The following is a 144,179-nucleotide window of genomic DNA, read 5'->3' on the forward strand; positions in this document are numbered from 1 at the left end:
CCAGGCCCGGGGCTGCACTGCCGACATGTTTTTTTTGGGGGGGAGATTTTAAAAAGAAAAAATTTTTACAACTTTTTTTTTTTCTTCAAAGTTTTTTTGTTTCATGTTCCCCGGGGAAAGGGGGGGGGGGGGGGTTGCGCCACCACAGTGGTTGTGCCCGGTCCGATCCGCCGATGCGATGACGTCACGCGAGTGTGCCTTGCTGTGCTCTCGCGTGACTTTGTGGAAGTGCTTGTTTACAGCCTGTGACCGTGCCTGTAAGGAGCGCGAGTCATATGGCTGGCTTCAGTGCAGGCTGAGGCTGCAGCAGGGGACAATGTAGGTAAAGTTACAGGATTGTGCTTAATATCTATACTTACTTGTGTTGCTGTAAAGCTTAATTTCTCCAAGCCAACAAGATAGCGTTTTTTCATGGTGTCTACCTTGTGTGTTTTGCTGTTAGCAAGGTCTTGAATGTAAGGAACAGCTCCAAGTATGATGTTGGGGTGACATAGTTGTGCCTACACAGAGTGCTGTAGTAGCTGACATTTGGTACACAGAAATATATGTATATTAATAAACCCTCTACTGAGCTTGGTCTTTATAAATCAGATGTTTTAACATTTAAAATTGCAGGATTGTGGGCATAGTTTGATGAATCCGGTGTTTGGGCAAAAAGTGCCCTAGTTTTGCAGGTTTTTTTCGGTAGGAGGGTGGACTAGTGCTTTTAACCTGGTAGACATGGGGCCACAATTATGCATAGCCACGCCCCAATTGTGTGACCACTCCCACCATAGCCACGCCCCAATTGTAAAAAATTTCTCCTCTGCTTCAGGGGGCCCCATGAGGTTGCTGTACCGGGGCCCTAATTTCCGCTTGGCAGCCCTGACTATATCATCCTTCACCCTCCCTGCAACACACACATTTGTCCACTTTGCCCCCTCACTACTCCACTCCCCTCTAATTAACACCCATTAACTTTTTTCCTATTTGTATTCAGTCACTCTAACATCCTCATCTTGTCACCAGGACATAAAAGGTCACACATCTTACAGTCATCTTTCCTATTCTCTCTTTCTGCTCCTATTAGCTGGTTATATATCCCAAAATCCAGGTCCCATCTCCTATACACATATATCTTTTTTAGAACACTACAGAAATCCAGCAAACCTCAAATAATGTCAACTTGTCTACCATATCTTTCAAAGTCCTTTAAATGTGCTCAATGGAATTGTAACAAACTTAACTCCATACATGACCTCTTCCTTTCAAACAGCCTCAACCTTCTGTCAGTAACAGAAACATGATTGTCAGGACACTGTCCCATCTTAGTTCTCATCCTACCTCTCTAATTACTCTTTCAATGTTAGTTTTTCTGGATCCACCTCCTCTCCGCTTCCTTTATCAGTTGGAGTACCACAGGGCTCGGTTCTAGGTCATCTGCTCTTATCTACCCACCAACTCTTGGGAAATTATTAAGCTATTTTGGATTTTAGTATCACCCCTATGCAGATGATACCCAAATTTATCTACTCCGGATCTCTCACCATCTGTGTTAGCCCACTGACTGTCTTTCTGCCATCTCGTCTTGGATGTCCTCTCGCCAACTCAAACTTAATCTTGCAAAAATGTCTGTTCACAACATGACAATAAATTGTGCCCCACAAGCTCACTCCCTAGGTGTGATCTTTGACTCAAAACTATCCTTTCTTTCCCAAATGGAGGGAGGGAAATAGGTTTATTTATTAAATGTGAATACTATTATTTTAATGTTGGGGCTGGAGGAAGGCCTAATTATTAATCGTGAGTGCTATTGCTTTAACGCCGGAGCTAACTGTAATTTTCTAAATGTACCCATTTTTTTTTCCAAACAGGGCCCCCAACATTCCATGTTCCAGACAAGCCGCAATTAAAGAAACCTGCAGCCACAGGTGGTGAAAGTGACAAGAACAGGTAGGAGACAGCAGGAGAGTCTGTGAAATGTTGTGATTCTAGTGGGCCAAACCCAAGTTTTGGTGACTGTTCAATGGTGTACACAACAATGCAGGTTTTTTTTCTGTAGGAGGGTGGCCTAGCTCTTCTCACCAGGTAGCCACGCCCAATTATGCATAGCCACGCCCCCAACTGTATGAACACTCCCATAGCAATTGTGCGCAGCACCGACACAAAATATTTTTACTTTCTTAACTATAAGGGGGGGCCCATGAAGTTGTTGTACCAGGGCCCTGAATTTCTCTTGGCAGCCCTGACTACATACCCAATAGAGATAGGAGAACTACAGTAAGGGCATATACATGTAATTGTGACTGAGGTATACCTGTATGCAGATTCTTATACAGCTACCAGGAGGTGTATCTGTGTGGGTGCTGGAGGGCTTGTGGAATGAGATGCAATGATGATGATCACGATCAGTAGCACAAAGAAACTACATGAGGTTTTTCTCACCCCTGTGTTAAGCCTATTTTGGCTCGTCAATATCAGTAATTTGTTTATGCAGTATCCGCTCAAATTACACCTTGTTTATTTTTCAGAAAATACCTTTCATTTGCTTATATTTCTTGACCCAACAAAGAAAATATACTCAAAATTGATTCTAAAGTCCACTGTTTAGATATTTAATTCAGTTTTCTAAAGGCGTGCTACCAGCCTACACAATAAACCTAAGGTAATAAATAACCTTCTGCACATTCCATTCTTTCCTAATAAACTTGATGACAGATCACTAATCCAATTCATGACTATCCATCAGAAACTTGTTTTACGTTGCTACTGCATTACAAGGTGTAAAAGAACTGAAGTGTGCCTCAAGGCACAACATGCAGAGACATGTCAGATCATGTCACAACATGAGTCTTCTTGTTTAGTCAAAATTAATCGGCCTAAACAGGACTGAACGCTTAGACAGAAAGTGGGGTTAAATTGTCTTCAAAACGGAGTTAGATGAACTTTTTAATTACAGGCTTTTTGTCCATGAAATAAGGCTCAGTTTTCCAGCAACTCTGAATGTGTCGAAAGTATGGTCTTATCCTTATACTTTAAATGAGACGCATTTTGCACATTCCAGCTGCACTTCCTCAGAGAAGACCATTTCTAGGTGCACTTCGACCAACATAATGCAAATATGCACAGACAATAAAGACATCCATTATCCCCTCATACTCATAATGTATTTGAAACACAGTAGTATTTTGGGAGAAAAAATATTAAAATGAAGGAGATGGTCTTAAAGTAGAATTAAATTGGACATTTCTACTGTTTCCACCATGGGCATTTCCATGTGTATAGGTAGAATGGCAAAGCTAGACTGAGAGGTTTTCCTAGGCTATTCTAAGGACACTGAAATATGCTAAAGGACATATATTACCAGTCTGCCCTTTTTTGTGGTTTGTAAATGACCCTTCATGTCACAGTTTCAATAACCACAGTATTGAATACTTTGCCACATAGCACGCACGTTGGCCATAATATTGGATACTATTCCATTGTTCTAGGTGTGTGTGTAAAGAACCTAAACAATTCATCAAACCAACTTTTAGATCCTACTATCTGATGCACCTACCACAATACCGCAACTGTAAGTACAGTTTCATGGTAGCACCCTATCATGTGCATTCTTTGGCCTAATTAAAATTTTCTGATTATACAACTCTTTGGAATATGATGGTGCTATATTAATAGAGTATAATAATAAGCACCTGTCCTACAGCAACGTGTCCCTGGAAATGAGGTTCAAATATTGGCGTGTATAGTTGGTATGGTTATATGTATTTCGGTAGGCTTTTGGAACTCTGGACCATCCTGTGATAATTGGGATTATTGGCAGGTGTGGATGTGCATTATTTCACTAGGCTAGTGTAGATAGGACATACACGCCACAATTCATAACATATTGTACAAGTAGAAATGAACGTATAATTCTGTCAGAAAAATAAAAAAGAGTTCCTATATTTAATTTATTAAGTCTTGAGTGCAGCAGGATACTTCGTACAAATGCTGTGCTGAAAACTGCCACCCACTGACTTGCATCAAGAAACTATAACTCGGTTATCTCAGTCATAGGGACAAATTGAAAAAGAACTAAAACTATTTTAAAATAGAGTAATGTATGCCTGTGTTAAATTTTATTTAGGCTGGAAATTCACTTATATATTACATAACACAAATAGGCGTTTACATTGTTTGAGAGGAAATGTTTGCATTTTGCTGGGGAATATGTGAAAAAAGTAGTAATGGGATTATTTCATTTTAAGACTTTATCATTTATATATAAAGATTGCAGTGTGTGCATATTAAATACCCCACAACTTTAAGGAGATATTTTATAAATGCTGCATTTTTGTCATAAAATATATTTGTTGTATCATATAGCAGCTTCTGTTATAGTATTACTGGTACACTAGATTCACGTCTCATTCTGCTTTATTAAATGAGAAGTTATCTAGATGCTTTTGTTTTCAAAACAGAAATAAACGTATGTAATAACATGTACTCCAACCATACTGACAACAACCATCTCTTTGTTTTTAATTTACTGGAAAACCTGATGAATCGTCTACCAGATATATTAGCAGATCAGTGATGATCAACATCTTTTAAGTTGGGACCCCTACTGTCATTATGTCATTGTCCTGAGACCTCCAGTGTCAGTGTCCAATTGTTCTTTGAACCCAGAAGAGGCAGTTCCCAATAAAGGACCTTAAATCATTAATGAACGTAAGCACCGATACGTACCGTTTTTTTGCGTAAAATTGATCTCCATATGCACAGAAGTGAACCATATGCCAGAGAACGCAGCAATGTCCAATTCATGTTCGAGTGTAAAAGACCCTTACTAAAGCCTATGATTTCATGGGGGGTAGAGAACTGAGCGTATGCACGTAGTAAATGTACAGTAAGGATGCGCAAAAGTCGACCGCACACAGCAATGTCTGATTAAAGTTTTCGGCATTTCAAATGTACATGTTTCTGTTGTATCACTTGCGATAGGCTACATGTCGGGTGTAATTGCTGATTACTATAAAAATGCATTTAATGTACAGTAGACATTAAAAACATCCTAATAAATGTATTTTATTGATTTAAAAAAATATCCTGCAATGTATTCTCTATTAGAGCAGAGCACACCTAGACCCGTACTCATCAACAAACGTATATTTCAGATCCACTCCTTGTTGAATACGGTCGTACGTATGCCTGATTTACATGCAATTTTTAAAAGAAATGCACAATACGTTCTGTTCCTTGCCTTAATGAATCAGGCCCAAAATGTATAACTAAACTATACACTATACATGCTGACTTTTTAACCCCCCCAACCTCCATCGCGTCCATGAGGACTCAACTAAATTAGGGAACCTCCCGGAAATTCCGGGAGAGTAGGCAAGTATGAACTATACAAATATCCTTCAATATATTTATTAAAAATGATAATGGGAATAATGTACCCCTTACAATGAAATATAAGGATATTTTAAATCACAGAATGTAACGTCTCATAACACTACATATATTACAGAAGAGGGTTCGATTTGAAATGAAACAAGTTGATTGTATGAGGTGATCCTGTTATTTGCATATGTTTGTCTTCATCTTGGAACAATTTCAGTATAAGTCATGTAGCACATAACACCACTTCTCTCATACTTGCCAACTCGCCCGGAATGTCCGAGAGACTCCCGAAATTCGGGTGGGTCTCACAGACTCCCGTTAGAGCAGTCAAGTCTCCCGCATTCCGCAACTGCCTAGCCTAAATGACGCAAATCACGGTGAATCGCGTCATTTTGGCCCCGCCCCCAAAACAGAAAGGCATTTCTGTCTAGGGGCGGGACCAAAATGCCACGTTTGGCCCCGCCCCTTTCGCCATCTAGTCACGCCCCTCTCCAGGACTACACTTGCTGAAAGTAGGCAAGTATACTTCTCTTCATATAGAAGTGATGGTATTACTACTCAACTAATAAATGTGTATATTTTACAGGATTGTCTACATATAACAATGTCACTTTTCATAGACTACCTGCAGTAGTCTCATATTATAAAGTACACTGATATAATCTAATAGAGTAATCCCTAAAAATAAGTGCATCCTTGGATTATGGTAGTGACAGCAACATTACTACTTCATCACTTATTTACACACATTTAGGGCTAGATTTACTAAACGGCGGGTTTGAAGAAGTGGAGATGTTGCCTATAGCAACCAGATTCTAGCTTTCATTTTGTAGAATGCACTAAATAAATGATAGCTAGAATCTGATTTGTTGCTATAGGCAACATCTCCACTTTTTCAAACCCGCCGTTTAGTAAATATACTCCTTAGTTGTAAAAATTCAGTATAGTTTTCTTCATGAGCTCATCTGCAGTTACAATGTGTTTTCCAAGAGCTTTGTTCCAGATCAATAAAGCTATGAATAAAAATGATGCATATCATCCATCTTATACTCATAGAATTCAGCTGATTCCTGCAGTAATTACAAGTTATTGCAGCATTTACTGAATAATGTGTTTTGAAACATTAGAGATCATGCTGAAGACAACAACAAAAATGTAGCATTTTGTATCCACATCCAGGTTCTCAACTTTGTCAGGCTCAGCTCCTTCAGTCATCAGCATTTCTGTTTTATATATCAGAAAGTCCTATGTTTTGGAATTTTCCAGAGTCCTTGGGAGGGGTCCTGTTTTTAAATGTTCTGTTAATATTCCACTGGAGGAAAATTTGCTTCTGATATATCTGTAGTATCTTGTATTGCATTTCCTGAAAACTGCAAATACAAGAAAAATACATTATTGAAATGGTATAAACTGCATATTCTCTGGAAGATTTTATTAACCAATGTGGTTCGTATTTTATGAAATAATTAGGTGTTGATAAAGTAATGACACAATACTCAGTGTTATTTACTAGCGCTGCATCTAGAAATACATTTTCACTAAGCTACAACAACCAATGAGAAAATAGCTTGTGTCTATCTAGGACAAGTTTCACAATGAAAACAAATGTCTTTCCTTGAATTTGGTACAAATTTAACCTAAAAGCAATGACAGTAAATCACAAGGATCATGTGCAAAAATGCATCCCACAGCGCATATACCTTTGTGACGTCATGCATCTATTTTTGCCTGAATGCATTTCTTTTTATGGGAAGCGCCTAGTCCTGCATGTCAAGGTTAGAAATATTTGTATCCCCCTAGACGGCACTATCTTCTAATGTGATAAGATGGGTGGATTGGGTTGTTCCTAGCTAAAGACGGGCGTATTCATGTGCCTCATATTATGGCCAAAAAAAAGATATTGTTATGCGGGACAAAATATTTAACTAAAATTCAAGGTGTGGACAGGGCACTGGTTACTGAGGGGCTACAAAGCTTTTTTCTCTCCAGAAAAGGACCATTTTTGTTTTACGAGTACACGAGAGGTGTTGGTAAACAGCTTTTGTACCATCCAGGCCCGTTTGAATATTTATTTACATAGTTGTTTGTGTGCTTCAAACACACAAGAGAAAAACAGAATGTGAGTACGAGCCAGGTGAAAAAGGAGCTGTAGTGTATAAAAAATGCAATGTCTTTTAGACCTTTTATGAATGACCGTTACTGTCAAACTGCTCCAACACACAATTCTAGTGTCACGAGCTGCGTGAACTAGCAGCCGGGCGTGTACTTTAGTTTCTGTGCTCTGTTATTATCCTTGTGGCATAGATGTTAGAGGGTGTAGGGACATCCTCCAACACCAGGGGGAGCTCTCATATGATTTAAACTGGTTCACTTATATTTTTATACATGCTTCCTGGGTATGTTATTACCTATGCTAGTTCTAGCTAGTAATTAATTAGCTGCCTCCTGAGGCTGATTGTCAGCCCTATCCTCCTCTGTCCTGATTGGCTCTTAGGACTATTTAAGGCAGTGAGATCTAGGCCTCACTGCCGGTTATAGCGTCCAGTTTGCCTGTCAGCCTAACCTGCTCCTGTATTGTATTAGTGAATCCTGTTGGACTGATTGCCTGTGTATGACCCCTTGCCTGGATTTGGACCCTGCCTGTGTTTCTTGTGACCCCCGACCTCTGGCGTGTTTACCGACCTTCCTGTTTGCTCGTGACCCTTGACCTCGGCCTGTTTACTGGATCTGCTGTCTGCTACCAGTCCTTGACCCTTGCTTGGACTCCTCTTCGCTTGCCTGGGTTCTCTCTAGTCGGTACACACTTTACGACCCTCTGTCAGTCTGCAGCCAAGTCTGTCCCCACCACTAGGGGCTCCAGTGAACACCTGACTGGCGGAGCAGACTCCGGGTTGTGCTGTATCGGCTAGAGGGGTTCCTAACATCTAGATTGTATGTTGGAGCATTATTTAACATATTTAAATTGTAGGTTTGAAATAAAAACTATAGCATACCTGAACACAATGACAAAAAAGAAAGGAATGGAAGAATGTCTATTTACCCAGATTTCTATAGGCTGTATAATCCTATGGACAATATAGGTATGATATTATAAATGATGTGTCACCATAACCTTAGTAAGACTGTTTTAGTATTTTCTGTCTTGACAAGTGTGTTGCAAAAATATGTTGTTATCTAACCTGTGGCAAGTTTGCATTATGCATGTCAAACACTGCCAGAGGAGGGATGCGAGAGTCTGGCATCGTCCTGTTCTCTTTCTTCACCAGGTTTGAACTGCGAACTACAGAAACAAGAAGGAAATTAGTGCCAGCAAATCAAATACTTTGACATTTATTCACTGATGTTGATGCAGATATTGCGATAATGTTTATTCTTATGCATATTGTAACAACTACTGGACTGTATGTGTTTTGTAGTTTAAAGGTTATTATTAAATAAAAAAAATAAAAAAAGGTATAGATAGTATAAGAATAATACAGGTTTTGGAAACTAAAATCTGAAAGGAATGTGTGTTGTTGCAGTCTAAGAAGCAGCTTTCGTGTTTTGCTCCTTAATAAAACATTTTTAATTCACAATGTCCTGAATTGGCTGCTAACATGTTATGGGCCCAGGACTAAAGCAAATGTCAGAAGCAATTCAATGAAGTTTACAGTGGGCAATCTGACAAACCAGAACTACCAGTCATGGGGATTTAAAGTGGTATGAAGAGGCCAGGTGTCACGGGCACTAGGAGTTGCTTACCCGAGTTTCACCAGATGGAACTCTGTTAGAGAGGCGGGGTTATGGCACGCACCTCAAAGCAGGCAGGTGAATGATTGGAGCGACACAACAGCAGGAGAGTAGAGATAGTCTGAGGAAGTCAGCGACTTGCAGCTATGGTTAGAGGAAAGTCAGCGACTTGGAGCAGTAAACTGGAGGCTGAAGATAATGTAGACACGAGGAGTGGAAGTGGATAGGTGATGGTAGGTAGAGGAGGAGTCAGTGGTCTGCGTACAGCAAGTTGTACCACTGCAGTGATGGGAAGAATAGTACTGGTGCAGGTAGGTAGCAGGGAAGTCAGTGGTCTGCGTGCAGCAAGTTGTACCACTGCTGTGAGAAGGAATGAGGACTTGTCCAGGTGCAGGAGAGTGAAGTTGAAAGGCAAACTGTGGCTGTATGGAAACAGCGCGAGTAGAGCAATGTCTTGTGAGGCAGAGATGGAAGGCACAATGAATAGTCTGTATGGAGTAGATGCCTTGCAGGGAGGAGAAGCTGGTCACAGCAGATATGCACAATAACGCTAAGTAGTAGCGTGAGGAGATATCGTAGCTTGAGTGAAAGCTTGTCCAAAATGAAGCAATGCAGTAACACAGTCTATATGGGTACTTGTACCCTGTGCAGCAAACAACAATGGATACAACTGGTATGCGAGCAATAGGCAATAGTCAATAGTCAGTAGAGCATACCCAGTTGTGTAGATCCGGTATCAGCTGAGAAGTGAAGCATTGTAGCGGTATGGGAACCGCCGCTGAGTTGAGCAGGGAGCAGCCTGGAAGCTGAAGCACGAGTAGAGCTGGAAGCAGTTTGGAAACTGTACACACGAGTAGAGCTGGAAGCAGTTTGGAAACTGCACACAGGAGTAGAGCTGGAAGCAGTTTGGAAACTGCACACACGAGTAGAGCTGGAAGCAGTTTGGAAACTGCACACAGGAGTAGAGCTGGAAGCAGTTTGGAAACTGCACACAGGAGTAGAGCTGGAAGCAGTTTGGAAACTGCACACAGGAGTAGAGCTGGAAGCAGTTTGGAAGCTGCACACAGGAGTAGAGCTGGAAGCAGTTTGGAAACTGCACACAAGAGTAGAGCTGGAAGCAGTTTGGAAACTGCACACAGGAGTAGAGCTGGAAGCAGTTTGGAAGCTGCAAACAGGAGTAGAGCTGGAAGCAGTTTGGAAACTGCACACAGGAGTAGAGCTGGAAGCAGTTTGGAAACTGCACACAGGAGTAGAGCTGGAAGCAGTTTGGAAACTGCACACACCTATAGAAGTTCACTGGGAGTGAGACTTCAAGATCAGGCCCCTACCTAAGACTGCAGGTGCCTTAAGTAGGGAGGGGTGATTGATCCATCAATCACATTAGTGGTCAGGTGTAGTTGTTAAAGGGACCTGCGCATGCCCAGTGCAACAGGATGGCGGACGGCCGCGGTTCCACACAGGTGTGAGCGGGAAAGATGGAGAACCACGTACCAGAGTGGAGGCACTCACACTCTGGTGAGTGACAGTACCCCCCCTTTTAAAGGTGAGCACAGAACACTTGGAACCGGGTTTGGCCGGAAATTTTTGTTATAATTTTTTAAGCAGGGCTGGAGCGTTGAGGTCCTCAGCGCGAATCCAGGAGCGTTCTTCTGGACCGAAGCCCTTCCAATGAACGAGGAATCGGAGAGTTCCTCGCGAAATTTCAGCATCCAGGATCTGAGAGATCTCGAACTCCTCTTCTTGATGAATCTGTACTGGTTTAGGTACAGAAGGAGGAGCAGAAAAACGAATGATAACAAGAGGTTTGAGCAGAGAGACATGGAAGGCATTGGAGATCCGGAGGTTCTTTGGTAATAGTAGTGTCACTCACCGGACTGTGAGTGCTTCTTCCCGGACTATTAGGAACCGTGGACGTCCTCTATCCTGAGGGACTGCGCATGCGCAGCCCTTTCCAAACCTTCAGTGTATGTTCCTTTAACTTAATTGGCAGATCAGGCAACCTCCCTATATTAAGCACCTGTGGTCAACACCACGTTGCCTGATCTTGGAGTCTCATTCCCCATGAGTCTCTGAAGGTGTTCCTGTGTTTCCTTGTTTATTCAGCCCTGCTGATTCCTGTGGTTTCCAAACCACTTCTACCTCTGTGGTTTCCAAACCACTTCTACTACTGTGGTTCCCATACCACTTCTACCTCTACTGTATCATCGTGACTGTGAGCTGATTCCTATCCGCTGCCTCCGTGCACTACAGTCTTCTATCACTTCAACTCTACCATGTATCATTGGGACTGTTAGCTGATGCCTATCCGCTGCCTCCGTGCACTACAGGCTTCAACCACATCCACTCACCTGTTCATGATTGTGACTGCCAGCTGATTCCTATCCGCTGCCTCCGTGCACTACAGGCTTCAACCTGCAACTCGTCTGTGTTTCATCATCGTGACTGTTTGGCTGATTCCTATCCGCTGCCTCCGTGCACTACAGTCTTCAACCTGCAACTCGTCTGTGTTTCATCATCGTGACTGCTAGCTGATTCCTATCCGCTGCCTCCGTGCACTACAGTCTTCAACCTGCAACCCGTCTGTGTTTCATCGTGACTGTTTAGCTGATTCCTATCCGCTGCCTCTGTGCGCTTCAGTCTTCAGTCCTTGTCAACTCTACCGTGTTTCCTTGAGTCTGCTGCTACTATTGCTACCCGCTACTCTCCGTGATCATCTGTTCCAGTTCAACTCTGCTCCGGGGTCCCATCGTTACTGCACCTGCTGGTTGCTATTGGTTACCTCCGTGTTCCCGCAGAGACCCGCTGCTGTTACTTCTCAGCGCTACTCATCCATCTACTGCTGATCCGCTCTCCACGCCTTCCTGGGCTCCCTGCTGGTCTACCTACCTGTGCGCTGCACCTGCTAGACCCCCGCTTCACCCATCCAGGGACTTGTATCCTGCTGGCCTCCTGCCCTTCAGGTATCTCTGCACTCCTGTCTGACTGCCTTCTCCTGAACCACGGTATGCATACTTCCCATTGACTGTGCTGTGTATTGCATACCTTGCTGGACTGTGTTGGTTCTCCTCTGGAGTGTACTATCTGCTGACTCTACTGCCATCATTGACTGTGTTATCTCATGCTGGATTACTTCAAGAGACTTTCTATATTGGCAGTGTTGTTCAGTCATTTATACATTTATATTGTGCATATTACTGTGGATCAAAGTCAAGGTGCCCGTGTATATATTGTGTTGCAGTCTCTCCCCGTGCACCTCCTCACATATATATTCAGTGGTACAACTTGCTAGTGGCAGACCACTGACTCCTGTTTACAGTTTCACCTGTTCCAGTATCCTCTCACATAGCAGTGGTACAACTTGCTAACGCAGACCACTGACTCCCCGGATACCTCCACTTGGATTCCATTCCTTCACTCAGACAGCGGTACAACTTGCTATCCGCAGACCGCTGACTCTCATCACCTCCTCGTTTCTGTTGGACATTCCTCCTCACTATAGCAGTGGTACAACTTGCTACCGCAGACCACTGACTACCTTCACGTGTCCTTTGTCCATACAGTTCCTCGTGTATTACTACCTCCATATTGCCAGTGCTGCTAGTCATAGACTTTCCTGAGCATCTCATCATCTGCTATTTCCTGTTCCGTGATCACCCTGCTACCAGAGTACCATATTACCACCTATACTGCTCTGGTAAGCCTATCACCTGGTGATCCCTGGGTAAAGACTCCTAGTGCCCGTGACAGTAAGATCAGGCCATGACAGACCCAGATACGGAACCTACTGCTAAAGAGATGCTGCAGCATCTGGTCAGTCGTGTGGAGCAACAGGATGCTCGCCAACAGCTGTTACTTCAATGTTACCAATCGTTAACCTCCCAAGGAACATCTGGACAGACTGTTACAGCTAGTATTGAAGCTCCTGTGCTTTCCTCCGTTTCCCCAGTGCCATCCCAGGTGTCTACAGCTCCTACGCTTCACCTGCCTACTCCGTCAAAATATGACGGGGACCCCAAAACTTGTAGAGGTTTCCTTAACCAATGTTCAGTCCATTTTGAACTCCAACCTCAAAATTTTTCTACCCATCGTTCCAGAGTGGCCTATCTTATCTCATTGTTTTCTGGACAAGCCCTGGCTTGGGCCTCCCCTCTCTGGGAAAGAAACGATCCAATTCTACAAGATAGTGCCAAATTCATTTCCACGTTCCGAAGTGTGTTCGATGAACCAGGTCGTGTGACCTCCGCTGCTTCCAGCATTCTTCGTTTGCGACAAGGCTCCCATACAGTAGGACAGTATGTCATTCAATTTAGGATCTTAGCCTCTGAACTTCAGTGGAACACTGAAGCATTAGTTGCCGCCTTCTGGCAGGGGCTCTCCGATAAAATTAAAGATGCACTGACTACCCAAGAGCTTCCTTCGTCACTAGAAGATTTGATCTCTCTTTGCCATCGTGTAGACATGAGATTTCGTGAAAGAGAATCTGAGAAAACAACTTCTGCTAAAGCACCTCTTCGTTTAAACCCTCAATTTCGTCCAGTTTCACCTTCTGTGATTCCCATGGAGATAGGACGTTCCAAATTATCTTTAGAAGAGAGAAAACGAAGAGTAAAGAATAGACTCTGTATCTATTGTGCTGATTCCACACATATGCTCAGTTCTTGCCCTAAGAGATCGGGAAATGCCAGGCCCTAACTAGTTCTGGAGAGGTGAAGTTAGGGTCCCTGGAGTCCTCTCCATTGTCTATGAAATCTAAAGTTTGCGCTTTCGATGTTACGATTTCCTTTGCTACTAAATCCTTTGAGTCACAGGCATTGATTGATTCCGGAGCAGCAGGAAATTTCATTTCTAAATCACTAGTGAATCAATGGTCCCTACCAGTGATCACTTTAAAAACACCCATTACTGTGACGGCTATAGATGGATCACGTCTCATCAATGGTCTCATCACCCAGAGTACGTCTCCAGTAACCCTTCAGATTGGTGTACTACACCATGAAGAAATTTCGTTTTTAATTCTCCCTGTTACGACAAGTCCGATTGTCTTAGGCCTTCCATGGCTTCAATGTCACTCTCCCCAGATTGACTGGCGCACCCCTCAAGTTACGTCTTGGGGGCCTGAATGTCACCATCGTTGTCTCTCTCAAGTTATTCCTCTTAAAGTACAGCAATCTTCCATCTCATCTTCCTCCCCGGGACTCCCTCCTCAGTATGCTTCATTTGCCGATGTGTTTGATAAAGCTCAGTCTGAACGTCTTCCTCCTCATCGTTCTTGGGATTGTCCGATCGACCTTCTACCTGGCAAGACTCCTCCCAGGGGTCGGGTCTATCCTCTCTCGTTACCTGAAACTCAAGCCACATCTGAGTACATACGGGAGAATCTCCAGCGTGGGTTCATTCGACCTTCCACCTCTCCCGCTGGAGCTGGGTTCTTCTTCGTCAAAAAGAAGGATGGATCATTACGCCCTTGTATAGATTTTCGTGGACTCAACGCCATTACTATCAAGAATCGGTATCCCATTCCGCTGATCACTGAGCTATTTGATCGCATCAAGGGAGCTCGGATATTTACTAAGTTGGATCTTCGTGGTGCCTACAATTTAATTAGAATCCGTTCCGGTGACGAATGGAAGACCGCGTTTAACACCAGAGATGGGCATTACGAATATTTAGTAATGCCCTTCGGGCTGTGTAATGCCCCCGCGGTTTTCCAGGGTTTCATCAATGAGATCTTTCGGGACTTATTATATGTATGTGTCGTTGTCTACCTGGACGACATATTGATCTTCTCACAGGACCTGCCTTCTCATCACCAACATGTGGCAGAGGTCCTCTCCAGACTACGGAAAAACTCATTGTTCTGTAAATTGGAAAAATGTTCATTCGAGTTACCCCAGATTCCATTCTTGGGGTATATAGTTTCCGGAGTTGGCCTGAAGATGGATCCAGACAAAGTAAATGCTGTACTACATTGGCCTCAGCCAACTACTCTTCGTGCCATCCAGCGTTTTTTAGGTTTTGCCAATTACTATAGACGCTTCATTCAAGACTTCTCATCCATTGCATCTCCCATTGTGGCCTTAACTCGGAAAGGGGCTAATACTAAGCAATGGTCATCTGAGGCTCTCCAAGCCTTTCAAATCCTCAAAGAGTCCTTCTCGTCTGCTCCCATTCTGCGACAACCTGATGTGACACTCCCCTTCTTCCTAGAAGTAGATGCCTCTAATGTGGGCTTAGGAGCTATTCTCTCCCAACGCTCGGAGCAACAAAAATTACATCCTTGTGCCTTCTACTCTCGGGGTCTTCTGCCCGCAGAGAAAAACTATACTATCGGGGACAAGGAGTTGCTGGCCATCAAAGCTGCATTAGAGGAATGGAGATACTTGTTGGAAGGAGCTCGCCATCCGGTGACGATCTTCACGGATCATAAGAACTTGTCATATTTGCAATCTGCTCAATGCTTGAACCCTCGTCAAGCAAGATGGTCTCTTTTCTTTTCCCGTTTTGAATTAATTATAACCTTCAAACCAGCTGCTAAGAACAAGAAAGCTGACGCTCTATCTCGAGCTTTTGTGACGTCCTCTGATGTAGAAGAGGTTCCCAACCATGCTATTCTAGACCCCAAATGTATTTCTCTGGCTGCTTCATCCACCAAAATGCTACCATTTGGGAAGACCCTCGTGCCTCCTACTCTGAGGAGGAAAATCCTTTCGTGGTTCCATGCCTCTCGTTTTTCTGGACACGCCGGTGAACATAAGACCTTTGAGATTCTCTCTCGTAGTTACTGGTGGCCTTCAATGAGGAGAGACGTCAAAGAGTTTATTGCTTCCTGTGATTTATGTTCTCAGTTCAAATCCTCCCGCAGAACTCCAGCAGGGTTGCTGCGACCACTACCCATTCCGTCCAAGCCTTGGACCCATATTAGTATGGATTTCGTTACCGATTTGCCACCAAGTAAGAATCACAATACTATTTGGGTAGTGGTAGACAGATTTTCGAAGATGGCTCATTTCGTCCCTCTGTCCGGTTTACCTTCCTCGTCTACTCTGGCTGAACATTTCATTAAAGAAATCTTCCGCATCCATGGATGTCCGTCTGAGATTGTGTCAGATAGAGGAGTACAATTCGTTTCCAGATTCTGGCGGGCCCTTTGTAAAACCTTGGGCATACGATTAGCACTCTCATCGTCTTACCATCCGCAATCTAACGGACAAACGGAACGAGTCAATCAAGATCTTGAGACTTTTATTAGGATGTTCTCTTCAGCCAACCAAGACAACTGGGTAGAATTGCTCCCTTGGGCTGAATTCGCCCATAACAACATGTACCATGAGTCATCATCCAAAACTCCATTCTTTGTGGTCTACGGTCACCATCCGTCTTTTCCGGAATTTCCTGCCCTCCCGCCCACCCAAGTTCCTGCTGTGGAGACTGCTTGTCAGACCTTCAAAAATATCTGGTCTCAGGTCAAAACCTGTTTAAAGAAGACATCTAACAAATATAAGTCTTTCGCAGATAAGAAGAGGCGGGCTATTCCACCACTAAAAATTGGAGATCGTGTCTGGTTATCTACCAAAAATATTCGTTTGAAGGTTCCATCTATGAAATTCGCCCCTCGTTTTATTGGTCCATATAGGATCATTCAAGTTATCAATCCAGTATGTGTTAAACTTCTTCTTCCTAAGAATCTTCGGATCTCCAATGCCTTCCATGTGTCCTTGCTCAAACCTCTCATCATCAACCGTTTCTCGACTCCTTCCTCAGCACCGCAGCCAGTTCAAGTTCATCAGGAGGAGGATTTCGAGATTACTGAGGTATTGGATGCAAAAATTTCGCGAGGAGTCCTCCGTTTCCTCGTTCATTGGAAGGGCTTTGGTCCTGAAGAGCGTTCATGGATCAAAGCTGAAGATCTTAATGCTCCTGCCCTTCTGAAGAAGTTTTATTCCAAAAATCCGGACAAGCCCGGTTCCAGGCGTTCTGTGCCCACCTTTAAAAGGGGGGGTACTGTCACTCACCGGACTGTGAGTGCTTCTTCCCGGACTATTAGGAACCGTGGACGTCCTCTATCCTGAGGGACTGCGCATGCGCAGCCCTTTCCAAACCTTCAGTGTATGTTCCTTTAACTTAATTGGCAGATCAGGCAACCTCCCTATATTAAGCACCTGTGGTCAACACCACGTTGCCTGATCTTGGAGTCTCATTCCCCATGAGTCTCTGAAGGTGTTCCTGTGTTTCCTTGTTTATTCAGCCCTGCTGATTCCTGTGGTTTCCAAACCACTTCTACCTCTGTGGTTTCCAAACCACTTCTACTACTGTGGTTCCCATACCACTTCTACCTCTACTGTATCATCGTGACTGTGAGCTGATTCCTATCCGCTGCCTCCGTGCACTACAGTCTTCTATCACTTCAACTCTACCATGTATCATTGGGACTGTTAGCTGATGCCTATCCGCTGCCTCCGTGCACTACAGGCTTCAACCACATCCACTCACCTGTTCATGATTGTGACTGCCAGCTGATTCCTATCCGCTGCCTCCGTGCACTACAGGCTTCAACCTGCAACTCGTCTGTGTTTCATCATCGTGACTGTTTGGCTGATTCCTATCCGCTGCCTCCGTGCACTACAGTCTTCAACCTGCAACTCGTCTGTGTTTCATCATCGTGACTGCTAGCTGATTCCTATCCGCTGCCTCCGTGCACTACAGTCTTCAACCTGCAACCCGTCTGTGTTTCATCGTGACTGTTTAGCTGATTCCTATCCGCTGCCTCTGTGCGCTTCAGTCTTCAGTCCTTGTCAACTCTACCGTGTTTCCTTGAGTCTGCTGCTACTATTGCTACCCGCTACTCTCCGTGATCATCTGTTCCAGTTCAACTCTGCTCCGGGGTCCCATCGTTACTGCACCTGCTGGTTGCTATTGGTTACCTCCGTGTTCCCGCAGAGACCCGCTGCTGTTACTTCTCAGCGCTACTCATCCATCTACTGCTGATCCGCTCTCCACGCCTTCCTGGGCTCCCTGCTGGTCTACCTACCTGTGCGCTGCACCTGCTAGACCCCCGCTTCACCCATCCAGGGACTTGTATCCTGCTGGCCTCCTGCCCTTCAGGTATCTCTGCACTCCTGTCTGACTGCCTTCTCCTGAACCACGGTATGCATACTTCCCATTGACTGTGCTGTGTATTGCATACCTTGCTGGACTGTGTTGGTTCTCCTCTGGAGTGTACTATCTGCTGACTCTACTGCCATCATTGACTGTGTTATCTCATGCTGGATTACTTCAAGAGACTTTCTATATTGGCAGTGTTGTTCAGTCATTTATACATTTATATTGTGCATATTACTGTGGATCAAAGTCAAGGTGCCCGTGTATATATTGTGTTGCAGTCTCTCCCCGTGCACCTCCTCACATATATATTCAGTGGTACAACTTGCTAGTGGCAGACCACTGACTCCTGTTTACAGTTTCACCTGTTCCAGTATCCTCTCACATAGCAGTGGTACAACTTGCTAACGCAGACCACTGACTCCCCGGATACCTCCACTTGGATTCCATTCCTTCACTCAGACAGCGGTACAACTTGCTATCCGCAGACCGCTGACTCTCATCACCTCCTCGTTTCTGTTGGACATTCCTCCTCACTATAGCAGTGGTACAACTTGCTACCGCAGACCACTGACTACCTTCACGTGTCCTTTGTCCATACAGTTCCTCGTGTATTACTACCTCCATATTGCCAGTGCTGCTAGTCATAGACTTTCCTGAGCATCTCATCATCTGCTATTTCCTGTTCCGTGATCACCCTGCTACCAGAGTACCATATTACCACCTATACTGCTCTGGTAAGCCTATCACCTGGTGATCCCTGGGTAAAGACTCCTAGTGCCCGTGACAAGTAGCTTGTGTCACTCACCGGACTGTGAGTGCCATTTCCCGTGTGTTCAGGAACCGTGGCCGTCCGCCATCCTGAGGGTCTGCGCATGTGCAGCCCTTATCAAGCCTTCAATACCTGTTGCTTTTAATTGATTGTATGATCAGGCAACCCTCCCTATTTAAACCACCTGTGATCATTACCTGGTTGCCTGATCTTGGAGTCTCATTCCCCATGAGCCTCTGAAGGTGTTCCTGTGTTCCTCATGTATTCAGCTTCTGCTGATTCCTGTTTACTGCTATTGTGGTTTCCAGACCACTTCAACTCTCCTGTGTTCATCGTGTCTGCACTCAGCTGATTCCTATCTGCTGCCTCCATTACTATTACAGAGTTCCTGTTCGTTTCAACTCTCCTGTATTCATCGTGTCTGCACTCAGCTGATTCCTATCTGCTGCCTCCATTACTATTACAGAGTTCCTGATCGTCTCAACTCTCCTGTGTTTATCGTGTCAGCTCTCCGCTGCCTCCGTTACTACTACAGGGTTCCAGACCGCCTCTACTCTCCCGTGTTCAGCGTGCCTTCTCTCCGCTGCCTCCACCTCTACTACTGGATACCAGACAGCCTCAACTCTCCCGTGTTCATCATGTTTCCAGTTTCACTTACTACTGCTTCCTGAGTATTGCTTCGTTGATTCTGGATTATCTGCCGTGCGCTGCACCAACCTGATTACCGCTTCCACCCTCCAGTGGTCTCTCCTCCTGCCGGCCCTTAGCCGTTCAGGTATCCCTGCACGTCGCTCTGACAGCCTGCTCTCCTGAACCGCGGTATGCATACGTTCCATTGACTTTGCTTTTGTATTGCATATCCATCTGGACTGAGTTGTGTTCTTCTCCGGAGCCTCCTATCCACTGAAGCTATTGTTACCATTGACTTTGTTTCCTATTGCCTGGATTGCTATTGTGACTTTGTATACTTCAAGCAGCGCTTGTCAGTTATTGTTGTATTGTGAATATCATCGTGGGATCAAGTTCTGTGTGCCCCGTGTATACTCTGCTTTACATTCATCTCCTCGTGCCCCTCCTCACATATATATAGCAGTAGTACAACTTGCTGACGCAGACCACTGACTCCTGTTCCCTGTGACACCAGTTTCAAGTATCCTCTCACATAGCAGTGGTACAACTTGCTACACGCAGACCACTGACTTCCCCGTTACCTACCTTCACCTGGATTCCATTCCTTCACTATAGACAGCGGTACAACTTGCTATACGCAGACAGCGGACTCTCACTACCTCCTCGCTACTCCTGGACATTCCTCCTCACTATAGCAGTGGTACAACTTGCTATACGCAGACCACTGACTCTCCTCACGTTTCCTTGTCCATCTGGTTCCTCGTGTACATTCATCTACTCATTACCAGTTGCTGCTAGTCATAGACTTTCCTTGAGCATTCTCTCACCATCTGCTGTTTCTCCTGTTCCGTTGTCACCCTGCTACCAGAGAACCATAGTACCAGCTATATTACTCTGGTAAGTCCATCATCTGGTGATATCCTGGGCAAAGACTCCTAGTGCCCGTGACAGTAAGATCAGGCCATGACAGATCCAGGTGCGGAACCTACAGCTAAAGAGATGCTGCAGTATCTGGTTACCCGTATTGAACAACAGGATGTTCGCCAACAACATTTGCTGCAATGTTGCCAGGCGTTAGCCTCCCAAAGAACATCTGTGCAAAATATCACAGCTACTGTTGATGCTCCTGTGCCTTCCTCCGTTTCCCCAGTGCCATCCCAGGTGTCTACTGCTTCCACGCTACACCTGCCTACTCCCTCAAAATATGATGGAGACCCCAAAACATGCAGGGGTTTTCTAAATCAATGCTCAGTTCATTTTGAGCTTCAACCTCACAATTTCTCTACTCATCGTTCCAGAGTGGCCTATCTCATTTCCTTGTTTTCCGGACAAGCTCTCGCATGGGCTTCCCCTCTGTGGGAAAGAAATGATCCATTATTACAGGATAGTGCCAAATTCATTTCCACGTTTCGAAGTGTATTTGATGAACCTGGTCGTGTTATTTCCGCTGCATCCAGCATCCTCCGTCTACGTCAGGGTTCTCGTACTGTAGGCCAGTACGTCATTCAATTTCGGATATTAGCCTCTGAACTTCAGTGGAACACTGAAGCGTTAATTGCCGCCTTCTGGCAGGGGCTTTCTGATAAAATTAAAGATGCACTGACTACTCAAGAATTACCTACTTCTCTAGAAGATTTGATTTCTCTTTGCCACCGTGTAGACATGAGATTTCGTGAAAGAGAGTCTGAAAAAACAACTTCATTTAAAGCACCTCTTCGTTCAAGCCCTCAAGTTCGCCCAGTTTAATCTCCGGCGATACCCATGGAGATAGGTCGCATAAAATTAACTTCAGAGGAGAGGGACCGAAGAGTAAAAAATAGACTTTGTATCTATTGTGCTGATTCTACTCATATGCTCAATTCATGCCCTAAAAAAATCGGGAAATGCCAGGCCCTAACCAGTTCTGGAGAGGTGAAGTTAGGGTCCCTGGAGTCCTCTCCATGTTCTACGAAATTAAAAGTTTGTGCTTTTGATGTTACAGTTTCCTTTGCTACCAAATCCTTTAAGTCCCAAGCACTTATTGACTCTGGAGCTGCAGGAAATTTTATTTCTAAATCCCTCGTGAATCAATGGTCCCTACCAGTGATTACTTTGAAAATACCTATTACTGTGACTGCTATCGATGGATCACGCATTATTAATGGTCTCATCACCCAGAGTACGTCTCCAGTAACCCTTCAAATTGGTGTATTACACCAGGAAGAAATTTCATTTTTAATTCTTCCTGTTACTACCAGTCCGATTGTATTAGGCCTTCCATGGCTTCAACGTCACTCTCCTCAGATTGACTGGCACACTCCTCAAGTTACGTCTTGGGGGCCTGAATGTCATCATCGTTGCCTCTCTCAAGTCGTTCCTCTCAAAATACAGCAATCCTTCATTTCACCTTGTTCATCGGGACTTCCTCCTCAGTATGCTTCTTTTGCCGATGTATTTGATAAAACTCAGTCTGAACGTCTTCCTCCTCATCGTTCATGGGACTGTCCGATTGATCTTCAACCTGGCAAGACTCCTCCCAGGGGACGTGTGTATCTACTTTTGTTACCTGAAACTCAATCTACATCTGAATACATCCAAGAGAATCTCCAGCGAGGATTTATTCGACCTTCTACCTCTCCCGCTGGAGCAGGGTTTTTCTTCGTAAAAAAGAAGGATGGGTCATTACGTCCTTGCATAGATTTCCGTGGACTTAACGCCATAACTTTCAAAAATCGGTATCCCATTCCATTAATTACTGAGTTATTTGATCGTATCAAGGGAGCCCGGATCTTTACCAAGTTGGATCTTCGTGGTGCCTACAATTTAATTCGAATCAGGTCCGGTGACGAATGGAAGACAGCTTTCAACACCAGAGACGGGCATTATGAATATTTAGTAATGCCCTTCGGGTTATGTAATGCCCCCGCTGTTTTCCAGGGTTTTATTAATGAGATCTTCCGGGACTTGTTATATGTGTGTGTCGTCGTCTATCTGGACGACATATTGATCTTTTCGCAGGACCTGCCTTCTCATCAACAACATGTGGCAGAGGTCCTTTCCAGACTCCGGAAAAATTCATTATTCTGCAAGTTAGAAAAATGTTCATTCGAGTTGCACCAGATTCCATTTCTGGGATATATTGTCTCCAGAGTTGGTCTTCAGATGGATCCAGAAAAGGTGAATGCTGTGTTACATTGGCCTCAGCCAACTACTCTTCGTGCAATTCAGCGTTTTTTAGGTTTTGCCAATTACTATAGACGCTTCATTCAAGATTTTTCCTCGATTGCATCTCCTATTGTGGCCCTAACTCGTAAAGGGGCCAATACTTAACAATGGTCCTCTGAGGCTCTTCAAGCCTTCCAGTTTCTCAAAGAGTCCTTCTCCTCTGCTCCTGTTCTTCGACAGCCTGATGTGACGCTTCCCTTCTTCCTAGAGGTAGATGCCTCTAATGTTGGTTTAGGAGCCATTCTCTCCCAAAGATCGGAGCAACAAAAATTCCATCCTTGTGCCTTTTACTCTCGGGGTCTTCTGCCTGCGGAGAAGAATTATACCATCGGGGACAAGGAGTTGCTAGCTATAAAAGTAGCATTAGAGGAATGGAGATATTTGTTGGAGGGAGCTCGTTATCCTGTGACAATTTTTACTGATCATAAAAATTTGTCATATTTACAGTCTGCTCAATGTTTGAATCCTCGTCAAGCAAGATGGTCTCTTTTCTTTTCTTGTTTTGAACTAATCATAACTTTCAAACCAGCTGCAAAAAATAAAAAAGCAGATGCCCTATCCCGAGCTTTTGTGACGTCCTCAGACGTTGAAGATGGTCCCAACCACTCTATATTAGACCCCAAATGTGTTTCTCTGGCTGCTTCTTCCACTAAGGTGCTACCATTTGGGAGAACCCTCGTGCCTCCTGCTCTTAGGAAGAAAATCCTTTCGTGGTTTCACTCTTCTCGTTTTTCTGGACACTCTGGTGAACGCAAGACCTTTAAAATTCTTTCTCGAAGTTACTGGTGGCCTTCTATGAGGAAAGATGTCAAAGATTTTGTGGCTGCGTGTGATTTGTGTTCCCAGTTTAAGACTCCCCGCAGAACTCCAGCGGGTTTGCTTCAACCACTACCCATTCCTTCCAAGCCGTGGACCCATATTGGTATGGACTTTGTTACTGATCTTCCTCCTAATAAAAACTGCAATACTATTTGGGTAGTGGTGGACAGATTTTCGAAGATGGCACATTTCGTTCCTTTGACCGGTTTACCTTCTTCATCTACTCTGGCTGATTATTTCATCAAAGAAATCTTCCGTATTCATGGATGTCCTTCCGAGATTGTTTCAGATAGAGGAGTACAATTCGTTTCCAGATTCTGGCGGGCCCTCTGTAAGACCTTGGGTATCCGATTATCACTCTCATCCTCCTACCATCCTCAATCAAACGGACAAACCGAAAGGGTCAATCAAGATCTTGAGACTTTTATAAGGATGTTCTCTTCAGGAATCCAAGACAACTGGGTAGATTTGCTTCCATGGGCTGAATTCGCTTATAACAACATGTATCATGAGTCATCTTCTAAAACTCCATTCTTTGTGGTTTACGGTCACCATCCATCTTTTCCGGAATTTTCTGCCCTCCCTCCCACCCAAGTTCCTGCTGTAGAGACTGTTTGTCAGACCTTCAAAAATATTTGGTCTCAGGTCAAAACCTGTTTAAAGAAGTCATCTGCCAGATATAAGTCTTTTGCAGATAAAAAAAGATGAGCTATTCCACCACTGAAAATCGGAGATCGTGTGTGGTTATCAACCAAAAATATTCGTTTGAAGGTCCAATCTATGAAGTTCGCTCCTCGTTTTATTGGTCCGTATAAGATCATTCAAGTGATAAATCCAGTTTGTTTCAAACTTCTACTACCCAAGAACCTTCGTATTTCCAATGCCTTCCATGTGTCTTTGCTCAAACCTCTTATCATCAACCGTTTCTCGGTCCCTCCTTCAGCACCTCGGCCAGTTCAAATTCATCAAGAGGAGGACTTTGAGATTACTCACATATTGGATGCAAAAATTTCGCGAGGAGTTCTTCGTTTCCTCGTTCATTGGAAGGGCTTTGGTCCTGAAGAGCGGTCATGGATCAAAGCAGAAGATCTCAACGCTCCAGCTCTTCTTAAGAAGTTTTATTCCAAGTTTCCGGACAAACCCGGTTCCAGGTGTTCTGTGCCCACCTTTAAAAGGGGGGGTACTGTCACTCACCGGACTGTGAGTGCCATTTCCCGTGTGTTCAGGAACCGTGGCCGTCCGCCATCCTGAGGGTCTGCGCATGTGCAGCCCTTATCAAGCCTTCAATACCTGTTGCTTTTAATTGATTGGATGACCAGGCAACCCTCCCTATTTAAACCAGCTGTGATCATTACCTGGTTGCCTGATCTTGGAGTCTCATTCCCCATGAGCCTCTGAAGGTGTTCCTGTGTTCCTCGTGTATTCAGCTTCTGCTGATTCCTGTTTACTGCTATTGTGGTTTCCAGACCACTTCAACTCTCCTGTATTTATCGTGCCTGCACTCAGCTGATTCCTATCTGCTGCCTCCATTACTATTACAGAGTTCCTGTTCGTTTCAACTCTCCTGTGTTCATCGTGCCTGCACTCAGCTGATTCCTATCCGCTGCCTCCATTACTACTACAGGGTTCCAGACCGCCTCTACTCTCCCGTGTTCAGCGTGCCTTCTCTCCGCTGCCTCCACCTCTACTACTGGATACCAGACAGCCTCAACTCTCCCGTGTTCATCATGTTTCCAGTTTCACTTACTACTGCTTCCTGTGTATTGCTTCGTTGATTCTGGATTATCTGCCGTGCGCTGCACCAACCTGATTACCGCTTCCACCCTCCAGTGGTCTCTCCTCCTGCCGGCCTTCAGCCGTTCAGGTATCCCTGCACGTCGCTCTGACAGCCTGCTCTCCTGAACCTCGGTATGCATACGTTCCATTGACTTTGCTTTTGTATTGCATATCCATCTGGACTGAGTTGTGTTCTTCTCCGGAGCCTCCTATCCACTGAAGCTATTGTTACCATTGACTTTGTTTCCTATTGCCTGGATTGCTATTGTGACTTTGTATACTTCAAGCAGCGCTTGTCAGTTATTGTTGTATTGTGGATATCATCGTGGGATCAAGTTCTGTGTGCCCCGTGTATACTCTGCTTTACATTCATCTCCTCGTGCCCCTCCTCACTGACTCCTGTTCCCTGTGACAGCAGTTTCAAGTATCCTCTCACATAGCAGTGGTACAACTTGCTACACGCAGACCACTGACTTCCCCGTTACCTACCTTCACCTGGATTCCATTCCTTCACTATAGACAGTGGTACAACTTGCTATACGCAGACAGCTGACTCTCACTACCTCCTTGCTACTCCTGGACATTCCTCCTCACTATAGCAGTGGTACAACTTGCTATACGCAGACCACTGACTCTCCTCACGTTTCCTTGTCCATCTGGTTCCTCGTGTACATTCATCTACTCATTACCAGTTGCTGCTAGTCATAGACTTTCCTTGAGCATTCTCTCACCATCTGCTGTTTCTCCTGTTCCGTTGTCACCCTGCTACCAGAGAACCATAGTACCAGCTATATTACTCTGGTAAGTCCATCATCTGGTGATATCCTGGGCAAAGACTCCTAGTGCCCGTGACAGCTTGAAGCATACTGGATTTATGACTTGAGTGATCTTGTATGGTCCGATGAAGCGTGGCGCAAACTTCATGGACGGAACCTTCAAGCGGATGTTTTTTGTAGAAAGCCATACACGGTCTCCAAGCTTGAGTGGTGGAATGGCTCGCCTCTTTTTTATCTGCGAAGAATTTGTATCTGGCTGATGCTTTCCTCAGGGATGATCTCACCTGAGTCCAGATGGTTTTAAAGTTTTGACAAAGTCTCTCCACCGCAGGGACTTGGGTGGGAGGGAGGGCAGGAAACTCTGGGAGAGACGGATGGTGACCGTAAACCACGAAAAAAGGAGTTTTTGTTGAAGACTCATGGTACATGTTATTGTGGGCAAACTCAGCCCACGGGAGTAAATCTACCCAATTATCTTGATTGGCTGAGGAAAAGATTCTTATGAAGGTCTTGAGATCTTGATTGACCCTTTCGGTCTGGCCTTTTGATTGGGGATGGTAAGACGATGATAGAGACAGTCGGATACCCAAGTTCTTGCAAAGGGCTCGCCAGAATCTGGAGACGAACTGCACTCCTCTATCGGACACAATCTCGGACGGACAGCCGTGAATTCGAAAAATCTCTTTAATAAAATGGTCAGCCAAGGTAGAAGAAGATGGTAATCCGGTGAGAGGGACGAAGTGAACCATCTTGGAGAATCTATCCTCCACTACCCAGATGGTATTACATCTCTTGCTAAGAGGAAGTTTGGTGACAAAGTCCATACTTATGTGGGTCCAAGGTTTGGTAGGGATAGGTAGTGGTTGGAGCAATCCCGCTGGTGTTCTGCGGGAAGACTTAAATTGAGAGCAGATCTCACAAGCGGCCACAAATTCTCTGACATCCTTTCTGATAGAAGGCCACCAATAACTCCGGGAAAGGATCTCAAAAGTCTTTCGTTCACCAGAATGTCCAGAGAAGCGTGAAGAATGGTACCATGACAATATTCTCTTGCGTAGAGATGGCGGAAAAAGAGTTCTCCCAAACGGTAGCACATTGGTGGACGAAGTGGCCAAAGTCACACATTTGGGATCCAGTATAGGATGATCGGAAGAATCCAGGATGTCAGAAGGAGGGGCAAATGCCCGGGAAAAGGCATCTGCTTTCCTGTTCTTTGCAGGTTTGAACGTTATAATGAGTTCGAAGCGAGAAAAGAAAAGTGACCACCTCGCCTGTCGAGGGTTTAGACATTGGGCTGTTTGTAAATAGAGGAGATTTTTGTGGACGGCGAAGATGGTTACAGGATAATGAGCCCCCTCCAGTAGATATCTCCACTCCTCCAATGCGACTTTTATTGCCAACAGTTCTTTGTCACCGATGGTGTAGTTCTTTTCCGCGGGTAGAAGACCCCGGGAGTAGAAGGCACAAGGATGGAATTTCTGTTGCTCAGATCTTTGGGAGAGAATAGCTCCTAGTCCGACATTGGAGGCGTCCACCTCGAGAAAGAAGGGAAGGTTTACGTCAGGCTGCCGAAGAACAGGGGCGGTAGAAAATGCTTCTTTAAGGCTTTGGAAAGCGTGAAGGGCCTCGGAGGACCAGTGTTTAGTATTGGCGCCCTTCTTGGTCAGGGGCACAATAGGAGAAGCAATAGATGAGAAGTTCAGGATAAAACGTTCATAATAATTCGCAAACCCCAGGAAGCGTTGTATAGCCCTGAGGGTAGTTGGCTGGGGCCAAAGTAGAACGGCATTAACTTTGTCTGGGTCCATCTGCAGACCTACTCCTGACACGATGTAACCCAAGAATGGAATTTGGGATAATTCGAAGGAGCATTTTTCTAATTTGCAGAATAGGAGGTTCTTCCGCAGTCTGGAGAGGACTTCTGCCACATGTTGATGGTGGGAGACAAGATCTTGAGAGAAGATTAAAATGTCGTCCAGATAAACTACAACGCACAAGTATAATAGGTCCCGGAAGATCTCGTTCACGAATCCTTGGAAGACAGCTGGGGCATTACACAGTCCAAAGGGCAAAACTAGGTATTCGTAATGCCCATCCCTGGTGTTGAATGCTGTCTTCCATTCGTCGCCTGACTTGATCCGGATTAGGTTGTAAGCGCCACGGAGATCAAGTTTGGTAAAAATCCGAGTACCTTTTATACAATCAAAGAGTTTGGTGATAAGAGGAATCGGGTACCGATTTTTTACGTTTATGGCATTGAGCCCCCGATAATCAATGCAGGGTCTTAAGGTCCCATCTTTCTTTTTCACGAAAAAGAAGCCCGCTCCAGCGGGAGAGCTGGAAGGTCGAATGAATCCGCGATGAAGGTTGTCCTTGATATACTCTGACATAGCCTGTGTCTCTGGTAGCGAGAGAGGGTATACACGGCCCCTAGGAGGGTTTTTGCCAGGTAGTAAATCTATGGGACAATCCCATGCCCGATGAGGTGGCAGGCGTTCAGATTGCGCCTTATCGAACACGTCAGCGAACGGGGCATACTGTGGAGGAAGGCACGGAGGACCAGGTGTTATAGATGATCTGTTGATTTTGAGTGGTACCACTCGGGTTAGGCATCTATGATGACAATCCGGGCCCCAGGATGTGACTTGGGGAGTACTCCAATCAACTTGTGGTGAATGAAGCTGAAGCCATGGAAGGCCAAGAACGATGGGACTAGTAGTAGCAGGAAGGACCAGCAAAGAGATTTTCTCTCGGTGTAAGGCTCCAATTTGAAGGGTCAAAAAAGTCGTACAGTGGGTGATAAGTCCATTAATGATGCGAGAGCCGTCTATAGCGGTGACCGCTATGGCGGTTTTTAACGGGGCCACTGGTAGGGACCACTGGTTAACAAGAGCACTGGAGATAAAGTTGCCGGCAGCGCCGGAATCCAGAAGTGCTTGAGAGATAAAAGATTTGGTGGCTAAGAAGATGGTAACATCAAATGCACACACTTTGGAATCCATAGAAGATGGAGAGGAGTCCAGGGACCCTAACCTTACCTCTCCAGAACTGGTTAGGGCCTGGCATTTCCCGACTTCTTAGGACATGAGTTCAGGCTGTGAGTAGGGTCAGCACAATAGATGCAGAGTCTATTTTGTATTCGTCGATCCCTCTCTCTAGATGTTAACTTAGAACGTCCTACCTCCATGGGTTCCACTGGAGGGGGAAGATGACGAACTTGAGGTGATGGGCGAGTGAACCCCTTAGAGGTGCTTGTTCTTTCAGACTCCCTCTCACGGAATCTCATGTCTACCCTATGACATAGGGAAATTAGATCGTCCAAGGAGGAGGGTAACTCTTGTGTGGTCAGTGCGTCTTTGATCTTATCCGTCAGACCCTGCCAGAAGGCAGCTATCAGGGCCTCGGTGTTCCACTGTAGTTCAGAGGCGAGTATCCGAAACTGACTGACGTACTGGGCCACAGAGTGTGATCCTTGGCGTAGTCGGAGAATGCTGGAAGCCGCAGAGACAACGCGGCCAGGTTTATCGAAAATTTTGCGGAACGTGGAAATGAAGAGTGCACTATCCTCCAATAGGGGGTCATTTCTCTCCCACAGAGGGGAGGCCCACGCAAGAGCCTGTCCGGAAAACAGAGAAATGAGGTAGGCAATCTTGGCACGGTGAGTGGCAAAATGGTGAGGTTGAAGCTCGAAATGGAGAGAGCACTGATTCAAAAAACCTCTGCACGTCTTGGGATCTCCATCATATTTTGAGGGAGTAGGCAGGTGTAGCGTGGAAGCAGTAGACACCTGGGATGGCACTGGGGAAGGAGAAGGCGCTTGAGGTTCAACAGTCACTGAATCAGTTTGTAGAGGAACTCCTCGGGTGGCCAGAGTCTGGAAACACTGGAACAGATGTTGCTGCCGAACATCCTGTTGTTCTACCCGAGTGATCAGATGCTGCAGCATCTACTTAGCTGTTGGTTCCAATCCTGGGTCTGTCATGGCCTGATCTTACTGTCACGGGCACTAGGAGTTGCTTACCCGAGTTTCACCAGATGGAACTCTGCTAGAGAGGCGGGGTTATGGCACGCACCTCAAAGCAGGCAGGTGAATGATTGGAGCGACACAACAGCAGGAGAGTAGAGATAGTCTGAGGAAGTCAGCGACTTGCAGCTATGGTTAGAGGAAAGTCAGCGACTTGGAGCAGTAAACTGCAGGCTGAAAATAATGTAGACACGAGGAGTGGACGTGGATAGGTGATGGTAGGTAGAGGAGGAGTCAGTGGTCTGCGTACAGCAAGTTGTACCACTGCAGTGATGGGAAGAATAGTACTGGTGCAGGTAGGAAGCAGGGTAGTCGGTGGTCTGCGTTCAGCAAGTTGTACCACCGGTATGGTGAGGAGTCTGGTCCAGGTGTAGGTAGGTAATAGGAGAGTCAGTAGTCTGCGTATAGCAAGTTGTACCACCGCTGTGATAGGAGGACTTGTCCAGGTGCGGGTAGGTAGCAGGGAAGTCAGTGGTCTGCGTGCAGCAAGTTGTACCACTGCTGTGAGAAGGAATGAGGACTTGTCCAGGTGCAGGAGAGTGAAGTTGAAAGGCAAACTGTGGCTGTATGGAAACAGCGCGAGTAGAGCAATGTCTTGTGAGGCAGAGATGGAAGGCACAATGAATAGTCTGTATGGAGTAGATGCCTTGCAGGGAGGAGAAGCTGGTCACAGCAGATATGCACAATAACGCTAAGTAGTAGCGTGAGGAGATATCGTAGCTTGAGTGAAAGCTTGTCCAAAATGAAGCAATGCAGTAACACAGTCTATATGGGTACTTGTACCCTGTGCAGCAAACAACAATGGATACAACTGGTATGCGAGCAATAGGCAATAGTCAATAGTCAGTAGAGCATACCCAGTTGTGTAGATCCGGAATCAGCTGAGAAGTGAAGCATTGTAGCGGTATGGGAACCGCCGCTGAGTTGAGCAGGGAGCAGCCTGGAAGCTGAAGCACGAGTAGAGCTGGAAGCAGTTTGAAAACTGCACACAGGAGTAGAGCTGGAAGCAGTTTGGAAACTGTACACACGAGTAGAGCTGGAAGCAGTTTGAAAACTGCACACAGGAGTAGAGCTGGAAGCAGTTTGGAAACTGTACACACGAGTAGAGCTGGAAGCAGTTTGGAAACTGCACACAGGAGTAGAGCTGGAAGCAGTTTGGAAACTGCACACAGGAGTAGAGCTGGAAGCAGTTTGGAAGCTGCACACAGGAGTAGAGCTGGAAGCAGTTTGGAAACTGCACACAGGAGTAGAGCTGGAAGCAGTTTGGAAGCTGCACACAGGAGTAAAGCTGGAAGCAGTTTGGAAACTGCACACAGGAGTAGAGCTGGAAGCAGTTTGGAAACTGGACACAGGAGTAGAGCTGGAAGCAGTTTGGAAACTGCACAGGAGTAGAGCTGGAAGCAGTTTGGAAACTGCACACAGGAGTAGAGCTGGAAGCAGTTTGGAAACTGCACACAGGAGTAGAGCTGGAAGCAGTTTGGAAGCTGCACACAGGAGTAGAGCTGGAAGCAGTTTGGAAACTGCACACAGGAGTAGAGCTGGAAGCAGTTTGGAAACTGCACACAGGAGTAGAGCTGGAAGCAGTTTGGAAACTGCACACACCTATAGAAGTTCACTGGGAGTGAGACTTCAAGATCAGGCCCTACCTAAGGCTGCAGGTGCCTTAAGTAGGGAGGGGTGATTGATCCATCAATCACATTAGTGGTCAGGTGTAGTTGTTAAAGGGACCTGCGCATGCCCAGTGCAACAGGATGGCGGACGGCCACGGTTCCACACAGGTGTGAGCGGGAAAGATGGAGAACCACGTACCAGAGTGGAGGCACTCACACTCCGGTGAGTGACACCAGGCTTATTCCACTCCCGGATGATATAATCGAGAAGGTACATGTGAGGTTTAAATTGTGTATATATGCATATGTGAAACTGCCAAGGAAACTTGGGAGGACCTACAGAAAGTGCGTGAAAGAGCAAATACAGCAATATATGGCATTCCAGAAGTCTATATCAAGCTAAGCTGATGAAGGGTCAGCAAAGGCAGGACTACTTAAAGAGTACTTTAGAAATTGTCTCCTAGACAGCTAGAAAATATTTGTGACTGCACTTGATGCTTGACCAGACAGGGTGAATATTATAAAGGCAAGCTTGTGAATAAATAAAAGTGGTAAAAGGAGAGCACAAGTAATGCAATGTGTCCAGAATCAGCATCAAAAACACACAATTGGAGTAAGAACTATAGTCAATGACATGAAACGTGAAATCTGGTCACCTGAAGGTCCACCACAGAGCTCGGAAAGCTAGAATGATTTAGCAAAGTAATCATCAGAAGGTCAAGTGCTATAAAAGAGCATGACAACTCTTATGGTATTGTGGTTTCCTATAACATAAGTGTAGACGTGTCATCAAAGAATGCAAAGTATTGACCAGGAGCAACAGTCCTTCTCTCACCTTGACCAACACAATAAGTTGCCATGGCTAACAGGCAGTATATGATATCAGAAGGAATAGTGGCAGAATGCCAGATATGCTATGGTCAGATAATGGGACTAACTATAGAACTGGTAAGACACAAGCCACCTTGAAAAAGAATGGAATTGTGTTCCAGATCACACAATCCTAAACAGAATGGTATAGCAAAGAACAGTACTCTCTGATGCAGATATGCCAATGACATACTGGGGTGAAGAAATCATGACAGACATTTATCTCCAAAATGAAAACAAAAACAAATAAATATTAAATGTTTAAAAATGTGATAAAAATGAAAACAAATTACAAGCCCTAGACATAAAAAACCCATCAAGTGTGTTAAATAGGCTTCCCCAGGCAAAGGAATGTTTTCCTTTTAAGGAAGGCAAAGAAATCACAACACTAAGTGAAGTTCTCAGAGATGAGATGAAAATAAGGCTCACATGTGAAGACGTTGTCAATTGGGGATGTTAGAATATTATTTATTGATATGCTTATTGCAACAACTAATGTACTGAACATGATCTGTACTTTAACATTTTGCTAATAGTTTTTAAAAAAAGGAAACTAGAAACTGATAGTTGACAGAGATGCAGTGTATGTTTTTCTCATTAATAAAAACATAATTTTTAATGTTCTGAATCATCAACAGCACACATCAAAAATAAAAAAAATCAAACCAAAAATATTAAGCAAAGTCCCAGTCTAGTAATAAGTACATTAAATGCAATGCAGAGGGTACTGCTATCTATGGCTAATTTTTACTTCATTTGTTGTACGTGGGCTGCAATGTAACACTACACATACCAGGGGCAGTGCTTGGACATATGACTATTGCTAGTAACTACAATTTATTAGGTACAGGTACATCACAAAACGTATGAGAACACATAATTACTCATTGATCAATTACATTTTAAATGTAACATTGTAGAACACAAAAAAGATAAAGATCTGTACCACTATAAAGGCTCCCACGGTCCGTGCCCTTTAGCTCTGGAAGATGTCCATAGCTGAGCTCTGGTAGTCTCATGTCAGCCCTTGAGAATTCCCACTTTTTCTTGTTTAGTTGAAGAGGGCTCTTGTCATTACCAACCTGCTTTCAAATACATTATTTAAATTTCTGACTGACTTAAGGGACAATAACAAACAGATGATTTTAAACATCAACTTCAAAAAAGAGCACTATTCTAAATGCTACATTTTTTGGAATTTCCCTAGTTTATTACATCTAACCTAGACTGAAGCTAAATTATTCTTTAGTCATTCTGCACTAGCTAACTTATTGTTGTGTGGAGTGTCAGATGGAAGCTACAACCTTAATCAGTGCAATGGGCTACAGCATACCTGGCTTTAACACAAGGGGGTATATTTACTAAACTGCTGGTTTGAAAAAGTGGAGCTGTTGCCTATAACAACCAATCAGATTCTAGCTGCAATTTGTAGAATATACTAAATAAATGATAACTAGAATCTGATTGGTTGTTATAGGCAACATCTCCACTTTTTCAAACCCGCAGTTTAGTAAATATACCCCAAGATCTTAAGTGTTAACATTGTAGCTGAAACTAATTATCTATCTGCACCTCTCATATTTTTCCATCTGATATATGCTTTGACCTGTGCAATCCAAACAATTTAGATATAGTATCCCATTTTGTTGACCATCTATTTTATCTTTAAAAGATTTACTTATAAATGAAAAAGATTTACTTATAAATGACAAGCAACATGTTAAATGCTTAGGATCTGTTATTCTCATGTATAAGATATATAAAATGCATAAACTCACCACTGTCGTAAGGTTTGGATTGTAATGACTGCCTGGCGAGGGCTTTCTTCCATTTTTTTTATAAGAACTTACAAAGATTTTGCCCCTTTCTTCTCCCCTTTAAGAAAACAAAAATAAAAGAACTCAAAAAAAGTTAGTACCTTATTCCTTAGTTAAAAGGGAAGTTTGCTAATATTTTTAGGTAAGGAAACTATTCCAATAGCTTGAATCAAACTGATCTTTTTTTTCTTTACTGCAAACAGTTGACTGACCCATTATCAGAAGATCAGTTTCAATGTTACTGGTAAAAGCAAGATTGCAGGTTTAGGTCAGTATTAAAGCTAAGGAAAGTATGAGGGCAGACCTGGGTTTCTGGAAAGGTCACAAAGGCCAAGATCTAGGGCAGGGGACAATGAACACACATGAGATTTTTAAGGTGCATGGGCCAGGGACAAAATACTTTTCATGTGTACGCTATTTTGAAGTGGGTGGAATCAAATCATCATAATGTTCGCAGCAGCACAGATTATTTCAATAAATTAGTGTGTTGATCATGTGTGAGGCAGTCACTTGTCCTCTTGTTATGTTACTGAGAACAAGGCTGCATGTGATGGGACTGGAGACCCCAGGAAGCCACAGACAGAGGGGTAAGTGTACTAAAAATTGTGTTTGGTGGTGGTTTGGTGCCACCACACATTGCCGGCGGTTTAGTATTCCAAACTACTGCATTTACTATAGGGCGGTTTGAGGCTGTGATGTAAAATGGCTGGCGATGTGGACGAATATTATTAATATTATTGTATTATTATATCATGGGAGCATTGTACAATGCCACATGTGTGAATGATAAATAATTATTACCCAATAAGCAATCATATAGTATTGGCCAGATAATATAATTATATATTCATATTTTCCCCATAATATAAATGTTAGGAACCCCAACAGCCAGCACCACAAAACCCGGAGTCTGCTCTGGAGCCTGGTGTTCGCTGGAGCCCCTAGTGGTGGGGACAGACTTGGTTGCAGACTACAGAGGGTCGTGAATTGCGTACTGACTGGGGGGAACCCCAGGAAAACGAAGTGAGGTCCAGAAAAGGGTCAAATAGGTCATAGGCAAACTAGCAGAGTCAGTATCCAGGCCAAAGATCAGGGGTCACAGGCGAGCAAACGAGGTCAAAATCCAAGCAAGAGGTCAAAAGGTCACAGGCAAAAAACAGTCAATTCCAGGCAAAAGGTCAGCAACAAAAATCAGATCAGAGGATATCCAGAGAACGAGCAGGGTAGTATACTGGGAAGCAGGGACTATAACCGGCAGGGAGGGCTTGCCCCTTCCTGCCTTAAATACTAGTGTGGACCAATAGGAAACCCTCCCCGGGAGGACAGGAGAACAGGGCCCAGCTGGGCAATAATTACTATATTCTTTTGCGCACGCGCCCGGCTGACCTAGGTGCCGGGACGCGGCGCTACAGCCAAAGAGCGTCTCGACCGTTGCCTTGGCAACGGCCGGGACATAGCGGAAGTGACGTCCCGGTCGTCATGACGACGGCCGGGACGAGAGGGCGCCAGAACTTAGAGGTGAATTGAACCCCTCTGTCAGATACAATATCCATGGGACAACCGTGCAGACAAAAGATTTCTTTTATGAAGTGTTGAGCGAGGACTGATGACGACGGCAGACCTGTGAGAGGAACAAAGTGGGCCATCTTAGAGAAGCGGTCCACAATGACCCAGATGTTATTGCATCCTTTACTGTGTGGAAGGTCAGTAACAAAGTCCATACTGATATGAGTCCAGGGCTTGGTGGGTATGGACAAGGGTTGTAATGGACCCATAGGACTCGCACGAGGACTTTTGTGTTGGGCACATACGTTACAAGCAGCTACAAAATCTTTGACGTCTGATCGAATAGTAGGCCACCAATAGGAGCGGGATATCAACTCATAAGTCTTGAGAAACCCCGCGTGTCCGGAGAATTTGGACGCATGACACCAGCGGAGTAATTTTTCCGAAGAGAAGCAGGGACAAATGTTTTCCCAGGAGGAGGAGAATTGGTCATAGTGAGTCCTACCAAACATTTAGGATCCAAGATGGGACGACTGAGAGGTAGATCAGAGTTCAGGTCAGAGTTGAAGGCCCTGGAAAGTGCATCTGCTCTCTTGTTAAGATGACCTGGCTTGAAGGTCACATGGATGTTAAAACGAGAGAAGAACAGTGACCAACGGGTCTGGCGAGGGTTGAGGCACTGAGCGGACTGTAGGTATAACAAATTTTTATGGTCAGTAAATATGGTAACCACATGCTGAGCCCCCTCCAAAAGATAACGCCACTCTGACAGAGCCAACTTCATGGCCAACAGCTTCCTGTCTCCAATCGTGTAATTCCATTCTGCTGGGTAGAAACTTGCGGGAGAAAAAGGCACAAGGAAGAAGTTTGTTAGGAGGATACTTCTGGGCGAGTACTGCTCCTACTCCAATAGCAGAGGCGTCAACTTCTAGAAAAAATGGTTGCGAGAGATTGGGTTGTCTGAGGATGGGTGCAGAAGAGAAGGCCCGTTTCAGAAATGTGAATGCCTCCAAAGCTTCCTCCGTCCAATCCTTGGTATTGGCCCCTTTCTTTGTGAGGGCTGTGATGGGGCAAAAATGGTGGAATACCCCTTGATAAATTGTCTGTAGTAGTTTGAGAACCCTAAAAAGCGTTGCACCGCTTTGAGGGTGGCTGAACGTGGCCAATCTCAGATTGCTCGAACTTTCTCAGGGTCCATCTGTATCCCAGAAACGGAGATGATATACCTTAGAAATGGGATGGAGGAAGCTTCAAAGGAGCACTTCTCTAACTTAAAATACAGTTGGTTCTTCCGGAGCCTAGACAGAACCTCAATGGCATGTTGGTGATGTGAATGAACATCCTAGGAGAAGATGAGGATGTCGTCCAGGTAGACAACCACAGATGAATAGAGCAGGTCTCTGAAGATCTCGTTAATGAAACTTTGGAAGACAGCTGGAGCATTACAAAGTCCGAAGGGCATAACTAAGTAATTGTAATGACCATCACGGGTATTAAATGCTGTCTTCCATTCGTCTCCGGAGCGTATGCGGATCAGGTTGTAGGCCCCTCGAAGGTCTAGTTTCAAGAAAACTTTGGCCCTCTTCATGCGGTCAAACAACTCAGTTATGAGAGGTATAGGATACCGATTTTTTACGGTGACCGCATTGAGACCTCGGTAATCAATACAGGGGCGGAGAGACATGTCTTTTTTTTTGACAAAAAATAAGCCTGCTCCGGCTGGAGAGACAGACAGCCTGATAAAGCCCCTTTGTAGATTTTCTTTGACATATACTGACATGGCCGAAGTTTCAGGCTGGGAAAGCGGAAAGACTCTTCTTCTGGGAGGATACTTCCCCGGGAGCAATTCTATCGGACAATCCCAAGGGCGTTGGGGGGCAAAAGTTCAGATTGGACCTTATTGAATACATCCGCAAAGTCTTGATACTGAGGAGGTAATCCTGGGAGAAACGTTTTGGTAGCGGAAGATAGAATCTTAACTGGCTTGACTTGAGCTAGGCAGTTGGACCGACAATGAGATCCCCAGGCCAGAATTTCAGAGGCATTGCAATCCAAGCTAGGAGAATGTATACGAAGCCAGGGCAGACCTAAGATAATGGGAGTGGCAGAGTGCGGCAAAACAAAGAATGAGATTGTTTTGGAATGCAGAACCCCAATACGGAGAGTAAGTGGTTTAGTTTGGTAGCGAACCATACTTCCCGGGAGTTGAGACCCATCAATGGCAGTGATGGTAACAGGTGTCCCTAAGGGTAACACAGGAATAGAACACTGAGATACTAGAGACCAAGAAATAAAATTCCCCGCAGCACCCGAATCTACTAGTGCTTGAGAGGATTCTTCAGAGGAACCTCATAATACGGAAACTGTGAGAAAACAGGCGGAGGATGGGAAGGATTTACATGTCCCCAGTCTGACCTCCCCGGAGCAGACTAGGGCCTGGCATTTCCCTACCTCTTTGGACAGGAATTCAGAAAGTGGTCCGGCTCACCACAATAAATACATAACTTGTTAAGACGTCTCCTATCCCTCTCTTTGGATGTTAAGCGGGTCCTCCCGATCTGCATAGTCTCTTCAGGAGGAGAGGTTAAGTGGGAACGAAGAGCGTATTTGAAGGATGAGCAGTTAGGATGTTCTTTCTCCGCTGGCCTTTCGCGGAAGCGAAGGTCCACTTTATTACAAAGAGAGATTATTGCATCCAGAGTGGTAGGAAGTTCTTGGGGTGCCAGTACGTCCTTAATTTTGTCCGATAGCGCTTGCCAGAATGCTGCTACCAAGGCATCATTATTCCAGGACAGTTCTGAGGAAATTCAATGACATACTGGGTGACTGTGTTAGAACCTTGACGAAGCCTGAAAATGCTGGCAGAGGCTGAAGAAACTTGTCCGCGCTCATCAAAGATCAGAAGCTAAGAAGACTAAGTAGTTGCTGAGTAAAGGATCCTCTCGCTCCCATAGGGGAGAGACCCATGCCAAGGCCTGACCGGACAACAAGGAGATAATGTAAGCTATTTTAGACCTATCGGAAGGAAAATTTTGGGGCTGTAGTTCAAACTGTATGGAGCACTGGTTAATAAAACCATGACAGAGTTTTGGGTCCCCATCAAATTTTGCCGGTGTAGGTAGTCTCAGAGAAGAGGACGGACTCTGCGGAGTAGAGCGCTGGTCTTGAGGAGAGACAGCAACAGATGGCCGAGCAGCCTGTAGAATGTCCAGGCGACTGCGAGTCTGGAAACATTGTAACAGTTGCAGTTGGATGCTATCCTGTTGCTTGATGCGTGAAACTAGATGCTGTAGCAAGTCTCTTGCTGAAGGCTCCACTGGGGGATCAGACATTTGGCCTGTTCTTACTGTCACAGTTGGCTTACAGGAAATTGAACATGGCTAAGCCCACCCACAGGCGCGGAGTCTAACAGACAGGTGGTTTTCACCAGGAACCCCCGCAAGGGGGTATGGTCTTAGGTGCACCAAGTCTGCAGGTTGCGGTCCCGTGAGTGAGTGTACAGCAGAACGATGTGGGGGAGCCAGGTGAAGTGGATGGAGACGATGGAGTCCACAGATGAGTGGTATAAATACAGGAACAACAATAATATAGGCTGATGGTCAGCAGCCAATGAGTCACTAGGATAATAGGTGCTCTGTGATATACAACGAGAGGACAGAGGCTGTCACTATGAAGTACTCTGGAGATGGTAATGGAAGTACTGGAGCAGCAATAGTTCAACACAGCCAGAGGCTGAAGGCTGACTGGAGTGGTGGAGGTAACTCGTAGTAACAGCTGATGAGTCCCAGATGAAATAGCAGCTGTGAACGGTAGTGATGAGAGAACTGGAGCGGTCACAATAGAGTACACTAGAGATGGTAATAGAGGTACTGGAACAGCGATAGTTCAACACGACTGCAGGCTGAGAGCAAACTGGAGTTATGGAGGTAACTCGTAGTAACAGCTGATGAGTCACAGAGAGAGTAGCGGCTCTGAGCGGTAGTGATGAGAGAACTGAAGCTGTCACGATGAAGTACACTGGAGATGGTAATAGAGGTACTGGAGCAGTGATAGTTCAATACGGCCAGAGACTGAGAGCAGACTGGAGTAACGGAGGTAACCCGTAGTAACAGCTGATGAGTCACAGATGTAGTAGCGGCTCTGAGTGGTAGTGATGTGAGAACTGAAGCTGTCAAGATGAAGTACACTGGAGATGGTAATAGAGGTACTGAAGCAGCGGTAATTCAACACGGCCAGAGACTGAGAGCAGACTGGAGTAGCGGAGGTAACCCGTGGTAACAGCTGATGAGTCACAGTTGTAGTAGCGGCTCTGAGTGGTAGTGATGAGAGAACTGAAGCTGTCACAATGATGTACACTGGAGATGGTAATAGAGGTACTGGAGCAGCGATAGTTCAACACGGCCAGAGACTGAGAGCAGGCTGGAGTAGTGGAGGTAACCCGTGGTAACAGCTGATGAGTCACATATGTAGTAGCGGCTCTGAATGGTAGCGATGAGAAAACCGGAGCTGTCACAATGAAGTACACTGGAGATGGAAAGTGAGGTATTGGAGCAGCGAAGGTTCAACACGGCCAGAGACTGAGAGCAGGCTGGAGTAGCAGAGGTAACTCGTGATAGCAGCTGAGGAGTCACAGATGTAATAGTGGCTCTGAGTGGTAGCGATGAGAGAACTGGAGCTGTCACGATGAAGTACACTGGAGATGGTAAGAGAGGTACTGGAACAGCGATGGTTTAGCACGGACCACGAACTGAGAGCAGACTTGAACACAGGCAAACCACAAGGAGAACAGGAACCAGAACCACAGGCTGCAGGAAGTGAGATTGAAGAACAGGCATCAGACAGGTGAATCCAGGAGGTTTAAATAGTGCTCCAGAAGTGCTTAGCCAATGACAAAGTGGGAGGAGGTCCTGAAGTGCAATAGGCTTGCACCTGCACAGATCTGAATATAGCTGAATTAATGAATGAACTGGAGAATGTCTGATGCTGGGACATGGCAGTTTCCAGATGAATGGACTACAGGTAACGAGACAGGTACTATCTGCGGGACCGGAGCGTTACAGTAAAGCTGGGTACTCACTACAGAAAATTCATGCTATTATCGTACAGATCACACCATAAACAACTGTTTGGTCAGATAGTGCATTACTGTGTAAGCTCCCACGATCATGTTTTATCGTACCAAAGCACATCGCACCTGTTGATTTGGTTTTATAATCTTCCTAAAAATCACAATCAACGATAGAACCATGTCGGACAAACATGGAAGTGTGTATGCACTCATGACCAGCAGTGTAGGCAGATCTCTATAGAATGTGAAGAGTCACATTCTTTTCAGCAGATGGTTATGAGAGATGAAGACCACAGATCTGAAGGAAAATTGTGTAGGTGTGTATATATTAATCTACATGATCATCAGGACTTTCAGTTGTTGGTAAAATGGTTACAGAAATCGGATCCACAGTAAATTTCTGTAGTGTGTACCCAGCTTTAGGCATTCTGATGCAGATGCATCCGATTCAAATCCTGGGTTTCTCGTAAGTGCACTTGGTTTCAGCCGAATTATTTCCTTACAGGTAAGGTGTAAATGCAGACTGATATTGATGACTGACACGCCATATTCTTTGATTTAAAAAGTACACGTATGCATGCCACTGGCTATTAAAATACATTGTATGTACAGTTCGTATTGCATCTTTATTTATGTATTTTATGTAAAAAATAATGAATATATATATATATATATATATATATATATATATATATATTTATATATATATATATATATAAATATTTCTAAAAATGATTATACTGTTAAGAGTTGTTCTTATATTTTATATTACAAACTTTTCCTTATGCATTCTCATGTGATCTTTTATTGTACATATACATGTGTGTGTACTGCCGTCTGTTCTGTGTGTCTATTTATTACAAGTACTGTTTAGCCAGAGTGTACTTACACCCAGATTCAAATTGAAATATATCTTGAGATACGCTTGAATTTGAATATGGCTGAAACTATGATCAAGTTCCATGTTCTTTTTTAAAATATAACTTGCGTGCAAGTTGTGTTTGGACTTGAATCAGATTCACAGTATAAAACATGAAACTGTATATGAAACAATTAGGATATAATTAAGGTTTTATAAATTGGGGCAGATCAGGTTGTTATACACTTGCCAAATGACTGGATCTGCACACACGCAAGTCAAGTTGCACTGAGCTGGTGGTTTGCTGGTCAAGCTGTATGACAGGTTCATAGTTGCCATTGTCCTATTGGATTTACTAGCAGGCCCGATAACAAGCCAGTCAAGACCAAATAGATTTTTATGTTTATCTCATACCACTTGTATATCCGGTTTAATGGACTTTACATCCCATGTCTGTTTTATGTGATATGATTCTCTCCTCATCCTCACATACAGGAAAAGAGTTGATCATCAAAAGACAACAAGTATTACGGAAGGAAGACAATAAGACACTCATTTACATGTTCCCTATTTACCTGAAACTGACATGGCCAGAGCCAGATGATCCATTAGCATTGGATGTCATATGTGGAGAGATGGCAGAAAGGTTGTAGCTGATTGGAGGAATTAATCCAACTGGGCTTTTGTGATAATCTAGGCTGTTGTTGGACTCTCTCAGTGTGACATAAGGTACTGTTCTGCTCTGATTTGATCCATTAAATAAATTGCTAGTATTAGATGTCCTTTCATTCTTCTCAGCCTTATCTGTTTCCATTTTAATTATCTTCACTTTTAAAGATTTTGTATCCTTCCCTTTGGATTCAATATTGAAATCCTACATAAAAAAATGTAAAAGCACAAAAAAGTTTGGATATGTTATAGCAAAGATAACTGGTGAAAAATACCTAAAAGGCATCATATGCCTTTGTACAACTCTAGGTTGTTAGGTATACCTCCTATCATGTAATTCTTTGGTGAGTGTCCCCATCTCGGGGATCATTATAACAAGATGCAAACAGCACTATGCTGTAAACCATAACAACCAATCAGAAAATTACTTTTATTACTCTAAAATGCGCTACAGTGATCAAAGCTAATGAATGTCTGATACAATTATGTTATTTTCACTTTGCTACTATAATCATCACAATTTCTGTCTTCATGGCAGTAAACATCTTGAGGTTTCATGCTTGTCTTTTATAAATCTAAAGTAAAAAAACCCTTATAAATAAAAGGGTGAAGTGAGCATTTTGTGTACTTTTAAATTGTGTTGTTCTGGGATATTGTCCCAAATTTGCTGACATAAAAAACTAGCACAGGTATATGTGAGTGATCTATAGTTGTTTGTTACATGGTGCTGGAATTATAGTTACATATACTAAGACTATGTGTGCCTTGGAGGACAAGCAAATCAGATTAACTCTGGGACAGATAGTGAAAGGGATTGTAGAAATCAGCGAGAAGAAGGCCAAGGCTTAAGAAAACAGGGAACAGGCCAAGAGGTGCAGGGGGTGAAGGAACAGTAGAAAGAGCACACAGGGAAAGAGGGCCCTGCTCATGAGAGCTTACATCCTAAAGGGAAGGGGGAGACACAAAAAGGGTGGTACTAATTGGGGAGAGAGCCAGGACAAGGAAGTTAGGAGGAGGACTGATAGACTTGAATAAAGAAATGAGTCTTAAGGGCACGCTTGAAGCCTTTGAGAGTAGATGCTAACCTGATGGAACGTGGAAGATCGTTCCACAGCAGGGGAGCAGCCCGGGCAAAGTCCTGAAGACGAGAGTGAGAGGAGGTGATCAGTGAAGTAGTGAGGCGGCGGTCACAGGCAGAGCGGATGGGGCAGGTTGGAGTGTAGGTAGAAATGAGATTGGAGATGTAGGGAGGGGAAGATTGACTAAGAGCTTTAAAGGTGAGGGTGAGGAGTTTAAATTTAATTCTGTAGGGTATGAGGAGCCAATGAAGTGACTGTTGAAGGGAGACAGCAGATACAGAGCGGCGGGAGAGAAAAATGAGGCGGGCAGCAGCATTGAGGATAGACTTAAGAGGGTCAAGGCGAGAATCAGGTAGGCCAGAGAGAAGGAGGTTACAGTAGTCAAGGCGAGAGATAACAAGCGAGTGAACAAGGGTATTCGTGGCTTCCATGGTGAGACAGGGACGTATCTTACAAATATTCCGAAGGTGGAAGTAGCAGGATTTTGAGAGGGACAGAATGTGAGACTTGAATGAGAGGGAGGAATCAAGGATGACCCCAAGGCATCGGACTTGGGGGACAGAAACGAGGGTAGTGTTATTAACAGAAATAGAGAGGGGGGGAGGTGGGAGAGTCCTGATAGGGGGAAAGACGATGAGCTCGGTCTTGGAAATATTGAGTTTAAGGAAGCGTTGGGACATCCAAGATGAGATGGCCGAGAGACAGGAGGAGACACGAAACAGAAGGGAAGGGGAGAGGTCAGGGGATGAAAGATAAATTTGGGTATCATCAGCATAGAGGTGGTACTGGAGGCCAAAGGAGCAGATGAGAACACCAAGGGAAGAGGTGTAGAGGGAGAAAAGCAGGGGGCCAAGAACGGAGCCTTATAATTGGTGCTTTGGCACTATCCTGTAGACAAACATGCAAATCAAGCAATCTAAATACAAAGTTCCACAACAACATATTAATAAACATTAGTAAAGTCCCATGTATTATTATCCAGACTGTGATCCTTGTTCCCACCATTTGTGTATGCACTCACTTGATGAATGGGGGACAGGCACTTTTTTTGATATAAAGATTGATATTCTTTATTTCTTGTGTCTTTAGTCCCTGCAGTTTTCACTGTTCCATTGAGCCCACCTGGAAACCAATTGATGCAAGGAGTGTCTTGAAATCACTAGAAACCGCTTTTAGATGTTAAAATGTTTTGAACAAATCCAATAAATTGCATAACCCCATTGGTGTTCAGCTTGTTAGGGATGTTAATGCAGTGGGGAAATGGAACATCAATCTTTATATCAGAAAAGTGCGTATCCCCAATTTATCAAGTGAGTGTATAAACAGAAGGAGGGAACAAGGATCTACAGTCTGTATAATAATATATACATGGGACTTTGCTGATATTTATTGATATTTTGTGTATTTAGAGGCTGATTCAATTTGGCCACGTTATTCTAGAAATAACACGCCCTGTGCACTCAGGGCTGCAAGCAAATATCCAGGTTAAAATTAACGTATTAACGGTAATACAATTAGCACCGCATTATTCCTACACTAAGATGGCCAAATTGAATTGGCCCCTTACAGTGCTTGAATGGCATGTTTGACTACAGGATAGCACCAAGACACCAATCATATGTTATAAACTGTTACTGGTGCTGACAAGGGAGATACAGTGATATGTATTCCATTGGTACAGGATTCTCTGTTCGTATCCCATGCATTACCATTTTGCATAGGCCATAAGAAGGCTATCTACGGTAATATAACCCAAAAATGAAGAAATATTTCCACAAAAGCTATTTAACAAATCATCTGCTTCAAGCATGCTGAAAAGACCAATGTAATAAACATGAATACTGTTAAGAAGTTTGTGGAATGATAATCATCATCATAATCATCATGAGCTATTTATATAGTGCCACTAATCAAGACCATTTTTCTTAAATTCATAGTAATCAGAGTAAGTTGACATTGGGGGTATTTGCTAAGAAATGGGAAAAGTGCAAATTTGTAGTACCTAATGGCAGCCAATCACCAATTAGCTTTCATTGTGTAACTTAAACTACATAAATGTAAGTTAATTGCTTATTGGTTGCTTTTGCTTACTGTCCATTTGCATTACCTGAGCTAGGATAAAAGAAGCATATAGGATATTTCACCTGCATGGCCAGCGCTTTTTTATCTCCCGGGTAATCATCCTTTTCTTTTTTGCTGTTTTTTATTTTCTTGAGCTGAGTTGGATTGTCTTTACAAAGCTTTTGGACTTTGACACTGATTTCCTGTGATAACCTTCAGAACAGTAAGAATGGTTACTTACAGTTACATTTCATGCAACTTGTGCTGTTGTGTGTTCAGTGTTCAGTAGTAAATAGTGTTTAATTTCGGATTGTAACTAATAATTATGTTAATTCTTTATATTATGCTATGATCTTTAATGACTAATTGGGGCATGTCACCACAAATTACAACTTTCTAATTCAACAGGACTTCATAAGGTATAATTTAAAAAATATTGTCAACATTTGTTTCAGAAATGTTTGCTTGTTGGTATCTATTCTGTTTTTGTGTTTTAACAGCATTTTATGCAAATGAGAGGGAAGTACCTTTCTATGGTCATTTAAGACGATTATAGATCATGGTAGATGAATTAACAGCTTATTACAAAAGTGTTTTGCTGTTTTTTAACACAAATCCACTTTACAAATACTTTATAACACAGTTGAATAGCATATAACGGTGTGTAAGATAAACGCAATACATTTTAATAGTTGTTTTATTAAAAATGTTCATCAAATATAACCAAAGAGCATTAGTATCTGCTGTCTACTAACATTGATGTTTCATTATAAGTTTTAAAGACAGTGATGCCAAATTTATGGGTCAATGTGTCAGCTGTAATAAGGTTGCTGACCATATCCTTGTTGCACCACCTGATGAAATGTGTAGAAGTATCATTTTGAGTGATAGAGTTAAAGTACCACTAAGCTCAGCAGTAATATAAAATAGCAAAACAATGAAAGAAGGACTCTAGTCAGCTTAAACAACAATTACATTCTTTATATTCAACCTATTGGCATGCTGGTTATATTTCTAAAATAACTTTTCCAGGTGTCTATATTAAGTGTATGTAAGATCTAATGTCACTTAATATTTCTTTTATTCCTTCGATCTGAACCTGGAGGTATGTTTGGTTTGCTAATTTTAGATTGGTGCCATAAGTTCACTTGTTCTTTTGTCGAGAATATGGTGAAGTATGAGTTATTTGACCATATCACTTTCCTCCACTGCACAGTAGTCCATTGCCTGTGCTCTTTGCATGAATACTTTTGGTGTCCTCATTTACCCAGGTGTTTTTGTCCATCACATGTATTTTTCAGTTTTTAAGTAGCCAATGTACTGGGTTCTGGAGCTATTTGTTTTTGACTGACACTGTAGGGCTATGAAAATCTTGCTCCTACATCGACTCACTCCATTATAGATGTATACTATACCACCCTCCCTCTCACCAAGCAAACCTACTTTAAATCCCTAGTATCCACTGAGTCAACCAAACCCAGTCGCCTTTTTGCTATCATCAACATGCTTCTCTGTCCACCCCAATCCCCTTTCTTTCTCCCCTCACTGCTCCATGACTTCACCACTTACTTTAAAGGCAAAATGTACACCATCCTTCAAAAAAATCTTGCCTCGATAGATCAATCAACACATACCCACCTTCTCTTTCACTCACCTACCTACCTTGAGGTCTTCACACTCCACTCTTCTTCTTCCTCCACTTCCTGCCCTCCCCCATCCAAGGGAAACTGGCATTTAGCTCACCTCTTCAACCTACCCTCAATTCTACATTTGCACTTTCCCTTTCATCTTTACACGTGCTTATCTCTACTATCTGTTGACCATACCTCTGTCTCCAGCTACTGCCCCATTTATCTGCACTCTTTTGCTTCAGAAATATTTTAGTGGATTGTCTACAACTGCCTGATCCACTTTCTCACCACTCACTCTCTTCTTGAAACTCTGTAATTGAGCTTCTGCCCTCTACACTCCTAAAACTGCCCTCACGAAAAAAGTGACCATTGTCCAAATCTCATCAAAGGGTCGTTTCTCCCGACTCATGTTCCTTGACCTCTCTGCCACTCTCGATACAGTTGAACCCTCTTCTCCTTGAGACCTTACACTGCCTTTGCTGTGCTGCACTGTTCTGTCCTGTTGAACCTTCTTTCTTTGTTAACAGTCCTTTAGTGTCTCTAGTTCTGATACATTGTCCGCTACACTTTCTTTATCTGTTGGTGTCACTCAAGGCTCAGTCCTCAGCCCTCTGCCTCCACTACTATCTCAGTGAAAGTCTACCTATCCTCCTCTGACCCCTCTCCTCCCCTGTCCTCTCTCCTTCTTTTTTATCCTGTGTATCAAACTGTCTCTCTGCCATTTCCACCTGGGTGCCCTAAAACGCAACGTGTCCAAAATAGAACTCATCATATTCCCCCCTCCTGCTATCACTACCCCTCCTCTAGCCTCCCTCACATTTGACAACGTCACACTCTCCTCTGTTCCCCAAACCAGCTGTCTTTGTGTCATCCTTGACTCAGCCCTCGACTTAACTCCACACATCCAGTCCCTTGCTCTGTCTTGCTGTCTGCTCCTTCAAACCATTGAAAAATATACCCCTGTCCCACTCAGGATGGTAAAGTCAAAACCATTATCCATTCTCTCATTATCTCCCATTGCAGTATCAATCGCCTGTTATCTGATCTCCTGAAACACCCTGCGCTGGCTCCCCATTACCTGCCTCCAAAACTCCCTTTGTGCTGGTCCCTGCTTAGAGAACTCACTACCTCACTTGACCAGACTCTCCCCCAACCTTCAATCTTTCAAGTACTCTCTCAGAACACACCTTTTCACTAAAGCCTATCCTACCCTCACCTGATACTGCTCTTTTTACATGTTCTACAAGCTATAGTCCCATGTCCACACAGAGTCCCACTAGCTATTATTGTAACAGCATTGCCCTATTCGTCTAGAATGCAATCTCTCACAAGAAGGGCCCTTTTTACCTTCTGTCTTATGTCTCCACATCATTCATCATCCTTGTATGTTTTATGTGCGATTTTGTCTGATTTGTAATTCTGACTGTACAGTGATGCAGAGTATTGTGGTGCACTACAAATAATTTATGATATAAACATTGCATTTATCAAGCATTTTATATGGGTTTTATATGCATTTTAGTATGCATCTAAATGTGTTAAATCTGCATTTTTTAAACATGTGTCTGTTAAAAACCAGAAAGTTATCTTGTTCAATACAAACATGTAAATGCTTCTTGACTGCCAAGCAATGTGTTTAGAATGTGCTCCAATTGAGATAAATGTAAGTTTTCAACTGTGTTGACATGCATCAGATGCACTGAAATGAAACAAGGTGCAAAAAATACACCATAATGTAAATTACACTTATGTAAAAATGTATAATTTTAATTCCAGTATGTACATATCTTGGACACACACAGGCTATTCCTGTCACTTCTCTCACATGACAATCAACTTGATCCATTTCCAATTTGACCAAATTGGATAGGTTCAGCCAATCAGAACACAGGCTGAATGGATGGACTACATAGGGCCTTGGTGCATTTGGCAGATTATTGAATCACTCTTGGGAATCGTGCTTATTTTGGGCCAACATCTGCATGCCAATTTGCAGATTTAGCCTTGTGTATAATCAGTGTTAGGAATGAAACCATACCATAAATGTGTTTCCTACCCACCTCTCAGAGAAGCCATCTTTCTTAAATAGATCATGCTGCAACAAGGTCATGCAGGATGGCCTCTTGTCTGGGTCAATTTGTAAGCAGTACTGGAAAACATATAAAATGATTGTTAAAAAAAAGACAGTGCTCATTATTTAATTAGAGTCTTCAAGCATGTGACTTTTAGATGTGTGATTAGATGCTAATTTTGGGAATGTTTAAAGAGCACATTGTGAAAAGCAGATGATGTGTAATTTTTTCTCAACATAGTGTGTGATTTGGAAGTATCACATATTCCAGCATGAATTCTAACAAATGTTTCTTGCTATTTTGTATGTAGGCTATGCTAAACTATTCAAAGTATTGCAAGTGCCTAATAAAAAATAAGAAATAATGATTTTAAAAAGCACACCCATCAGCATGAATTTTCTGATTCAACAGAATGTAATTCTTACAAATTCACCATATATGAAATGTATTCAATGAAGAAGTTTTCAATCAGCCTCCTCTACCAGCACATACTGCCCAGGAATCTTTTTACTTTTATTATAAAATGTGGTCTTGCTTACTGTACATTGGTTAAATGATACACCAATTAACAAATCTCATTAAAGGTTTGCATATCCAAACAGAAAATGTGATCTGACTTAATTATTTGTTCTGGGCTATGGACTTAAGTTTTGTTAATGAAAAGTTCTGCAGAGTAGAACAATCTGCAGAACAGGTGAACTGATCATCATCATCATCATCATCATTTATTTATATAGCGCCACTAATTCCGCAGCGCTGTACAGAGAACTCATTCACATTAATCCCTGCCCCCATTGGAGCTTACAGTCTAAATTTCCTAACACACACACACACACACACGCAGACAGACATACATAGAGAGACACTAGGGTCAATTTGATAGCAGCCAATTACCTTACTAGTATGTTTTTGGAGTGTGGGAGGAAACCGGAGATTTAATAATTTCTCCACCAAATCTCACCATTTAAAGGAATAACTGTTAACATTTTAAAAGACACTTATGGAACTATTCAAACAACTATTCCAACAATTCCATAAAAGCTCTTAAATGGCACCCTCATCGTTACCCAAATTACCATTTTGTCATGTCCTTTTGATTTCTCCCTTCATAATCTAATGCCTGCCTTACTAATAAAATAGATGCCCTATTCTATTCATCAAACTCTATTCCTCTTACCCCTCTGACCAATGTATAGTGGTACTACCCCCATGAAGGCAGTTATGTGTGTTGCTCCTATTGCTTAATGAGCTGATCTATTTGTGACTATAAAGCCACAAATGTTCAGGAGCAAATTGCACAGCTGTTTGGGCATTTCCTTTCTGAAAGATGAAATTCAGTCTAATTGAACAGATTAGTTTAATTAGGATAGTTTAATCAGTCAGAACAATCATATGGGAAAAGGGGAACACACAGTGCCATGTTAGGCTAATTTGGTCAAAAACTTCTCAAGAAAATGTTATCGGTTACTAAACCCCAATATTGAAATATTCATGTATGAAACATGAAGTATACATTGTCCAGTGTTAACATGACTTTCCTCTGCACCTCTATTGAATAGCATCAGTAAGTAAAGTAATACTCCCACATTCCACTATAGCTACTGTAGGTGAAGCTCCTCCTAAATCTTTAGGATTCCTGATGGGACCTGATGAGGGTTAAGATGCTAAGAAAATGTATTACGAACAACTGATCCTATGGCCTGACTAGGTTTGCCCCTGTAAGTGAATCCACCATCTATGTAATACTTGTTGTATCACTATGTCTGGTCTTTGTATTACATAATGGCTGTTGCTGTCTGTTTATTGTATACTGCTGTAAATCTTGTGTACAGTGCTGTGCACCTTTTGGGCACCTTATAAATAAAAGATAACAATAATATCTTTCACCGACAGTTTATTTAAAGAAACAGCTTCCTCCTAACATGGCAACCTGCTACAGAGTAGTGAATGAGGGCATGATGGACATAACTAGTTAAATATAAAGACTCCGGTTATTTCATGTATATTATTCAGCTCAGTAATGCACAACACTTGAAATATAATATGAAATATAACAAAGTAAATTACCGGTTTACCTGCTCTTTAATGGTTATATTTGCTAGATTGCACAACAATATAAAGCTGGTTTTCTGTCAGTGGGATGGATATTTTTGGAACACACTTAGGATTAGTGATGACAACCAGTAGAGGGCTCTAGCAGCCCAGCTATGCAGCTAGCACATTTAATTCACTAGAGATGAGCAATTCGGATTACTTCGAATCCGACGTTGGGGATCTGAGTGAAACTAAGTCGTGACTCGATTTCTCCCAAACTCGAGTCTCAAAATGAGGCGAAACATCATTTCCATGATTTTTATTTTCGCAAAACTCTTGAGAGTTTTGGATTGCTATCTTTTGTGTGTATATGTGTATATAATATATATATATATATATATATATATATATATATATATACATAGTCCTCCCTCGTTCTCTTTAGTGCCATTATAGAACAGACAAAGTATAGGGAGGAGGTTAGCTGCAGTGCTCTGCTCATAAAATAGCATTAAGGGTGAACCAGGGACATAGGAAAGCAATAGAATCCTATCCTTATTGTAAAGCAGTTCTGTACAAAATAGTCAGCTAGAGCAGTTTGCTGATCAATTGCTTTTAATTTCGCTTTTACACAGGCTAGTGGGTATTGGTGGTTATTAATACATTGCATTGCATATTTATAATAGTACTAGACAGTATATACAGACTGAGTTAGATATATATCATTCTGAACTAACTAGTATATTCTTTGAGAAAAACAGTGTGCTTTTGCTGCCAGGATATTAGCAGCAGAATCCAAAAAACAAACAGATTTATTTCTTTTAATTTGAAAGATTTTCTAGTGAAAGTAATCTTGTGTGGGATAGTGACAACTGAAATAATTTTGAAAAAAAACTGGGTATTTGCATGTGAGATTCAGGAGCAGTTGCTCACCCCCAAAAAAAGGCTATATATTATTCTATTCTAGTCTATTCTTTTCTATTTTTCAATACTTGTCTATTTTGAAAGGGTTATTCAGTGAAATGGATATTTAAAACAGGTTGTTTGTGAGGGTCAGCACGCATCAGCACACCCCAAAAAATGCTATATACTTGTTCATTTTGGAAGGGTCATTCAGTAAAATCTATATTCGAAAAAGGGAGTTTCTGTGTGATTGTTTTTTCTAGGTATTTTCAACATTCAGTGACCGCATGTAGAACACTGCAGCAGTTGTAAAACAAATGTCATCTGCTATGCCACCAACTGGACCAAGCCCATTGGATAAATTAAACAACAAACAAAATTTAGTGTAAGGTGCAGGATATAAACATGTTGAAATGCATTATGTAGAGTGGAGAGGCAGTAACAATCTAATGTCATTGGATGGACACAGGCATCAATAAATATTTAGACAAATAGATACCCAATTGTAAAGAGCTACCTAATTTGCTCTTGCTATATAAATTAATGAGGAAGCTAAGAGATAAAGGTGGCCTGCACCCACAGTACAAAAATTCAAAGATTAGGCTCACAATACATCGCCAGAATATTGATTGTTTGCCTAGAGCATGGCTTTCAATACTTTGCTGCTATATAAATAAATGAGGATGCTGAGAGACGAAGGTGACCTGCACCCATGCTACAAAAATTCAAAGCTTAGACGCACAATACATTGCCAGAGTATTCATCGGTTGCCAAGAGCATAGCTTTCATCACCTTATTTTACTTATATTCTGTGTGCCATAATGCTGCCCTTCTGAATCAAACAAGGGGTCTTGTATATATATTTATGGGGAGGGAGGAAGGAAAAATCATTTTCCTGGGGTTAGCTTTGTTCAACCCTAGGGTAAAGGGGACTGCACAAGATTTGCAGCAGAGGTGGTTGCCAAGACCCATTTATATAAATACGGAATGTATGTAAGTTATATTTATATGTTCTATTAGTAATGTGTAATAAATATGTAAAAGAGACAGTTCAGATAGGCCAATAGTTCCCACACATGCAAGTATGTATAATACTTACATTGATTGACAAATTTGGTTTCCCAAAACATGTCTTAACAATGCAATTGATAGTCCACATTCTGAGAAATTAACAGACAGATTTTGGACCTGGCAAAGAATACATGTATAGATGGAGATGTGATGGAATTAGAGAACCGTAAAGTATGGTTAATTATTTTTTTCCAATTTAGTTACTAGGAAGCTATAACATTGTAAAGGATTATATCCTTGGACAAGTGGTGTAATGGCAATTTGACCTTCCAATATTACTATTTATAGCATTAACATTCGTTTATAGTCTATTTTCTTCACAACTGTTCAAATTTTCACAAATTTTGCCCAAAGTCTGCAGCGAACTGGCTGGCTAAAATTAGTGACAGAGCAATCGGAAAAATACATGGCAGTTTACTAAAAGATACAATCACATTTCTGCTTTAATTTTGTTTTAATTCAATTCCATATCTCACATTATAAGTCAACGTTTCGGTCTTACATTTGGACATTTGTCAAAGACAACCACATTAAACAGCAGAAAAGACAGATTTTAAAAAAACATGTAGTTACTTGACGTCTTATGCAATCCCAGATTGTCTTCAGTTGCAGCTCATGATTTTTCAGAAGGTTATAGTCTGCATATCATTGACAAATATATGAGGCAGTGGCTCCCTTGTATTCTCTATGAGGCACCCCAAACAATATGCATCCCACTCCGAAACGCATAACCAGAAGTGCCAAAGCCAAACACAGCAATTCCTAGGTGAGTTACTGGGAAACCTGCCTAGCAGATGTATATTCCCCATGAGTACCTAAGACATGTACCAAGGAGGTGCAAAAACGCACCTACACTATCAAATGCAGACTCCGACGGTATATGTTCCAGATTGGAATGCATTAATAGGAAGTGCAATGATGCATATCCTGTATAGCAAGCATTTTGGTTCCATATTTTCCTGGAAATTATGTTTTGCCTCGTTTTCAGATCCAATTTTGAATCGAGTCATGTTTTGCATCTACTCTGAACCCCGAATCTCGGATTATTGGATATATTATATTGAACTAGTATCTGGCAAAACTTACCTTGGCTAAATCTAATATAACTGGAGAGAGTTTAGGATAACGCCTTTCAAGAGGTTCAACTTCTTTAATTTCTGGCAAAGTCACACCAACAAACAGTGGATTCTTGTAAAATAGCTCTTGAAGGCGGGGAGTCAAATTACCTGCAAAATATAATTATGTTATTAGCAATTTGTAAAGGCAGTAAAATTTACTGTGGTTTAAATATTTACTGATAATATTATCAATTAGCAGTCAAATCACATCCAGGTGTCTGTCCTGTGAAATAAAGTGTATATTATATTAAACACAAACAAAATTACATTTTTCTACATTCAGCTTAATTACTAATTGTGTTTAGAAATCTGACCAAGCATAAATTTAATAACATAATGTAAAAAACACAATGCTGCAACCAATAGCTACAACCAAACAATTATAATATTTATACTACTATTTAAAAATAAAGGATAACTTCTATTTCCGATAAATACATCTTAACAAGTTTTGCAATCCACAAAGGAAAGAGTCAATCTAATTTCCCAGCAAGTTCTATTTTTTAACACTATCAAGCCTGATTCACTAGGGAAAGTAAACAGCGATTTTGTACATATAGGGCCAAATTCATAAGGAAAGTAAGGCAAAATAATATGAACAACTTGGCAAAACCATGTTGCATTGGAGGGGAAGGTAAATTTAAAATGTGGGAACAGATTTATAGTTGGAATAGGGCATGTCCTAGATCATCTTTACATTTCAGTGTAAAAATAAAGCTATCAGGTATTTGTGTGCTACATGAAAAAGCAGCCAGTATTTAACTTATGTGCAAAATAATGAAATAATATATACAACTTGCATTGTAACATGGTTTTGTCCAGAAGAAAACTCATTTTATTGCCTTAGTTTCCTAAATAAATCAGGCCCATAATCTACACAATTACTCTACGCATGCCCAGGACTGGACTATACACCACAGAACACAGCAGCGTTCAATTAATCTATGAGAGCAAAGTTCACTTATGACAGCCTACGATTTCAGGGATGAAATGGGACCGGGAATGGGGCAAGGAAGAGGCGTATGTCTGTAGTCAATGTACAGTATGGGTGTGCAAGCTCGAGCACACGCAGCAACATCTGATTCAAGCTCGGGGCACCTCTAAGGTACTTGTTTTTCACCGTATCTCGCTCCAGCTACAGGTCTAGTCTAAGTGCCTACTACTAGTGATGACAGCTGAGTTTGTATGCTGGGACAATCAGGAGCACCTGTAAAAATGTATTTTATGTCTATTCATAACATCCCAATAAATGTATTTCATTAAGAAAAACCCACTAATTTACGTGCGTTTTTTTAATATACACATATTACCTTCGTAATGAATCAGGCCCTATCATCTCTAAATTGCTCATCTTAGATGGAACAGTGATTATTTCCGCACAAAACTTCTGTCTTTAGGGTACTCATAGGAAAGGGGATTTTCTAGACACCAGAGATGTCCCTGCCCTGCATTTCTTCCAACAATCCCTATATTATTGTCACAATATTAGTTACCTCACAAAAGATTTATGCTTTTCAGAGACATAGTAAAATAACTTTACCTTGGCATTTTATGATGAGGTACAACTGATCAATATCAGAATCTCCAGGAAAAAGCGGCTCACCCGTTAGCATTTCTGTTACCAAACATCCAATGGCCCACACATCAACGGCTCTAAAGATCAGAATTACAATTTTCATTAGTTCCTCAAAGTCAAATAAATAACAACAGGCTGGGCTGGTGGGCATCTGCTCCCTCTGGCTGGTCTCAAAGTTTGCTACCTTGGGATGGGTCACTGGGCTACCTGCATTTTATTTATTTTAAAATGTTCCTAATAGGATGCTGAGCCAAGTCTCGCCCCCCCAGATTAAAATGTGCCAGCTAGCCCCTGAATAACAAACATGGCAAGAAGTTCGTATCACTGTACGTGTTATGTCCGTATAATACCGGAAACGTTCTCATGCAATTGCGAACAGAATGATACCAAAATGTTGGAAACATGGATTAGCTTCTACGCCACTTTTACATTTTATATTAAAAGATAGAAAATATGTTCGACTTATTTGAATGTTATTATGATAATAATTACAATGCGTGTTAATCGCATCACAACTGATTGTAGTGTACAGAAATTATTTATTACCATCATTGTCCAGTTATTAAATCTCTACACATGTCATTATCAAGAAGTCACTTACTTGCCATACTTGATGTCCCCAACCAACAGCTCTGGTGCTCTGTACCACCTTGTGGCCACATAGTCCGTGTAAACTTCTCCTGGGGCAGCCAATGTACGTGCAAATCCAAAATCACATAGTTTTACCACCCCTGAATGTGACACCAATATGTTCTCTGGCTTAATGTCTCGGTGGATAATCTAGAGTAGGAAAACTTAATTAACAGAAATATATAATAAATTATATATATAATTTATATAAATAAAATAATATATTTTATATAAATAAAATAAGAAAGTTCTGCGCTCATATTACTGAGGAAATTTTCCTGGATGCCGTTCAGTAAATATACTACAAAGAGTAAAGAATACGCTCACAGGAGCTGTCACGAGTGGTCTATATGTTTTGGATTTTTGCGGTAAGGTAAATGTGGCGTAAAGAGCAGCACATTCCTCTCTTTCCCCATTGTTTTCCTCCTCATGGTCACTTTGCCTCCATCTGCCATTGGCCTGCCCAGTTGAGTAATTGGGGCAAAGCTAAGGGTTGAAAACATGGTAATTACCATCCTCCTCCATGCTTCAAAACCCTCTGACACTCATCCGCTCTGCTACACATTTGAGTAGAGCTACGTTGAGTGTAATCTAATATATAAAAGCCTAACGGCGTGTGCTAGTGTGTGTGTGTGTGTGTGTTGAAAAAACTACCGGGTGACAGAGTGCTCAAGCTGCAGCACAACCTGCTGGCGGAGTTATATACTACACTGACCTACTAAATTCTTAGCATTATCTAATATATAAAAGCCTAGCGGCGTGTGTTAGTGTGTGTGTGTGTGGAAAAAACTTTTTTCTCAGAAAGGGCTCATCCAATTGACCTGAAATTTGGTATACTGACATTATTTGACAAAAAAATTATAATAGTGAAGTCAGTTAACTTCCATCATCCCCCCTTCCCCCCGTGGGAGGGGTAGTTAAGGCTAAATTTACGAGTTGAGGGCTCAAACTGATTTTAATGAGGTAATTTTACCTCATGAACACACATGCTGTGTTAGTGTGTGTGTGTGTGGAAAAAACTACCAGGTGACAGAGTGCTCAAGCTGCAGCGCCACCTGCTGGGCAGAGTTATATACTACACTGACCTACTAAATTCTTAGCATTATCTAATATATAAAAGCCTAGCGGCATGTGTGTGTGGCGATGAAGATGACAAGAACCTTTTTAACACCTTAAGTAGCTTGATTTGACTAGAATGCATGAGTATCATGCACGGGTTAACTTGTAATTAAATATTACATATTGGGCTAGTCTCTTCCAATAAAGAACATGTGTAGTACATTCATGGTAGATTCATGTGCCCTGTGCTTTTATATGGTCACAAAGTCCTTATATTTTACATTAGGCGGTACAAATGATCTGACAGTTTTATAATAAGGCAGCATTCAATTGTTTTGCTCTCACAGAAATAAATGATTGCATGCAGAAATGAAGTGACAAAGTACTCTATGCAGATCATATTAAACTTTCTGACATAACCTTGTTTTACAAGTTAGTGGATAAAAAGTATGATGTGTATTTAATTGTCCTTTGTCTCAACCAACCAAAAATGATGTGTTGTATATGTTCCTTGAAAAAACCTAATTAACACATTATTAATAATGACCAAATATTAATTGATACCACTTGGAGGCATTGTACTACTCACATTGTGATTGTGGCAAAATCCTATCCCTCTTATTATCTGAAACAAATACTTTCGGACTCTGCTGAAGTCCAATCCACTGGGAAATTGTTCAAGGTCGTCAAGCACTGTGCGGTCAACAAATTCAAACACTAGATACCATCGCTTCTTTTTCTTGCATACTTCTAATAAATTTACCAAGTTTTCATGGCGCAATTGCTGTAAGAAAAATAAAAAGATATGTAGATTTAACATGTTGGATGTAAGAATTTCATTTCATATACATGTGTTTGACACCACAGTTTTTCTTCACTAGTTTGATTGGTGTATCACGTCATTACTATGCAGTGTAGGGGACTTTGCTGGTTCTACTATCTCTCCACTTGTGACGTCCTACTTGCCTCTATTTCTCCGTTCACACAATCACACAATTGGACAGATCACTGTCTCCTACAAGAGCAGCATACACATCTCTTGAAATATTCTGCGATCTTCTGAAACATTCTGATGAATTTATTGGCTACAAATTGCCCACTTCAAAGATGAAATCATCATGTATGACCAGGAGTTGAAAATTGAATACAAAAAGCTGCTCAGTCCTTAGTCAAAAGTACCTTAAAAAAATAATTGCATTATTTAATACTTATAAACAAGTATACACAACAAAAACAGGTAAAATTTATCTATATGGATTCCTGCTGTTCAGGTTTAAATGTTCTATAAACCAGTTGAATGTATGAACTTTGATTAAAGCTAAGTGGTTGCCTAGAGCAACAAAATTTTAAGGGCACCTAAACCACTGAATGGGCATCTAAATTTAAATTAAACGTAGCCCTTTCCACATTGGAGGATAATTGGGTAGATTAATTATTTAAATGTATTTGAACACCTGCAGACATCATGCTGCCATTTGTTGCTCATCCATGTTAACAATAGGTTGAGGGAAGGGAAACTAAATTACAGTTGGAGAAGGCTATGGAGGAGAAATAATTTACATGAAAGGAGATGCTGGTGGGGATAAATAAATGAAAGGGAAACTGCTGTGGTGGAGAAATGAATTGAGGGGGAGATATGTATAGGATGAATAAATTATGAGGACCAGTGAACTACAGGGTAGTGTGGTGTGAATTGAATGATAAAGATTTATACCTAACCTAGATTAATGTCACTTTGCTCTACTAAGCATTGTGGGAACGAATTGGACGGCGGAACTCATGGCCATGATTCCCTCCACATCATGTCCATGCCCATTCCATGTCATGGCCATGCTTCCTCCAGTGGCGAGCTGTGGTGGCAGGGGCTGAAACTTTAACTAGTACCCTGGCACAGGCCCTTATTACTTACCGTAATTGGTTGGAGTTCACATGTGTACAATTAAAGTGTTTAAATGTATTTAAAAATAAAAACACCTGTTTTTGAAAGGTCCCACAATTGGTTAGTCAAGAGCTCTATCATAAAGATGACAGGACTTGACTGGAAATTTAAAGTAACCATACAATACAGAGAGAATTCTAGTGACCACTATACAATACAAAAAGTATTCTTGTGGCCCCCATACAATACAAAAGCATTCTTGTGTTCAGCCGTCATCCAAGTGACCACCATACAATACAGAGAGCAGGAACCCTTCCCTTTTGAGACATCGTACGCCCCCCAACCATCTCTTGTCAGAATTGGTGTCTTTGATCCCCTGCATTAAGTCTCCAAATATCATGGCCCTTGTATTAATTCTCCACATATAATGCCTGGCCTAAATTATTTCTCCCCTGTATCATGCCCCCCCCCCCATATTGAGTCTTCCTATATCATGCTATCTGTATTGATTCCCCCTATATCATGTCTGACTTAAAATATTTATTCCCCATATCATGGTCCCCTACATTGATTTTTTTCCATATAATCCTCCCCATATTGATTCTCCTCTATAATGCAACACCTGAATTAATCCCTCCCTATATTATGTCCCCATATTGATTATTTCCATTATCATCATCATCATCATCATTTATTTATATAGCGTCAACATATTCCATATCGCTTTACAATTGGGGACAAGCATAATAAACTCATAAACAAACTGGGTAAAACAGACAAAGAGGTGAGAGGGCCCTGCTCGCAAGCTTACAATCTATGGGACAATGGGAGATTGACACATGAGGTTAAGTCTACATTTTGCATTTTGGCCCAGCCAGACTGCAAAGGTAAAAGTGACTCATAAGCTAAATGATCCCGTCACACAACAATGTTGGTCAGGGGGTAGTTGTCTTGTGTGAAATTGTGTAACAGGCTAAAGGTAGCGAGGTTAAGAGGGTGGCTGAGGAATATTATAAGCTTGTCTGAAGAGGTAGGTTTTCAGAGAACGCTTGAAAGTTTGTAGACCAGAGGAGAGTATCATGCCCCATATTAATTTTCCCCATCCCATGTTTGCCACCAGTATTGATTTTCCCCATATCCTATCCCATCCATGTTGGTTCACTAGTGTATCATGGCCCCCCTTTAGTCTATATCCCAATATAATGCCCACCATGTACTGATTCTCCCCATATTACTGTACAGCTCTTCTGTACAGATTTTCCCCATATCATGATTGACCATAATTACTTTACCCTGGTATCATGTCCCCTATATTGATTAACTCCCAGATCATGCCTCCCTCGTATTATTCTCCCCCATGCCTCTTTATTGTCATGGACAATCAGGGTGGCTTCTGTTAGAGTGAGTGCAGTGAAAGTCTGATCTCACTGTTAATCTCATGAGATGAAAATTCCAGATTTCTGAAGCCTGAGCTATAGACTTAGTGTTAGTATGCCAGCAAATCATAATGCAGCTGCCTCATTCTGATTGCTGTCAGGCTGCCTGTCACTGCTTGTTCACTGCCAGGGCTGCTCAGGCCATTCCACAGACACACATGTGACAAACATACATATATAATTAAAGTATTCTAGGTCATTAATGTACAAACTGAGATCAAACTGTACTTTATTAATTACAATAGAAAGTTACTACAATACATATTAGCTGAGAATATATGTTACATGTAATCCTGATCATATACCACTTTATATTGCATGATCACGTATGTGAGAAAAAAGAAACTATTTTTTTATACCTTATCATAATAGTTTAATGCAATCAAATTGTGCCAGTCATGTATGTGACAGGTAATCAATTATCTGACAATGTATGAAAATATATGGATTCATGACCAGCTGACATGACCTTGGTGTCATATCAGATAACTGAGTGTGGAAATACCCGAATTCCACAATTATTAATTATGGGTGTTGACAGCTTTCTTTTATATCATCCACTTGATGCTGGCTACATCATTGTCATGACTGTCAAGAAGTGGTAAGTTAGACTCTAGTACTATCCATGACTGATACTGGCAAACCAGAGTTGCGTAGTCTAACAAGTTCCCCGGTATTCACCAAGAACTGTTCCAAAACAGGATGGACTTTGCTGCCGAGAACTCGCAGGTCACGGTCTACTGGACTCCCTCAGGATGTAGCACTGTGGTCAGAAGAGGTGGCTGCAGGAGTGAGTGTACACAGATATCTACGGCCGAGTCAGACAAGCCAAGTTCGGTACACTTGCAGTCAAGGCAGGACAAGGAGGCATCAGAAGCATAGTCACAGGAAGGCCGGGTACTGTACAGTGGATATCAGGCAGAGTGTAGTCAGACAGGCAGAAGTTCGGTGCAGTGGATATCAGGTAGAATGTAATCAAACAAGCAGAGGTTCAGTACACTGTATAACAGACAGAGCAAAATCAGAGAGGCAGAGGTTCGGTACGCTGGATATCAAGCAGAAACTCACAAGGAGGGGAAAGTGAAGCGCACACACAAGGAGTAGCAAAAGAAGTCAGACGTAGAGCAACAAAGTTGCTCTGACACTGAATGAGTGTCAGAGCGCAATTTATGAAACTACCTAGATTTGAAAAGACCACCCCGACATCTAGTCATGTGAGCTGACACCCGGAAGTGCCAGAGAGCAGCGCGAGTGAGGACGGCACTGAAACCAGGACAGGTGAGATTGTGACAATCATTTTCTTGATTTAGGAAGTTATATTCCGATTAAATCTTCAGGAAACAACACGGATATCAGAGTTGTCAATGGCAGATACTTGTGCAACATATGGCTTACAGGATTTCTTTCCACATATTTTTACAAGTATGAATGTTCCAGGAGTTATATGTGAACCCTGTTCCATAGCAGATATCGAGGAAGCAGTGGCTGTGCATACTGTTAATTACCATCACGGCATGATTCTTTATTCTGATAACACATGTTTTGGGTATCCAATGATTGCTCATTGCTAAATAGATAGATATGATCACTGCAGCAGCTTAGGATGTGTACCTTCTTAGCTCCTGGATCTTCTTTAGCCAGATCCCATTCAATACATCACACATACCTGGAGTAGTATATACAATGTCTGATCGACATAAGAATGTTACCACCATTTCTCTATCCTCAGTAGGCCTATTGTTTGTGCCACTGTTAATTTTCCTTGGATTTATGTAGATTTAAACCCAGCTTATCCACAAAACTGCTCACAACTGCTAATGGTTTATGTGGTGATATTGGCAAGGCTTTCAAAGTTTTCTTTACTGCCTTACCAAGAGATTGTGGAGTTCTATAAAGTGAAGAGAGTCAGAGAAGTAGAAGCAGTAGGAGAAGACACACCTGATAAGTCTGATCAATTATTATCCTTCTTCTTGGCAGCTCTACATGCCCTCTAGTTCTTTAGCTGTCTCAGTTTGTTTCTTTCTCTCTTTCTTTGTCGTAGTTGTGGACTTTGTCTGTCTTAACATTTTCTGTCATTTTATTTCCTTCTCCTTAAAACTGACATCATTCCTTTCTGTCTGGTAATATCTTCTCTGCTTTTCAGCCTTCTTTGCTTTCGGTTCAATGTCCATCTTTGACAATGTTTGATTGCAAAATAAACATGGATGATTGTAGATATTAGCTTGAAATCCACTACCTTCCTTTAAACACCATGTGCTCTAAACAAGAAGTTGCTACTATTGGCATTTATTGAGAATATCAAAAAATAAAAAAACATTGCTCTCTCGTGAGAAAATAAACAAAATAGCAATGTTACATACATGACTCATTCTTATATCACATACCTGACCAGTGTCACATAAATGACCATTGTAAATTTTAATACTAAATAAAATTAACCTTAATTTTTTTGTTTTTTAGATAAGCTGAAGTGAATTGCTTTTGCACACAAAAAAATATTATTATATTGTAAACCATATAATCTGGAGGGGGGGGATATGGTGCAAATGATCATGTACGTGACTGTTGAAAATGCTCTAAGTATTTTCTGTTACACAATATATCTAACAAAGGCTAAAAAGAAATAGATAGGTGCACTTTAGTTCTCAATTTTAATGGATAAGGATGTGGTGGAGTATATATTAAAACTTAACTTTTATTATTTTAATTAAACCAGCGATATATAGAAATATATGTTCAATAAAATCAATGTGTGCAATTAAAAGTAGCTGGATGCACCAGGTGCCTTGCCTCAATATAATGGGGAGTATAATATATAATTATGGTAGGATTATTATCGCATTTCAATCCTAAAATGAATCATATCATAATCTATATGCCACGTCTAGTATAAGGTAATCTCACTGAATAAATATGTGGCAATAACACCAATATTATTCGCTATTCTCTTAATAAGCTTGTAATGATATACGGAGGTGATTTGCTATCTACCTAAAGAGGCTCCACACTAACTCAGATTTGTTGGAGCAAATCATCGTTTCTATATGCCACGTCTAATGTAAAAGATCTCATGAATAAATATATAACAGTGGCGCCAATTAACTCGCTAATCTCTTAATTAACTTTCATTAATCTTAGTAAATTCATTATCCATATGCCACGTCTGGTATAAAATAATCTCATTTGTTAAGTATAGAGCAGTAGCGCCAGTGTTATTCGCTGTTCTCTTAATAAACTTCCAGTTACACAGAGGTGACTTGCTATCTGCCTATAAAAGCTCCAAACTGACTCTGGTTTTATTGGAGCAATTCCTGGTTTCTTAGATCCCCTAAGGTCAAAAGTAAACTGGTGCACCAGCGATACGCCAACGTGCGTTTCGCTGTGTGCTTATTCAAGACAAGCTGAGACTGTTCTGACAGTTATTAAATACTGTCAGTGTGGGGCTAAATGAATGACGTTTAGGTGTCTCCACCTATCAGAGAGAGTGTTTACCGTAATGATTGGCATAATTTGCAGCCAATCACCAATAGTTGTAACACAATATACCCAGAAAACAACTATTTTTTTTGACGATGCAGCCTAATTCAGAAAACATTGACAATAGATAATAAATACAAAAATTGACCTTTCAAGTGAAGTATAGAAAGGTTAAAGTAAAAACAAACTGAATCATAGCTTAAATCATATCTTATACAGGATTTCTGAATATTTGCACAACAGTCAAAATATGCAATGTATGTCTAGAGCCATGCTTTTGAGACAAAATTAAAGTTAACCACAAGAAAGATCACACTTGTTAAGTGTTTTCCACCATGCATTTTTTTGGACCTTGGTTTCCAATTCTATGGAATGAACCGTCTCCTTTTTATGCCAGAGCTGGCCTCAGTAATTCACTGCTGTCTGTCCCCCCAAGCTAAAATAAATAATAAAAAATGGGCAAAATAAACAGAAACAAATATATAAAAATGCTTCTTGGGACCCCCAGGCAGCACATCATGGGAACCTCAAATCTACCGGGAAAAGTCCAGATAAGGTCTATGACCAATCCAACCCTGATCATAGACTATCCAAAGCAGGTTATTTCTTTAGAGAACACTCAGGAAGGAAAGGATATAAGGCTATTTCAAAGACATTTACTATCCGGAGACCTACATAAAAAGTGAAGGAAGATTCTATGGCCTTGTAAGACCAATACAGAAGTTTTTTACTTCATTATGTTTGGTGCTATGTTTGGAGCAAGCCTAATACTGTGTATCATCCCCAAAACACTATCTGGGGGCCGGGAGCAAAATGCTATGCTGATGCTTCAGAGACTGGAAAACTTGTCAAAGTAAAGGATAAAATGGATGAAGCAAGATATGAACAAATCTTGGCGGAAAACCAATTTAGGACAAGTGGTAAAAATTTCAGAATAAATCATTTTGATTCCGTGATGTAAGAAAATAAAATGTGAATGAGGAGAAATACTTTTTGCAAATCCTTTTGGAAAGACAGATAACGCAAAGCATGACGGTATAATATTATATAGAAAAAAAATGACAACATTAAGGGACATTTAGGAAAACTTGTGCATTGGAAAACCGTTGTCTTGCCTATACCAACTAATCAGAGCCTGGCTGCAAAAAACACACTTTTCACATGCACTGGTTTTCATACTGTATATATTTCTCAAATGTGTATATTTAGATTTTTGCACAATTGTTGTATTAACACATATACATTTTTTTTTTACTGTGAATGTGATTTGAGAACCTCTTTAGAAATGAAAGTGGAATGACTAATACACACAACTAGTTCATGTTTAGGTCACAATTTCATCAAGCAGGATGTTGGCACCTTGCTAGATTTGTCACTCTGCCTAGTATCAGGTAACTGGTATTTTTCTTTTATCAGTTCAATCATCAAGCCCTACACTGAAACAGTACGTGTGGCAAGACAATAAACCATGGGATTTTCTGCTATCTCCATGGCAATTATAGATAAATAAACCTATAAACCAGTATTTATTATTGTTCTTTCTCAGGTTTGTTAGTTGCTCATTGCAGCTATTTAAATTAATATATTGTTTGTGTGAGCAGCTCCCTATTTTAGGGCCAGATAAAGACCAAATGGGGTGGTAGGTAGCAGTTTCATAGCCCCTACCTCCAGCCTCACCAGTGACTCTGTGTATGTACACTAAATACTTTTTTACTGAGACAATTTTACTGCATGAGTGCATAGACATATGGCTTTATTTATTATAAAAGCCCTATCTCAGACAAAAACGACACCTGAACTAGCCAGATTACACACGCACGTATCCCAAGCACACTGGCCCAGCAAAGCAGTAAGTTAACTCTTAGAGCTCCAGGTCAGTATGGCAGAGGCCGCTTCGCTCAGCTGCCTCAGCAAGACTTTAATTATGGCGATAGTTGATTTTCTAGGTGATTTTTTACAGGGTCACTATTGTAGATTACATTGACAGCCACTTGGCCGCAACAGTTAATCCCCCCCTCCCCACCCAAAAACATATATAATAGTATCCCCGCATTATGGTTTTAGTTAATAAAATGTCTTAAGATTGATGGGTCACTAAAAATCGAATCTTGTAGGATTTGTGTCAGGGTGTTTGTAACAATAACAAAAAGGTTTGGTACAATTCTAGTAGCACTTTTTGGCTTTGTTTGTAGCCGTATAAAAGTTGTGTTTTGTGAGGTATGTCCGTGAATGCAAGAAAGTATATAATAAATCCTAAAGTGGACCTGTCACCCTACATACACTAGGAAATTTGTGTGTTGAATTAGCATGGTACCTATCAGTTGGCTAAGAACCAGTGGTATCATGACATACATGAGGTCTAACTTACATTCATAAGGTACTGGTTCCAAGGAAATTAATTCTGATTAGTATTAGTTTAGCCCACCAAAATGGATGGACGGACAACAGACACACTTTAAGAGCTCCTCTACAGCTCTTTGAAATGTGTAGAGGTAATAATTAAATTTGGATTTCAGAAAGGTATTTTCATTACAACTGTACCAGGTATTGGCAGAAATAGAAGAGACATATGGGCCCCTATATACAACATTCTTTAAGCTTTAACTCAAGTGAAAACTGCAATTTTCACAGGAGAAAGGCTTATGTTTTGCAGCAATTTATCAAAGGCATATCAAGGGTGATATCACAGAAGTCTCTGGCGTTCACCTGTATACCTAATATTAGCTCACTCTATATTGTACAACTAAAACTTTATATGGGTTGCACTGTTAATTCTGTTAACGCTAGTGGCATACAACAGTTTTCAAACTATTATGCTCTCTCTACTGTAAAACTGCTTTGCAATCACAAGCCCAAGGACATTGTGTGACTTCCCAACGGTGCTCTCTTCTTTCTTTTTGCAATGAATATATGTCTATGTCTATCATTTAACCCCTTGTACAATTCAAAATAATATCTCTATTACCTAACTAGGAAACTAGGACTCGTGGCCATGCACACTGAATACAGGCGGGGACAAAACCTGTAAGGGATGTTTTTCACGTCAAGCAGGCAGCGAAAGATTCCTCTGGGGTGATCAACCTTCTCAGGTACAGCCACTTTTCAGGCAGTTGTCCCAGCAAGTTTAACTTGTCCAATTGCTCCAAAATGTAATTTCTTATTGTTGCAGTAAGCAGCAATAACAAATAATACTTAATGGACAATTTTTGCTAGTTTTGATGAATAAGCCCCATAAACAGGTTCGTGTCCAAAGTGATTAGTGTGTCACATGGTCCACCCTTCAACAAGCTTAAACTGTCTTCAGATCACTACATTAATCCAACAATGCACCTCATTAAACTGCTCTTCTGATTCAAGTAAACATATTTTAGAAAGCGTTTGTGCCATGTTCATTCAAGCACAGCCACTGTTTTCACGCTTCATGTAGCATATTTCAAGCTTGTTGTCTGGGATTTAGTGAAGAGGTATAGAACCGAGGGAGACAAGGAAACATAGGACAGATAAAGGTTTGATCTTGGTACCATTATTTTATTCTTATTTTTAGCACTTCTGGTTCTTCGGCCTGATTCATTAAGGATCTTAACTTGAGAAACTTCTTTTTTCAGTCTCCTGGACAAAACCATGTTGCAATGCAAGAGGTGCAAATTAGTATTCTGTTTTGCACATAAGTTAAATATTGACTGTTTTTTCACGTAGCACACAAATATCAACTTTAAATGTCAGTGTACAAATAAGCTATCAATTATTTGTGTGCTACATGAAAAAACAGGCAGTATTTAACTTATGTGCAAAACAGAATACTAATTTGCACCCCTTGCATTGTAACATGGTTTTGTCCAGGAGACTGAAATAAGAAGTTTCTCAAGTTAAGATCCTTAATAGTTTATTTTGCAATATAAAGATGATCTGGTGCCCAAATTATTGAGACATCTGATTGCACTGCACCACCCAGTTACATTACCTGTGTCCCAACATCTTCACAGAGACTCTGTAAAAATAACCTGTATGTGTGGAGACCCTCTGGTCATCTACATATATACGCACAAGGTTGTCATAGATGCAAAGATGTCAAAGAAGCTGCCCCAATAAAAATCATAGACGCGAAAAGCTGATTAGTGAAAGACCACATCGCCATTTGTGTACTCATTATGGTCACATAACTAGTAATTTGGTAGTGAGAATGAACAACGAGATCACCATGTGTATGGCTCAGATTAACTTGCCAGTTATGATAAAATATATTTTCTTTTTTCCCACAAATGGTTTTCTACCAGCAATAATTGTTGGTTTACTGTAAGAGAATAGGGTTTTTCTAGGAGCTGAATTTGTTTGGCTGTAATATAATCCTCTCATGACCATATTGTCCATATCTGTCATGAGACAAGGAACTCTGTTATCCAAAAAGATTTATGATATTTATCCAACACAAACTATTTAATACTATTGTCAGCAAATAAGATTTTTCAACATGGCTAAACCCAAAAGCCTAGTACACAAAATTTATCGAAATCTGGATCATGCTAATTACTTCAATCTCACAAATTAAAGGTGACAGAAATAGTAAAATATGAACTGTTAGTTAAATATGTAAGTTTCCTGTTGATAAAGTAGTCTTGTCTATCTATGTAGTATAATTTAACCTATATCAAGTTTGGAAGCAGCACCTATGGAAAGTAGTGGGAGGGAAATCTAAAGAGAGAGCGGTGGGTAGACTGGGAGATCCCAGAGGAGGTGAAGAAGGACGGAGAGGAACGGGATGCTGTGAGTTACATCATTTTGGCCCTGCGCCTGCACCGGAGTGAAGTGAAATTGTCATTTTGGTGTGGGGGGCGGGTCCAAAATGATGCAATTCACAGTGAATCGCATAATGGAGACTCCCAGGATGTGGGGGAATGGCCTGCTCTCCCGATAGTCCAGGAAATCTACCTGGAAGTCTGGAGTATCCAGGACATCCCAGGAGAGTGGGCAAGTATGAGAAACAGCCCTAATCTGCCCTTCTCCTCCCATCAGAAGGTGAAAACTTTTGACCTCCTGCACACCCTGCACTTGTGCAGAACTAGGAGCATGACATCACAAAAGAGCATTTTTGCTGCAGTTCACCCAGAGTGGATCTGTACATTTCAGGCCTGAGTCATTAAGGAGAGTAAAGCATAACAAAGGAGTAACTATGCACCTGGGCAAAACCATGTTGCATTGGAGGGGAGGTAAATTTAAAATGTGGGGACATATTTATAGTTGGGGCAGGGCATGTCCTAGATCATTTGTGTGTAAAAATAAATCTATCAAGTATTTGTGTGCTACATGAAAAAACAGCCAGTATTTTCCTTGTGTGCAAAATAATAAACTAATTTGTCCCCCTTGCATGGTTTGTCCAGGAGCAAACTTACTCCTTTTTTTTGCTTTGTTCTCCTTAATGACTCAGGCCCTTCAAAGTGAGCATATATATTTTATGCAGTATTTATGCAGTGTTGTTCTGATTTATGAGAGTGGTCTACCTCAGAGCAAATTAAGAATAACTAATTTGTAATGAATAGATATCCATAAACCGCAATGAAGTCAACAAGTATTGTTAATTACTAGAAGACTGGCAGACTGCAGCAATTGTTAATATGCCAAAGGAAAATGTTCCCTGGTCTTTAGTGTGTACTACATTCAATGCCAAATACTACCAATTTGTCTTGCTTATCAATCAAGGGCAGCTCTAGCTTTTGTGGGCCCTCAGCAAGAGAAAATTGTGGGGCCCCCTAACAACATCACAATACAAAAAAAGTTATTTTACTGCATGTTGCACAAATTGAAATAACATAATATACATACAAATATATTTCTTTTAAATAAAATATTGGGATGTAAAATAACCTTCAGTCTCTAAATAAAGCATGGGCATTGCACTAAAACATTCCAGATGGACAATTATAATAGTTTTATCCTATAACAGTTTATAATGTTTGTATTATGATCCCCTCAAAGTACAGTGCTGTGTAATATGTTAGCGTTTTATAAATAAAAGTAGAACCAAAATTAGATAAGAGCAAAATGTAAACTGTTAGACATTTGTGCTGGCACTTTACAAACCCACACAAGTTATGTGGTATAGAGACAACATATTCTGTGATGTCCTTCACTCCATCCACACCTCACGTCACCTCATACACCAGCATGGAGAAATGTTTACTTTCCACTTTACACAAGTAGAGCCACTGCAAGAAATGCTTGGTAGTTGAGCAATGCCAATTTCACAATTTTTTAACAATGCCAATTTCAAGTTACTGGTTGGAGTGAGTAAATATACTACTGTTAGTAGCAATATATGTATGATATCTTGACTTTTTTAATCTCGCTTGTACACCCTCTAATTCAGGGTTGGACAGAGTGAAGTAGAATTCAGGAGCCAGTCTCAATTTTATGAACCAGCAGATTCTTTTAAAGGGGCAGGATTCCACTGATCATATCACATTAATTATATGTGGTCTGGGGACTCAGCCACATGGATGAGCTTGACTGAAAATTCTTAATATCCCATGATATTATTATTATTAGTATTATTCTTATTTTCGTTTAATCATATAGCACCAATCATATTACGAGGAGAATATATAATCATTCACATCAGCCCCTGCCCCATTTGAGCTCACAATCTATATTTCATACAACACACACACATATGCTAGGCTCCATATTGCAAAAGAAAATTTACCTACCGGTATGTTTTTGGACTGTGGGAGGAAACCAGAACACCAAGAGGAAACTAAAGGTGAACATACAAACTTCACAGGGCCATGGCTGGAATCGTATACAGCCTCATTATTATGCTGATGTGACCATACTACCTCCTCATGCCACCACAGCCTCACTGCATACAGAACTTTTCCACACTGGACTCTATTATGGTGTTGCCTCTCTCAACAACTAGTTGTTAATTAGAAAGTAACAGTGGTACACTGAGCGATTATACCACTCTGATTTTATTTCCTACATTGAAATCCATGAATCTGGGGTTTGCTATAGTTTATAGTGAGCTCCAGTTAGCTGGAGTTAGCAATAAGTAGACTCCTATATTCCTGTAAATAATCACAGCTGTAAGCTTACTTCCCATATCAGGCTTACATCGCCATATATAAATCTAAGAAATGATGCATGTATAGTAAATGCACAACCCTGTTTTATTGCTAAAGGAAACCAGGGCAACTCTGTCTGACTCCTGGAGCCTAGCTAATAGAAGCTCACCAGAAGGAAGTAGAGGACGTTGAGAGATAGCAGCTGTCTGACCAAATGTAGGTCTTAGGCAACCAATTATTCTGGTTATATGGTAGCTCTGCCCCTGCCATCAATTACTCAAAAACATAACTTCAAAAAGGGTTTGCATTCCTTTTTAGCTAAATATAACATGCAACGCTCTTGAATATATGACTGGGTTGGAATGCTGCTCTAGTAAACAAACTAATTAGTTTGGTAGTTTGAAGCAATTTGTAAGATGCCTCTGTGATTAATTTTTTGGGGGTGGTTTGTCAGGAAGAAGATGTGAATTGAACTTGATCAACTTTGTTTTCTTCAATTTAACTAATATGGCATACTGTATGGGTAATAACATTTTTGTGCAGCAAGTCTGCAGCCATATTCATGCTAAACTGTGCTTTCATCAGTGCTAAATTCATGTTACTCATCATTTGTACCACAGTAAACAGCTGTCACATAATCATCATCATCAGCAGCTATTTATATAGCGCCACTATTTCCGTAGCGCTGTACAGAGAACGCACTCACATCAGTCCCTGCCCCATTGTAGTTTACAGTCTAAATCCCTAACACACACACACACAGACAGACACACAGACTAGGGTCAATTCTGATCGCAACCAATTAACCTACTAGTATGTTTTTGGAGTGTGGGACCGGAGCGCATGGGGAAAACCCACGCAAACGCGGGGACAACATACAAACACCACACAGATAAAGCCGTGGTCTGGAATGGAACTCATGACCCCAGTGCTGTGAGGCAGAAGTGCTAACCACTAAGCCACCCTACTGCTACATAAGTCCCTCAAATTACATATACATCCCCAATGTCTCATACATTTTGTAAACATTCTCCTGCTCCCAATCTACATTTCATGTTCTCTTCATGTGACATCATCATCCATTCATTTCATTGTTATTATAAGTTGACAATGCCATTTTTGACTGTGAAAATCAGAGTGCTTATTTCCTAAGAAATGATAGGTATATGTGTTTAAATGATCCGTGTAACTGATTCATTTTGAAAATGAAAAGTATACCAGATATTAGGAATTAAGTAGATGACAAATCTGTATTTCAGTTTTAATATAAATGGATGGACATGCCTCTATAATTCCCCCTCCACACACATACGTTTTGCTTTCCTTTCACTGCATTACAATTCACTACCCAATATTTAAAAATGTCCAATGTTCAGAATTGTGTCTACTTATATGACATTGTATCCTGTAGCTGCTAGTTTGAAATTATTAGTACTGAGTTTCTAACATAGCAAAATTTGCTCTGAACCACAGCAAACAAATTGCTTTTATCCGTCAAGAGAGGATAAGACAATGAAAGCAATTGGCTGACTGATTGCTATGCTTTAGTGGCAATTTTGCACTTTAATGCAATTTTATTACACAAGACTTATTAAGTGCCAACTTAGAGTATGTATTGACTGGTCAATAGAAAATGAACATAGAACACAAATGCTGTTTCAGTGGATGAATATATAATGTAGTAATAACAGTCATATTATTTATACAAATTAGTGCTGTTCACTTATGTACCCTGTTTGAGTATCTAATAAACAATATTGCAGGGATTGCTGGGACATTTTGATTAATATAAGTAAAAATTATGTGGCTTTTCAACTGCCTTTCAGAGAGTAATTAATTAGTATGAAAGCTCGGCTCATCAGCAGAGTATTTCAAGAGGTGCAAAGTTAATACTGCTGAGTGATGCCGTCAATTTAATAGTCCTTGTGCAGCCTGCTACATGCCATGACAAGGCAAACACTTCCACAAGCATCTGGATTACAGGACATGATTTAATAATGTTTCAACAGACTCTAAAGGTCATTTACAAAATATGGAGACCTACACTGCTTCTTATTTTGTGCGGGTTACTTTTACTGGACATTACGTACATTTGTTCATGACCACATTGCAAGATTATTGTGGTTTTGAAAGTAGGAGAACACAGCTCATCTTGCATAATTGAAAATGTCACCATCTATTATTAAATAAAATAATTCCATTGTTCTCCTATTGTACTTTTATCTATATTTCATATAACTTGAAAGTGCACATGAGAGCTGTCATGTGACAAATGTTTTCATTACTTTTTGTTGCATATATTGGTTAAGCGCACAAATTTATGCATTTATGCAGGGTATTTGTGCCCGCCCAGAACAAGGCATTTAGATAAAATTTCATGAAAATATTTGTTGTCCAACATCTCTTAATCAGTGTAAGTTTCATGTCATTTGCCTAACTTAAGATCCCTTGTGTACTATGTACAAAGAGGAACACTTTCCTATATGTGCACCACTGTCTGTTCATTTGCATATCATGTTTCACAACATGATTGGTTGAGCAGATTTTGGTGCATTATTGGCCATATTCCGCAGCAGTGAGGAATGCCAATGAGCCATCCGGGTCCTCCCATCATCCTGTACAAAATGTAATCTCGGAAGGTTTTGCCAATCCACAAGACTTTTGAGGCATCATGCAATGTCTATATTTGCTCTTAAAATGTAATCAACTTCCATTTACCAAATTACCTTTCACTTAAAATATAATCACCTTCACTTATCATATAATACTACATACATTTATATAAAATAAATATTTAGTCAATGCATGACAGAGCAAGCACAGGCACATTTTCCTATGTGTGCTTCAATATCAAGGTAAATAAGTAACCCTAAACAGACATAAGTTTAAATTTCCTGCTTCTTTTACTGTGTTACATTGACATGACCAATGATTATATTACTCTTCTGCTATATTTCATATTAAGTGAACCACAAACATTAGTATTCTATAACCTACTGCTAACTAATGATAAAAAGATCCTAAGATTTCCATACAGTATACAGCATACAGCACAAGAGTAAATGAACTGTACTGTTGTCTATACATATAGAATAAGAACATATCCTGAGAATTAAATCCACAATACTAATCAGGAAAATGGTATTAAGCAGTTGTCCTTATATACAAAAGAAGAACTTTTCTTGAGAATTACATTCAGCATACAGAGAAATATAAGTGGTTTGCAGTTGTTCATACAGTATATACTGTACATAATTATAATAGATCCTGGGAATTACATTCAGCATACAAGAGAACTAAAGTAATGACACTGAGCATTCTTTGCAGATAGAGAAAAATAATAGATCTTGACAAGTATAGGAAGAGAAGGGTAATGAGCATATTGGGTATATGTACAACATAAGAACAGAATGTCAGAACAATAACTAGCAGAAAATAATTATTACTGTGCAAATGGGCTTGGGACACTTACAGACAATACATTAAAAATATCAATGACAGTCTAAACATATAACTTGTAATTTCAAGTTTGCAAAAGTTGATTGGTTATGGGTCAGTTAAATAAAATTAATAGGCACTAAATGAAAAGGAAAAGATAAGGTAATATCCAAATTGTTCATCCCCATTGCACACCTCAATTTGTCTTCCCTACTTCATATCCCCATTACACAGAATAATTGCTCATCCTCAATGTACAGCGACACTGTACATCCATACTACAAAGCTTAAGAGGTGCAGTGTTCCTCCCCAGACACTCCCATTATAAGTCACTCTCAGTACCCAAAGAGCCTGCTCTTTTATTTATTTTCCAAACCAGAGATGACAGCATATGCCTGAATTTCTTCATTCAGATTCAGTTATACTCACTAATTTTGGAGTTAACCCAGAGTCCTCTCTGGCTCAGAGACCTCTTGCAATTTGCTGTGATGCTCAAATACAAAAGTGGCTGTGCAAGGATGTGCAAGCAAAATACTTAGGTGAGTGGGCTCTAAGAAGGGACTGAGGGAGATCTACAGGTATCTGAAGGGAGGGTGCATGCATGACCAGGAAACAGAAGTTGTACATTTTAATGTGACAGGTTTGTAATGCAAAAATAAAAAATACAATATTGTAGCAGAGACTTGGAGTATTGGTAGAGGGAGTGACTGCTAGGGCTTTGGACCCTGTACCTTGAATTAATTAGGATTGAAATAGATTAAAAACATGTTATTTTCACTTGTTCCTTTAAAAAGTTATAAGTAAAAACCTAAAATAAGAGTATTCAGTAGCTCAGTTTGCATAACCATGACCTCGGTTGCATAAGTTTTCTAGTCTTTGATAAAGCTTCTTGGTTGCCTTCATTGTAGAGCTTGAATCATGCTACTATATCAAACATTCTGCATGTTTTTACCAATTACTGATTTAACAGTAACTTTGGCCCCTCTCTCTTTTTAAACTTTTGAGTAAGGCTGTTATTTTAATTCTTCTATGTGGGAAGCACTGATAGACATTAAGCCCTCTGCTGTCCTGGTTCACTCTTCCCCTGATGTGGTCAATCTCAAGTCTTCATCCAATTGTTTTTTGTTACTTCATTGCTTGAGTCGATTGTTTAGGCTCAAGGTCATCTGGAATAAGTCCATTTTGCTCCTGCAGTGCTCTTATGTCCATGTACTGTCAGACTTGTTGCTTATGTGGTGGGTTACAAGATTTTAGCATGTGGACCTCCCATAACCTCTATAGCTTTATACCCAATAAAAATAGTCCTCTTATGCTCAGTTTGAAGTCCTTGTTAAGGCCAAATTTCTCTTATTTTATTCCCATCTGGATAGATTAACTTTTGTAAAATATACAGCTACTATTTTTTGCATAAATCCCCAGAGTGTCCATTTTCAAAAATGTCCATTCGAGAATATGATTTTAATTCCTAGATTAAGCTGAGGCACCTTGCAGCTCCCAAGTTGAGGGATTGTCTCTTCCCAATATGTATCTATATTTGGTAGAGGGACACAGCGCAATGGTACCCTGCGCACTTTTTCGGATACTATGTGTCAAGATTCCCAATATAAGATCTCAGAGAGAGCGTAGTGAATGAAGTGGTTTTATTACACACCAGTTACACAGGTTTCAGGATGCAGTATGGTAGGGTATGGCAGAAAGAGCAAGAGAACTCAGTAAACAACAGATGCAGAATGCGATGGTCTGCAGGACTTTACCACGAAGTAGTGGAGATGACACACCAGGTGCGACGGTCTGCGAAAGAAGGTACTGCAGGTAACAGACAATAACAGATGCGATGATCTGCAGGACTTTACCACGGAGTAGTGGAGATGTCACACAGGGTGCGACGGTCTGCGGAGCAAGGCACTGAAGGTAACAGACACAGGATGCAATGATCTGCAGAACTTCACCACGAACTAGTGGAGATGATAGTAACAATCTGCAACAGGTTAGTCCTCTGTTACACTAGAGAGCAGAATGCAGGTATTGGTGATAATACACAGCGGAAGGATAATGCAGAAACACTGGAGAGCTGAAAGCAGGTATTAGTGTTAATACACTGCAGCAGGATAAAGCTGAAACACTGGAGGGCTGCAAGCAGGTACAGAGTCACAGACAAGCCGAGTCAGGGGGTCACAGGAAGAGGTGCAAAAACGGAGGGACGAGCAGAGGTCAAAACCAGGAGATCAACAGGTGATCTGGCAACGGCTGCTGGGACAAGCAGGCATTTGTAGGCCAAGGACAGGTGTTAATCATCCTGGACTGATGAGCCTAGCTCTGGCAGGTAAGAGAGCAGTCTATATACATACATACACAAAGGTCCAAAATAGCTTCTGGCAGACAGGAGCTGCAGGATCCAGATCGTGACAATATGGTACACTAACATAGCATATTTTCCTGCACACTTTCATGGGGAGTGAGGGAAAATCTGCAATGCTACCCTCGTGAGCGTTCCAGAGACATTTATGTCACTTTACGGACAATTGGATTCCCCTCCCCCCCCTGTAGAGTCTCAATCTGAAGGCTTATTTACTGTATTGAAAGTAGATATATTATTGAGAATGTTAATGTCATTTATCAAACTATTTAAATTGCTAGCTGCTTAAAAAAAGTAACGAAGAGAAGTTGATTTTACTGAAAAATAAGGAATCATATATTACTTAACTCCTAATTGACTGTGCAATTTTGATTAACCTCCCATGATAATTCCAATGTCCAACATATGTAAACCCTTCCCTTGCTTCGACCCAATAAAAATCATTGCCAAATCTGGGTCCTGTTTCTTGGGCTCGCATTCTGGTTTGGATTCTCACCTCATTGGGTCAGTGGCAGTCTCTCCCTGATGACAGTATTGGAGAAGTCAACATGAACAACATCTCAACTACAGTATCACAGCAGCAATATCACCCTATGAGTAATTCTATACATAACTGGACGGGAACTCCAGGTAAACTTATTTTATTAAACCTATATGCCCATCATCATCAATTTATTTATATAGTGCCACTAATTCTGCAGTTCTGTAGAGAGAACTCATTCACATCGGTCCCTGCTCCATTGGAGCTTACAGTCTAAATTTCCTAACATACACACACACACAGACAGAGAGAGACTAGGGTCAATGTGATAGCAGCCAATTAACCTACTAGTATGTTTTTGGAGTGTGGGAGAAAAACGGAGCACCTGGAGGAAACCCACGCAAACACGGGGAGAACATACAATCTCCCCACAGATAAGTCCATGGTCGGGAATTGAACTCATGACCCCAGTGCTGTGAGGCAGAAGTGCTAATCACTTGTGCTGCCTAGTCAATAACAGCTTTGGACGCATGAATGGTTATAGAAGCATATATGAGGGTGGTAGTGCATATATCAATGTAATACAATGACAATAGTGAGTTGCTCTCTGCTTTGTCTTCTTCTCTAAAGAGTGCATTAATATAGGATAAATGGATGCTTATGCATTCAATCTTACAATGATGTTCTAAAATTTTAAGGCTGCATTCAAAATTGAAAAACACAGCTTGCCCTATTAGTAATGCGTTAACATGCGCTACCAGTAGAATTGTTTTGGTAAAAGTGCAGTGCATGGAAAATACATTAAAAATGTAGCTCTAAAATATGCTATATAAATAAATGATGATGATGGAGTCTAAAGAGCGTGTAAGTTTTCATGTGTTCTTACCCATTTCCTCAAGCATAAGTGTGAAGAAGCCCTAACAGATTTAATTGTAGAAGTGACTAAGCCATATACGGTATTACACATGTGTAAGTAAACTCACAAGATTTATAAAAATAAAAAAAAGATAAAGAAATGTATGTCTAAGTATTGTTTAAAAAGAAAATACACAATCAAATGTAGCCTGTGACTGTTAATCACACTTCTGTTAATTTCCATTGATCTGAGGCTGAATAAAATTAAAAAATCAAAGGCCTATAATAATGGAATCTAATTTGTGTGGGTTAGCGGAATTAAGATTATTTATGTGTTTGTGTGGTTTCCAGTTTTAGTTGTATTGATCCTGTCAATTGCCCTCTATTGAAACAATTCCACTGTCAGCCCCCTCTGGCACTGGTCCCATTGCCAGTCCCCACTACCGGTCCTTCATCCCATCACTAACCACTCTACCACATTAATTCCATCAACCTATATTGCATTGATTCCATTGTCAGCCCATTTTGCACTGATCCCAGTGCCAGTTTCCCTCTTGAAGTATATTACTGCAGCCACAAGTGAAGATGAGTCCTACATGACACCTGCATGAATACAGTTATTACTGAGACATCAGTGGTACGAGGATTAACCTGTGAGGTAATTCACCCACTGTGTTAATGTAATTAATTACATCATTCCCTGAATACATTTTTTTCCTGTTTGGTTCTAGCTATCTTTTGTTTGCACTCAACAGAGTATCAATTGCTATATTTCAGCTATATTAATATGGCAGACAACTATATCAATTTGAAACTTTACTGCTTGTAATTGTAACAGGAAAGCAACATTTAATTTTCTTTAATATGAAATTGAAAACTATATTAACTAGTTTTGTTTGTTAAACATTAATACATCTAAAAGAAACATACTTTAATGTAATATTGGTAGTTAGCAAGTTATTAATTAAACTCTAGTCTGTAGTCAGAGATTAACTTCACCATTTTACTGGCTAAGGTAGCATCAAAAACACTGCTGAGACAAACCAATAGAATTACTCATTTTAGTTGCAACACACAACTAGCATTTCAGCTCCAGTGTCAGATCTATTGGAAAGACAGAAAGCAGTATGACAAGAAAATATATATTTAAAAAAATGTACCATAATTGAGATTTTTTACATTTTCTATATTGGCACCAAATCCTGATGGCTGAGATTACTGGCTCAGTCTGTCTCATTACAATAAAGATAAAACAATATTGTGTGCAACATTCAAAGAGATGTGGTCGAAGTGTTTTCGCCTAGTGAGTACACCTACCATATTGTTTACATTTTTTTACTCTGCATGCCAATTAAAATAATGTGTGGCATAGTTGTTAGTATTGTTGTCTCAAAGCACTGGGCCATGGGTTCACTTCCAACCAGGACCCTATTTGTGTGGAGTTTGTATCTGTTCCCCATGTTTGCATTCTCTGCTCTCCTCCCAAATCTCACAGACATACTGGTAGGTTAATTGGCCTATGTCTGGAGAGGGCTGTGGGTTAGCGGAATTAAGATTATTTATGTGTTTGTGTGGTTTCCAGTTTTAGTTGTATTGATCCTGTCAATTGCCCTCTATTGAAACAATTCCACTGTCAGCCCCCTCTGGCACTGGTCCCAGTGCTGTGAGGCAGAAGTGCTAACCACTAAGCCACCGTGCTGCCCATACCTCCAAGTATTTCAACTGTAAAAGTCCCACGACTTGGACACCACAGTCTGTTAGTTAGAAGCTCCTGCTGGAATTGATGACTCTATGGGTATAATTTCTTGGGAGAATTTTAAATCCTCCTAAATTGTTAAGCTATCAAACAAAAGCTGATAAGTTCCTGAAGTCTAGGTCTACATATATATTTTTAATTCAAATCACCATTTAATAATACGATGCTTTTCAATTCATAGCTATTAACCCTTCTGTTGCCGTCTTGTGGAATAATAAACATGTTATTCTAACTTGTATGATGGAGATTTCACCCCTAAAATGTATCAGTTGAATATGTAACATTCCCCTCCATTTCCCTCTTCCTTACAATAGAACTTGGGAAGCAGCCAAGACAACAGCTAGTTTTTTTCTTTGTTGAACAATGTTGCAGGTTTCTGCAAAATAGTTAATGGGATTGTACACCCTCCTGAACACCTTCGGTATATATCCTTCCTGGCCAGTATATTACTGAAATGGAGTCGCAGGTCATAAAATTGCTTAAAGCCAGGTAGACAGTAGAGAGCTATCAGCCCTGCTATGACCAATACAGATATTACATGGTGTTGCATGTTGCCCCTAAATCAATTGGTCATACCTCATATCCATTCAGAAACCACCTTTAATCTTTACATAATGATGAGGTTGAATTCCGCTCCACTCAAATCTTACCATATTGTAGAAAAGCAATATGGTAAAAGAAGGGTCCCATAATGGGTACTTGGGGGAGGTGCACCTAACTAGCTGGGGTAATACAAAGTGGCACAATCTCCTTATTCCTTAGTTCTGCAATAAAGCTGAACAGTTCGTATTTTACTTTTCGAGCATAAGAGAGCAGAGCAATATATAAAAATGTTTGAAGATTATTTTATTTTTAACTGGGAATTATATACTAAATTACTGAATGGGCATCTCCTGCAGATTACTATTTGTTCTCTACTGAAGCAATAATTCTGGAACATCAGCTCTTACAAAACAGATCAGAGAATAAATAACTTACCTTAAGTAATTTTATTTCTCTCATTGCTATTTTCTTAACCATCTTGTCATCTTCGCTTTCCAAGAATTTCTTGATGGCTACTATCCTGCCGCTTTCCTTGTGTCGGCACTTCATTACCATCCCGTAGCTGCCTTCTCCCACCAGACCAAGATTTTCATACTTCTCCATTGTGACAGTGTGAGGTATTTACAGCAACTGCGGGACAAAATTGTCAGCACATGACATAATGAACCAAATGGGCGTCTATTTAATACTACCTACTATGTCACATAAATAACATCTGCTAAACTAAACAATTCATAAAACCTTAAAGCAGGCTCGTAAATCTGTCATTGCTGCTGGTGGTCTCAGTTCTAATGAGTAATCTGACAATTTTACGTGACATGTTTACAGCCTTTGATTTTCATTGTTGTGCTTATTTATTATTTCATTATTCTAATTTGCTATGCTACATCACCTGCTTATAAGCAACCCGTCTACACAATGCGAGATCCACTGTAATGTAATAAAATTGTGTTTGCAGACTGCAGCTATCTTTACAATAAAGTGTATTTTTTAAAATCTATTTAAAACACAATAGAAAAATATTTATCTGGAGTTACATGAAACATAAAAATAAAATGGTCAGGAAATCGGGGGGGGGGGGGGGGGGGAATGTGAAAACATTTTATTTAATGAAAGTGGAAGCCAAAATGTAATTGGTGAGTAGTGATTATGTTTGCACATATAGATGCTCCGTGCCAGGCAAGTTATGTTTGTTTCGTTGATGAAGTCTCCAAAGTGATAAAAACATTATCATAAATTATATTAAATACAGTATAATCAATATAATAACAAATCTAATGCTATATTTTAATATGAACAAAAACAACAGGCTGCACAAGAATGCAACATATTTTGTATGTATTTTCAACATTTTGCATATAGAGATGTAATATATGAAATTATCTGTCTTTGTCTTGAATGTTGCTCCTCCTGGATTTAGGAATTTCTGTCTATCATTGATTAATTATATATTACTATTCCCCAATTCATCTAACTCTTCTTTATAGTCAGGGCTGAAGCACTTACTGGTCGAGGAAGGACTTACTGATCGAGGAAGGGGGTACATAAGAGGAGACAGCACTGCCTACATATGATGTTTAGCATACTGCTGTATTGTGACCCCATCCATGGGTACTCACATATGTTAAAAAAAATCATATTTTCTATAAATAAATAAAACACCATGCCCCCTTCTGGTGACAGGTCGTCTTTAAACACATTAATATAAAAACTGTGTTTCATATATATCATAATGATGGCCTATACTGGCATTGTCTTCAGCAGATCCTAATAACTATGGGCCTGATTTTGAGTTAGGAGCAAAGTAAAGGAAAGGAGTAACTTTGCACCTTGGCAAAACCATGTTGCATTAGAGTGGAGATAAATTTAAAATGTAGGGACAGATTTATAGTAGGGATGTGCACCGGCCACTTTTGGTGTCTCGTGTTTTGTGTTTTGGATTCGGATTTGCTTGAGGTTTTGGGTTTGGATTTGTTTCGCAAAACACCTGACGAAAGGTGTTCGGATTTAAGGTTTTGGATTCGGATTTATTTTGAAAAAAACATAAAAAGTGTTAAAATCAAGTTTTTGGGTTTATTTTCACTCCTACGCTATTATTAACCTCAATAACATTCAATAACAATCATTTCCACTAATTCCCAGTCTATTCTGCAGAATCAGTGAACTTTGTAATATTGCAGTACCAATGGACTTATACTGCAGGATTGTTTTTGGATATTTTTTTTTATAACTTTTTTTTAAAAAATTTCGTGCTGTGCTGTGCTGTGCTGTGCTGTGTCCTTCTAAGGGCATTGTTATTTCCCCAGCACAGCACATGGATTTCAGATATCCGAGCCCGCTCATCTCTAATTTATAGTTGGGATATGGAATGCCATAGATCAACTTTAATTTAAGTGTAAAAATAAAGCTATCAATTATTTGTGTGCTATATGAAAAAACAGCCAGTATTATCCTTGAATGCAAAAAATAAGTAATTTTGTACCCCTTGCATTGTAACATGGTTTGTCCAGGTGCAAAGTTGCTCCTTTTCTTTGCTCATAACTAAAAATCAGGTCCTATATATCCAGTACCTTGGATTGGAACAGACTCTGTTCCGATAATCAGATAATCAGTTATCCAAAGTCTGTTTTTTTTCACAAATGGCGGCTAAGTTTAGGGCTTTAGCATGAATATAGCAAGGTCAATAAATTCTTAAGACTAAGGGCTCATACACAAGGGTGTTGAAATAATTTTTCCATCTATTGGTGTTAAATAATGCTCATTAGGCTTTAAGAACACACATTAAGGTGGTAGAACTGAATGCAAAATTTGGAATTCTACGTATAATACACTTTCTAGCTCTGCACATGCACACAAAGCATCAGTAACAGTTGCTGTCATTTGAAGACTGAGTTGCATCTTGGGCTTACAGCCACTTGCAGCCCCTTACGATTGAACAGGCAGAACAGGGGAATGATGGAATATGTAAGCAAATATAAATACCAATAAACCCATTTTAAAAACTTAAATAGTTCGGAGTGACTAACTAAAATGTCCAGTGATTTTACAGTTATTATAAATTTCCCTCAATGATTCAAACATAATATTTCAGCTTTTAACTTAAGTTTCGAAGTAATTTTTAGCAAACTGGTTTCAGCAAGGCGGTGCTGGCAGCTCCGATGCCCCCCCCCCACCCCGGGGAGTAGCCACTAATGCTGTGAAGCCCCTTTGGCACTTTACTGTGCATGCGCCATTGCCTCATGTCCCCATACTTGTTCCGATATCTGCTCAGCTATCCACATAGCAGGGACTCTGAATTTAGGGTGGTACATTGCCTGCTTCCTCCTGCCGTGCTTACCGGTTTAAAACACAATAGTGTGAAAAAAACGCCCTATTTGTAATGCTGTTTTCAGTAGTTAACTTGCGATATAATATTGATTTGTCATCAAGTATGCATGTTATATAGATGAACACAGCATACACTTCATTTTATCTTCCTTTTATGTTGGACATAGTCATGTGCCAGGAATACTCTACTAAAGATATAAATAACTGTACAATAAAGTGAGTATATTTTGCATTTGAATTGACTGTAAAGCACATGAGCATAGTATAGAAATACATTATTTGCTCCCATGCATATGTAATTATTAGTTGGAGGTGCCATTTTATCCTATTATAATTTATAACAAATACATGTGAACAGCCTCTGTTACAAATAAGAAATAAGAACAACAATGACACCAGGATGGTTATATACATACAATATTCCACCCACCAAGTGTTAATGAAATCTGTGAAAATTACTTTTAACCTGTTAATTATGTACTAAGGTTTTTAAAATACTCTTTACCAAGGGCACTATTAGTGATTTTGTTAATTGAAAAATGTGGATACATTACACCCATATATCTATACATTAATTGGTAGAGAGAATATTATAAAAGAGCAAGTTGTTGTTATGATTTTGCCATGTAAATACGGGGAAGCTACAACAGCTACAGTACTGCAAAATAAATTGAATCTGAAGATTTTTTTACTTCTTTTGAGAATTTTATATAAGCAGTGATATACTGACACAATACTCAATTTGGAATAATTCTGCAAACTATTATGTTATTTAGGTTATGCCGTAAATATATGTCATGATAAGACTTCACTGTGTATATAATTTATTTGCAAAATTGCGGCCGTGCAGCCCTCCCTTCTATATACATCGTTTTTGTCCCCCTTTTTACTCCCAAATGCCTTGAGTAAAGGATTTAGATTATAAACTTGCGATGAGGGCCCTCTTACCTCTATATCTGTCTGTATTACCTAGTATTGTTTTATTACTTACTGTGTTTGTTCCCCAATTGTAAAGCTCTATGGATGTTGCTGATGCTATATAATGATGATGATGATAGATTTGATATAGCTATATTCTGGATTTATTTCCAATTACGTTTTAGAGTGCATGTATGAGGGTGCACTAAATTATGTGAAAGCAACTATAGGAAGAATTTGGGAAAAATATACAATATTTTATTCCAATACATTTCCATTCGTCCTATTAGTGAACATTTTTATTATCTTGTCTAGACCAAGAAATAAAAAAAGTTATTTCTGATTAAACCAACTCATGGTGCAAGCGTGAAAATAAATTACCATGCGTTATTTTACTATTATTTTTATTGGTGTGTTGTCAGTATACAATATTGCTGCCTACTAATTGCAAATAATGTGCAGAGATGGAACATGTAATGTCTACCATTTTAAGTTCAACAAAGTAAATAATTACCTTTAATAAATCAATTCTCTGTTTCACTTAAAAACCTAAATCATTTGTCCTTAGATGAAAGGGTGCATAAACTACAATACTGTTTGATTCAAATATAGATTAAACAAAATACTGCATTCAGTTATTTAAAATGTATTTTGTTCCAATGAGGTACAAAATCACTTTAAAGAGAAAATAGTTTATCCAGTTTGGACATTATAACAATGAAGAGAGCAGTTTGCTAATATCTGTGTTGAGTTCTTAACAGAAAGATAACTTAAGATAGATAACTTTTTTGTTCTGTAAATATTCAATTTTATCTTTCTATTACAATAACTGCTTAATAGACTCCTTTTTAACTTCCATTACATTAGACAATATGAGTCATTCTCCCAGAAAAAGCATTATGCAGCAAGATTAGGCAATGCCAGTATTACAACCCCTATCCATATAAGAAATAGTAAAGCCGAAACGATGACATCTGTAACTAATGGAAACAAGCATTATCTTCTGTACTTTACAGCACGAAAATGGAGCATTCCTAAGGAAAGCCATTTAAAAGGGGATAGCATTTATGTCACCTACCTAATTCCTGTTAATAAGCATCGGTCTTCTTCATTCAGAATCAGAAGACAAAGGAATAACCCATTGCTGGCCCATGATGACTATATAACCGCAGCTTTTTCTCCAGAACTAATTAATACATTCCAGTTTCCAAAATGAAATGTTCCTCTTTAGGTAAATCATTACCAACACTTGTATGGCTCCTTGTGAACATGGAATTGAGAGAAAAATGAACCGATGTATGTACTACAGTTGAATCTGAAGCACTGTTGGGTGTGTAATGTGTGGTTAGAATTCAGAGTCTATCGGATCGCTTCTCTGCTTGTCACCTCCAGTCTGCATACAATAGAGGGAATAGTAACCAGCCTGTGTGTGATTGTGGCTGAGCTGGGAGAATGCTGGTCACCCTAGCAACTGCCCCCTGCAGAGAATACACACAGGAAACAGTACTGCATTCATGAATAGCCAGAGGCAAAAAAACCCTGCTAATATACAGCATAGACTTTCATACAAACCTAACATACCTGCATGCCTTTAAGAAATCCTGTTTATCTGCATGGTTGGGGCGACGTGCGTGTCAAACTGCATCTGACATGTACTATGCAAGCCTGCCAGAGCAAAAACAGCTTGTTTAGTACTGCACTCTGCACATAAACCTAAACAGGTGCATCTTTCCATAAAGAGACAACATGCACACCATACCTTGTCAGCTGCCGACATTATAGAATTTTGGAGCAGAATCCCGCCCCTAAGCCTGTCATATGAGGGCATGTGCATCTAAGATTCAGTGTACAGGGACAGAGGAGAGCTCGGCTATATGTATCATCATGCAGCTGTGGATGGGATAGTGCTAAGTACTTTTACTCTCTCAGTTATTTCCAAATGATTGCATGTTAATATATGTTAATATTCATCGAGGTATCTGATATATATATTTAAAAAAAATATATTTAAATAGATATGTTAAGTACTGAAGGCAGCACAATTGACACACAGCTTGTATATATATATATATATATATATATATATATATATATATAGTCCTAGTCATACATAGCATACAGTATGTTATTATTACACCCTATACCTTCAGAAGAATCATCATCACAAACAGACCTGACAACTTTTTTCAAAGAGTGATTAATGTGTAACATAAGAGAAGGCATGTAGATAAGTGATTTGCTCAGATTATTGTGTGTAATTAGCACAGCAGGAAATTACATTCACAATGTGCATGATAGTGTGAAAAAGAATATATTGTTTATAGCAATGTAGCGCCCCCTGCGGGGAAAGACAGGGACAGACGCAACAGAAAATAACTCACCTTGTAAACGATGGTCACCTCCAGTCCGCTTCCACTTTCCCAGCTGCGATCCTATCCCAGCAGATCCGCAGCCGCAGTCACCTCCAATCACGTCCCTCTGAGATAGAGACAGAGATTACGGCCGTGCCTACCAGGTAAGGGCTGTCCGAGACTACGGCAAAGGGCAAGGACACGGTCAGTCCAAGCTCCTTGCCGCCTCCTCACTTTGTTCTTGCCAAGACGCGGGGGACTACAGGCACTGAAGGCCAAGACTAATCCGAGGACTAATCCCGCCTCAAGTGCCTCACACACCTGCCGGTGAGGGCCTAACCGAAAGGGGGAATCGAGCGTGATACTCACCGGGACACTCCCACTTCCGATCCGGTTCTCCTGCACCTTCCCGACTCCTGCGGATGACAAGACACACAGCCTCCCTCTACGCTCTCCGTGAACTAAGATGGCACCCACAAACTGGACTAGCTACAACGGCGACCCGACCCTAACAACGTTCTAATGGTCGGCAACGCAACTACGTCAAACACTAGGACTAACTAAATGTGGTGCACTAACGGAACTACTAGTTACACGCTACGGGGAACACCAGCCGGTGTTCACAGCCTAAACCGGAGGGCGGTTCCTAACCCCCTCACCCAGGTCTTACCAAGAAGCTGCCTTCTTGCTATGGAGTCACACACAGGCCCTAAGTACGGGTTCTTTAAGCCCGGCTGAGGCTCAGTAAAACAGCACACTAACCCGCGGGCCGACTGCCGCACGGAACAGCCGATCGAACTGAACCGCCCGACTGCCTGTACTCGGGTATCTCACACGTGTCCCTTCGTCCGGAACCACAGGTCCACCTGCACGGAACCGGCCTTGAGGACCCTTGATCAGAACCACGGCCGCCCCTGGAACTGCCTCAAGGTGTGCTGCACTGCCACCAAATCACTCAGCCACCCCCCTTGGGTACCAGTGTGACCCCGGGGACCTAAGGGACAGGGACACTACGTGTGTTCTCCCCTGACTATGTGTATGCTGTTACTTACACTTGTCCCCACACAGCACGGGTTAGCACAGGAAAACCACAGGAAACAAGAGCCTACCTTTAATGGGGGCCTGACGTCTTGCCCCTGGACACAGCTAGAAAGCACACCAAAATACTGTAATGTAAACTACACTCGCCACACAGACAGAATAAATACAGTCTACAGTACTTTGCCGCTACTTACCCGAACACACCGCTGCTAGCCAACCCGCAGGTTGCTACAGCACCACGGGAGCCTACGCTCGACCGTACCTCTTAACCACGTGTGCTCACCTCACACAGGACCGCGCCTACTCTCACGAGGCTCCCACGCCTCTACCTCACACCACCAGGGCCTTAGGCCCTACACACCATGGGTCTCTGCCCAGCTACACACAGAGCCTTCTGCTCTGACTAATGGGCCTCAGCCCCCTCTCTAACCCAGGGCTCTGAGCCCACTCACTAGGGCCTTGTGCCCTACTACCTAGGGGGTCCTAGCCCCTGCCTGAGGCCGGTGGCCTTCCTAACTAACTGAGGGCCTTGTGCCCTTAATAGCAGATGGGCTACCAGCCCCTAACCAGGCCCTCTGGCCTTCCTATGGCCTCTAGGCCCCTAACTACCTAAGGGCCTTGTGCCCTTGTACACCTGGGGCTCTGAGTCCCCCTCTCTAACTAACAGGGGCTTGTCCCCTTTATACAGATACTAATGGCCTACTGGCCCACTACCACGTTGGGGCCTAGTGCCCAGGTCCCTGGGCCTTGTGCCCCTAATTTACAGTGCCAACGGGCCTTGTGCCCGGCTGTGCCCACGGGCCTAGTGCCCGAATTCAACGTTGAGTATACTTACCTGCTCTGCGCAGGATACTCAACTTGACACGCCGTCTTCTGTTTCTTTCTTCTCCGGGTCTTCCAGACCCTCCAGCCGGCGGCGCCTCTTCTCCGCTTCGGCGCTGTTGAAAGCTGCTTGGCGGGGGCGCTCTCAGCCCTGACAAGGGCTCCCCGCCGACGATCTCCGCTCCGGTGGCTTGATAGAAGTCTTCTGGCGGCAGGGTAGCTCACGGCCCTTACAAGGGCCCCCTGCCGCCGCTGCCGCTGGTCTTCTGGCTCGACGTCGTGGAGAGACGTCCTCTCTCTTCTCCGCCGACGGACTTCTGGCAAAATGGCGCCACCCGGCGACTTATATAGTCGCCGGCGTGACGTCATCCGCCGGCGCGAGCGCTGATTGGCTCGCGTCGGCGCCAATCTTTTGAATGGCCGGGCGCGAGCCGCGATTGGCTCGCGCATCCGGCCGCTGATTGGCCAGCGGGGAAAGATGAGCCCTGATTGGCTCATCCTTCCCCCGCGCACAGGACCTGCAAAAAAGAAGTTATACTCACCGCCGCTGGATCGATGGACGGGTGAGTACTTCTCCTCTTCTTTCTTGTAGCTGGGCACCATCGGGGACCTCTTCAGCCCCTCCAGGGGCACAGCGCTGCCGGATATCTTCGCCCTCTTCACGGGCACCGGCTCCAGCGTCTTCCCTCCACAGCAACATGAATTGTCTTCTATATATAGCTACATGTCCAGCATCTGCAGTCAAGCTTTCAGTACATACATAAACAGTTCCATGCCCATGTACCATTATAGCCGAATGCAACAGCTGTATTGTTCTTGCCTACTACATTAGATAAAATTCCATGTCTAATAAATTATTCTAATAACCACATACAGTATGCTGTTCACATAGACTTTTTATTGAGGTTTCATTATTTTAGAATTATCTTGTCGGGCACAGAGACTTCAATGACATCTAAAATAAATATATGTCTAAATATTTACACAGATTCTTTTTTCATAATACAACTTTTGTGGAAGTCAAATAATTGGATGAAGTAAACCAAATTATTTAATATTGTTTTACCGTGCAATTGCGATTAGTACGCCGCGTGTTATGACACAATCGCATGGGTTAATAACACACGCATTTACATTCGCACTTACACTTGTAAATAATACACATTTATTTAGGTTCCAATCCACATTTATTTATTAGTAAAATGTAATGGAGATTGTTTATACATAAATGATAATATATTAAAAGTATCTAAATCTCAGGATATAGGGAATGTATCATGTTTAGTGTCATTTTGATCTGCACATTGCCATCTCAAATCTGCTACTTTTGGCATTGCAATCGCTTCCTGCAATCAACAGTTATGGAAAATCAAAGATTAATCATCAAAATCACATTGTGTTTCAAAATCTGATAGGTTGGTAGAATTTTGTTTAAGTCAGTTCCCAAGGCACAGCATGTGTTCAGCATTTGAAGGGGTGAGGTTGTCACACCTTATCAGAGGAATCCTTTGAATTAACCTATGACCAGCAGGCAACAGGAACATCATTAACCCTGAGCCAATGAAGATCTTTAGGCGTGATGCTTGTGTACATAGTGACATCATCAGTATTTTTTTCTATACTGAAACTTTATAAAATCAAGCTGCTTCCCCAGCTAGCTCTCTGATCCTGACTACAGACAGCATGACTCTATCTCATCCTGGGCCTGGGTGAAGCGTTAGAGAAAATGTAATGTATTTGGTATTTTATACTTTACTGCTTTATTGTAATATATTTTATGCGTTATGATGGCTTGTTGTAAATCTTGCTATATTTTGCAATTAAATATCTTTGTGTTTTGGAACCACAATAATCGCATTGGACAATGTTTATTTGGTAAGGGATAAAATTACTTTAATACTTTCAATTGTGAAATGTTATGTCATATTAGATACTCCTGCACGCAGCAAAATAAATTGAATCTCAAATACTATTGGAGGTAATTTTGGAAGTGCAAAATGGGGGTGGAGTTTGGCAGAGTAAAGGTTCCTACCAAAGTACAAGGTAGATGCACTGCTGTAGTACAGAAACAAGACATTAATTAATTGAGGAACCTAACGGGTCTATTTATCAAAGTGCGAAAAGCCCTATCTCTGGCGAAAATGGGTTTTCATCATGGTTAGAGCTACACCCTATAAATCAAAGGGTCAGTTCCGTCCATGGCAGTGGAACCACCAGCAGGGCCATCATAAACTGTTGGGCCCAGTACATGGAAACAGGCAGTGTATATTTAGCAGCAGACTTGAGTAACAGTTGTAACCCAATGCTGTGTGTCTGTATGTTTAGGATTTTTAGCACACTCCAGCAGCAGCTGATTACAGCTAAACAGGACATAGTGTACAGTATAGTGTAGCTTAGTAGTTAATGCCTCTAGTAGATGTGATACGTACTATATATAATTCACAACATTCACACACTAGAAAAAGGCTAAATCCACAGGGATTCCTCTGTAATTATGACAAAATAAATGTCAGCTTTAAACATCAATTCATGAGTTTTTTTTTAAAATATAATAAAATAATATTATAATAAAACACAGGGAATCCCACAGAAACGTTGGACCTATTAAAGGATGCCTGTATCCCTTACTTCATACTGAAAATATGAGAATATGATTATTGAAAATTATGGGGTTAGCAGACTCAGACATAATGATAATATATATGTTCAATAGATAAATACATTAGACAATATGAGTCATTCTCCCAGAAAAAGCATTATGCAGCAAGATTAGGCAATGCCAGTATTACAACCCCTATCCATATAAGAGAAAATATATCAAATATTTCAATCTATCCCATGTGGATAACTCAACCTCTCTTTGTAAGATATCTCTAAGACAAATATGTATTGACACTTATCATGGTGAATCGGAGAGAGGTGTCTATAACTAGATTGGGAAGGAGATGATGCTTAACACCTGGTAATACAATAGTGTCCCTTAGTTGATTAACCAAATATAATGATGATGTAATCAAAAGATGTTTTGAATAATAAAGATGATTAATGTAATGATATGACATCCTCTGATCTGAGATACTAATACACTATATACTTAGGGCACTAGGTATATATACATCGTAAAAAAAAAATTCTACCAGTCTCACTGAAGGGTCTGATTTAACACTTTTAATTAACTTTTTCTCTAATCTTATATTCACTTGTCTATTGATTTTTAAATAACTCACCCTGGTAACACCTGGTTAATGATACTATTAAAAATGTGTTTTTATAAAAATGGCAAATTAATGATCAATAGACTGCAGTGTTCTAATATTCAACTCTAATCTTGTTCTTGTAAATTGGTAAGTTAACCCATTTTAACAGTAAATTGTGCAAAAAAGGATTTTCTATCGAAATCAGCCTTATCGACGCATTTTAATAAATAGGGGCCTAAATGAGATAAAGGGGTGGAGAAGGCACATTTTCATGTGTGTTCCTGGCCAAGCGTTCCCTCTGTAAAACTCTTACATTTTGCAGAGATTGGGGGCTAGATTTACTAAGCTGCGGGTTTGAAAAGGTGGGGATGTTGCCTATAGCAACCAATCAGATTCTAGCTTTCATTTACTTAGTACCTTCTACAAAATGATAGCTAGAATCTGATTGGTTGCTATAGGCAACATCCCCACTTTTTCAAACCAGCAGCTTAGTAAATCTAGCCCTGGGACTCTTCCTGCACTGTTTTGTCTCTGTATGTCGCAGAGAAGAGCGTTTTCAGATACACTTTGTGTAAAATAAAACACACATCACACAAAAAATTACCACCTGTAATAAAGCAGTCACCATGATCAGTGTGGGGGATATTAATAATGAGGGAATCAATAATTATAAATGGGTTAATGATGTTGAAAGATTTTTGCATGATGAGGCTGAAGGAGTTAATTATTATGAGGAGGAATTAATGAGGAGGAGGGATTTAATTAAAAGTTAGGGTTTAATTAAAAAGTTGGGGGTTAATGGATGATGTAGAGGTTGTAATGATAAGACTGTGAGATATAATAATTGTAAGTAGGTTAATGATAGAGGATTGGCTGATGAAGGGATAATCGTTATTGTGATGGGTGTCACTTATGATGAGCGGTTATTTATGAGAATTTGGGGCTTACTTAGGATGAAGATAAGAGGAACAATAAGAAGAGTGGAACCAAAGCTAATGAAGAGGAAAGCGGGAGATGGAGTGCTTTGAAGAGTGAGATAGAGGGAAAGGTTGGAGAACGGGATTGAGTGGCAAAAGAAAAATGATATGATGGAGATCGAGGGGGACGGTAAAAGAAATATGAAGGAGAGATATGATTTGGGTGGAAAGGTCAAAGCACCAGTCTGCAAGGCTCGCCCCAGCTTACAAAGTCCTGCCCCACCACACCAGTACGAGAACTCTTATACTGGGAAGAGCCTCTTGAGTCCACAAGAAAAGAAGATGTCAACATTTCAACAACATTAAAAACAGTCCATGTCCAGTCAGCCCAGGTGAGAGTAATAAATTGACTTACATGGTACATTTTACTAACCCCCTCTTTCCTCTAGCGGGCGCCCTGGGATCAACAGCAGTATATTTAAAGGAGGGTTCCCTTTACAGCCTTTATTTACCGACATTATTCTTATTGGAGAGGTAAAAAAACTGTATATCCATTTTCAGCTGATGGTTTACCATTTATTCCCAAGACGGGATCAATGTGGATTTCTGTTTAACCCATGGGATATATTAACTTATCCCTATTCACACTTGCTAAATCTGTGTAGCTGTTTAATAGATTTATTTGCTGTGTATTGTGATATTTATTAATTGTCGTCTTTTAATCAATAGGGCTATTGACTCTAGAACAGATATGTTTAGCGTCTATATTGGTTTTAATTTATTTTAATAAATGTAAATTTATATATGTATACAGCGCTCTCTTTTTTATTTTGTGTATATAATATATAACTTATATAAAATATATATTTTTTTCATTTAAATTAAACATTTACGGGGGTATTCAATTGACGGCGTGATTAACGAAAATCGAGCGCTCTAAAAATATTACCGTTAGTACGGTAATCACTCGTTGTATTTCAGCTCCAGGGAGCTGCGAGCTGAAATCCAGCGAGTAAATTACCGTATTAATGGTTTTTACGCGCAGATTACCGTATTAACGGTAATATTTTTCGAGTGCTCGATTTTCGGCGATCACGCCGTCAATTGAATACCCCCCTTAAGTTAATAAAGTTTCGTTTATTTTGTTTGGTTCTTTCTAATTATATGGACTCCACTGTAGTTCACCAGCTCTGTGCCGCTCCTTTCACTTCCACCACTGTTTTCAAATCTTACACTACCTGGCTGATGTGATGCCCTATTCACTGACTTGAGCTAGGAAGCGGAAAATTCTAAACAAAGGTTCACTGGTAAGCTATAATGACCTTTGTAGAATTAATAATAAAAAAATACATTAATAATGCTTTATGTCAAGAATAAATATTTGTTAATGCTTCTGTTCTGGTAATTCCATCTGAGGATGATATTGCCATATCAGGGTGTACTGCCTTGATGCTTCATTAATTGGCACTTCCAATGTGGTTTATCGCAAGCAGTGACCCCATTAATTTATAGGGTCATGCAAAAAATAGTCCTTTCACAAGATGAACACCAGTTTTCTCCGAAAAAATGGCTTTTTTGTCCTTTCATAAATCAGCCAGTGCTCTATACCTAAAACCACATTTTAAGGATGGGTCGCTGGTCATGGGCCGGTGCTGTGTGCTTACCCCCAGCCTATAATTTGCCAGCTAGCCCTTGAATACCAGATGTCCTTGGTGCTATTGATTGCACTCATTTGGCACTTACACCTCCAAGCGGAATGGAATAATCTTTTCATAACAGCAGAAAATTCCATTCCATGAATGTGCAATATGCCCATGATACCAAACAGAAAATACTCCATGTTGTGGTCGGCTTCCTTGGATCATCTCATGATTATTATATCCTGCAGCTCATGGGTTGTCTGCAGGTTGAGTTTTTTACTTGTACTAAAAGGTAAATGTCATAATATTTAATTTTTGCTTCTCTTTTTTTTTAAATAAAGAAATATAATGTGTTATTCTTTATTTTTTGGTGGAAGTGCAGGATATTATTGCATTATTGCAGTCGATCTAAGATGCCAAGCAGCGCACATGATTACCAGGGATGTTATAGAATGCAACTTTAGAGCTATATCTGATGTCTAGACAAAGAGGGTGGTCTGCTGCTGTATTCACCTTTTACTGGGCCACAAATAGCAAGTATGAAAGTGTCATGTTCTTAGCTTTCTGTCGCTATCATTACTTGTACTACGCCAGGTGAATGTAATAATCCTCCCACATACACAAGTCTCTGATCAGTGTATATATTGTGATTGTGGAGCCAGCACTCCATGCCAAATTGATGCAGTGTATACAAGTTTAGGGATGATATGTAGTAAAATGAATAGTAGCATTATAGGTTGATGCAAACGAAACGTTAAAGTTTATTGTACATATTAACATTTCAGCCCATATTGGGCACACCAAAAGCAATAACAAAATGCACACTTCATATTAGGGATGAGCGCACTCGGATTTATGAAATCCGAGCCCACCCGAACGTTGCCGATCCGAGTCGGATCCGAGACAGATCCGGGTATTGGCGCCAAATTCAAATCTGAAACTGAGGCTCTGACTCATAATCCCGTTGTCGGATCTCGCGATACTCGGATCCTATAAATTCCCCGCTAGTCGCCGCCATCTTCACTCGGGCATTGATCAGGGTAGAGGGAGGGTGTGTTAGGTGGTCCTCTGTCCTGGTAGATCTCGTGCTGTGCTGTTTAGTTCTGTGCTGTGCTGTTTAGTTCTGTGCTGTGCTGTGCTGTGCTGTGTTCTGCAGTATCAGTCCAGTGGTGCTGTGTGCTGTGCTCTGTCCTTCTGAGGTCAGTGGTGCTGCTGGGTCCTGTGCTGTGTCCTGTTCAGTCCAGTGGTGCTGTGTCCTGTGCTCTGTGCTTCTAAGGGCATAGTTATTTCCCCAATATTCCCCTGTGTTTAAAAAAATAAAAAAAAGTTATTTAAAAAAATACCAAAAACTAATTTAATTTTTTTTAATTACCACAAAATTTGCACAACCAATCCTGCAGTATAAGCCCATTGGTACTGCAATATTACCAAGTTCACACATTCAGCAGTAAAAGTCCAGTGGTACTGCAATATTACAAAGTTCACACATTCTGCAGTATCAGTCCAGTGGTGCTGTGTCCTGTGCTCTGTCCTGCTGAGTTCCGTAGTGCTGCTGGGTCCTGTGCCGTGTCCTGTTCAGTCCAGTGGTGCTGTGTCCTGTGCTCTGTGCTTCTAAGGGCATAGTTATTTCCCCATTATTCCCAAGTTTTTAAAAAATAAAAAAAAAGTAAAAAAAAATAAAAAATTAAAAATTAAAAAAAATATATATAATTATAACCAAATTTGCAAAACCAATCCAGCAGTATAAGTCCATTGGTACTGCAATATTACCAAGTTCACACATTCTGCAGTATCTTGTGCTACATATAATGGAGACCAAAAATTTGGAGGATAAAGTAGGGAAAGATCAAGACCCACTTCCTCCTAATGCTGAAGCTGCTGCCACTAGTCATGACATAGACGATGAAATGCCATCAACGTCGTCTGGCAAGCACGATGCCCAATCTCCTAGTACAGGGCATGTAAAATCCAAAAAGCCCAAGTTCTCAAAAAACAGCAAAAAAAGAAACTTAAAATCATCTGAGGAGAAACGTAAAGTTGGCAATATGCCAATTACGACAAGTAGTGGCAAGGAACGGCTTAGGCCCTGTCCCGTGTTCATGACTAGTGGTCCAGCTTCACCCAAGGATCTAAGCCCTCCTCCCCCCCCCTACAAAAAATTTAAGAGAGTTATGCTGTCAGCAACAACAACAAAACAGCAAAGAACTCTGCCTTCTAAACAGATGACATCACAAATCCCCAAGGCGAGTCCAAGGGTGTTGTTGGTTGTGAACCCTGACCTTACCATCACTGTACGGGAAGAGGTGACTCCATCCAGCATTTGCAGCACGCCCTCTGCATATGCTGGAAGGATCACCCACAGTCCAGTTACAGATTTGGCTAATGAAGGTGTGAATGTTGTACACTGGGAGGAGGATATTGATGTAGCTGGCGCTGAGGAGGATGTTGATGATTATGATGCAGACAGATACCAAATTGCATTTCTCAATTTCTATTTATATTCTAGATTATATAACGGCTGAAAAGTTTTCTGTTTTACTCCTAGTGGAGAGGGGATCTGATGCAGACAGATACCAAACTGCCTTTGTCCATTTCTTTGTATATTTGAATTGCTAGTTCTACAGTCTATGCAGGCTGCTTTATTTATATTCAACTACAAGTGTAGGGCGGGGGGGGGGGCATAGATAGCCACCAAAGTAACGTGGTCCATTTAATTTCACTTTCTAGCTCCACAGTCTGTGCAGCCTGCTTTTTTTTATCTTCAAAGTATTTATATTTACAAGCCTTGCAATCTAAATTAACTAGAGGTAGTGACGTGGTAGAACTCCAAAAGGCAGTTTGGAAGCCCCTGTACAAACTGGCTCTATTTTTTAACTGAGTTGTCCCCCCTCCAGTGTGTACTCGGAAAGAGTTTTTAGTGCAGCGGGGAACCTGGTCAGTGAGCGGCGAAGGAGGTTGCTTCCTCACAACGTTGAAAAAATGATGTTTATAAAAATGAATAATCAATTCCTCAATGAAGTACAGCACTGCCCTCCAGACAGTACAGAGGGACTGTGGTTGTGGAGTCCAGCGGGGATGAATTGATAATGTGTGAGGAGGAGGAAGTACACACTGTAGGGGGAGAGGAATCAGAGGTTGAGGATAAGGACGACATCTTTCCTCAGTAGAGCCTGTTTAGTTTGTACAGGGAGAGATGAATTGTTTTATTGGTGTGGGGGCCCAAACAAACCAATCATTTCAGCCACAGTTGTTTGGTAGGCCCTGTCGCTGAAATGATTGGTTTGTTAAAGTGTGCATGTCCTATTTCAACAACATAAGGGTGGGTGAGAGGGCCCAAGGACAATTCCATCTTGCAACTTTTTTTTTGGCATTATGTGACCATTCAACAGTCGTTTGCCATGTTCAAAAAGTAAAAGAAAATGCCAACAAATTCAATAAATTAAATCAAAAGTTAAATGCCCTGTCATTATTTAAAACAAGAGGTTTTGACGTGCTAGAATTAGTGTAGTGTTAAGATGTTATAAACACTACACTTGGAAATTGGAGGAGGTAATGTGGCCCCGGTATCAAATTGGGTACCGGGGCCACCCCACTACGCAGTCCAGATACTTGTTTGGTGGAATTCAGACCAGTTGAGGGTGTATTTATTTTATTGTGGCCCCGGTATCAAAATGGGTACCGGGGCCACCCCACTACGCAGTCCAGATACTTGTTTGGTGGAATTCAGACCAGTTGAGGGTTTTATTATTATATTGTGGGGACCACTCTATCTATACCACACTACAACTCTATACCACTCTATTTAATACTTTAATTCTATTTAATACTTTAATTCTATTTAATACTTTAATTCTATTACTAATTACCATAAAGAGGAACTGCCGCTTCTATTTAATACTTTAATTCTATTAGTAGTTACCATAAAGAGGAACAAAATAAACCAATTTTACCAAAAGTATAATATGACTTAGACTTACAAACACTACACTTGAAAGATGGTGCCTTTAAATGAAAAAGTCAGTCTTCATTGCACGACTATGTGCAACAGGGACAGTTTTTTGGTTTACAAAGTCAACCAATAACACTTCGACCCTGTCTGTCTTTAACATACTTGATGGGATCTCAATGACGAATTGTCTGTACCATGTTTGGAGGAGGTATTGTGGCCCCGGTATCAAATTGGGTACCGGGGCCACCCCACTACGCAGTCCAGATACTTGTTTGGAGGAATTCAGACCAGTTGAGGGTGTATTTATTTTATTGTGGCCCCGGTATCAAAATGGGTACCGGGGCCACCCCACTATGCAGTCCAGATACTTGTTTGGTGGAATTCAGACCAGTTGAGGGTGTATTTATTTTATTGTGGCCCCGGTATCAAATTGGGTACCGGGGCCACCCCACTACGCAGTCCAGATACTTGTTTGGTGGAATTCTGACACGTGGAGGGTGTATTTATTTTATTGTGGCCCCGGTATCAAATTGGGTACCGGGGCCACCCCACTACGCAGTCCAGATACTTGTTTGGTGGAATTCTGACACGTGGAGGGTTTTTTAATTATATTGTGGCCTCGGTACCAAATTGTGTACCGGGGCCACCACACTACGCAGTCAAGATAGATAGATGCGTATCATAGATAAAGTACATTCAGTGGTGTGGGGCAAATTGAAAAATATTCAAAATGCACTGACATTATCAAAAACAAGAGGTTGTCACACACTAAAACTCCAACATGTATATGATGGAGAGGATGGAGGAGCAGCCGTATGTGTAGTGTAATGCAGATCTGTTGAAGGTTTTTTATATATTTTATTGTGGTGCCCAGTGCCCACTCCTCTACGCAGTCCAGGTACATTTATTGGTGCGAATCATAAAAGTTCAGGGTTTTTAATATATTGTGGTGACCCACTCCTCTACGCAGTCCAGGTACATTTATTGGTGCGATTCATAAAAGTTCAGGGTTTTTAATATATATTGTGGTGACCCACTCCTCTACGCAGTCCAGGTACATTTATTGGTGCGAATCATACAAGTTGATGGTTTTCTTATTATATATATTGTGGTGACCCACTCCTCTAGGCAGTCCAGGTTCATTTATTGGTGCGAATCATAAAAGTTCAGGGTTTTTAATATATATTGTGGTGACCCACTCCTCTACGCAGTCCAGGTACATTTATTGGTGCGATTCATAAAAGTTCAGGGTTTTTAATATATATTGTGGTGACCCACTCCTCTACGCAGTCCAGGTACATTTATTGGTGCGATTCATAAAAGTTCAGGGTTTTTAATATATTGTGGTGACCCACTCCTCTATGCAGTCCAGGTACATTTATTGGTGCGATTCATAAAAGTTCAGGGTTTTTAATATATTGTGGTGACCCACTCCTCTACGCAGTCCAGGTACATTTATTGGTGCGAATCATACAAGTTGATGGTTTTCTTATTATATATATTGTGGCGACCCACTCCTCTAGGCAGTCCAGGTACATTTATTGGTGCGAATCATAAAAGTTCAGGGTTTTTAATATATATTGTGGTGACCCACTCCTCTACGCAGTCCAGGTACATTTATTGGTGCGATTCATAAAAGTTCAGGGTTTTTAATATATTGTGGTGACCCACTCCTCTACGCAGTCCAGGTACATTTATTGGTGCGATTCATAAAAGTTCAGGGTTTTTAATATATTGTGGTGACCCACTCCTCTACGCAGTCCAGGTACATTTATTGGTGCGATTCATAAAAGTTCAGGGTTTTTAATATATTGTGGTGACCCACTCCTCTACGCAGTCCAGGTACATTTATTGGTGCGATTCATAAAAGTTCAGGGTTTTTAATATATATTGTGGTGACCCACTCCTCTACGCAGTCCAGGTACATTTATTGGTACGAATCATACAAGTTGATGGTTTTCTTATTATATATATTGTGGCGACCCACTCCTCTAGGCAGTCCAGGTACATTTATTGGTGCGAATCATAAAAGTTCAGGGTTTTTAATATATATTGTGGTGACCCACTCCTCTACGCAGTCCAGGTACATTTATTGGTGCGATTCATAAAAGTTCAGGGTTTTTAATATATATTGTGGTGACCCACTCCTCTACGCAGTCCAGGTACATTTATTGGTGCGAATCATAAAAGTTCAGGGTTTTTAATATATATTGTGGTGACCCACTCCTCTACGCAGTCCAGGTACATTTATTGGTGCGAATCATACAAGTTGATGGTTTTCTTATTATATATATTGTGGTGACCCACTCCTCTACGCAGTCCAGGTACATTTATTGGTGCGAATCATAAAAGTTCAGGGTTTTTAATATATATTGTGGTGACCCACTCCTCTACGCAGTCCAGAAAGATACCTTGTTGCAACGTTTTGGACTAATAACTATATTGTGAGGTGTTCAGAATACACTGTAAATTAGTGGAAATGCTTGTTATTGAATGTTATTGAGGTTAATAATAGCGTAGGAGTGAAAATAAGCCCAAAAACTTGATTTTTAAACTTTTTATGTTTTTTTCAAAAAAAATCCGAATCCAAAACCTTAAATCCGAACCGAGACCTTTCGTCAAGTGTTTTGCGAGACAAATCCGAACCCCAAAAATAACGAAAATCCGGATCCAAAACACAAAACACGAGACCTCAAAAGTCGCCGGTGCACATCCCTACTTCATATATGTCACTACCAATCACAGGTTGCCAAATTGGTGTAAAAAAATCCCTGTCCTAACAAAATATAATGTCCCTTACTATTAGAGATAGTCACTGACCCCCGTGTTTTGGTTTTTTTTTTGGTTTTGGATCTGGATTCCCTTCGTGTTTTGGTTTTGGTTTTGGTTTTGCAAAACCGCGCTTGCGAGTTTTGGTTTTGGTTTTGTTTGGTTTTGTTTTGCTATTTTTGAAAAAAATACCATATTTTGGGTCTAAAATAACCTAATTTAGTGCTCCACCAGTTTCTTAGATAAGTGAGGTAATTCTAAAGCTAATAAATTATGAAAAAAACAGTTTAATCCCTGGTAGGCCGTCCTTAATTCGAACACTTGTCTGCAAATTATACAGACAAACCTGGTTGTCTACCTCCTCCATCTTTGATTATTGGCAATGTAGCCATCGTCTTTGGGTGTATATTACACCCTTCACTTGTAGTTGAATAAAAAAAAAGCAGCCTGCACAGACTGTGGAACTAGAAAGTAAAATTAAATGGACCACGGTAGTTTGGTGGCTATCTATGCCCCCCCCCCCGCCCTCCACTTGTAGTTGAATAAAAAAAAAAGCAGCCTGCACAGACTGTGGAACTAGAAAGTAAAATTAAATTGACCACGGTAGTTTGGTGGCTATCTATGCCCCCCCTTCCCGCCCTCCACTTGTAGTTAAATATAAAAAAGCAGCCTGCACACACTGTGGAACTAGAAATTCGAATATTCAAGGAAATGGACAAATGCAGTTTGGTATCTGTCTGCATCAGACCCCCCCCCCCCCCATCCACCTGTAGTAAAATAGAAAAAAAAGCAGTCTGCATAGACTGTAGAACTAGAAATACGAATATACAAAGAAATGGACAAAGGCAGTTTGGTATCTGTCTGCATCAGACCCCCCTTCCCATCCACTTGTAGTGAAATAGAAAAAAAAGCAGCCTGCATAGGCTGTAGAACTAGAAATTTGAATATACAAAGAAATGGACAAAGGCAGTTTGGTATCTGTCTGCATCAGATCCCCTCTCAACTAGGAGTAAAATCGAAAACTATTCAGCCGTTATATAATCTAGAATATAAATAGAAATTGAGAAAGGCAATTTGGTATCTGTCTGCATCATAATCATCAACATCCTCATTAGCGCCCTCGTCACCTCCACAAATCTCCCCCTCATCCACTTCTATATCCAAAGTGGCATCCTCAATTTGTGTATCACCGGCTACACTCGGGCTGCTCAGGTACACATCAGCAGAACTGCTGAAAGGGCCCTTCTTTATGGGTACACTAACAGAATGCTCACAATTAGACATCCCACTGTTGGATGGACTCTTCTCAGGGATTGGTGTCATTTGTGAATCAGAGCAAACATTATCCTCTAATGCCTTACTGTTATCTTGCAGCTCGGCTTTGACGCATAACAGTAGTTGTGCACCACTTGTAGGCTCGGTAACCTATTGGGATCTGCCACTAATAGCCAAAGGTGAAGGCCTCATTCTCTCTTTGCCACTGTGTGTGTAGAATGGCATGTTGGCAATTTTTTTTTTATCGGCACTTAACTTTTGCTCAGTAACACTTCTTTTCCACTTCAACACAGTAAATTTTTTTTGGGTTTTTGTTTTTTGGACTGATTTATAAACACTGTGTAGTTTGACATCGCCTTGCCCAGATGACGTACTGGGAACACCAACATCAGGACTGGTGACAGAACCTGCTTGGTCATTCTGATCATATGTGGACTGATTTGAATCCATTCTGAGCGCAAAGCACTTGTAGTGGTACAAATTATTTGGTAAGATACTGCTGACAAATATGACTTTTGACAGCCAGAAATATTTATGCACAATTAGGGGGGACACCCCAAAAGCACTGAGGAGTGCTAAAAATTATTTGGTAGATACTGCTGACAGATATGACTTTTGACAGTCAGAAATATTTATGCACAATTAGGGGAGACACCCCAAAAGCACTGAGGAGTGCTAAAAATTATTTGGTAAGATGCTGCTGACAGATCTGACCTTTTGACAGCCAGAAATATTTATGCACAATTAGTGGGGACACCCCAAAAGCACTGAGGAGTGCTAAAAATTATTTGGTAGATACTGCTGACAGATATGACTTTTGACAGCCAGAAATATGTATGCACAATTATGGGGGACACCCCAAAAGCACTGGGAGTGCCAAATATTAAAACGAAATTATAAACCTCTATCTTCCTCTCTGCTCTAGCGATTTTTGTTAGAGCAATTGCAAGAAGAATATTGTATTCTCTGTCCCTGCTCTAATCAGCCTGTGACTACACCCTGCTCTCTCCCTCTGTCAAATGGCGATGGATTGCTGTGGAGGCGTGTATTTATAATCTTCAAGTATCGCGAGAACCGAGCCCCGAGATCCAAAGATGTCACAATGACGTTCGGCCTCGATTTCAATTCGGAGCGGGCGGGAGAGTACCGAGCTCCTCAGCTCGGTACTCGGATAGCCAAAGTTCGGGTGGGTTCGGTTCTCGGGGAACCGGACCCGCCCATCTCTACTTACTATGTACTTTAATGCCACTAGATGGCAGTATAACAAGAAGTGTAACCCTAATACATTTTTAACATGTATCCCCATGTAAAGATAAATTGCTTGTTTATACCAGGTATACCTTAATGCATGTACATATATACTAAGTTTATGCATTTAAATATTTACAAAAATACCCTTTCTTACTAGTTTAGTATAAATTGTATTATTTACTCAAATGTAATATTTTTAATTATATTCAATAAACTAACTGTTACGATTCCTAATATGAACTCAAAGGAGATGCAATGTGTGTTTGAGAAACAAAGTATTTTTATTACAGCAGTGATACACTGGAAGCCAATTGGTGCAGACAATAGTAAACAGCAACTCAGTTTATAGGTTTTACAGGTTCAAACAACAGAAATAGCAGGTATACTCTGATAAAACAATGAGGTTTAGATGTAGTGAAAGGCAAGACTGAGTCCATGGAAGAAGGTTCCAAGGTGTAAAGGGTAGACTGTAGCACAGGGTAGCAGGTTAAGTGCTGGTACAGGATTGCAGGATTGCCAGATAGAGCAGTGGAGCTGAATACTCTGATTACCAGGCAGATGAGGTGATCTGCAGGCACAGGTAGCATGAAGGTCCAGGTAAGCTGGGAAGCTTAATAATGTAGTGTTGAGGATGGGTGTAATGCCAGCTGTGGCCTGTGTGGAGATGGCACTGTAAAGCAGCACAGGACAAGGAATTTTGCAGAAGCCAGATCGAGCTGTAAATCTGGATGGTGAAACACAGTGAAAGCAAGGAAGTTCAATGGAGCAGACATCTTGATCCAGGTAGTAATATATGTTGTTGGGGTCACAAGCAGAGGTTATAAGGGCAAGCCGGGCACCAATCAGGGGGTGGTTGGGTCACAGGCAGAGGTGACAACTGAGTATCAGACTGTAACAGAATATTCACAGGGTTTACAGACAAGCAGCAGCAAGGACAAACAATGAACTGCATGGAGCAATGTTTGGGTCAGGTATGCAAGTCAGTGGACCCAGGTACAGGTGCTGATCAAAGAAGGAGGTTAACTTCTGCAGGTGAGGTGGAAATGTTCAATTATAAAACAGCGGCACTTCTGGTGGTAAAGAGGCACTGCAAACCAGATATAAGATAATGTCCTAACACTTACGTAGCACTTAATTCTCTCAAATATATCCCTTGGAGGACAGATACCACAGGTTGAGAACAACAGTATCAAGCAATGCAAAACCTAATCATGGAACAATACAATTCAAAAAGAGAAACATTTATGAAATATTTGTTTGATCAAACAATGTTTTGTGGTTTGTAGTATATAAAGACAGATGGGCCTGATACACACATGGAACCTGAAAACAGGGACATATACCCTTTTACCTGACAAGTAAAACAATTTACATGACACCTGAGTATTAAACAGCAAGGAGTGTACAATTTATTCACCATTTCTAAGAAGTGCTTGGCTATATAATAATAGAAAGGATGATAGGATGGTCATTTTTTTGAGAACAGTTTTTGTATCTGATTTATGGAAAATCTTATCTTTAAAATTTCCTTCTGTTTTACTTGCTATAGTATCTTTCTAGAAGCTCACAATTTACCAATTCTGTTGAATATTCCTCACGGCTGCTTTAGCAGCTGTGGAGTATGCTCTTGTGAAGTTTACATACTTCAGATCTTGCGGAGTGCAATTTTATTTAAACTGCAAGTGTGAATCATGGATTGTACTGTGTCATTTTATTAAGAATGAGATCAAGTATGTGAACTGTATAGACACTGGCAAAATTTATGGCCCATTTTTTAAAGTTCAGAGTCTTTAACACTGGGTACATAGTAATCTGAGCAACTCACAAAAGTAGGACTTAGGCAAAGATTTGAATAAATGTGGAGGATGATGAAAATACTACTTGGCAACTTGTGCAGAAATTTTATTTCATCTATAACTTTCAAAAGGAATATATTTTTAATGGTACTGGACAGAAAATTTTACCCCAGAATTTTTACAAATCAGATCATAGAAGAATCACAATAATTCACCATTAAAAAAGGTTCAATAAAAGTATTGTTTAAAGTGCGTTACATATTTCTTGAAGCCTGACTGGGATGACAAGAACTTGGTTTCAAAATCTAACACTTTTAAGTATATATGAAATGGAATAAAAAATAAAAATGCAAATAACATTTTGTATTGAGTTATTTACAAATTTGGTAACATAATATTTATAACCAATATCTAATTCTGAATAAGTATCAAATGTGCACAAGTGGACTGGCACTTAAATACTCGGTGTAACACTAAATATGAGTCTGTGGTGTTTGTAATGAAAGTGCTGTTTTAATGTTTATTTAGCTTGTTATTGTGTCATATTTATGTTTATATGTTATAGTATATTTTCTTGATGCCTTTGATATTCTTTTAATATACATGTAATTATATATATATTGTGAAAAGTACACCAAACAAACGATGCAAACACAGGTATGCAATAGTTGCCTACTCTCCCAGAATGTCTGGGAGACTCCCGAATTTCTGGGAGTCCTCCCGGGCTCCCAGGAGAGCAGGACAACCTCCCGGATCCTGGCCATTCAGTAAATTAAATGGAGGGAGCTGGACTTAATGACGCATAAAACGGGTCATCACAATTATCCGAGCCCTGCCCCCACACGCCCACCTGCCCCCCCCCCCCCCCCCGCACTTCCCGGAAAATTAGTTGCCAAAGGTGGTAAGTATGAGGTATGCTGAAACAATTTGCTGTAGTTTATTCAGGAATGTCAGGATGGTAGAAACAGCAGTTCACAAACCAAACCAAAGAATTTACAATTCTATGAGACCCTGCTGCTAACTAGACACACAGTCCCCTCACTAGCCACTGGCTTGTGCCGGTCGCCATGCCTGCAACACAAGTACAACTATTTAAGTTTCCTTGCAAACACTAACTAACAGAACCCATAATTAATTAGTCACACCCATGTGAATTGAGGAACATGATTTTAATTTAGTGTCCATGTGAAGCTTCTGCTCCATCAGCTGTAGGTGCAGCAGAGTACTTCAGTTTTGGTAATCTAGCCTGGACTGGCACTGCTTCTGCCCCACATCACGGGGGTCTCTTTATAGCGTATGCATGGCAGCACTGGATCAGGATCCCATTTTGCAGCCTGCTGCTTTTGTAACTGCCAGGGAGTGTTTCTCCTGCAGCCTACCTTCTGGACTCCTGGAGGCCTGGCCTCGGATCATACCATATGGCTTGTGGGACCATCATCCTGGCCACCCTGCTACATCTGACACAGCAATGAAGGGGTTTCCTGCCTCTCTCCTGGATTCCAGACAATGGCAACAACGAGCCCTGAGTGCCTTCATCAGACTTTCCAGGTGGTGCCCGGCCACCCGCTCGATCTGCAGCCTACATCCGGGCTCCTCCATTGCAATCACACGGTTCATCTGTGGCCTAGCCCTGCTCTTCGCTCATGACTTGGGGCCTGACGAGCTCCCTACCTCCTCTGCTAGGTTATCTGCAGATGATTGGTTGCTGCTGGAGCCCCCTGCACTGACCACCACTAATATTTAGATCAGTGAAGCTCCCTTCATCCTGTTCCAGGGTCCACTAGCATCCAAGGCCTTCAGCAGTTTGCTAATCCTGCACACATCACAAGTAGGGATAGGAAGCCAATTGCCTCCATCATCACCATATAAGTATAAGTACAGTATTAGAGAAGTTGAGAGAAAACAAATTATTTGAAAAACTGGAGAAATGTGAATTTGAATGGACACGTTTTATTATTGTTCCAGTTCTTTAGCATCTTCCAGAGTCCAGAAGCTGTTTAACTCTGTTACTGCTTATTTTGGAAAATATTTCCTTGTTGTTTTCCCTTTCAAGCATTTTACCATCTGACTCTATGAATCAATCAATTTTTATAGTTAGCTTCTTTACTGCTGGGATGTTCCTATGTCCTAGATCTTCCTTGGGGATGTTGAAACACTTCGGTGTACTTCAGCTGGTATAATTTATCAGTGATTTTTCCTTCTGCAAGTGTGTGACTACTTTTTGTAACTATTATTATTGTATTTCATATATTCAGCACCACAAAGGTTCCGCAGCACCATACAGAAGGCATATACAGAAGGCATTACAGGACATAACATACATAGCAAACAATTGGGTGCTCAGCAGGGAAGATCCTCTCTCTAAGGGGTCTATTTATCAAGGATTTTTCCTGTGTTAAACACCCGAAAACAACAGTTTTCGGGTGTTTACCGTGAAATTGCTATGTATTATTGAAGCATCGCAGCAGATATCTCAGATATCTGCTGCTTTGCATTTGCTATCGTTTTTCTGAGCACTCCCCATAACAGTGTATGGGAAGTGCTCAGAACCGCTATGTATGAAAGTCTATTTAGAGAAACTTTTCTCTTTTTTTACATGTTAATGTACGCCATCGGAAGCTGGCGTACATTAACATATTTGAAAACTTTCGCGCTGTCCAGCTCTGCTCTGAAGAGCAGAGCTGGACAGCGCATGTGTGGAGGGATCATGTGATCCCTCCCTGTCAATCATCCTGCAGTTTGCCGTCCAGTATGCTAGTGCGCATGCACCAACTTTTCAGTCGGTGCATGCGCACTAACAAAAAAAGGAAAAAAAAAAGAGAAGATCACCGCAGCCTTTAAACTTGAGAAAAGACTGCGATGATCAGGTAAGTCACTTCTCAGGGACAGCAGTCTATCGGCACTGCTGTCCCTAAGAAGTTTTTTAATACATAGCCGTTACTTTTCAATCCTTATCAAGGAGATAAGGATTGAAAAGTATCAAGTGAAAAAAACAAAGGGTCATAAATAGACCCCTAAGACACGAAGAAAGAGACATGAGAGGTGGGGAGCAAGTCAGCACAAGTTGAGCCTTTACACAAGAGTATGGGCACAGAAAACAGGATCAGGAAAACTGATTGAAGAGAGTAGGGAGGACAAGTGAGTGTGCTGGTAGCGTGGATAAAGAAAAGTGGAGGACATTAGAGAACATGACGCTGCTTGTGAGAGCTTACACTCTAAAGATCTGGTACATATAGTACATTATTAATATTGTTTATTTATAGGGTGCCACAAAAATCTGTACAAGATACAGTACATACAGTATGGAAATACAACACGAATAATATAACACAGTTGCATAACATAACACAAATTACATAGATAACACTGGTAACTGAGCACAATTTACATAGTTGAGTACAGGCAGAGAGAAGAACATAATGATGGAATAACAGCATGATACAGCAAAAAACTAGATATACAGCAAGAAAACCTGATGGATATAAGCAAAATACAATTAAGGAACGTGAAGGGCAAGTGGAAAAATGGGAACGAGGAGGCAGGGTTAAAGAGACAAAGACACAAGAGGAGGGAGGGCCCTGCTTGTGAGAGCTTAAATTCTAAAGGGGAGGGGCTGACACAAGAGAGTAAGAAGCAGGAAAAAAGTAGGGAGGAAGGGGCAGCGATGCAGCATATAGATGTTCACCAATGATATATACCAGAATAAATAGTTGGAACTGCATTACAGGTTGATGCAAAATATAAGTTAAAATTTATTGTACATACTAACATTACACTCCATGTTGGTCACAAAAAAAATGCACAGTATATAAATATCCCATCACCAATCAAAGATTACCAAAAATATTTTTTTTTACAGAAAACAAGATTCCTTGATGTGTACTTCAGTGCCACTAGATGGCAATATAACAACAACTATACATAACATTTACAATTTATTAACACAGCTCTTTGATAAAGTTTCCTTTTATTTCCTTACAGTATTTCTAAATAAATATAAAAATAAATCCACATAGGCATTTAAAGTAGCAATCCTACATAAAAGATATGTTTTTCCCCTTCAAATAGCAAGTTAAGTACATTTTTATTTCAAATTTTTTTTATTAGTTTTTGTTTTTAAATTTTACAGAAGGGTACAAAAAAGAAAGGGGATAGTGTGAGACATTAAATTGTGTGTGTGTTTGTGTGGGGGGGTACATAGTGGGTATGAAACACAGCAATAGATCATAAAATACCAATTAAACAAATACACACATTTCTAACATATTTTAGTATGCTGTAGCAAATAAACAAACAGTTAAATATCTTTTAAATATGTATCTGATTTTTCTTAGCTATCCTAGAATTTTTTATATCCTTTTCAAAAACTCTCTTGTTGGCAAATAAAAATGGCTGCCAGACACAGACAGTCTGCTACACAAACACATGCTCACAGATCTCAGCATGTCATGTCATGGCAGAAGGGGAAGGAGGAAGATCTCAATGGGCAGACATATCTCAGAGGGATGTTCAAAAGCCTCTCTGCTCACGACATCATGTGCAATATGAATGTAGATTTATGGTAATACAGAATCATATATCATTAAAAGCAACCTGAAAACAACAAGGGAAAATAATAACTCCCAACATTCTTTTTGTAGCCTGCCACAATGATTTATGTTAGAGAGGCCAAAAATCCTTAATCAGGCCCTGGAGAGTAATCTGGTTTTGTGTATTTATCCACTGGGTCGTTTGTTTTACTTGCTTACTTGCTATAGTTCTACCTTTAGGGAAGCTCACAATTTGCCAGTTATGTTGAATGATCCTCATGACTGCTTGTGAAGGCATTGTGTATGTACTTGGGAAGTATACATACTTAAGATATAGCAAAGTGAGGTTTTATTTAAACTGTAAATGTAAATAATTGATTACACTGTGGAATTCTTTAAGAATGAGATCAAATATGTAAACTGGATAGTCTCTGGCAACACTTATGGCACATTTTGTAAAGTTCAGAGGGGTATATTTACTAAACATTGGGTTTGAAAAAGTAGAGATGTTGCCTATAGCAACCAATCAGATTCTAGTTATCATTTATTCAGTACATTCTACAAAATGATAGCAAGAATGTGATTGTTTGCTATAGGAAACATCTCACTTTTTCAAACCTACAAGTTAGTAAATATACCCCAGAGTCTTTAATACAGGGTCCATAGCAATCTGATGAACAACTCACAAAAATGGGATTTGGACAAATATGTTGAAATGTGAAGGATGAATTTTTATCAGTATGTTTGGAGAAAATACTCATCTGCAACTTGTGCGGGGAAGGCACTGATGACTCAAAACATGTTGGGTTAACCCGCCATCCCCCAGACGGCATTGGTTTGTTGATGTTGATCACAGAATACAATACATTTTTTCACATATTAACACTGTGTCACGAGCTGCCGCGCTAGCTGTTAACGCTTGGCTGGATCTTCTTGTGGTCCCATCCCGGTTGTTCACTTGCCAGCCGAGATGTCCCTTCCGGCCACGAGTGCGCATTAGGGAATGTTCAATTATCAGCCTGCTGGGGCTGATTTGGCAGGCTGGTATCCTATCTTGTGACTGGCTCTTCACAGTATTTAAGACAGGTAGGACTTGCCGGTTATAGCATTTGTGCCACGCATTAGCTAATCTGCTCCAGTTCCCTGTGGATACTCTGTCCAAATTCTGATTCACTCCTGTTGTGACCCTTGGCTTGTTTCTGGACCCTGTTTATATTCTGTTTGCCCCTGACCTTTGGCTTTGTTTTTTGGATTCTCGCTGCTTACTACCAGCTCTAACCATTTGGCCTGTCCCAGACTAACCTGCTTGTTATTGACCCTCGACTCTTGGCCTGTTCCTGGTAGCTGTCTGCTGTATTCCGGTTACTGCCACCTACCTTTGCGCTACGGTATCCGCATATACATTTTTACTAAGCTAGAGCTAAGACCTGTGGGCATCCGAGTACCTGTAAGTGAGACTAGCTCTACGGGAAAAACGGCTGCTATAGGTGAAGACCTCTAAAAGTTTGTTCTAAAAGTTCTAAAAGTTTATGTCAAAAGCTGCTAGTCGTAAGACTTTGGTGGTGGTCTATGTTTCTGCGTAGTGAGAGTCCAGCTACAATAAGTAATTGCTAATTATTTTTCTACACTGTGGAAGCAGACTACAGAGCTTACACATTCCCTTTTCAAAGAGAACCTGCATGCAAAATTGACCAATGGAGTGGAAGCATCCACTACATCTAGGGCCTTCCCAAGTATGAAAGTTGCCTCAACATTCTGTCCACAAAGACTTTTAACTTTTTTGTTACATTGGTGCCCCGCTACCTGATAGTTAACAAATATATGACTAAATATTTTGTATAAAGCTTTGACATAGGTTTCTATGCTGTAAAATATTTTTGTTATTTTATTTCTCTACGCTGTGAGACACTGTCTGCTTGCACCAGACTCCTGTTACACTGGGGATCCACTCAGTCTAGATTTGCACAGACCTAGCAAGGAGTGGAGTCTAACAGCTCCCTGGTTTTCACCAAGAACCACCACAAGGTGGGATGAACTTGGCTGCAAGGGAACTGCAGATCGCGGCCCTTGGTTTGGTCCGTAGACGTGAGCGGAATGGTAGAAACTGACCATACAATAGATGTAGTAATAAGGTACCTTGAGGGTGCTGTGATATTCGACTAATGGCAGAAGACATCAGTCTGAGCCGCGCAGGTGAAGAGTCTGGATACAAGCCGGTTGGTACACAGGTCAGATGGCAGCAATATACGGGATTTGACAAGAGAGTGGTCTGGTATACGAGCCGGTTCGGTACACAGGTCAGGTGGCAGCGGTACACAGGATTTGACAGTCGAATGGTCTGATATGCAAGCCGGTCGGTACACAGGTCAGATGGCAGCGGTACACAGGATTTGACAAGAGAGTGGTCTGGTATACGAGCTGGCTCGGTACACAGGTCAGATGGCAGCGGCACACAGGATGTGGTGAGAGAGTGGTCTGATATGCAAGCCGTTTGGGTACACATGTCAGATGGCAGCGGAAGACAGGATTCACAGATGCAACTAACCAGGGAGCCCAGACAGGAACACCAGAGTCATAGCGACAGAGCGCAGGAGACACAGAGGCAAAGTCAGGAGGACTAACCTGTTGACCTGACACAGGTATGATGTCAGATCCTCCTTTTTATTTCAATCTCCCTGCCACAGGTCAAATGATGAGATCCGACGAGAAGCCACATGACCTCCCCGCCGCAAACTTAGAAGTGCGGCTGACAGCGCTGGAATGAGAACTGGTAAGCGTTCTTACAACTCCAAGCAGATGGTATGTAGAAAATGCTGCTTATATATTACTTTTTTGAGGTTTTATTTTTTTGCTAAACATTTTTTTTAATTTTTATATATTGCATCACATTTGCAATGTAGTGTAAAGAGGTGGGTGCCTTTGTATTATTACCAGTCACTGTCAGCCTCAGCCTCTCCCCACACTACTTAACATTTTGTAATAATAATCATCTGCTATCTGATATTTTACTTAAATATTGGATGTGCTGCTCTTCCTTTGCTTTTAATCGCTATTACGCCAATTAATTGTGGGAATACCAGGGACTTAAAGAGATGCAAGGGGAACTTCCTCAAGCTGGTTTATGTCACTCCTAGGCTGTAGCATTCTTTTCTGATGCTTTTCTGATGAACTGGGATGAATAATTAGGAAATAATATGGGAAAACTACAAAGCTGGCATTCATCTCAGGCTCTTTTCCTATCTCTCTAAGGCAAGCATTGTCGCACAATGAGGAGGTCAGCATAGTAGGGTTTACTGCACTTGTGGACCTTTCCTGCCCCATGTGTCCACCTATCCATAATTAACAGGATTGTTTGGGTTTGAGGAAATCCCTGACCTTTACTTGTTGTTTCCTTCAAGCCAGCTAATTTGCTAATCAGCATGGATCGCCTAATCATGCAAGCAGTTTAATTGCTCACTTGCACACATCATCTGTTGTGAACAAACTGAAGTAGTTACCCACAGTGGTCATTTGCATAGAGTACTGAACTGCAGAAAACGTTGAGATCATTGGTACTTTTCCCACAGCACTTCTCTTATTAACATTGTAATGCTCATTAAAGGCTAACTCCCCTTTCTTAAATATTTTGTTTTCACATAAGATAAACACTATTATTTGGTATACAGGAAATATGTAAGTTGAATTTAATTGATTTTAAGATTTTTCTTAATTTTATTAAGAGTAGATTGAGGATTTAAAAAAAATGTTGAATAAGGGATCCATGAAATTAACCCAACTCTGTGAAGTAGCTCAAAGCCAACATTTGTATTATCCTTTTTGTAAGGTAGCATTACTTTTCCAGTGCGAAAAATATATTTATTTATTTATGTAGAAAATGAATATTTTAGTTAAATACAAAATTGGAATCCTCTTTGTCGTAATCATGTGCTTGCCACTGGTGGTGGAAACTTGTACTGTTCAAGAATTCAAAACCACATATGACAAAAATGAGGCTATTTTGAGGAATTCCGATGCTCTTCTCAATGTAAGTGTGCTCTGCTCAGAGTGGGCAGATGACTTCTCCTGTTTAATTCATTGACTGCATGCTACATCAATTGTGCACAGTAGACAATATAACAGGGTTTATGCCTATTTGTCATTACCATTTCTCATCTGCACTCATAAGCATTGCCTGTTACCAGTCTGTGTGCAGGAAAGCTTTTATAAGGAAGAAAGCAGAAGCAACAGCAGTTATTATTACATTTTTATTATTTGCAAAGCACTCCCAACAATCATCCAAACTGGGCTGAAAATTTAATGGATCCTTCCCAGGGACACTTGCTGCTAAGCCCTGCTCCTTTTGGGCTACATAAATGGGTACTATATGGGAGATTCAGGGGTGCACAGGGATGGTATATTCACTGGGGCTACTGGACTGGTGCAATTAATGGTATCTTAAGGCTGATACAATGCATGGGGCACTCTTGTATATATTGTGTGAATGTTAAGCTGAACGATTTTGCAGACCTTACTAATTATATGTTAGTAAATTATGACTAAAGGATAATAACAGCGTTGTCAGGTCCTATGTTGGTGCAGTCCTGACTTGTCCTACTGTGCAGTTTCATATGCCCTAAAGACCTCACTGGTAGCAGTCACGGTCTCAGTCTGATCACACATCTTCTCTGACAGCTTCACTGCTGCAGACTTCTCCATGCCAATGTCCAGGAGGCATGTGGTGCTCACAGTGTCATCCCTGGGTTGCAGCAGTGAGTCACAGGCTCAGTTAACAACTTGCTGCATTCTTGTAATTTTATCTATGTAGACCTGCATCAAGGAATGGCCTAATGAACTACTGCTGGTAATGAGTTGTCAGCACCTGAGGCTTTTTACCACAGGCTGAGGCCTATATACAGACATGGTCAAATTTGTTGGTATCCATACAGCTCATTAAAAAAATGCTTCATTCCTCCTAAAAAGTGATTAAATTAAAATCTATTGTCTCATTTATACTTGCATGCCTTTGGTGTGTCATAGAATAAAGCAAACAAACAAATAGTTAAAAGAGATAAATTATTGCTTATTCCCCAAAGATATTCTAAAATGGACTGGACAGAAAAGCTGATAAATAATTAGATTATAGCAATATTTCAAAGTAATAGCTTTCTTGAATTGGCATCACACATGTCTTCAAGCTTCTAATCAGTCATTCAGCCTATTTAAATGGATAAAAGTAGTCACTCTGCTGTTTGGTGTCATTGTGTGCACCACACTGAACATGGACCAGAAAAAAAGCAAAGGAGAGAGTTATCTTAAGAGATCAGAAAGAAAATTACAGAAAGCATGCTAATGGTAAAGGCTATAAGATCATATCTCAAACTTTATGTTCCTGCGACTACAGTTGCAAATATTATTAAGAAGTTTAAAGTCCATGGGCCAGTAGCCAACCTCCCTGGATGCGGCCACAAGAGGAAAATTGACCTCAGATTACACAGAAGGACAGTGAAAATGGTAGAAAATAATCCAAGGAAAACTTCCAAAGAGATACAAGCTAAACTCCAAGGTCAAGGTAGGTCAGTGTCTGATTGCACCATCTGACGCCTTTTGATCGAAAGTGGGTTCCATGGAAGAAAACCTAGGAGGACTCCAATTTTGAAAGATCAACATAAAAAAGGCAGACTTGAATTTGCTAAGATGCATATTGACAAGCCACAATGCTTTTGGGAGAATGTCAACGCTGGAGCTTTTTGGCAAATTACATCAGATCCACAGATGAAAAAATGAAGCTTTGAAAGAAACGAACACTATACCAACTGTGAAACATGTCGGAGGCTCAGTTATGTTTTGGCGCTTCTTTTCTGTGCCTGAGATGGGGATGCCTTGAAGCTGTGCAGGGCACAATGAAATCTCAATGCTATCAAGTCATTCTAAAGTGAAACATACTGAGCAGAGTCAGAATGCTCTTTCTTAGTCGCAGGTCATGGGTCCTCCATGAGGATGATGACCCAAGAAGGGATGAGAACAAAACATTGGACTATTCCGATGTGGCCTTCTATGAGCCCTGATCTGAAACCTATCAAACACCTATGGAAACAGCTGAAATATGCAGTTTGGAGAAGGCACCCATCAAACCTTAGACATCTGGAGCAGTTTGCTCAGGAAAAGTGGGCCTGTTGCCAAGTGCAGTAGTCCCATTGAGAGCTACATAAATCGCGTGAATACAGTGATTGCCGCTAAAGGTTGTGCAACAAAATATTAGGTTAAAGGTCCCATTATTTTTTGTCCATGCCATTTTCATTTATTATATTATTTAAAATATTCTGTTGAATCAAAAATCAAATGCAAAGTCTGAATTCTATTAAATATAGAATAAACAATGATGGATGCCAATTACTTTTGTCCGTTTCAAGTTATTTCAGAGTAAAATATGGGTTCTTCTTTTCTCGTGGAAGGGTACCAAAAAAATTTGTCCACGTCTGTAAGCAGCTTCAAGTTTACAAAACCTGACCAGACCAGTTAATTGAGCATTGTGTTTGTGAATCAGCATTCTGAATCCTGTACCTTTTTAAAAGATTACCTGTGCTTTGACCCATGGCTCTGAAACGACTACCTCTTTGGCTCTTCGACACTGGCTTTCCTACTACTACCTCTCTGGCTCCTGACCCCTGGCTTTCTGATCTACCTTATCTGGCTCTAAACCCCTGTCTGTTCCTGGACTTTGCTATACTTGACTCCCCAGGCTCATCCTCTGTACTTAAAGTTACATTACACCTTTTCCACTATAAACTATACAAATAACATAAACTTTCACAAGTGCCATATAATATATTGCTGTTAAATAAAAATAATAATAAACATTAAGTACTATCACTACAAATGATCATACCAGTACCATTGTACAATTTTGTCAGTTTAAATTGTAGCTTTATAACTTACTCCATTGATCATGTAACAACACCTCCACATTCATACAAAAGTTGAGAGAAAAGGCTTGTCATATGAGTGATACCACTGAAACATCCTATCAGATAAGGGACGGTATCCTCAATCTCAAGAGAGTCTCCTATACTCACATCTTGCCTTGTATTAGTTTGGGAGATGCAACAGCTTCTTATATGACCAGGGCTACTAATAGGAATTCAGTGCGCCGCCGCAAGATTAGAAGTGTGTGTGGTCATACCATTGGGGGCGTGGCTAGCAGGTGAAAAGCACTAGGCCCTGAATTCGCAGTAGTGTGACATATGTCCAAGCACTCCTGACTTTTAGGACATCTAGCACAACAGTGTAGTATATAAACAATGCAGTGTGTGCATAAAGAGTTTACAGTCTTGCCTGCACCTTACATTGAGCAGAACAGTCACCAAAAATTGGGATTGTCCCACTAAAATCCCAACATTTCACAGACTCTCCTGCTGTTTCCTACCCGTTCTTGTCACTTTCACCACCTGTGGCTGCAGGTTTTTTTATTCGTGGCTTGTCTGGGTCCTGGAGTGTTGGGGGCCCTATTTGGAAAAAAATGGGTACATTTAGAAAATTCCAACCAGCCCCGGTGTTAAATCAATAGCACCCACGATTAATAATTAGGCCTTCTTCCAGCCCCAACATTAAAATAATAATATTCCCATTTAATAAATAAACCTATTTCCCTCCCTCCAAACAGCCCCAGCAATAAATTAATAGTATTTACATCTCATAAATATACCTATTTCCAGAAACCATCACTGCCTTTAAATAATTCATAGTCACATTTAATAAAGAGACCTCATTCTCCCCAAACTCACACCCACATTCAAAAGTCCGCAAATCACTCCATCTTAGATTAATAGTCCCCACTATTACATTACCCCACCATCACCCCACAAACAAAATAGCACCCATTAATTAGCCACCACCTACCTGACACACAATACATTGCCAAAAGCTCCCTTTGCAATCACACACACATTACTGTGCCCCTTCATCATCACCACGCTGTGCCTCCTTATGATCACACTGTGCCCATCGGTGGTAATCGTTTCTACGTTTACCACAATTCCGACACAGACAATCTCTGTAAAAAAAAATCCGAAATAATGAAAACCCGAATGATAATTAAACAGACTTACCTTGAATCCGACGATCAAGATCTCCGATTGAATCAGCATGCTGACAGCAAGCCATTCCTATTGAAGAAGTGTTCGGCACAGCAGGATGATGTCATCGCGACGTCTGTCAATCCAAATTTAAAGCGGCAATGTCAGGTTAAGTGTTTAAACACTTAATCTTAGGGGTCCCCACATTGCCACTTTTAATTTGGATTGACAGATGTCGCGATGAAAAGTTAAAAAAATAAAGATAAAAAATAAAATAAGAAAAAGAAAACGGCAGTGAGGGCCCGGGCCGGGCCCCCTGGCATGCCCGGGCCTGGGTAATTAGTTCCCCCCCATTCGGCGGCGCTGTATATAACCATTTCAGAAGGAATCAGTTAACGCTGTGTACTAGAGGTGTAGTGAATGACATACAGTATATAAAATTAATATGAGCAGTCCACAAAAAATACTACATTCTGCAAGATACCACTAATAAAAATGCAACACAGTACATATGAACATGGAGCTTATCTATTCGTAATATGTATGGGTTCTAGGCAGGTCTGCCAAGAAGAATTCAGGGCCCGGGTACAACAAATTCATGGGGCCCCCCTCATAGTCAAGTAAGCCCCCAAATTTTTTTGCGCCGCCGTAAGGCGGCGCAAAAAAGTTTAGGTGTATGGTCATACATTCAGGGGCGTAGCTAGCCAAACGGCGGTGCAAAAATTTTGGAAGGTGTGGTCATGCATTTGGGGGCGTGGCAAACGTGCCATTGGGGCGTGGCTAACATAAAAACCACTAGGCTCTCAATTCGCCGGAGCGTCACATATGTTCAAGCACTCCTGACTTTCAGGACATCTACCACCACAGTGTAGATTACAAACAGTGCAGTGTGTACACAAACAGTTCAGTCTTGGCCTACACCTTACATTGGGCACAACATTCACCAAAAATTGCCATTGTCCCTACTAGAATCACAACATTTCACACACTGTGCTGCTCTCTCCTACCTGTTCTTCTCACTTTCTCCACCTGTGGCTGCTGGTTTCTTTAGTTGTGGCTTGTCCGGATCCAGAAATGTTGAAGGACCTATTTTGAAAAAAAAATGGCTACATTTAGAAAATTACAGCCAGCCCCGGCGTTAAATCAATAGCACCCACGATTAATAATTAGGCCTTCCTCCAGCCCCAACATTAAAATAATACTATTCACATTTAATAAATAAACCTATTTCACTTCCTGCAAACAGCCCCAGCAATACCTATTTCCCGCAACCATCACTGCCATTAAATAATTCATAGTCACATTTAATAAATAGACCTCATTCTCCCTAAACTCACCCCAAGATTCAATAGCCCCCAAACCACCCCATCTTAAATTAATAGTCCCTACTATTAAATTGCCTCACCATCACCCTACAAACAAAATAGCGCCTATTAATTAGCCGCCACCTACCTCACACACACTACATTGCAACAAGCCCCCTGTGCCATCACACACACAATACTGTGCCCCTTCATCACAACTACACTGTACCCCCTTATGCTCACACTGCGACCTCCATGCTGCTTTTCCCCCTTCTTTTTTACTTTGTGCCTCTCTCCCACTTTTTTTATTCCTCTGTTCCTCTCTCCCACTTTTTTTCCCTCCTCTGTTTCTCTCTCCCCAATTTTTTTTTATTCCCCTGTGGCTCTCTCCTTTTTTTCCTCCTCTGTTCCTCTCTCCCACTTTTTTTTCCTCCTCTGTTCCTCTCTCCCACTTTTTTTCCCTCCTCTGTTCCTCTCTCCCCAATTTTTTTTTATTCCCCTGTGGCTCTCTCCTTTTTTTCCTCCTCTGGTCCTCTCTCCCACTTTTTTTTTTATTACTCTGTGGCTCTCTCCTTTTTTTCTTCCTCTGTTTCTCTGTCCCCTTTCTTTATAGTACTGTCCCTCCCTGTTTTCTTCCCCTTGCCTCTCCGTTTCTTTACTTACCTTTTGTCAACTTCTTTCTTTTCTTTTCTGCTCTTCTGTCTCCTCTTCTGTCTTCTTTCTTCATGCTGGCTGCGGCGCTCCTCAATGACTGACAGGCGTGACTTGATGACGTCACGCCCGGCAGTCAGTGTGAATGGAGGAGAGGAGGAACACGGCGCCGCGCGATCACGTGAGTATTTTTTTTTTTTTTTTTTTTCTTCCAGCCCCCCCCCCCGCGGGAAAAAAAAATAAAAAAAGTTTAAAAAAAATAGCGCAACAGAGAAAAATAAAATAAAAAAATAGATAAATTTAATTAGCAGCGAGGGCCCGGCCCGGGCCCCCTGGCATGGCCGGGCCCGGGTAAACTGTACCCGCTCCCCCCCCTCTCGGCGGCCCTGGTTCTAGGGATTAGCACATATGTGTAAATTTAATTCTTTAGCTTTTTTTGTTTCATGCAGCTAGTACTGGATGTCTTAATAAACATGTACAATAAGTGGTTAAATATTTTGGGTTAGCACTAATTGTGTAAAATAACTATTGAAGAACCATGCATATGGTTCTGTGTTTTACTGTATTTCATCTCTACTTTTAATAATAACATTTATTTCAGCTTCTACTGCTGGTCATATAATAACCAGTGATTGAAGTGGAAATTTGATAGTTATACAATGAAGGCAGTAGGAGAAGTGGCGGCATGGCATACCACCCTATACCAGCCCACTTCGTCCACTGATAATAACCCAAGGTCTTTCCCTATCAACCATTTAGAACAAGTAAATTTGTTCCATTTTTATCATACATGTCATAGGACAGTACTAGCAATGTCTTCAGAGGGCATTCCACACTTATGTGTGCACTCTAATTACTGTACTTCCGAGTTGCACTTGATGCTGCCAATCTTCCGCCACTTGCAGCCCTCTCCAGACCTAGGCCAATTAACCTACCAGTATGTCTGTGGGATTTGGGAGGAGAGCAGAGAATGCAAACATGGGGAACAGATACAAACTCCACACAAATAGGGTCCTGGTTGGAATTGAACCCATGGCCCAGTGCTTTGAGACAACAATACTAACCACTATGCCACACATTATTTTAATTGGCATGCAGAGTAAAAAAATTGAAACAAAATGGTAGGTGTACTCACTAGGCGAAAACACTTCGACCACATCTCTTTGAATGTTGCACACAGTATTGTTTTATCTTTATTGTAATGAGACAGACTGAGCCAGTAATCTCAGCCATCAGGATTTGGTGCCAATATAGAAAATGTAAAAAATCTCAATTATAGTACATTTTTTTAAATATATATTTTCTTGTCACAATGCTATGTCATACTGCTTTCTGTCTTTCCAATAGATCTGACACTGGAGCTGAAATTCTAGTTGTGTGTTACAACTAAAATGAGTAATTCTATTGGTTTGTCTCAGCAGTATTTTTGATGCTACCTTAGCCAGTAAAATGGTGAAGTTAATCTCTGACTACAGACTAGAGTTTAATTAATAACTTGCTAACTACCAATATTACATTAAAGTATGTTTCTTTTAGATGTATTAATGTTTAACAAACAAAACTAGTTAATATAGTTTTCTATTTCATATTAAAGAAAATTAAATGTTGCTTTCCTGTTACAATTACAAGCAGTAACGTTTCAAATTGATATAGTTGTCTGCCATATTAATATAACTGAAATATAGCAATTGATACTCTGTTGAGTGCAAACAAAAGATAGCTAGAACCAAACAGGAAATTTTTTTATTCAGGGAATGATGTAATTAATTACGTTAACACAGTGGGTGAATTGCCTCACAGGTTAATCCTCGTACCACTGATGTCTCAGTAATAACTGTATTCATGCAGGTGTCATGTAGGACTCATCTTCACTTGTGGTTGCAGTAATATACTTCAAGAGGGAAACTGGCACTGGGATCAGTGCAAAATGGGCTGACAATGGAATCAATGCAATATGGGTTGATGGAATTAATGTGGTAGAGTGGTTGGTGATGGGATGAAAGACCGGTAGTGGGGACTGGCAATGGGACCAGTGCCAGAGGGGGCTGACAGTGGAATTGTTTCAATAGAGGGCAATTGACAGGATCAATAGAACTAAAACTGGAAACCCCACAAACACAAACACATAAATAATCTTAATTCCGCTAACCCACACAAATTAGATTCCATTATTATAGGCCTTTGATTTTTTAATTTTATTCAGCCTCAGATCAATGGAAATTAACAGAAGTGTGATTAACAGTCACAGGCTACATTTGCTTGTGTATTGTCTTTTTAAACAATACTTAGACATACATTTCTTTATCTTTTTTTATTTTTATAAATCTTGTGAGTTTACTTACACATGTGTTATATGTATATGGCTTAGCCACTTCTACAATTAAATCTGTTAGGGCTTCTTCACACTTATGCTTGAGGAAATGGGTAAGAACACATGAAAACTTACACGCTCTTTAGACTCATCATCATCATCATCATCATTTATTTATATAGCATATTTTAGAGCTACATTTTTAATGTATTTTCCATGCACTGCACTTTTACCAAAACAATTCTACTGGTAGCGCATGTTAACGCATTACTAATAGGGCAAGCTGTGTTTTTCAATTTTGAATGCAGCCTTAAAATTTTAGAACATCATTGTAAGATTCAATCCATAAGAATCCATTTATCCTATTTTAATGCACTCTTCAGAGAAGAAGACAAAGCAGAGAGCAGCTCACTATTGTCATTGTATTACATTGATATATGCACTACCACCCTCATATATGCTTCTATAACCATTCATGCGTCCAAAGCTGTTATGCCATGGTTATTGACTAGGCAGCACAAGTGGTTAGCACTTCTGCCTCACAGCACTGGGGTCATGAGTTCAATTCCCGACCATAGCCTTATCTGTGTAGAGTTTGTATGTTCTCCCAGTGTTTGCATGGGTTTCCTCCGGTTGCTCCGGTTTCCTCCCACACTCCAAAAAATACATACTAGTAGGTTAATTGGCTTCTATCAAATTGCCCCTAGTTTCTCTGTCTGTCTGTCTGTGTGTGTGTGTGTGTGTGTTAGGAAATTTAGACTGTAAGCTCCAATGGGGCAGGGAAAGATGTGAATGAGTTCTCTGTACAGCGCTGCGGAATTAGTGGCGCTATATAAATAAATGGTGATGATGATGATGGGTCACTTGCTAGTAATACCCATTCTCCAATCCATCTGATTACATTATACTTATTATTGGTATATATTTTCGGTAATATTGTCATTATTTGTTCCTCATTTCTAACACTGCTACATGACCTTTTAACTGTGGATGTATAAAGTGTATTTGTGTACCAAGGCATTAAACAACAACCATTTACATTTTATTCAAAAATAATTTTATTGGTTAAATGTACAACACACAGCTGACAATATTTGTATATAAATGTAACAATATAAAAATGAAAAATAACTACATTCGATATTTAATTTACCAGAATATAGCAAGAACTCACAAACACATATATGACATATATACACATATATGTCTGTGTGAAATCTCTGATTCATAAGAAAAATATCATATTACATGAGCAACAACATGAAAATATTGGATTTTAATTTTAGCAGACTGTATTTCTGCCCAAGTATTACATTCCGATCTATAAAGTACATATGAAGATTATTACATTTAAAAAGGCCTTTTTCCAAATGCTGCATAAAATAAGAATTAAAGGTTTATAAACCTAACTCGCAAATTTATGTAGTAAACAATGCAAATTATTCTAAAATAATTTTCATTTTTTGTTTGAAATTAATATGGCAAGTGTAGTATTATATAAGGAGTGTGCAAATAAATGTATCCGTATATAAGGTGAAGACTTTATATATGTTTAAACTGTGTTTATAAGATATTTCAAATATAAAAATATCATCACTTTTTTAAACAAACATTTTATATATGTAAAGTAAAATCTTGATTAAAATGTGTGGGGTTGAGTTTATAGTTACACTTAGAGCATAGCTGCGTGTCTTAAACTTTCCATGGGTGCTAAGATTTGGTCAGGCATTTTCCACCATATTTGCCTGACAATGTAACCTGTGTGTTTCTTGCATTATCAAAATTCGATGTCATCCTTATTTGATTGGTCAGAATTATATATATGCAGTCAACGATACATGGCTGACTGCTCCACATATCTAGTCAATCTATGGTCATGCCAGCTAGTTTACATGTGTTATGCTTGCCACACACACAGGGAAATTTGATCAACAATTTTACCTCAGACTCAAATAAACATTTCTACAATCCCCAGAGCAGGAGAATAAGGCTGGGTACACACTACAGGGTTTTCAGATGATTATCGGGCCAATCACACAATAAACAACTGTTGGCTGATATTGCATTAGTGTGCATGAGCCAACGATGAACGATTATCGTTCCAAAGCACATTGTATCGTTTAATTTGATTTGTAAACGGAACTAAAAATCTTGTTCAATGATGGAACGATGCCAAATCGAGACGATTCTTCAGTGTGTATGCACTCATGACCGGCAGTGTCCATACATCTCTATGGAGTGTGCAAAGTCATCATCTTTTCAGCCGATGGTTATGACAGATGAAGAGCACAGATCTGAAGGTAAATCTTGTAAAATGTGTTTAATGTGTACACATGAATCGGCATGCTGATCTGGACTTTTAATTTTTTTAGTCGTTGGTAAAATCGTTAAGGATATCACATCGGGAGAAATTTTGTATAGTGTATACCCAGCCTAATACTTTGTCATTTTCTTCAGTACTAGTGAAAAATAAACATCCTGTACTTCAAACAAAGAATAGGATCAAATTAAAATACAAAATCTTAGTCCAGATTGTGAAAACGATTCTTAAACCTAAAACAGTCACTTTTTGGGATAATAAATGTGTAAACCAATCACCAATTCATCATAATTCTGATAATAAAACACAATGATAAAACAAACACTGTAACACCATAGTTGAAATTCATCTTATGCCACAAATTTGACTGCCTGGTATTCATACATTATTATCTTCAAACGATATATATATATATATATATATATATATATATATATATATATATATCAAATGCTACTGTACATGGGCTTAATCATTACCATACTATGAAATTTCAGCACAAAGTATTGCTTAATATTGTGCAGATGTATTTATGAGAACATTCTATACCGTTTAAAGTATGGCATACTTGCCAACTCTCCCGGAATGTCCGGGAGACTCCCGCATTTTGTGAGAGTCTCCCGGACTCCCGGGCGAGTGTGGCAATCTCCCGAATTCTGCCCACTTCACTAGGAAGTGCCCCACTTCCTAGTGAAGTGGGCAGAATTAGATCCCAAACGCCGCGATTCCCGGTGAATCGCGGCGTTTGGCCCCGCCCCCGCTGTCAAATGACGCAATTTGCGTCATGACGTCACAGGGGGCGGGGCCGAAATGACGCGATTTCGGCCACCCCGCCCCTTCACGCCCCCCTCCACTGGCTGGCTCCCGGAAGGGAGCTGAAGAAAGTAGGTAAGTATGAAGTATGGAAATGTGGAAATCTTCATATTGGTTCACCCTTGGTTTTTGATGCCCTGTATCAATGATAATAATAAAGGCTATGTCATTAGTTTATAATGTGATTACATAATTTTATATAAATAACAGTTTTTTTTATTTTGCAGTTATGCTTCCTACATCATTGGTCAATGTATCAAATAGTTTGCCCTTTGCAAACAAACTAAAATTCCCTTTCAGCTTCAACATAGTTTGTCTATGAGTACTTATTGCTGATTGGTTGCTACCACATGGAGTGCACACAATTCCTCTACATGTTCCAGTTCCCAAAGGAGCCTTTGTGGGCGAACTCTTCTTATGGGAAATGTTGTAATGTAGTTATTGGATATTATTAAGGATCTCCATACTAGACAGGACACCAGGGGGTAAATGTATTATGGTCCGGTTTTTTCAACACGCCGGAAATCGGCGAGTTTATAGCTAAAATTTAAAGCGGCGCTGGCTTGTAAAGACAAACTTGCCTTTAGAAGCAGCGCCGCTTTAAATCTTAGCTGTAAACTCGCCGATTTCCGGCGAGTTGAAAAACCGGACCATCATACATTTACCCCCTGGTGTCCTGTCTAGTATGGACAGACCATAATACATTTACCCCCCAGGGAGCTGCAGAGCAGATCTGCATCAAATCTCATCTGACAGACAGCACTTATAAAGTAATCTAAGGGCTAGATTTACTAAGCTGCAGGTTTGAAAAAGTGGGGATGCTGCCTATAGCAACCAATCAGATTCTAGCTTTCATTTATTTAGTGCTTTCTACAAAATGACAGCTAGAATCTGATTGGTTGCTATGGCAACATCCCCACTTTTTGAAACCCACAGCTTAGTAAATCTAGCCCTAAGAATCTTAAATAGAAACTTTTTTTAAAATCTCATTTCTGATTACCCTTGTATAATGACCTCCTATTTAATTAGTGGGAAGTTGGATAAAATATTTAGGCTGTAATTACCCATTATACTGTAATGTAGCAGTTGATAAAGGGTTAGTTAAAAATACCTTTGGAGAATATGATTAATAATAGGTTTCACCCATTTGGCTTTTGGATTTAAGCAGTTCTTACTTCCGTTCTTTAAGGTGACACTACAAAAGAGAGAAAAAATTGGAAATGTCAATAGTATAATTTACATTATTTTTGTGCCATTGTCTCAAAGCTCTAAAATATTTCTGCATTACTCTCCCATTACATACTTAGCATTATTTAGAGGGTGGATGATTTTTTAAGTCATAGAAGTCTCTTTTAAAGTACAATTCTAACTAGAAACAATATTTTTTTTCAAGTAAACCCAACTGCTCCCAGACCCACCCCTGTCTAATATGCTCCATTGTCACTACACAATGCCTGCAGTTTATTTGCAAGATAAATGACTGTTAAAGCACTAGAGGGTCAGTATCTACTGAAACACTGGGAACACTGTGGGGCTCATGCTGAGTTGGAAACATATGCACCAAAAAAAAATGTATTTACCCCAATATCTGAAGATGCATCCAGCTCTGCACCAGTCGCATATGGTTAATGTCAGGCATACTTACACCCAGATAAATTTACACCTAACCAGGTCATAAGCACAAGAAAAGTTTTGATAGAAATAAAAAAAACATACAGTCTATGAATGAAAACAGCAAAACAAGTAGCAAAACAAAAATTGATGCCAAAATATAGCCGAAGTGCCTAGCTAGTGCTGGGGACTGTCATCATCATCATTGTGTATTTGCATCAGCCCTCAGTCATTCGCAAGTGATTTCGGTACTGAACAGCATATATGTGTGTCTGGGGGGAATTCAATTGGCTGCCTTACTGTAAAAAGTAATGCGGCCTACACACTATTACCAACATTATGGTAATAGTGTTCATAATTACCGTTAATACGGTAATTTCGACGCTGGCAGAAAGCAGGGTTAAAATCACCATATTATTGGTAATAGGTTTTCCGCGTTGGTATTCTGGGGGGATTTGAATTCCCCCCTCTGTGCGGGATTGCTTCAGTTTGCAATTTGGTGAACACGACCTTACTGTACTTGATCTGCGTTTGAATGCCCCTTCTCGACCCCGTTCCCCCTTTTCAAGTCTAAGCCGATGTACAAATACCAAATCTGCATAAAAACATAGATCTATGCTTATTCCATCTCTTTGTTACAGTCAATAATGGCTTCCAGTCACAATTAATTGTTTATCAACCATACTTGTCAACTTTTATTCGCTTTCTTCTGAGAGATCCCAGAGGAGAATGCTAGTAGTGAAGTGCGCACGGGGGTAGGGGGTGGGCTGGGCGTGACAACACTATCGTGTCCACATGCCTCCTGTAATTTGCAGCAGTGGGGGCAAGTGATCCTCACAAAGGAAGTGGGCTCTCCCTGGAGTCTGGGAGAACTGACAGAAATTTGGGGGAGAAGGCAAGTATGTTATAAACTCTGCACCTGTGTATGTGAAATAGCTCTAGTTTTTAAAGTGGCTGTGTGATACAACCTTAAAATGAGCATGTCCTAACCCAAATACTTGTCACATGTCCTTTATAAAAAAAAAAGTTAAAAAATTCACAGTCAAGGTTTCTTTTTCAGTAAGAGGTATTTGATTGTGTACATTGTCACTTATATATTAATACCCAGAAAAACCATACTTGCCAACTCTCCCGGAATGCCTGGGAGACTCCCGAAATTCGGGTCAGTCTCACGGACTCCCAGGAGAGCTGGCAAATCTCCCGCATCCTGCAATTGCTGGGCTAAAATGATGCAATTTGCACTGAATCGCGTCATTTTGGCCCCACCCCCGCGACAAATATGTCATATTGTTGTGGGGGTGGGGCCAAAATGATGCGATTCACTGCAAATTCACCGCAGGGTCAATATGACTCATTTGGAAGCGCCCTGCCCCGCCCACCCTCTAGAAACGCCCCTCTCCAGGATACAACTTGCCAAAAGTAGGCAAGTATGCGAAAAACCTATCACATATTACAGAAATGGGTCTAGCGTTATTATGACATGGATACTTACATAATTTCTACTTTGGAACAATAGGGACCACTATTGATAAACTCCATAGTTGAAATCTGTTTGCTATTGATGGGTTTCGACACAGTTTTGATACACTGACAGCGCAGATCGGTTCCTCCAGGGATGCCTGTTTTTGACAAATAATAATAAAATCATTTTTTATATATATATATACACAGTATATATACACCATATATATATATATATATATATATATATATATATATATATATATATATATATATATGTCACATAAGATAGTCATCTTACACGCATAAGTGCTTGCAGATTTGCAACATTAAGTACAATTATGTAGAATACTGGGATTTTGCCTATACCACAGCATTGGTAGTGGCTATATATTTAACCCAGTAAACTGTGAATAGGTTTGGTCTTTCAGGTCAGAAAGAATATCTTAAGTTCCAAAGTTATGTTATGAACCGCTAAATTACTTGTATTGATTGATGAAGTTGGGTACCGGTATATTTGTGCTAGCTGAGTGCAACTCTTGTAGCGTGAATATAGTACATATCTACTGTATTTCACAGGACAGACCTGATATTGCATGGACAAAGGGTGCAAGACGTTGGGTTACATTTACTAAACTGTGGGTTTGAAAAAGTGGAGTTGTTGCCTATAGCAACCAATCAGATTCTAGTTATCATTTAGTACATTCTACAAAATGACAGCTAGAATCTTAATGGGTGCTATAGGCATCATCTTCACTTTTTCAAACCCGCAGTTTAGTAAATATATCCCCTTGTCTTGTTTGGATTCTGATTTTGCTTTGCCATTCCATAGAATGGGCTTTTTACACAATGCAATACAGACACAATGGGCTAGATTTACTAAGCTGCGGGTTTGAAAAAGTGGGGATGTTGCCTATAGCAACCAATCAGATTCTAGCTGTCATTTTGTAGAAGGTACTAAATAAATGAAAGCTAGAATCTGATTGGTTGCTATAGGCAACATCTCCACTTTTTCAAACCCGCAGCTTAGTAAATCTAGCCCAATGTATAAGACAGACAAAGAATGTGAAGTCTCAAAATGACTCATGATCCCTATTTTCCCTTTCTGTACCTTGTAATCAGTAAGAGAGACAAAGCGCACTATATACAAATTAAATACGACAAAATAATGAACAAATTCTGCATTTTCTTCAGTGCTTATGGTTCCAGAATAACAATAAGCCCTTAAAAATAAAATAAAAAAATGGAGGACATGAAAAAAGTTCTAAAGCAGTAATGTTGGTTAAAATTAAGACATAAGGAGACAGACAGATGTGTAGACGTTGCACAAATTCATTTTAGATTGCAAAAGTGAAAAATTATGTTTCTGCTTCCTCACGATACACTGGAAAATGCACAGACTGGAAACAGTTAAACATCAAAGAGCAACCCAACACCACTCTGGGACCATCCATTTAATTTCCTGGTAATTGTCATTTTTTCTCTCCTAAAATTGTGCTAGATATTTACTACTGAAATTCATCATGAGGGTGAGTGGGACTGTCTTTAATGCACAGAAGCAAAATAGAAGGTAAAAAGTGTTTTAATTTATAAAATAAGTAAAGGGATAAGACCCAATCTCTAGGACATCACAGTTATTGGGCAATTCAATGTATTTTGCAGGAAGAAAATTGCTGTGCACACTGTGATTGTATCACCTCTATCATCATCAGCATTTATTTATAGAGTGCCAGCATATTCTGTAGCGCTTTACAATTCTATCAACTTTGTCTCCTTTATCTCCTGTAAAAAGGGCTGATAACTGAAATATTCTTACTGCACTTTCACTGGAAAACTGTTGTAATCTGCACTTAGCAAGGAACGTCCTTAATTTGCCCAACTGCGAACCTTTGCATCCTCGCGGGTGGCTCCATCTTGGCCAACAGATCCATGAGCAGCAGAAAGTACGCTTGTGTGAAAGTGGGCAGTGATGTCACACATGAGTATTTGCACTAATGTTTTGCACTTTTGCAATTTGTAAACTACTTTTATTTTCTGCCAATATCACCAGTGAGTTGCACTATTTGTACCTGTTTTCTATACTTAAATAAGCAATCTGAGCAACAGGCATATGGATTAATTCAGACACTAATCTGTACAGACAGCAGGCAACAAGAAAGCAAGAAGTTATAAAATGCTTCTTACCACTGCAGATGGTCACCCATGCCGCAAAGAAGAGCAGGCTAACAAGTATAGATGACGATGTGATTTTGCATTGCATGATTTAAGCTGTGGAAAGGCAGATGCTGTATGTTGAGAATATATAGATCCTGTTATGTTCTCCTACCTCCTTCCTCTGTGTGTGGTTTGTTATGGCTCAATGATCTATCTCCTTTTATCATTTCAGACTGACCATTATTCACGTCACTGCAAAGCAAACAAAAACTCAGCAGAAAGTTACATTAGTTAGTGAGAGTCTCAAAGCTTATTTAATACCGCCTTCCTTTTAGGATTTTACTGGATCTGATCAAGCTTTTTTGAGAAAGGCATGTGCTAATGCCAAGGATGGGCAGATTTGCATAGGAATTGGTAAATGTTTTCCTGAAGTTTTCTAAAAGGAAGTAAAAGCGAACAATAGCAGTTTCAAATTGGCATTTGTTTCCACTTTTATGAGGATTATTGTGCAAATAAATCAGTTGCTGGTTATAAGAAAAAGGCTATAAAAGTATTCTGTCAAATATAAAATATATTAGCTTTGCTATTGCAGTCTTCGGCAGATAAAATATATCTTTTTCAAATGAGTTTGATTCAGTGATCAGTAGGTGTAAACGATGATAAAGATAAATTGGTACCTCCAGGTTGCCCGTTTTACTATGGAGAATGTATGATTATATTTATTTTTAATGAAAATAAGTGAAAGGGGTCCTTGGAGCGCCTCAGATATGATTGCAGCTCAAAACTCTTTGAACTTCAACTATACACAGGGGAGGGCTGACAAAGTTTAGCCCGGAGGGCAAGACTCGATTCACCAGCCTATTTTAAAGGGAAAAAAATGCAAGTGGCCCAGTGACCTAGCTCAAGATAGCCCACTAAGGGACTGGGCTGGGAGGCAGGGAGGCATCTGCCCCTGACTATACACTTGTTGGAAAAATATATATATAAAAATCAAGAACATGTAAAGATTAGAGCGCTATCAATCACCCACATATCAATTGCAAATATATAAATAAATAATACATATATTTGATCCCAATAGGATTCTCAATGGTGTGATCCAAACAAGAAAAACAAAAATAATTTGAACATAATAGTGTAATATTATATGAATTAATATACATATATAATAAACATCCAAACTATATAGTCTGTGATTCTTTTCGTTTTCATTCTTTCACAGTATGACTTCCCCTTTGTGAGAAAACGTACAAGACCAAAACTTGTGAAACACTCATTATAAAGTGTGAATCTGTGAACCAGATTCTATAGTGAATTCTATAGTGAATATCCTCTCAAGGTAGCGCACTTACTAGAAACAGTCTTGGTTTTTCACTTATCTCAAGCCTCAATGGCTCCTCAATAGTGTATGTAGGGACATTTTGACAAAATCATGAAGAGAATATTCCCATTTGGATCGTTACCATGTAAATGTAAAAATAAATATCTAGTGCAATATATTTTTTAAAAATATAAAATAAAAATGTATTATTTTACACTAGAACAAATAGAAATCCAAACAGGCAAATATAATGTGCAGGTATTCCTATCAGAGGGATGCAGATTACAAGCATATCAAGTAGATGTCATATGAATCCTGGGATAGATGATAGATGAGAACCCTTATCCATTCAAGCAGTAGCTCTTGCCTCACATAGCCAGTATTAACTGATGCGTTTCGGCCCAAACTTGTCTTTTTCAAGGTAAAAATCATTCTCAACAAGTTTATCCCAAACATGTTTAGATTTCATTTACTACTTTTTCAATTACACAATATTTTCTTGTCAGTGCTGAATTTCCTCCTACCAGCTCTGCACAGCCTTCCTTAGATCTTCTCAAAACCCTTAAATGTTTTAGTCATGCTTTATTTGCAATATTTGAAACAATGTTACTTAATTGTTAATTCCTGTTCACTTGTTATTTTCTATCGTCCTGAATTAGGTTTTCTCTGTCAGCCTCCACTAATAATATAGGTAATCTGGTTCTAAAAGTAGCTGGTTTGCTAGTTACTATTTGAAAGACTTTCTTAGGATCTATTAGAGGAGTAGAGGAGACACACTAAAGTCCTATGTGACTCCTAAAAATGTCTCCCCAGACTACAAATATTAAGGATGGGGAAAAGAAAAAAGATAAATAATATTCATTCCCAGTTCATGACTTTGGAATTATGTCAAATCATCTATAAGTACAAATATTGAAAATTCCTATACTCAGGGCAACTGGCTAATTGCAGTTTCATATATATTTATGGTATCACACCAATTGTGTGAAAGTGATTTTTTTTTATTCTCAATTTTTTTCTTTTCCAAATTATTGCATTTAAAATATATTTGCCTCAATATGATGCCAAAGTAAAACACTACCACCCCCCATGAAAGAAACACAACATCAAATTTGAGTAAAGAAAACCATTAAAACAAAAATATATCATGTCATAAAGATGCATTGTTAACATTGATCTAGTTATTGAGACATAGTTAACTTAGGTCACTAATGGGTTAATCACAACTGCCTTACATCTTAATTGTCACTGACAACAAATGATAAGTACGTCACATGTAACTGTGAAGCAACTATATAAAATTTTTGTCAGATGGCTCATCTGGTGCCAATTAGCTGAGACGAAACAAAAGAACATTGCATCACCTTATACAGTTACTAGTGGTTTTAAAGTTACATTCTATATGGGTCTGTGGTTTTATTTGCAAGTTTGTGGTTGTTCCAGAAAATGTGCATGGGGAAACTGTAAAAACATCACTACAAAGCCCATCATACTTCTACTATAGTAACAGCAATTGGACACCAAGGGGTAAATTTATCAAGCTGCGGGTTTGAAAAAGTGGAGATGTTGCCTATAGCAATCAATTAGATTCTAGTTATCATCTATTTAGTACATTCTATAAAATGACGGCTAGAATCTGATTGGTTGCTATAGGCAACATCTCCACTTTTTCAAACCCGCAGCTTGATAAATTTACCCCCCGGAATTGTTTACTATGTGTCACCTTTGTATGTGTGTAACTTTTTATTGAATTGTGCGAATTGCACCTACGAATGCACTTTGCAGCAGAAGTGCAACTGTAAGAGGCAAAATGCATCTCATTCAAAGTATAAGGATGAGTTTGTGTTGCTGGCATCTCTGACCACCTAGACATTTCACTTGGAGAAAAGGCTTACTTGAAAAATGGAATATGTCAATAAATGTTCCTGTTCTACTCCCACCAGTTTATTTAAATAATCCTGCATACGTCCCACAGCATTAAATCTTATTTATCAACTGCAAAACTAGGTGAGATCATGCACCTAATCCACATTTAGCAAGGAATGCACCTGATATGTCCAACTCCTCCAAACGCAGTGTATGTATTATTACACCCGAGCAAAATTGCCTCCAAATCTATGGGCTTACATATAGAAACAGGTACATTCACACAAAAATGAGACATCACAAAAGAGCATGTGCACTGCACCTTTGCACACTAGTGTATGAGCCTTTCTGTTTTAGTGGCATTAAAAATGTTTCTCTGTATTTCCCCACTAGACGGCGATAGATGCACTTGTTACTTCACAATGCCGTGATTTTTTCTTTTAACTGGAGCTCTGTCCTAAGAATATGCTGCAGATCACAAAAATAACACCAGAATCCTGAAAACATGTACAAGTAATAATAAATAAATCATTGGTTTTGAATCATCATGCTATGCTAATGATTTCTACATCAGACACAAGTATAATTTCTTTTTACACAAATGTGTATTTTTATTCTATTCACGTGTATTCCATTCAGAATGTAAAATGAAATTGTTTGAGAAGTTTATTAATATATGAAAAGATACACATACTTGCTTTAACATTCAGCTTGCAGCAGTGCCTCTTCCAAGGTCCCTTCTATGCAGGTACATGCCCACACTCCCCTGTTTTTCTCCTATGTATTTTCTGATGTTTAAGTGCACACTCCAGAGCTTCAGCATACCTTTCTGCTGCAGTTTGCTTTATTCAACCTCTACCCTCGACTACTCGCTTTCTGCCCTTGATCCCTCATTTCACCTTGTGCCAGTGCTGATGAGCTAACAGGGAAAACTGGGGGCTGTGACCTGCAACCGACTTGACACACAGTCTTTCACCTTCTTGGGGAGATTCCCTGGTGAAGACCATCCACCCATTAGACACCAAAATTCAGATGAGCCAGCAATGAGACAGTAATAACTAGCAGCACAGAGGGCCAATCACCTTCAGTGCTGCATTACTCCAACCTGGCATACTTTCCAAGTCCAGCACTGCACTTCTTTCTTTTACAAAGCAAGGTCTTTTCAAACCTAGAGTGGTGTTTGATGATGCACCTCCTCTGTGACCTTACCTTTTACATAAAATAAGGTGTATCAGCAGCACACTTTGCCTGTTTGAATCAGGCTGACAGTAGTAGGACAGATGAGAGTGTTGCTACACTGCCAGAACCCTGCGGGGTGCTGCTAGATCGGATATGTGATTGTTTACTTACCATAATAGAACTTGAGATGCTTAACATTGTAAATCCACAGTCACATACAAACTATTAAATACACCTAGAGATGAGTAAATAGTTTCAGCACAGTTTGGACTCAGTGGATTTCAACTGTTTCATGAATTCTGTAAACATTCTGGTAAAGTTCACAGAAGAATAGAGTGGCTAAAGGTCACCTCTCTCTGGTAGTCTAATTACTCCGTAAATGCACTTCACTGTGCTGTTCACATTGACCTTTTCCTTGCAGCATCTAAACATCATTTACAACTTGCAAAATATATGCTGCATAGTGTTAAAGCGAAGACCATGGTACTATAAGGAAGATGACAGCATTTGCAGAAGAGAAGAAATTTGCCCAGAAAGAGAGGAGTAGTTGGGTGCTTTGAAGGCATTACTAGCAAAGTACAGAGCACTGTTGTGTCTGGAGTTTTGGAGCATTGCACAAATTAGATTTTATTTTTGTGGAGTGAAATTATTTAAATGAGATAAAGCCATTGTTAGTATGATGTTTAGTATGTTCTGCAGAATGTGACCATGTAGAAGCAAAGAAGAACCATCAATGGGTATGTTGTGTCCAGGGCCGGACTGGGACTAAAAATCAGCCCTGGCATTTAAAGTACACAGGCCCACCTCAGTCCTAGAACTAAAGAAACTGTGTGCCGCCGCTGCGCGGCACCGTCGAAAAGGGTGTTACCACATTGTGTTGTGGGTGTGGCCAAAATGGGGCATCGATACATACATTATAATAAAACATTACATTTATCACGCCCTCCCAGCCACATCACGCCATCCCCAGCCCACTGTACTTATCTATGCTTCTGGGGCTGCTGACATCCATCAGGGTGGAGCTCCTCAGCTTGCTCTGCAGGGTGTGTCCTGTCCGGGAACTGAGAGCAGCTATCAGTTCCCTTCCCCTAACCAGAGCTGGATTAAGGCTCAGGGGGCCCGGGGTATTTAGGACAGCAGGGCCCCTATTATGTAATATGGTAATCATTTCAGACAAATACACAGGCACTACTGTTAGTTGCACACAGCTCTGCCTTCACAAGCAGTACGTTGTGAAGCGGGACATACAGCCCAACTGTCCTTGTCGTCAAACCAAATCCTGACTAAGTGAGACAGTCACCCAAATTCAAGACTGCCCCACCAGATTCAGGACAGTTGGCAGACTGTCCTGCTCTCTCCTACCTGTCTTGGTCACTTTCACCACTTGTAGCAGCTGGTTTCTTTAGCTCAGTTCTTTCTTATCTTGATCCTGGAACACTGGATGCCCCATTCTGAAAAAAAATGGGATACATGAAATTTAGAAAACTCCAATCAGCCCCGGTGTTAAAACAATAGCACTCACGTTTTATAATTAGGCTTCCTTCCAGTCCCCACAATAATAATATTCACATTTAATAAGTAGACCTATTTCCCTCCAACCAGCCCCAACATTATATTAACAATATACCCATTTGCTCAAAACATATTTCCCTGTACACAGTCCCAGCAATAAATTAAATAGCATTAAAGATTAATAAATATAGCCATTTTTCACAACAATCCGCAGCAAAAAATAATTCATATTTACATTTAATAAATAGACCTCCTCCCCAAAATCAGCACCATATTCAATTGATAGCCCTAAACCCCCCCAGCATGAAATGAAAGGTTCCTTCACCTCACCTTAAATAATTAGCCCCCACCTACACTCCACCATTAAAAGCCTACCTCCCACACTATATTAAGATTCTCCCTTCCCTCACATATCATATTAAAATACTACACACACACACACACACACACACACACTAATATATATATATATATATATATATATATATATATATATATATATATATATATATATATATATATTGTAACAAAAGGAGGAATTTAGCTGGCAATATACAGAGAAAGCAGGGAAGTAGAGTAAAACATTTGTGCAGTAATGCACCTAGAGTGAAGACTTATGTATGAAAAGCAATAGTTTAAATTTGGTTAAACTTAAATGATCTGAAATCCTTCCTCTCAGCTAACAGACAGGGCGTGTCTGGTTGTGCAAACAGAGGCAGTGATGGGTGTTTTCTTTTAAAGAGAAGGTGGGTGTGTCACCTGTCCATCAAGCTAAGGCTAGGGGAGGAGCATCATGTATAAAAGCTTGTTTGTTTCATTTGTTCAGGGAGACCAATGCTGTGTGAGCTGGCTGGTCCTGAGAGAGAGTTGGACTATGTATAGCTAGTGTTTAGGGTCTCCATGATTGCTGTACAAGTATACAGTGTCAAACATTTACCATCCTGACAATAAAGCACCATAAAAAGGAAGTTGTTGTTCGCGTGTGCTTCTGCAGTAGCGGGCTCTTGCCACAAGTGGTATCAGGAGTGGGATGCTCCGGGAAGCAAGTTTCCGCTACCCAACCCGCGCAGATGTCAACATGGAGGAAGTACTGAAAACCCTTGTGAATGTGGCCGCTGCGCAGCAACAGCAGCAAGCTCAGATGCTACAAGTTGCTGAGGCACAGGTGGAAAACACAAGGCTCTTAATGGAAGAGTTAAGCCAGGTGAGGCATGACAGAAATGAACCACCTGGTCCTCTTCTCCTGAAAATGTCGCCAGGTGATGACATAGAAGCATATCTGGTGTCCTTTGAGAGACTTGCAAAAAGGGCAAAATGGCCTCCTAAAGATTGGGCTGAGAGACTGGCACCATATCTGACTGGTGAACCTCAGCGAGCTTATATGGATCTAGATGAGGAACGGGCCTCTGATTATTTGTGCCTAAAGTCTGAGATATTGGCTCGCGTTGGAGTTTCTGGGCCAGGCCGAGCCCAGCGCTATCACCAATGGCGCTATGATAAAGAAAAAACGGTCAGAGCGCAAGTGGCTGAGCTTTCTAAAATTTTAAAGAAATGGCTGCAGCCTGAGGAGAATTCGCCTTCTCGGATTATTGAAGTTCTGGCGTAAGATCACTGCATCCGGGGGCTGAACCGCGATTTGCAAAGGTGGGTGCTGCAATCAGACCCACAAACTTATGAAGAGCTTGCCACCGTGGTAGAAAGGTTTTGTGCGCTACAGGAAATGACTAAAGAACCTGCATTTGTGCCAAAGCCGCTGCCACGCCAAAATCCAGGTTTGACAATCCTTGCCACAGGGCCCAATGGCAAAACTGCTACGGACAGAGGGCCAGGTGCAAAGCTGTCTAATCTGAAGTGTTTTGAATGTGGTGAGCCAGGCCACTTTAAGGCAGAGTGTCCTAAACTACCGGAACCCATGGACTGTTCCGTGGCACATATTGGGCCTGCGTTTCCAAGCTGTTTTACCATGAGTCCCACATCATGAAGTCCTTGTTTGTTTCGGGTGACTGTGCTAATCAACCAAAACCTTGTTCTGGCCTTGGTTGACTCGGGGAGTGAACTCTTATTGGTTTCCAGCTCTGCCTTACCCGGAACCATAACTTCTCGGTTGCCCAAAGTGAAGGTTCTTTGCGTACATGGCACGACAGAGGAGTATGAAAGAACAATACTACCAGTCACACTCAAAGACAAAACTGTTATGGTGGTAGCTGCCATAGCACCTAAACTCCCATATCCACTCATTTTGGGGCGAGACTTCCCACTGTTTAATGATGTCCTCGGTGAGCGGATCCGGCCGGACATGCCGGCAACTGATGCAACGGTCGGAAGCCCGGTCTTAAAGGAACCGCCTAAGAATCCACAGCATCTGGACATCGATCTTTGGGAACCGCCAAACCGGAATGCCATCCTGGGAGTCATAGCAGGAGTTCCACAAAAGCATCCACCTGCGGGGAAACATGGACAGTCCAAACTAGCATTGGTCGGTGATGTCGCAGATGAGCCCACCCCGCCTGTCAGTGAGGATACGGACTGGTCCGCAATACCAATTTTGTTTCCTCTGCAGGACTTTGCTCGAGACCAACTTAATGATGCCACTTTGGAACATGCCTTTAAAAGTGTGACTGAGGTAAATGGGGTAGCGAAAGCCGCCCAGCCTGCAGAAGGTATACCATATTTTATTGTTAAAAATAATTTCCTGTATAGAGTTGCTACTGTACAGGGGGATAAAGTAGAACAATTAATGGTTCCTCAGGTCCATGTAACCCTAGTGTTAAAAGCAGCACATACACATGTCTGTGGGGGACACCTAGGGGAGGATAAAACACGGGAACGAGTTCTGCTTAGGTTTTACTGGCCCGGTGTACACATGGCAGTGAAAAAGTATTGCCGGTCCTGTCCCATTTGTCAGAGAACCTGTCCCAAACCCATGTACAGGGCACCTCTCATTCCGATACCAATAGTACAAGTTCCCTTTGAACGGATAGCTATGGACCTTGTGGGGCCACTGGAAAAATCCGCACGTGGTCACCAATATATACTAGTGGTGCTTGACTATGCAACCAGATATCCAGAGGCAATTCCCCTACGAAACATAAAGTCATCATAGCTAAGGAACTTGTATTGATGTTTACACGATTGGGAATACCCAAAGAAATTCTCAGAGATCAGGGTACTCCTTTCATGTCTAAACTGATGAAGGACATGTGCCAGTTGCTAGGGGTTACGGCGCTTCACACCTCTGTATACCATCCACAAACAGATGGCTTGGTGGAACGCTTTAACCGCACATTAAAGCAGTTGCTCAGGAAAGCAGTGGCTCAAGAGAAAAAAGATTGGGACACTCTTATTCCCTATTTGATGTTTGCCATCCGTGAGGTACCTCAAGCTTCAACAGGGTTTAGTCCCATTGAGTTATTGTTTGGGAGACAGCCCAGGGGTATCTTGGATATGTTAAAAGAAGGGTGGGAGCAGCAAGGTCCCAGGGAGCCAAATCTGGTCCAATTTGTGTCCCAAATGTATGAGAGGCTAGGAAAGATAGGGCCCATTGTGCAGCAACATGTAAAAGAGGCTCAGGAACGACAGAGAAAAGGTTATGATAAAAGTGCTGTTGTTCGATTTTTCAAGCCTGGGGACAAGGTCCTAGTCCTGGTTCCCACCCAGGAAAGCAAACTTTTTACCCATTGGCAGGGTCCATATGAAGTTCTAGAGGCTGTCGGTCCTGTCAATTACAGAGTCCGCCAATTAGGTAGGAGAAGGGAGGAGCAAATATGTCATGTCAACCTCCTTAAACCTTGGCATGATGAGGAAACCTCTCCTCAGGTAGTGTGTACTGCCATTGAAAAGTCTGAAGTGCCCATAGAGCCAGCTTTGTCCATTCAGCAGAGACAACGGACTGAAGAAATGTTTAGTCGGAACATGGATGTCTTCTCTTCCATTCCTGGGCGCACTACCTTAATCGAACACGACATTGTCACTGCGCCAGGAGTCATTATAAAGCAGAAGCCATATCGTATTCCAGAAGCCAGACGGGTGGACGTGAGAAAGGAGGTCGAGAAGATGCTCCAGTTAGATGTGATTGAAGAGTCCACTAGTGAATGGAATAGTCCCATTGTGCTTGTCCCAAAACCCAATGGGACAATTAGGTTCTGCAATGACTTTAGGCGCCTAAACAGTATGTCGCAGTTTGATGCCTATCCGATGCCACGTGTGGATGAACTAGTGGAAAATCTTGCTGGTAGCAATTATTTAACAACCCTTGATCTAACAAAGGGTTATTGGCAAGTTCCCCTGACTTCCACGGCCAAGCCAAAGACTGCATTTTCCACCCCTGATGGTCTCTATCAATATAAAGTCCTACCCTTTGGGTTGCATGGGGCACCTGCCACCTTCCAAAGGGCCATGAATAAATTGCTACGACCTCACACAGCTTATGCAGCCGCTTACTTGGACGATATAGTGATTTATACCCCAGACTGGGGATCACATTTAGCCAAAGTTGAGGCGGTCTTAGCTTCATTAAGGTCAGCAGGGTTAACAGCTAACCCAGAGAAATGTGCCATAGCCATGAGAGAAGCCAAATATCTGGGGTACATTGTTGGTCGAGGGCATGTAAAACCCCAGCTAGACAAAGTGGAGGCAGTCAAAAATTGGGCAAGACCAGAAAAAAATCGCAGTTAAGAACCTTTTTAGGCTTAGTAGGTTACTACAGACGGTTTGTAAGTCACTTCGCCACTAGAGCTGCTCCACTTACGGACATGTTAAAAAAAAGTTGTCCAGATAGATTAACCTGGTCTGATTCTGCAGAAACCGCCTGGTCTGATCTTTGGTTAGCTCTTTGTTCCTCCCCAGTTCTACAAGCACCGGATTTTACCCGGAGGTTCTTTCTCCAAACTGATGCTTCTGGTGTTGGTTTAGGTGCAGTCTTGTCACAGGAGAAGAATGGAGTAGAAAATCCTGTCCTGTACCTAAGTCGTAAGTTGCTTCCAAGGGAACATAAATATGCCACTGTGGAGAAAGAATGTCTCGCCATAAAATGGGCTACAGAAGCTCTACGCTATTCTCTTCTAGGCAGAGAGTTCATCTTAATAACAGACCATGCACCACTGAGATGGATGCAGAGCAACCGGGAGGTAAATGCCAAGGTAACCCGCTGGTTCTTGGCACTACAACCTTTCAAGTTCTCAGTAGAACATAGACCTGGGATTCTGCACAAGAATGCAGATGCATTGTCACGAAAATATGCGCTCCTTGTGAAGTCCGCGTCCCCCAACTTGGAGACGCTAGGGGTAGGGATATGTAACAAAAGGAGGCATTTAGCTGGCAATATACAGAGAAAGCAGGGAAGTAGAGTAAAACATTTGTGCAGTAATGTACCCAGAGTGAAGACTTATGTATGAAAAGCAATAGTTTAAATTTGGTTAAACTTACATGATCTGAAATCCTTCCTCTCAGCAAACAGACAGGGCGTGTCTGGTTGTGCAAACAGAGGCAGTGATGGGAGTTTTCTTTTAAAGAGAAGGTGGGTGTGTCACCTGTCCATCAAGCTAAGGCTGGGGGAGGAGCATCATGTATAAAAGCTTGTTTGTTTCATTTGTTCAGTGAGACCAATGCTGTGTGAGCTGGCTGGTCCTGAGAGAGAGCTGGACTATGTATAGCTAGTGTTTAGGGTCTCCATGATTGCTGTACAAGTATACAGTGTCAAACATTTACCATCCTGACAATAAAGCACCATAAAAAGGAAGTTGTTGTTCGCGTGTGCTTCTGCAGTAGCGGGCTCTTGCCACAATATATATATATATATATATATATATATATGCCCCCCCCTACACACACACTAATATATATATGGCTACACACACACACACACACACACACATATATATATATATATATATATATATATATATGTCCAGACTCTACACAATTGGCAGCCAGACACACAGGCCCCCCAGTGACACAAGCCAGCCCCCCCAGTTACACACAGCCAGCACCCCCCCCAGTGACACACAGCCAGCCCCCCCTGTGACACACACACAGCCAGCACCCCCCCCAGTGACACACAGCCAGCTCTTACTGTGACACATAACCAGCCAGCCCACCCCAGTCCCCCAGTGAAACACAGCCAGCCAGCCCCCAGTGACACACAGCCCCCCCAGTGACATACAGCCAGCCCCCCCATGACACACAGCTAGCCAGCCCCCAGTAGCACATAGCCAGCCCCCCCAGTGACACATAACCAGCCAGCCCACCCCAGTCCCCCTGTGACACACAGCCCCCCCCGTGACACACAGCCAGCCAGCCCTACAGTGACACACAGCCCCCCCAGTGACACATAACCAGCCAGCCAGCCCTACAGTGACACACAGCCCCCCGCCAGTGACACATAACCAGCCAGCCAGCCCTACAGTGACACACAGCCCCCCCCCAGTGACACATAACCAGCCCCCCCAGTGACACACAGCCAGCCAGCCCTGCAGTGACACACAGCCCCCACCCATGACACATAACCAGCCAGCCCTACAGTGACACACAGCCCCCCCCCCCTCCCTGAGAGAGACACACTTACCTTTGTCACGTCGCTGCTCAGCGGACATTTTCAATGTGATGTGCTGCCAATAATCACATGGGACGCACACCACGTGACAGGCGCCGTCCCATGTGATTAAATAGCCGCACATCATATTGAAAATGTTCGCTGAGCAGCGCGCAGTGCGCTGCGCTGCTCGGGCGGGCATCCTG

General features: G+C 40.9%; 1 protein-coding gene across 3 annotated transcripts; it reads right to left on the reverse strand.

The window, feature by feature from the left end:
* Window positions 1-5,029: 5,029 nt before the first annotated feature.
* CDKL2 (cyclin dependent kinase like 2) lies at window positions 5,030-87,208 on the reverse strand. Of its 3 annotated transcripts, none has more exons than XM_075202193.1 (14): window positions 87,113-87,208; window positions 86,935-87,018; window positions 81,544-81,738; window positions 58,419-58,613; window positions 56,742-56,920; window positions 56,105-56,217; window positions 54,533-54,672; window positions 49,427-49,515; window positions 45,819-45,948; window positions 42,502-42,800; window positions 34,455-34,551; window positions 33,623-33,761; window positions 8,547-8,647; window positions 5,030-6,737 (listed from the first exon to the last, which is right to left on the reverse strand). In XM_075202193.1, the coding sequence occupies exons 3-14, from the start codon at window positions 81,709-81,711 to the stop codon at window positions 6,669-6,671; spliced, it is 1,719 nt and encodes a 572-aa protein (XP_075058294.1). In that variant the 5' UTR covers window positions 81,712-81,738; window positions 86,935-87,018; window positions 87,113-87,208; the 3' UTR covers window positions 5,030-6,668. The 3 variants fall into 3 exon arrangements, with proteins under 3 accessions (XP_075058294.1, XP_075058308.1, XP_075058303.1); XM_075202207.1 differs by having other exon boundaries at window positions 33,623-33,758; window positions 87,113-87,207; XM_075202202.1 differs by lacking the exons at window positions 86,935-87,018; window positions 87,113-87,208 and adding an exon at window positions 86,432-86,810.
* Window positions 87,209-144,179: the final 56,971 nt, after the last annotated feature.

The sequence above is a fragment of the Mixophyes fleayi genome, chromosome 1, assembly GCF_038048845.1.
Source record: "Mixophyes fleayi isolate aMixFle1 chromosome 1, aMixFle1.hap1, whole genome shotgun sequence".
Classification (NCBI taxonomy): Eukaryota; Metazoa; Chordata; class Amphibia; order Anura; family Limnodynastidae; genus Mixophyes; species Mixophyes fleayi.

Excerpts from the sequence above, each read along its gene's own strand:
- CDKL2 (XM_075202193.1), bottom strand. The coding sequence starts at position 81,711 with ATGGAGAAGTATGAAAATCTTGGTCTGGTGGGAGAAGGCAGCTACGGG. Across the intron at positions 42,801-45,818 it reads AAAAAGCGCTGGCCATGCAG|GATTTCAATATTGAATCCAA; the intron begins GTGAAATATCCT and ends TTTTTTATGTAG. Across the intron at positions 34,552-42,501 it reads TCTGGCCATGTCAGTTTCAG|GGGAGAAGAAAGGGGCAAAA; the intron begins GTAAATAGGGAA and ends GTTTTCTTAAAG.